General features: G+C 37.1%; 2 protein-coding genes across 4 annotated transcripts; one reads left to right on the forward strand and one right to left on the reverse strand.

Moving 5' to 3' along the window:
• Positions 1–3,005: 3,005 nt before the first annotated feature.
• Positions 3,006–23,570, reverse strand: HEPACAM2 (HEPACAM family member 2). The gene is made up of 9 exons (XM_062494924.1): positions 23,501–23,570; positions 17,644–17,994; positions 16,270–16,554; positions 9,947–10,243; positions 6,936–7,061; positions 6,827–6,851; positions 6,667–6,704; positions 5,281–5,354; positions 3,006–3,116 (listed from the first exon to the last, which is right to left on the reverse strand). The coding sequence occupies exons 1-9, from the start codon at positions 23,568–23,570 to the stop codon at positions 3,006–3,008; spliced, it is 1,377 nt and encodes a 458-aa protein (XP_062350908.1).
• Positions 23,571–25,266: 1,696 nt separating this feature from the next.
• On the forward strand, positions 25,267–104,687 carry VPS50 (VPS50 subunit of EARP/GARPII complex). Of its 3 annotated transcripts, none has more exons than XM_062507894.1 (28): positions 25,267–26,192; positions 28,505–28,573; positions 35,694–35,816; positions 36,400–36,471; positions 41,091–41,144; positions 44,191–44,261; positions 44,682–44,799; positions 44,896–44,931; positions 47,365–47,447; positions 49,060–49,102; positions 51,897–51,995; positions 54,860–55,000; positions 58,191–58,326; positions 61,302–61,399; positions 62,108–62,202; positions 62,839–62,937; positions 66,109–66,199; positions 67,730–67,906; positions 72,126–72,244; positions 73,694–73,800; positions 80,996–81,117; positions 84,326–84,406; positions 96,177–96,325; positions 97,403–97,499; positions 97,647–97,805; positions 100,107–100,228; positions 102,375–102,564; positions 103,993–104,687. In XM_062507894.1, the coding sequence occupies exons 1-28, from the start codon at positions 26,160–26,162 to the stop codon at positions 104,110–104,112; spliced, it is 2,904 nt and encodes a 967-aa protein (XP_062363878.1). In that variant the 5' UTR covers positions 25,267–26,159; the 3' UTR covers positions 104,113–104,687. The 3 variants fall into 3 exon arrangements, with proteins under 3 accessions (XP_062363878.1, XP_062363892.1, XP_062363885.1); XM_062507901.1 differs by lacking the exon at positions 25,267–26,192 and adding an exon at positions 26,391–26,458; XM_062507908.1 differs by lacking the exon at positions 41,091–41,144.
• The last annotated feature ends 31,865 nt before the right edge of the window (positions 104,688–136,552 follow it).

Here is a 136,552-nt window from a genome sequence, read left to right on the forward strand (position 1 = left end):
GAATTTTTAGTATGCATTGTATGTCTAGTTTTTAAAAGACAGCACAGATTTGAGCCATAAATAATATCATGGTTAATATGGCATCTGGCATTGCTGCTCTTTCTGTACAGGTATTTCAAGTTGCTCATATTGTACAACAATAATGTACCTGCCACAGGGTGGTGGTAACCGTGGACTGAGCCAGTGCAGTCAACTCTGCAGACAACTCTGTGCTGAAATGCCTGGCCAGGCTTTCATCCCTACTGCTCTTTAACGACTGACAGAGAAGAAATGACTGATATGAGAGAAACAGTATAGACCAGAGAGGAAGATGATGTAAAATTATCTTCATTTGGAATGAAAAAGAAATCTAAGTTACAAACAGTTTTTAGTAGAATAGTTATGAGCTGTCAGTGCTTATCTGTAAAGTCTGGCTAAATCTCTCGCTCATTAGCTTTGGCAGACATCTTTGAATTTCTTCCATACATGGAAGAACCTGTTCAGTTGGTCAAAGGATTTATATTTAGTTTAAAAAAAATGTCCAAAGGTGGGAAAAGAATCAAACCAAAATGGCTTAAAATAATCTGTTTAATGAAATACTGGAATATGCGGCAATCCTGTAACTCCCTGTGACTGTGGAGCCCAGAGATGGAACAGAACAGTTCCCTCAAAATCTGATTTTGTGTTTTCCCTTTGATCCTTTGAGGAGCAGAGGAGGTAAATCCACAAAAGACTGTTGTGAAAAGCAACTAATGGAAGCATATGAACATAAAAATGCAAAGCCATCTATCATCTCACCTCAGGTTTTGACTGAAATTAAGTTATAAGTCTGTCAGTCCAAACCCAAGAGATTTAAAGAATTTAATTATTTTCCTGTAGTATTTCTACCTTTTAAAAGCTGGGGCACATCTAAAATTTTGTAATTATTAAGACTGTCAAAGACATACGTGCATGTGTGGATGAAAGGATAAAAAGGCTCATAAAAGCATGATGAGAAGTGGAAAAACCTATTTCCGGGTGTTAGGCATTGGCTAGTCTGCAAATTTGCTGGTCCTGTCACTGGGACTTCTAAGAGCAAGAGCAAGAACACCAGCTAATTCTGGTGAACTTACATTCAAAGACAGGATTTGAAAGATTCTCAAACTGTAAATTTGAGAATTAAACATTGTGTTTGACTGATTTGGCTTTTATTTATTTTAATAAATCTGGGAAATCACAGCAGTTCCATTTAGAAGCACTGGGAATAAGATTAAAGTGACCACTTAACTAACAAATCTGTCTGCCTCCCATAATATCTGTTCTTTTGCTTTGTACCTGCCATAAGCAGAATGCAGACAAGTTTTGTATCATTTTTCCTGTGAATATTGCTGATTATTGTACAGATGACTGCATAATGAATATTCATTCATCAATAATCATTACTTAGCACTACAGGAGCTTGCAATAACTTTCCCAGCTTGATTCTCTGTTCTGTGGTGTTTTGTTTCTCCTTTATACTGGAATTGAAGCATCCTGCTGTAAGCACCAGTACTGACTTAGTCATCCTTATTTATTTATCACTCAGAGTGCTCCCTCTCAGCAGGTCAGGAATTGGAAAATTCATGAATGTGGTCCTTCTAATCTGAGTAGTTTGCGCAGCATCATGCTTAGCAGATTTTGAGCTATTAGTGAAAACTTTCCCCTGCTTCTTTTTCAAAATATGAAATACGAAAAGTGCAGCAAAATTGGTTAATGCAAATGAGTCCTTTACAACTACAGAATATGTTTTGCAAAGTTGAAGTTGAAATCTGAACTATCAAAAAGTTCTGGTTACCTTTTTGTTGCATCTATTCCTTTTTTTCAGAGGGGTCATGTATCAGAGAAAGTTGAGAAAGAAGACATGTAAGAGGAAGAGTAAGAAAACACATACTTTATGAATGGTATTTTTTACATCTGGCTTTAAAAATCTCAGGGTTCAAAGAGAAAAATTCTGAGCAGAACAAAAGCATCATTAGCAATTCAGTGTTGCTTTCTCACTGACCAGGTTGTTTTGACAAGCATGGGTACATGTTTATATACACAACTTGTATACACAATTGAAGACATAACCTAAGATACAATGAAATTTTTTGTAGTGTAAGTACCACATGCTAATGCAGTCACATAAACATTGTGATTACTCAGCCAACTAATTAGCATATTGTTAAGAGGGTGTATTTTTCTTTTCAACTATTAAGAAAACATAACACATTAAAAAAACGTGGAAAATGAGATATAATAGGCTTGTTACTAAATAAAGTCTTGAATGATGTTCTTAATTTGTAAGAACTACATTCACAATAGATTTATGGCAGCTATACCACAATTACAAAAACTTTAGTGTATTAACCCTTCTTATGCTAGGAAGTGATATACAGCATTTGAACAAAACCAGGTCTACAAGACACAAGCACAATGTGCTGTGACCTTCCTGGTATTTAACTCAGCAAAAGTGTTTCTGTGGAGTCCCCAGCCAGGCTACCACACAACAAGAATTCTTTTGCTATAGAGACACTGCTTGCTCAAGTACTAGTCTGTCAGTATTTCAGAGACTATTTTGACAACCACTGATTATTATTCAGCTGACCAGTTTAAACATTGCAGAAACCCCCACCCTAACTCTAGTTGTCACATGGCTGAGAGTTCTGGAGGCCATGCTACCAATTAAACTGCTTTGATTGAATATTTAACCTATTCAGTTAGAAGTACAGATGTTTCAGTGCCCTATTAAATTAAGTAAGAATTTTTATTTGAATTTGTGTTTGAAGATCTTAACTTTTTGTTTTTACACTTTAACAAAACTGACGTAATGAAACAACAGACTGGAGTTCTGAGGAAAAGTGGGGGATTTGATAGGAAATGGTGGAGGAATTAAGGTGGCTTATATCCTTCTTTTGATAATCCTCTCAGTGGAATCAAAAAGCAGCTACCAAAATGTAAATTGTTCTGGATGCAAAAGTATTTGTCTTCAAGCTACCACGTGAGTGAGCACAGTCTGTAACTTACTGCTAGTGGTCTTGTTGTGGCTGCTCAGGAATGTGCTGAATAACTTCATAAACCGTACTTAGCATATCCCGGCCGGCGACAAAGTCAGGGCCAGGAGCAGATTGATTCGAAACCTAAAACCAACAAAGTGTATTCCTACTGTAAGGACAAATATGAAAAGATTCAACAGAAATTAAACTCTTAATGTAACTTGTAATCATCTAAACTTTACATCAATTTGCTTGTGGATTGAACAGGTAATCTCTGCTAGTTTATATTTAATTTTGGATAAGTTCTCATCACATTAATAGTAAGGCAGGTAAGAGTTGTAAATTCATTTAGCCCCTTAAAAGATTTAGGATGCAGCTTTTGTGTTTAATACAGCACATACTTTCTATTAATGTACCACATTTCAAGAAAGGAACATTTAATAAAAAGAAAAGCAGGAGAACAGCAGTAAAAAAGCAGTAAATATGGGTTTGGCATAGAATTCCCACTGGCCTGTCAAAGAGAGAGAAAAGCATGGAATTTTGCATAAATCAAGTAATAATATTGATTGTTCAGCATGTTAAATACATTCATTTCCTCTTATGTCATGACAACAGATTTACCTAGACTCCACATCCATGAGGAATTAGCAGTCTTTCTGCCTATACCCAATCTCCAGTTCTTCATTATCTACACTTTCTTATTTTCCCTTTTCTCTGCTGACTAAAATGAATCAGTGGATCAAATGCTGACTTTATCTGCAATGCTATACGTTTGAGTAGGTGAACATAAACCAGTGGAGTTTCTCCTGTTCCTTGAAATTTTACTGGAAATTACAGTAAGTTTCATTGCTCGTACATTCATCCTGTCGTTCTTGTCACTGCTCTCTCCCTCCTGACCTACTAAAGCCCTGATCCTGCAAGAATGTGATACTGTGATATGGTCAGCATAAGGAATATATAATCATAGAAGGTTTGGGTTGGAAATCCCTAAAGATCACCCCTCCAGCCCCTCTGCCATAGGCAGAGACATCCTTCACTAGACCATGTTGTTCAAAGTCCAATCTGACACTGAACACTTCCAGGGATGGGACATCCGCAACTGAGGTAACTTCCAGTTGCCTCACTGTCCTCACAGTAAAGAATTTATTTAATCTAAATATACCCTCTTCAGTATAATATTGCAATGTGCTTAAGGCTGTAATGATCTCTAAACTTAATAAGCCTCTTACTGGCACAAACTCTAACAGAAGCAGTTCAGCTGCTCTGTTTTCTAAAAGTCTTTTATCTCTGCTGCTGTAAAATTCTGTCCTCTCCACTAACATTTGCAGTAGCACTTTATCCCTATAAATGTATATTTCAAACATCTAACTCCATCAGAGAAGATAATAAATTAATCTATGACTGTTTTTTGACACCATGTATTATGATTACTAATCATAAAAACAATTTAGGTGTGACAATGTGACCCTGTGACCATGCTTTAAGATCCCTCCCTTACCTTACTAGATTGATGCTCTCCAAAGCTACAAGATTATATTGCTGGCAATTTTCCCTAGCAAAGGGATAGTATTTCTTCTGTTTCCTCCCAGTTTTACCATTGTCCCTAAATTCTGTGGCCCTGCTTCTGATTTTTTTTTATCCTTTTGCACCATATCAGAATGATGTCCAACTACTATGCAGTAATGTCAGCAAAGGCACAATGCAAGGAAGCAGCAAATGTTGCAGGATTTTTTTTCTGCTAGCAAAATTCCTTTGCTTAACTCGTCCCCCAAAAATACATGAAGCCAACAAAATAATTTTTGTGAAATACAGCTGGGACTTACCTTACATTTACACTTTAAATAACCCCCTGAGATTTTCTGCACTGCCAGGACTATATGTTACATGGGCAGAAATATTAGAGCCAAGGGAGAAAGTGGCATCACAACAGTACACTTGCCTGTGTAACACAAGTGGTTCAGTGCTACCCAACTACTAAAAACACTACTAATATTCTTTTAATATTCTTTTAATATTCTTTTAATATTCTTTTAATATTCTTTTAATATAGGGTAGTTGAATGGAGATTGCTGTCTTTAGAGCGTGGTTATTCCTTACTTCACTATGTTGATGATGAAGCACTGAACTAGTAACAGGAAAGAAAGAGCAAGTACTGGTTAAACAATAGCCATGAATATGATGTAATACAGACATCTGTAAAAAAGCAACAGAAGCAAGCCTACAGAAGGATTCTGGTACAGATATTTAGTATACCTAGAGAAATAGAAGAGAAACTGTTTATGTCTGTTTATGATGTAAAATCACATACCCTAGAACCACTGGTAAGATCTGGAAAAGTGATGAACTCATATATCCCAAAATCATCTGAAGCACTTTCATGTCCTGGAGTTAGAACAAAGATTAAAAAAAGGTGTAATATGAAACTGGAAAATAATGACTGGCAAGGTATTTTGCCCTAATTTTTAAAACACCCGAATATTGCTTATGTGATCTGGTTTAGATCACTTCCCTGCCCACCTCCTAAACTGGTGTGGAGCAAGTCAGGACAGCTGCAGAGCTGGTGTGCATGGTACTTGGTGATTTCCCACACCTTGTACCAACTGAGGAGCCTCTTGCTAGCCTCAGCAGCAATTTTGGTAGAGGCATTCATACTCTGTTCTGGAAGGCTAAAATCTACATTCATTTCCCATAGAAAAGAGGCTGAATTAATAAATTCAGCACATCTACAGTGTAGTGAGTCAGTACCACCTGAATGTTTTGCAATTCTGAGAATAATAAAAAGGAACATGGTACCAATAGATGCCACATTATTATCTGGGACTTCAGATACAGTTTGTATTTAGGTGCAGTTAGTCTCTTTCTCTGCCCTCCCACTGTCCAGGAGATGTGAGGCTCTTTGTTGTCTCTTGGGCATTATTCCATATCAAAGGTTGCAGCACTAACAACAGTGTTGAAATTCTATCCTTTGCTACGACTTTAATGGACCCTCTGTGCTCAAGTGAATGTCCTATCTTCCTAAGCTTCATATACTTCCCTAAACTTGTGCATGTAGCAGTTTATGGTCTGCTCTGATGCATTGGTAGAAAGGAATAGGAATAAGTAATATTCCTAAAGTATAAAAGTAATAAAAGTAATATCCTTTCAAAGGATGGCTGGTGTCTAGCATCTCCTGCCTAGGATCATGTGGGAAGAATTGTGGAGGGAAAAGAGGCAGTGAAAAAAATGCTCTGGGTCCTGATAACACAGAGAAAGGCAGTACAGAATATATCAGAAGGTTATATGTATATACTGCAATGTCATTAACTCATGATTTTGGTACCAATTGATGACATGAACATTTTCAGTTGTAATCTTCCCATGATGTATCACTTCTTACTGCTATCCCAGAATAACACTCATTTGAGTCATGCTGGTGAAAACAGTGGAATACAGGTATTCCAATCCAAGAATACTGGGATTAATAGGTAGAATTCAAGACAACAGTACATAATGCTATGAGCCCTAGGCACGACCTAACCCCATGCTGCTTCTCATTTAAGTCTTATCATAATTAGGCTATCATAGAGGTGTGCAACATAAAACCACACTTCTCTTCTTTTCCTTTAATTTTTTTTTTTCTGTGTGTGGGGATGCTATTTTTCTTTTTCAGGAATGGACTTTGACCTTATGCTCACAATTACTTCATTACCATTACCTGAAAATGCCTGTGCCTTTCTGTAATCAGCCTCTGCCCTAGAAAACATAAACATGTTTCTCAGTTTGACATCACAATCCAAGGAAAGAAAATTAATATGATAAAATGCAATTCTCTGGATGGAAATTTCTTTTAGACCTAAGATTAATTATTTTTATACCTGCACTGTAGCTTCTGTTGTATCACTGAAAAGAAGAAGGAGAAAAAAGTTATTCTTTTTGCTCCAATGGTCCAAAAGAAGAACTGGACTATGTTTAACTTTTACATACCTTTATGTGGCTGATATCTTTTCCATAGGAATAAAGAGGCCATAGCTAGGATCAAAAATAGTGAAATTCCTGTTATTACTGCAAGAGAAGACAAAGATTTTCCTTTCTGGGCCAGCTTTTCCAACCCTGTGACAAAAAAGATGAGTACTGTATTTAGTTCCTTGTTCTTTACTATGTGCTACAATGACACGGAAAAATGCATGTTTTAAAATTATTCTGAAGATAATAAATCTGCATAGAAATACAAAGCAGATGCAAAATTTGGGTCCTGTGAATGGGTAATATTTATTTTTCCCCACAGATCTCCTGAACTGAAAAAGCAATGATATGAATATCATAAAAGACATCAAAGCAGATTAGTGCCTAGAGCTAAATAAAAGTCAGTAAATGTAATCCACAAATTACAGCATCACAAAAAGAAGACGGCTATTATAACTTGAGGTATAGAGACACTGAACTACCAAAAAAGAGGGTGAGAGAGCAACTTGTGCTAGACTGGATGGAAATCCTCCTAGTAGTATGAGCTATAAAAGTAGGAGAAGACAAAAGATCCTTTAGATCCATTTTTATGAAGATTTTTAGATCATTGACAATCTGGTTGTTTATCAAACCACATCAGAAACCAAGAAATTATCACAGAATCACAGAACCAGTTAGGCAGGAAAAGACCTCTGAGACCATCAACTTCAACCTATGACCAAAGATCAACATGGCACTAAGTTCCATGTCCAGTTTTCCCTTAAACACCTCCAAGGATGGTGACTCCACCATGTAGTTTGTATTAATATTTAAATATATTCAAAATATTTCTTGCCTTTGCTCAGGTCTTTTACTGGGATATGCATTAGCAGGACTTTTCCAGCAGGATTTTCTGATACAACACAAACACAGATTGCATATAATTACATACCTAACATCACATGGAAAATATTTGTAGTGAATTTGCAAAGACAAGAATGTGAAAGTTAGGAAATGCCAGACATGTTTGCTTGTGCACTCTTAATTTCATCATTTTGCTCTGAATTGTGCAGAATTCATGTAATTAAAGGACATGTCACAATCCATACAGGTAAATTAAGGTTGCATGTTTCTAGTGCCAGATTTATTAGTAAAATTAAAATGTATATTATTTAGCTGGATGTGTTTCCAGTAGTTGATGAACTCCTGCTCAAAGGGCTAGAACAGCTTACATCTACTTACTATGAATTACTATGTAATTCACTGGCATTGTGCTGGCTACATGTGCAGTGGTTTTCATGAAGATTAAATACGAGGATTTTTAGCCAGATGTGCCCTAAAGATACGGGACAATAAATCACTGCAGTTTCATCGATTTTTTAATAGTCCTTCAGTGTACTGCTTTCCTTGGGAAGAAAAAGCCCAAATGCTGGAGAATCAGATGAGTCCTTAAAATTGTTCTTTAAAGTGAGTAATTTCAAATGTAGACTCAATAAATCTCCATAGATATATCAGTGCAGAAAACTGATATATCTATGATATTATTATGATATTATTATCGTCAGAAAACAAAGACATTCTCTTTGCATGCATTTAACAAACTCAAGCTAACTAACCTTGAAAACTGAGTGATGACTGGTGTACATGAGAAACCTCATTTTATTTTAGAATCTTGGATTAAAATTAATAACAGCTTAGTGCCACTATTGATAAAATTGTAACTTATTAAAACAACTGTTTTCTTGATAATTTTTAGTATTAATTAAGCAACTGTCCCATGGGGAAGTTGTGTAAGGTCTTCTGAAACATCTGAGTTCATGTTGCTACTAAAAATGGGGTTTCTAGTATTTTGAATGCTCTAGTCCAGGCTCTGTATCTCGGATTATGGGGGTAAGGAAAAGGAATATGGACAATTTTCATAGTTTTTCTTAGTATGTTTATGCAGTTGCAATCGGAATCTAGCCTGAGCAGCATCGCTGAGAATGAACTGTGTGTGAATTCATAGCTCTTAGAATCAGTCAGTGCTGCTCTGCGAAGCGTAGCCTTGACATCTCCATTTAGTGCTGTTTGAACAAACACTCATCAAATAGAAAATGGCTGAAGAGGGTGAAAATTATATTTTTAAATACTTAGGATAAAATGTTTTAATAAGATTTAAGTAAAATATTTGTAATTAGGAAATCTGTTATTTAAAGTCCACCTAAACATGATGCTGTGGAGTCTTCCCTCCTTTTTGGCCTTTGAAAGGAAATCTTGGCTGAATATCATATCTTACATGAACTTCCTGGAGAAATGTCATGTTTATATCTATTGACATGTAGTTCTGGTTACATTTTCTTTCACTACTAACCACAGTATTTAGTTTTTGAGTGCAGTATTCTTATTATGAAAATGCAATCCATCTTCCTTCCAGCATACTGAAAGCCCAGGACTCATGATGAATCAATAAGTAGCCTGAATCATGGACATCTCTTCTTGTTTACCAGACTAACAAATTTGTTAGCTCTTTGCTCAGCACAAGTGAAATTGCCTTGTTAAATTTTCTAACAGGCAACCTAGTCTATCTTGTTGAACATTAATAGCATATGTTCCTTATCTGGAAATACTTGTATCCATCTGTATTGAGAAGAGATAGCAGACGTCCTTGGTATCTTGTTCTTTGTTCTATGCTTTTGGAGATTTTTCAGAAAAACTGCTTCATTGCTATTGAACACAATCATACAGGAGCTGAGGTTCTAGTGTATGAGAAACAAAGGTATGTGTTCTTCAGAACTCAGCAGTCAATCCAGAGATTCATAAATATGACAAGGAAATAATTTACATGACCATTGTAATAAGATCCCACAAAATTTCAGTGTCTTACCGGGTTGTGTTCCAAGTTGTGTCATACTGCAAGTAAAACCTGTATCCCATGGAATGTCCAAAAGCCCCTTTACTATAGTCTTAGCAAGACCTAAATTTTGACACATACTCTAAGAACGACTTCCCTTTTCTGGGGCTGAAAACAGCCCACTCAGATGTTGCACTGTACAACAATGAAGTTACATTCTTACCTACAGACATAACGACAACTGTGAAGTGGGTTTCATCTTGTTTTCCAGTCACATTGTTGAAAGCACAGCACATGTAATCTACTGTCTTCTGGGCCACTTTATCAGATACAACTTCCAGATGGGGTCCGTATTTGATTACTTGAGTGGTATTGTCATCCCTCTGAATCCACAAATAAGTATTTGGTGGATTTGAATCTGCTGAGCAGTCAAACAGTACAACTTCCCCCATGTCAACTGTAAACACTGCCCCGATATTCAGACCTTTGTCTGATTTGACTCTAAGTCCATAAGGTCCATCTGCATTGGGAAAAAAAAGGGAAATGAAAATCAAAGTATATAGTTAAAATTTAATCAGAAGTGTATCTTTAAAGTTGGAGTATTTAAGTTAGACTAACCTTCAGAATGGCTGGTATTCAGTCATTTCAATGAAAAGGCTTTCAGTTCAATAACTGGATTTTTGCTAGGCTTAGCTCAGGCTATGCCCACCTAATACTGGTCAAATTGCTGTTTAAGGAAAAGGCATGAATCTATGTATTTCTCAGTATGTTAAAAAGAATGAAAACTGAAATCAGTTGGATTTCTATGAAGTAGAGGCACTGTCTTCTTCAGAAGCATATTTGATTTCTACTTCAATGAGAAACTGACTGGCATAAGTAATTTCCCTACAAATTGAAAAGTGAACAAATTTGCTTTGTAATGTTACTTTCACTGCAATAATTTACAGTACAATAATTATTTAGGGAACTAACTTACAGGTATAATATTAAGTGGGACGTGCCTTAGATAAATTCAGAAAAAAATTCCATAAATGACTGCTAGAATACACTCTAACTTTCCCTGCATTTTAGTAGGCTTGTACTACTAAATAATACTTTAAATAATTAAATAATACTTTAATTGAATAATTAAGAACACTTAAATAATTACTACTGTAATATGCTTTTTTCAAGAGCAAGTTCTGTCGTGAAAGTTATTTTTCTAAATATAATTAGAAGAAGCATATGTTGCTCTATAGCCATGTTTTCATTACTCAAAAAATTAAGCAGATGAGTATTTTTAGTGTAACCTGCATAGGAAAATGAGAAGGGAAACAATATACTTAAATATTATACGAATATTTCTCATGCTGTTTTTACTAGAATATTTCAGATCATTGAGGCTTTTATATCTTTACATGTTAAAATTATTTTTACAGCTATTTAAGGATAAAAATTTATGTACAGAATACAATAATCAAAGTGTGCCTTATTAAATAGCTTTTTCCAGTTTAAAAAACAAAAAAAACCCCAAAAGACAAAAACTAAACCCTAATCATTTTAATGTTGTTATTTTCCTGATATTATATCCTAATAATTTTGATTATTTAATGAATAATCAAAAATCCAAAGACCTAACAGACCAAGAGAATATGCAGAATATCTTTTTGGTAGGATGCCTGAAGATCAGTAAAGCGGCCTCATACAGAATGGTGTAGCACAAAATGTACCCATTGCAGACAGTGGCATCCAGTAATATTTCTACCTTCCCGTGGTTGCCCGGAAGAATTAAGATAATGTAGTTGGGTTTGAATGGGAAAATCCCTGCTACATGAAGCTGCACACTTTTATATTTCAGACTTTATTTCCCACCAGGAAACTCAGGATGATGTTAGAACGTTCTCCAGTGCACACAGCACAAACCAGGCCATTTTTATGTGTACCTCTGTGTTTTTTTCTGTTTGTTCAGGTTTAGACAAGAGACTACAGACAACCATATATGACCTCAGTTTAGTCCACTTTTAAGTAAATGTCCATATTTCATAACATAAACTTGATGTTTTCTCTACTTATTTCCTAGTGGTAAGCTTTTTGCAGTCTCATTTTAAGGAATGGCCAACATCATGCATAATATTTACTTGGGAAATGAAATACAAATTCACTTCAGCATAAATTAGTGCTGCTCCCACCTACATTGCAGTGGCCACTCTGAAGAATCATGGCTTTTCTTAAAATTCTTGATGCTGGGCTGCTTCCTCACAGGCTCTGCAGTTCCTGAGTAATTTGCTTTATTTTCTCCAAGAGCCAGCTGACCCTGTATTGACCATTTCTATGAAGTACAGATCTATACCCCACTGTTTTGGCTTTGCTGGCCTCACTTGGGCTTTATGTTTCTGTGGAAGGGGATCTTTTCACAGAGGCTCACCTCTTATAGGTATTTACTTCCCTTTTTTCAGATCTGAAAGGAGAAGGGATGTACTGGCCGTTGACATTTTACATAAATGAAATAAAGCCCTTCAAAAACTATTTATAGGCAGGAATATACATTTTTTTTTTTACTTTTTAGAGCAATTAAATGGTTCTTACAATCCAATTCTTGCTTCTTAGGAGAATTAGCTTTTATTTTCATGGATAATATGACTTTGATAAGTGTTAACAGAGGTTAATGGTAAGAATAGCTGACTGGTTTCCACGCCCCCCTCACTGTAGTGGGTGGTTTGCCACAGTCTGCAAAAGAATCAGAACTGAGTTCTGCTTTTTTATCAGTATCATAACTGTGCAGCATAAAGAGATGCATACTGAGAACTATATTTTAATGAAAACTTCAAGTTGAAAGATATCATTATGCAAACACTGATGTACACTGGCTGGGGAAGTAAGTTTGAAAAAGAGAAGTTATCTCAAGAAATAGCCAAATCTTGGGAAAATCTGAAAAATGGCATTTCTTGCTAAAGTCAACACAAGGATTAGGTAATCCTTTCTGCTTTGCCTGGAGCAGTATTTTGCTTCTCCTGGGCATTGTGTACATCAAGGTCCCTAAACAATGGGTAAGTGACAACTATACACAGCTTCAAGGATGATTCTGAAAAGCGGGCAATTAACCATTCTCTCACTAGTACTAAGTATATTCTATCTTTTGGAAGACTTGAGGAAGAAAATCCCACTTAGTCTGCTGAGTTCAACTCCATCAACACAGTACAACAGTGTCTGCTGCTGCATATAGGACAGCAGCTTCTTCCAGCCTTGAAATAATTTGCTCCTGAGTCACATGATTGTAATAACCATGTTCCAGGCTGCATTATCATCATAACTAGTGGAGAAGCAGGATAATATTAATAAGACATGAATTATAAAACACTTTTCATACTTTTCATACATACACTTTTCATACATGTGCACAAAGTAAAAACCCAAATTGACAGCCTTCATGGATCCCACAGATCAATTTTTCCTTTCCAGTATTGTTCTCTACAGAAAACTGCCTCTTGTCTCAGTAAAACCAGTTAACTAAATGAAGTGTAAAATAATAAATCAATCTTTCTGAGTAACAATTTACTGCTCTGTGGGAATATTTCCAATAGCTCCTATCACTACGAGACTGTTGCAGTTTCCAAGCAGATGGCAGGTATTTACTGTGAGTGACCTTTTCTTTATCACCTCCAGTAACTCCCCTACAGCAATGGCATATGGCAGACAGAGATCCTTGGGCCTGTTCTGGATTGTTATTGGCAGCTGGGAGACAAAGTACTTCTGCAGGCAGAGGTTGAACCATATTAGGTGACTTCATATAGCTCAGGAAGTGAGACCCCAGTTCCCATCACTGACTTGGATATAGAGAATATCACAGGTATTTGCAGTTTTTCAGCATTGCATTGTTTGCTCTTAATACTTTTTTTCAAATTTTATATTTGCACAAAGCAAATCCTCAGTTCTGATGAAGGACATTCTGAAAATGCATACACAATAATATTTACACACATGGAGAAAAAGTGGATCTCAAGGTTTTTGATAGAGCTGTATATCACAACCATTTCAACAGCAAAATTTATGAAATGTGGACACTTAAATGACTTTGAGATTTTAAAATTCTGGTAAAAAATAGGTCAAAAAGAGGTTTCTATTTTAGAACTTGTAAAGACTTTTCAAATTTGCTGAAAAATGTGTGTAATTGAGTGAGGGAGAAGGGAGGAAGCAGTAGCAGAGCTGGGATTGAAGGGCACATGTGGTCAGAGCAAGTGTCCCAGACACCTGCCAGTGTGATGAGTGCTCTGGAGACAATCCTATGTGCAACAGGTCAGAAATTCAGATCTCACACGGACTGTGCAACAACCAGAGCTGTGGGACTGGAAACAAAAGTGGGAGATGTTTTTCTAGCCTGACCCGACTTTATTGCATGGGAAGAAGGCTGTCAGACTGGATACAGTGTTGCCAAGTTCTATGTAGGTGTTCTTTGAAGACAGACCTGTGAAGGCCAATTCACAGACCGATAAAGTGAGAAAAGCAGTAAAGGAACTGCATTTGTACACTCTCAGGCCTCATTCTTAGCACTTGAAGCACATAAGTGAGCTGAGATTGTGACTCTACAAAAGCAGGCATATAAAAATGTGCTACCTTGAGGAAAGAATGTGATTGATTATTTTTATTTTAATTACAGTAATGATAAGTTAAAGCTCTTTCAGTGCTGGTTATTTCCTTATTTATCGTAATTCCTCTGTCTAATGAGATGGAAGCTCAGTTAATATTTGCCCTGTTTAGGACTCTTTGCAACTGCTTCTTCATCTTCAAATCTGCACCACTGTCAATTTTATAAGATACCCATAAGCTTGTATCAGCTCATACAAAACAATGTCCTTCTTAATCTTTGCTAATTTTGGCAGTCTTTTTCTCTTCTGGTGCAGTGTAGAGACCCCCCCCCGCTCACCCCCATACTTTCAATGCATGTCATCCCCTTACCCAATTCTTACCCAATTCTTCAAGTTATAACAAAAACCACCAAACAACTAGCAGAATAGATAATCAGAGATAAAAGGAGATGAAAGGAGGAGGAGGAAAATATGAGAGCCAGAGATATAACAGATGTAGGTTCTGAATATGTTGGTAGTGCAATCATAACAAGTTGAGCATAGGCTGCCTGCCAGCTGCCAGTTGTGAGAGCCTGAGGAAAGCAGGAATGAGCACCAGCCCTTGGCTGGACAGGAATCTAATTCCAGTCCTTCCAGCGTCCCTTCCAGACTGGGTCACTGGGTAAACTGGCTATATCTGAATAGTACTGGTGGCAAAGTAGGTCCTGGCCTTCCCAATTTCAGCTCTCTTCTGAGAAGGATAATTCGACCCCTGAGGACATGAGGATTAGAGCATAGCAGGTCACATATGTGTAGCATGTGCTACTTGAAAATTGAAGAGGCACTGGGAATTCCTGACATGGACCGAAATGAGAAGGTCCTAAGATTTACCATATAATTTTTGAATGATGATTAAATCAATTTTTTGTTTCCTCCAGTTCAATTAGTTTCTCAGGTGCCTTCATTTTCAGTCAAAATACCTGGCTAACTTATGGTATCTTATAAACCTTATGGTTTATTCTTCTGTAAAAAATGGTCTTTATGCAACTCTTCTTGCTCCCTCATTCTTGTTTTCCATTTGATCTGGAATGCAATCACTTCTTCCAGCTCTAATTTTGCTAAATCTGTCTGAGGTCTCTGTGTCTCTTCTCCATTCCTGTCTTTCTTTTTTCCAGTTCAAGACCAGTGTTCTTGGATCTGCAGGGACTACATGAAATATTGTATATGTGGTGTTATCTTCTGTGTGCCATTGGCATTTGCCTTGTTTCCTTGTTGGAAATCCATTGCCCACTCCCTTAGAATTAAATACGTCTTTCTCATCCCTGAATCACACTGTCAGTTCATAGATATCTTGTGATAGCTCAATCACCTAGGCTCACTGCCTTGATTATTTTCTAATCAATCTTGATGTTATCAGCAGAAGTCCATGTTTTTTATTCTCTGAAAGGGCATGCCCATTTATTTTTTTTACTTGTAAATTTAATCCCACCTCTATTACTCTGTCAAAGTCATTCAGTCCTTCCATTTAATATCATAAATTAACTTCATTGAGATATTCCCTATCTTCTTTCTCGTGCCATTAAAAGAAGCATTAAAAAGGACTGGACTTGAAATGATCTTAAGGAAACCCACTAATACCAGTCCTTCAGCCTGGTACTTCCTGTGCTTAGCTTTTGGATACTATTTGGTGTCACCATTTATAGCAACATTTTCATGTATAAAGGCCTCATTATTTTTTTCCTATGAGTCACATCTGAAGACATCTGTGGAAGTCTTGAAGCTTCTATTTGAATTCTGCAGTTGAAACTGATTTTCACAACTACACAACACAGAATAATTTTATTATCTTATTTTAAGTTAGAGCTATTACAAACAAACTCATTTTGAATGCAAGCTCACATACAATGTTGACTCAACTGTTTTTTTGCCTGTTTTCATATTTGGAGGCACTCCTTCCAGCAAAATCATTCCTACAAAGATTATAATGAATATTTCATATACTCACAATATATGGTTGGTACAATTATCTCACTTTCCATTGCACTGACAGGGTTAGATACCAGACAGCTGTAATTCCCAATGTCTTCTTTTACTACAGGAACAATTAGAAGTGTAGCATTGTTTGATGAAAAGGTGTAATTAGGGCCAGCATGAAGACGCTTCCCATTTTTCATCCACTGGTAAATTACCCTTGTACCTCTATCCACAGTACATTTTAGGGTAATATTCCCTACATACTCCACTACTCCTGAAGATGGTTCAGTATATACAGTTGGCTTTGTGACTGGAACTGTAAAATAAAGAGATATGAAGAACTGTTAAAGTGACAAGCCATTGTGTTACAGTCTTCATGGTCAAGATGATTCCAATAGAAATCATATTTCTCTCTAGAAATTACTAATATTTCAAATTTTATCTCTTAAATGTATTTAAATCTTAAAAAAAGGAAGCCATATTCTCAGCTGGTGACTTTAGGAATTGTTATGGGACATAAATAAAACCAAACTGTTTATATTGCTTGTAATAGGATAAAGGCTGCAGACAAGAGTCGACAGCCTCTTGTCTCATACACAAATCACTGAGTCCACAGAAATGAAAAGAGTACAAAGCATGACACTGCCCACCATGTGTGACCTCTCAGCATGACTGCCCATAGCTTTGCCCACACTGGGCACCACTGAAATCTGGGTGATCTGTCATGAGGATGTCTGCAGATTGGGATGGGCTGGGGAGTTAAATGGCAGATACAACTTTGTCATCTCAAGATGTCATTCATCTCATTCCTTCCAAGCCCAACAGTTACAGGTTTCCCTCTGTATAATCCATAAATTACAGAAGCCTCTTGTCATCCTTTTAGATAATTCTTTTCCATTTCCACTTTCTTTTTTCCTTTTTTAAAGTACAAAGAGCAGAGTCTAAAGAGGGAAATTCAGTACTTTACAAATTCAGATCTGGGTTTCTTTTACAGACACAGGGCTACAGTTACCAGCAAAAGTCAATGGCTTCTCTTTGTTACAGGAGGTAAAGTTGTTCAGGGAAAAAGACTATTTGAAATTCAATGCATCCTCATTATAGCACAGCAGAAAATTATTAAATCTTATTTTCAGAAGTCTGTCTTATTTAATCTTAAATTTTTCTATACCTCTTCAGCTTCTTTTACTTACAATACAGAAACATCAATCAATATATTAATTTTGCCTGAAGATTACATATTTTAGCATTCCCTCTGGCAGCAGAAAACAACATAACTTAATTGTTAGCATTTATTCATGTACAGTTGCATTAAATGAGACACCATTGTCACTGGATACTAAGAACCAGGACTTTAAAACTTGCAATTTTATTTTCAAAATGAAAATGCTATCTTTTACTAACTTACCATCAACAGCTACTTGAATCTTTTGACTTGCAGCTATGGTCCCATTTCCACGGACATTGACTTTTACAATGTAATTGCCCTCGTCACTGAGATGCAATGGATTAATCCTCAGAGATGCATTTGGTGGTATAAGGGTAAACTTGTCCTGGTATTCCAAGTCTGGAACTACTCTTTGATTTACAGAGCCAAGCACGTATTTTGGATTACTCTGAGACCTCTCAAAAAGCCAAATTATCTGGATTTCAGAAGCTGTAGCATTGAAATTGTAGTCAACAGAAAGATGAAGTGGTTGCCCCTCAATACCATGGACAGTATGAGATGGTACTGTCAATTTTAAGGCAGAACAAATCCCTGCATAAAAATGAAAGAACAAACAAATAAACAAATCTGAATCACAAATGGAAACCCCAGAAAACTCAAATGAGAAATTCTCACAGTGGAAAAACTCTCAAGGCTAAAACTTAACATTTTTGCATGGTTATAACTCAGATTTTAAGTACAAAAGAGGCAAGAGCTCATTGACCTTGGTGAAGGTAGCTAGAGAACTCTAGTCTCAAATTATACAAATAGCCAAAGGAAGGATCTTTTAGGTTGAAAATTTGACAAAAATGAGATATTGCACATTTACCTTAATGTATAAAAATATCTTCCACTTAAAATATTTTGTATTTCTAGGTCTTACACTGTCAACAGTCTTGGATTGTAAACTCAGTTTTAGGATTTTTTCTGGGCTGGTTCAGCTACAGAGAAGCTTCTTAGGTAGTCTGCCAATTATACTGAGAAACTGACTGAAAATCTGACAAGCAGAACTTTCATGAATTCTGACTAAAACTACATATAATTATTGCTGACTGCTCTGAACCTGTAAGACTAAATACAAGAAACAATACAAAGCTTGTGAAAGTCAAGTATTCCAGTCCTAGAACATTGGCAAAATTAACCCTTGCTGTTGATATGCACAAAAGTGACATTTTCAGCCATGTAATTAATTCTGTTTTTCAAGAATTCTGCCTCTGTTATGGTGCAAAAAGGCCCATTAATCAGTTAATCATTGTCTTTCCCATACATTTTTAAAAATAATTTTTCCTTGTGCTGGCCAAAGATGTATTTATAGAACACTAAGAAAAAATTAAAGCTTTAGTCTTGTGACTAAGTGATTGATTTTTCACATTAACTTTTCCACAGCACCCATGAGAACAGCAATGATGTAATGAATTGACATTAATGAACTGATTTCACAACACCATTTTAACTGACAGGACTTTAGAGATGAAGAATTTAAGCCCAGAAAAAAATTAACAGCAAAAATGCAGACTCATTTTGGATGATAAATTTGAAATATTAAGGATACAATTTTTCAAAATACATATAAAAACATTTAGCATGTTCATGATGCTGCAATTGACTCTAATTGCAAGTTTCATTGCTCAGACTTGTGTTCAATGATACTGAGAAGCACGCTGAAAGTGCTAAAAACCCTAGGAAAAAAACAACCTTTTATAAGTAAGAAATGTAAAAACTGTGATTTAAGTAAGCCACCTGCTACTGCATAAGAACACCATGGAGACTGAGAACGCACTTCCCAGAACAACACACAATGCTTTCACCATGCACCATCTATTCTTTTCCTGCTAATGATAATTTTTGGTCAGACTTGATGATCCTTGAGGTCCCTCAAACCTGAGATTCTGTGATTCTAAACATGCTTCCAAATACCTGTAACAAAAAAGCTGATGTACATGGAATGCATTTCTACCTGGAAAGAGCTGGGTGAGTAGGGAAGGACAGAAGGAGCAATGTATGAAAAAATAACATGACAGCTCATTAATATAATGCAGAGTTAACTTTTGTGTCTTACTCTTGTTACTTTCATATCATTATTCTTTGTGATGGAAATTGCTAAAGGTTAATTTATGTTTAGTTTCCTAGGTTATGTGACAGAAAAAAAATCAATTCAGTAGCATAATATGGTATCTGTACATATCTTTTGGGTTAAAATAATCAAATTTCAGTGCACAGCTGTTTCAGTGCATGAGTTAATGGCAAAGCAAACTTGTTGGGGATGAGGGTGGGGACACAAAAAGGGGGTCATGGTTACAGATGCAGCAGTAATGCCAGTAATTAATGTCAGAGGCACTCTGGAAGGGCATGCAAAGTAGTAGAGTAGAGATGGAGTGTGAGTGGACTGGCTCATGGGTAGACAGCAGTGTTGAACAGAATCTACCCCCAAAAAAGTAGTTTTGTGGCTGGCTTCTCTTCTAATAAAGCTGAGCAATATTACACTCAGCTAAAGACAGCTCGCAGACTTTCTGAGAGCTTGGCAGGGAAGCCAAAGGAAAATGCTGCAGAATACTAACTGGGAAATAGACAAAAAGACAGTGAAATCCTTAGACAGAAGGTCTGGCAAGCCCCCATTAATAGGGGCTAAGGAGGAAGTAGACAGAGGGCTTCAGGCTGCATGAACTTTAATTTGTAAAGGACTGGCTGGGGTTCAGCTGAGATAGGAAAACAGGGTAAAAAAAAAGAGGAAGAACGTAGAAAAAATGTGGAATGGCTTAAGTGGAGGATACACAGGAGGACAGAGATATTTACATACTTAACTTTCTAGATGAAAAACCTAAAATGGATGATGCACCTCAAATTGAAGCCTGCTCCTCTACCCCTTTTTAACAGTATTTTTAGCCTGTTGTTCTTGCAATTTTCTAACACTGCACAACTCTTCAAGGTTTTCTAGACTCTGGATAACAGGACATTAAGTATTATATTGGTTGTTATAACACTTCTCAGATGTTAATATACTTCCTGACACCATTACAGTACAAATCAGATTTTAACTGCTGTTGTCCACTTGAAAAAGAGAGAAAGAGAGTAACCCCTCAGTAGAATCCTTCATGAAATATTTAATCCTGGAGATATAGCTCGTATAACCTACCAATTACCTAACCACCCATTTCAATTTTTAGATCACCTGGAATAAAGTCAAAAACTTCTCTCAAACACAGAGAGATAGATCTGTAAAAGATCTGTCCATATGCTTACTCATTCTTCATGTATGATGTCATTTCATTTTTGGATTTATTTCGTTGTCCATTGGATAATTGTGCTGTTGGACAACATGCCAGTAACAGAAGCAGTGCTATCATAAAATATGGAAAATGAATATTTCTCACAGATCTGTTTCTAAGCAGACTTGTGAGCACCAGAAAAACTAGGACCACCAGTATAGAAGGTAACAGCATAATAATAATAACAGCAGCATAATGAAAAGAGAATCAGGGCTGGAGAACTGACTTTGTTTTCAACTAAAAATTGTTGGAATAGAAACTGCAAATTAACTTTGTTCCACTTGATTGAAAACTGGCTTTGTGTAATGCCTCAGAAAGACATTTTGATCAGCAATTAAGGAAATTCTTTCAGCTAGGACCAGAGGTGGTGAGGGCAGAAACCCCATTTTCTCCTCAGTCCTTCCAGGAGTGGTTTTGGATAATTCCAGTTCTTGTTGCTCTCTCTGGCTTTCCTGGGCTGATTTTGTGGAGTGCCAACATCCCTCAGGAGCTTCCCCATGGCTGGTAGGGCAAAGGAGAAAGCAGGCTGAGACTGGGGCAAATTCTTAGATAACAGTGTTCTGTCAAAAGCAAGGGTTTTACAGGAGCAGTGGTGGAAATATTCTGGACCAAGTCTTCTGCAGTCTGTAATATTCTTTATTGAGAAGGTTATCCTCTTCACCAAAAGAGTTGTAAAGCATTGGAGTGGGACAGCCAGAGAAGTGGTAGAGTCACCCTGCCTGGGGCAACTGCAAAGATGTGTAGGTGTGGTGCTCTGGAACATGCTTTAATGGTGGAATTGGCAGTGTTAGGTTAATAGCTGGACTTGATGCTCTTTATGGTCTTCCCCAACCTAGAGGGTTCTATGATTCACTTGTATGTGACTAATTTTGATCTTTAATTTTAACTGGAGAGTGATATGACTAGTCCTTGAATTAATGTTAATAGCAAAATCAAGCCAATGTGTCAAACTAAATTCATATTTATCAGGCCCAAATTCCATGCAATTTAAGCCTATCCCTACAGTTTTACAAATGAACTTTTTTTCCAAGATGATGGAATTCCAAAACCTAATTTTATATAATGTAAGGGCTGTACCACAATGACCTCCATTTGGAGCGCAGTGATCTGTGGTTTGCTTCCATCTCACTTTGCTATCACCAGTATTAGCAAAGACAACAGAATTGTTGTTGACATAAAACAAGGGCTGCAGTTTTAGTTTAAATAAAAAACTATGACATAACTTTTCAGTTTATGGCATAAACTGAAACCTGCCTAGCAAGGTTTTAGCATTCTCTGAATTTAACATGCACATCTCCTTGTCAAAGTGAGTTTGGATTCTCAATTGCTTTTCAACAGTGTTCATTTAGCCCTTCAACTCTCCTGAACTTGGTGCAAAATGTCACTAGATCAGTGAAATACTTTTTCCCCCCTTTTTACAAGTATGTTCATTTACGGAAAAAAATAAAACCCAAACAAGCCAGATGTAATGGTCCAGGAAAGCTGCAATTTCTATACCTCCATTTATATAATGGAAAACTTGGGAATATTCTTCCCTGGACTGGGATTTTTGCCCAAGAAAATGTTCCACAAAGCTTTGTTACATGACTTAATTTTATTTGCTGAGGTCAGTGCCTTTGTGTCATGTCTCCAATGCACCCAATTCTCATCATGATATGAACTATGGGCAGCACATTTCCCTTACTAGAAAATGTGTATATCTGGGTAAGGATGTAAGACTTCCTGGTAAATAAACCTGTACTCTAAAGCATTTTGCTTGCATGACAATAAATCTTGTAGGATTTTAATGAAAAGTATCCAATGAAGTGGAAAAGTAGATAAAGCACAAAGTCACTGTTTTTTATTAACCAAATATTTTTCATTTTTAAGGAAGAGATCCAATAACCGTCATATAAACCATCAATTATTATGAAGCCAAAAGTCTTGAAAAAGCATTTAGCTCAAAATCAAGGAAATTAAGTGACTGTAATAAGCTAGAACTGTGAGGTTCACAAAGAAGAGAAAAGCTGTTCCTATAAATGAATGATTAGAGGGTGCACTACATTTGTAATATTATATACTTCCTCTGATGACATTTACAAAAACAAATATAGAAAAGGATAATTACAAAATTACAAAAGTAATTTGTAGAAATAAGCTTATTTAACATTTGATCACAAGGTATTTCTGTCAAAATACATAGAACACCTATTTTTTATCCATTGCGTGGATAACAAATGCACACTTACTAAAACTGCACTCAGACACCAAACAAATGCACTATTAATGGGGAGATATTCTTCAGTAGACTAAGAGCCTAATTTAGTTTCAATACCAATTTACATTTAGATATTATATATAAATTAATTATAAAGCAGTGAAAAATAATGTATCAGTGGTGTGTCAATAAATTTTTAAAGAAGTGTGTAACAGCTTCTGTATAATCTTTGGTTCAGAACCTGTCCAGCCTTACTTGTTAAAAAGACTGCCCAATATATATGTTACTTAATAAAATGTAATAGTATGTATTTAATCAATACACACGTTTTACATGTAGATTATGTGTACTTAATCAATGCCAAGTTTTACATAGAGATTATGTACAGCATTCACTTTTGTTCAATTCTGCTAAAACTTTAGCTTCACTCACAAAACAAGGTGCCACTACCTGATGAAAAGCTTTTAGGCTACCTTCCTAAAATCAAACACCTGACAATACAACAGAAACATCTTTAAATTTATAAAGATATATCTTATAGGATCAATTCACATTTCCACAATGATAATCAAATATAATTCATACTGTATCTTACCTACAAGCAGAAAATATATTTTGCACTGTAAGTCCCAAAAGAAGTTGGCTAAAGGGCTCCATGAAAGCATCCTGTCCCACATAAATGCCACCTTCTCAGCACTAAGCCAGGGCTTGGACCTGCAGCTGCTGGTTTATTTGCTAGGGAAATCAGCAATGAGTTAACAGGTCCTATCCTGTCCCCTGACTTGTGTGATTTGAATATGGGTATACAAAGAACAAAGGGAGTGGAGCACCTGTTAGATGAGGACCCATCTTCATTGCCTCTGACTTTATCATAACCCTTCCCCAGCAGACACAGCAAACATGACACAGAATGTAATAAATGGGGCACACAATACAAAGTACATTTAATTAATAGAAGTAAGTAAACGCACCACGTGAACAAGTTATACAATTAATAATGTCCTTTAGTTACAGTTTCATAAAAAATACTGTGATGCTACATGCTTATTTCAAACTAAAATTAGTATTTAGAATATTTTTCCAGAACTTTTCTAATGACAGCCTCTCATTTTCTGTTACAAAAAACCCAAAAAAACAACAACAACAAAAAAATTAAACAGTTGTTAAAGAGCCTTGATAAATTTTTTCTTAGCACTTGAAAGCTCATAAATTTTCTGTATTTTTTTTCCCTAAACATAACTCAGCAAAGAATTAATTCCCCTTCTCTAAACAACATGTGACGTTAAGTGCCCCCAACATATATTTGAAATGAAAATCCTATGGCTAGAGTGGACAGCTTACTACAGTTGTTAACTGCTGATTATTGTTTCTTGTCCATTAACGTACATCAGTTTAAATTAATATTAATGTAGGGTTTGGATTTTGTCCAAAGCTGTCACTCACCATACAAATCAGCAGCAAACTGGACAAACCCTCCCAGAGCTGTGCAGTAACAGTTTGCAACAGCAAATATTAGCAGTGACAGAGATGGTTTATCCATAAAAAAAACACACAATATTTTTCACTAAACAGCACTTAGGCAGACTATTATGGATTAACAAATATTAGGCTAGACTGTATCTTGCTTTGTGCAGGAGCAACTGGCAGGAAGGAATTGCCTCCCTCTCATTGTGTGCTAGGAGCAAAGGTCCAGCAAGGTGCTAAGCCCCCTTCAGAAGGGATGATCAGACAATTTTTACCTTAGTTAAAGAGAGGTGCAAGCACCCAGGTCCAATATAAGAAATACAAGGGTTATTCCAGCAGAAGGGTTAATAAAGCAGAAGTACAGTGGTCCCACCAGAAATAATATCACCACCCAACATATATCAGGAGATATTTCACATATTCTCAAAAGCTTTCTGGCTCCACTGTCCTGCCCACCCAAATGTTGTTGTTTATAACTTTCTTAATCCATCTAACTGTAGGCTTGATATATCAAATTGCAACCTTCCATAAAACTAGGTTAGAAATCATTAGCTACTTGATTTCACCATGTAATAAAATATTGGTCACAAGTTCTAACTAAAATGATGGGACTTTTAGCATTGGACTAAAACCCGTGTTGGCACGTTAAATGCCCAATATCGGCAAAGAAAATAATAATAACAAAAAGAAACAGATTAGCACAGTTATGTTTTTCAATTGTGTCCTGCCATTTCCAGCATTTGACTAGATTCTTGATGCCATTACTATACTGCAAATTTTCACACAAACGTCGTGAAAAACGGATTTTTTCTTCTGTAGAACTGTAGCTTGCACTAGTTGTTAAGTGGCATTCAGACTTAATGCAAATCAAACCTTCCTCCTTTTGAATAGAAGAAACGTCATTAAAACAACACTATTTGCGGCACTAACATTCCGCAAGCTGTAGATCTTTTTATTAATGAGAAGTAACGCCGTTATGTGCTGAACTTGTTGCAGGTTTTCCACAGGGCAATGGCACGATATTGCCAAGGGTAGGCGGAAGCAATGAGCACCCGCTGAAGAAAGGGAGGGAGCAGGGCTGCTGCCCCTCCCTTTGTCAGGGTGTCGTTTCACTGACACCTGCTCGTACCTGCCCTGCCCTGCAACAACACAGCGGCAGCTGGGCCGCTGAGGAGCAGGGATCAGGAAACAACCGCAGCTGACCTACGTGAACTCGAGAAGGGGGAAGAAGAAAAAAAAAAAAAAGCCCTTTTTTCCCTCCAGGTACAAGCACGCCACAGTGGATGCGCCCGTAGTCTCACCGTCGAATGCTGTCTCCACTGTAGGATAAATTCTTTCTTTTCTTGTGCTGATACAAAGTAGATTTAAAAACCCACCTGGTGAGTTTTGGTGTGTGTGTGTGTGTGTATTTTTTTTTTTTTTTTAAGTTGCCATTAATACAACCAAATAGAGTGACGCAAGCCTGCTTTGGCGACGCAAAACTACGTCCATCACCCGGGAACAGGCCAGACGCGCTCCCGAGACAACCAGGAAATTCCCCCCTTCTACGTGCACGCTCCAGCTCGTCCCCACAAACAGAGCCTCCTCCCGTCTACCGAGCCAGCAGCTCCCACAGCTCCACGAGCCGAGCTCCGGAGCCCGCCCTGCCGGGACTCGCAGTGGGTCCGGCCGGAACTACCGCTCCCAGGGAGCCGCGCGCGGGCGCGGTCAGGTGGCGCCCAACATGGCTGCGCCGTGCCCCAGCGCCTTGCGCGGCCGCTGAGCGCACTCGGGGCGGCGGCGGGGCCATCATGCAGAAGATCAAGTCGCTGATGACCCGCCAGGTGAGCGGCGCTTCTCGGGGGGCGGCGGGGTACGGCCGCGGCCGGCCCGGGCTCTCCTCGGGGCCGCCGTGCCCGGGCGCTGCGGAGAGCCGCCGGCGTGCGGGCATCGCCCTATGCCCTGCTCGGGGAGGGAAGGCTCGGGGCGTGGGAGTCTCGCTGCACACGCATCCGCCTTGTTTTTCTCTTTCGGAAGCGTGCGCAGGTGCCAACGCGTAGCTCGTGTCGCAACAGAGAAATCGCTGTTGAAGATGACAGGGCAGGCCTGTGTCAGTTTGCTTTTTTTGACGTAAAATTTCGAGCGCCGGGCTGTGGTTCTGTAACATGGCTTTGTCTGGCAGCAAATGCTTTTGGTCCAAACGGAGGCGAGGCCGAGGAGGTGCCAGGGACGTACTTGGGTGGGCACATAGTGAATGTGTGCCAGAGCACTCGGTTGTGTCTGTCAGCTCACCGCCGTGTGCCGCTTGTACTGGCTGTCTCCAGGATTATGCAGATCTAAGCCTACATTTAGACCAATTGTTTCTAAGGTTGAGAGTCCTTTTAAGGAAGTGTATCAGCAGAACAGTCCAGTTATTTACATATAGAAGATACCCCTGAAAAGAGGCTCTGTTGATCTATGTCAAATTGGAGAATTTAAAAAAATCACTTGTGTTACCTACATCTGATATTCTAGATAGTTAAAGAAAATCATGGAAAAGTCAGAAACATTTTTTTCCCCTAAAACTATGCCTTCAGAGATGTGATCCTTATGCAGGAGACAGGACTTAAAAATGAACACTTACGTGGAAGTGAAATTGCCAAAATAATGTTTTGTTCTGCTTCAATAGAGGGGTACATGATTCGTTTTCAGCTTGACAAGGAGGAGTGCTGGGAACCCTGCCCAGTGTGGAGATGATGCTTTCTGCAAATGATACAACTTAGGCAATTTTCAGTCATTTGGAAGGTTAGGTTCCATTTATGATTTGATAAATGAAACCTTTTGTTTCTTCTGGAGATAAGTCACTAGAGCTGCATATTTTTGAGAGGACTTGGGGAAGATTTTGTGTGAAGTATGAGAAACTGCAGCAGTTGCTTTGCTTACTCTGAATTTCTGATGCGTAGAGATGAGTCACCTTTGATGGTGGTAACAGCAGAGGGAGGATGTTTTGAAGTGATGTGCAGCAAAATCTGAGAATCAAAACCAAAATGGAGAAGTTTTGCCTCTTGGGAAGATGATACAGTTGTAAAATGTAGTGATTTACAACACTTTGTCAGTTTCAAAGAATAAATACAAACTTTGTCTCCATAACCTAACATAGTGCTTGCATAAATCCTTTTAGAAATATAGGTACCCAGGGATAGAAAGGAGCTTGGAAAAAAATACTGTTAACATCAATCACAAGAGCAGGAAGGAAGTCTGCCTGATACCTGAAGTCTCAAGAGAAACTGGAGTCAGAACCATATCTGAAACTTGAATGTGTAGATTCATTTCTGCCTAGGGAGCTGGCAGAAAATATGCTAAGCAGCCTGTTGTGTGCATGAAATGGTGAGGTATTGCTGCATGAAATGGTGAGGTGCTGTTCCAGGTTGTCAGGAGAAGTTGTGGATGCCCCCTCCCTGGAAGTGTTCAAGGCCAGGTGGGATGGGGCCCTGGGCAGCCTGATCTAGTGGAAGGTGTCCCTGCCCATGGCAGGACTTGGAGCGACATGATCCTTAGATTCCTTCTAACCCAAACCTTTCTAGAAAAATTGTGGGTATGTTTGATAGTCAACAAACATACATGCCATTTATGTGGTTATATGTGTTTTAAGGAGTAATAATTATATAAAGCAGCTAATGTGGATTATGCAACCTTTTCAGTTCAGAAACACATAGGGAAAACCAGTCCTAGTAGAGGAATATGGTAAGTAGAAAAATATGCCATGAAGCAGAAATAATCATGCTATAGAGTAGGTGGCAGGTAACCTGAATTCAGGTATTTGATTCCGTTAAATTATTAAGTTAGTGGAACAAAGTATGCTGTGTTTTTTTGACACATGCTTGTTCTAAAATTTAAGAGAACATCTGGACATTGACAGGAGGATGTGAGTGAGTTTTATAAAGAAAATGTTAGTAAACTGTACTGAAAAGGTACTTTTTCAGTATAAATAAAACTGGAAATAGTTAGATAATTTCTGTACCAATGGTCTTACTTTCTATAATGAGGTCTTAGCCTTCCAGCTGCATGTCAGAGTATTTATTAAGGGGCCTGTAAATATCTGTTCAACATCAGATAAGACTTGATTGCAAGATACATAAAGGAATCAAACTTAACTGATATTAAAATTCTTTTAAAGGGTCTAAGAAGTCCTCAGGAGAGTGTTAATGACCTCAGTCCTATTGAAAGCTTTCGGATTCCTACTAAGGTATGATACAACATCCCTTTCCTCTCACTTTGTTTTTAATATTTAATTTTATAGCTAAATGACACTTGTGTCCTTTTTTTTTTTCCTTAACACCAAGTTTGCTGTTGTTCTTTTTTCAGTTTTATTTCTTGCTGAATAATCTTTTAGAGTGTTTTAGTGAAATAGTGAAGAGCTGTGAGACAAATCAGTTAACCAACTCCAAATGAGCTTGCATGAAAATGTTTTTCTTAAAACTTTTCTGTTGTCACTGGATGCTCATCTTAGTATTATTTAGGCTTCTTGCTGGCGTGAATTTTAAAAAAAAAGAAGGAAAAAGAAAAATGCCTTTTTTAGTTTTACTTGGGAAAGTAGATGCTGTGCAGATGGCCCATATAGTACTAGTCTTAACATTTACTTTTTTCATGGTTTTGGTGCTGTAAGTATAATTTGTAATTTCATAATTTTAATCTTTAGCATATATAATTAACTTCATGCTCTACTTTAAAAGTTATATCTTTATAATAACAATAGTTTTTGGTGTTTTTTGGGTCTTGCTGTTTAAATGAAGCCAGCTCACTGTCATCTCCCAAGTCATGCTGAGTAATCTGTGTATGAGGGAGTAATTGTCACACAATAACTGACTGTTCCTTATACCCTGTTGATCTGAGGGGAGGATTCACAAGACTTCTGTGGTTGTTGTCTATTATTTTCTATGAATTTGGTCTTTGCCTTTAACCAATAAGGTACTTAAATTACTGACTTGAATTTAGATGACCTGCTTTACAGTAGTTAAGAAATCAAACCAAAAGACCCCTTGTGTTTCGTTGTCTCAGTATAAGTATTGTGCAATATGTTGCTTGTGCTGAGGCAGATCAGATAATTAGCATTGCTTTATGTTTTAAAAATCAAGTAAGAGTCTCTGAATTGGTACATTATACTTTGTTAAACAGTGGGCCAATATACTGATATCAAAGAGGAGAAGCATTCAGTTGCAGAAATGTTGACAAAACTGTCAAAATTGCAGATTCCTGCCATTCCCTGAGCAACCAGTTTCAAACTGTCTTTTTGCCAAGTTGGCTCTCCAGCTAAAAGTAGATGTAGGGTGTCTTGGCGGGGTTTCCATTCTGTAGTGGTTTGATTTAATATATCTGGTAAGTCTATACTGTGTAGCAATAACTTTTTATTTATCTCTCGAATCATGGAAGTCTCAAGCTGTTTTTGATGACAGAATGCTTATGATGCTGCACTTTCATTGTCACTCTTCCACATTTAAATTGGTATCTCCAGACTGATTTAGGGCAAATACTACTGAAAACTTCAAAAGCTGCATTAAAGCTATACAGAAGTATATAGAATGAAGGGCTGCAGGGTCAGCATGAATTAGGGCCAGTATGAATTACTGGCAAAAGCACAAGCCATTAGGTTAGCCAACCCTAGGCACAAACCCATGTTTTTTGAGATGATGGACTCTCACACTAATTTGGAGGTCAAATGGAAATATGGAGGGCAGGAAGAAGAATATGCTGACATTCCATCCCCTGAGGGCAAAACCAGCAACATTCTTTTGGGTCTTGATATCTGAAAGTTGTTGATTTGCTGACTGTTTGCTGACTGGCCAGCATGACGAAGTGATGACTGTACTCCCCAGTCTTTTATTTTTAGGCAATGAAATTGTTAATGTATTCACTCATGATAACTGTTACTCCAATAAGTTCTGCAACTATTTTGAAAAATTTCGATTTTTTATCATATGAAAGCATATCACCAGAAAACTTGCTTTACTCATTATTAATACAGACTCATGCAGCCAACTCACATAGGGGAGTATCTCAGTAGGAAGTAAGTGTATGGTAGTTTGAGTCTGTGTTAAGGTCTGCAGAGAAGCCAAATCTGAACTGCAAGTCTGGATGTAACGGGTTGCCCAGGGAAGTTCTGGATGCCCCATCCCTGGCAGTGTTCAAGGCCAGCTTGGATGGAGCTCTGAGCAACCTGGTCTAGTGAAAGGTGTCCATGACAGGAGAGGTGGAACTAGATGATCTTCAAGATCCCTTCCATCGTTCTCTGATGATGCTATGATATGTGGAGGAGAAAGTAGTGTGTAGAAAGACATAATATCTGTCTTGACTGAGATACCTTACTTCATTGGCATACTCTGATTACCCAGGGAAATTAATTCTGTTATTGTTATTGAACCATTCTGTTATTGTTTCCCAAGCTGATAACAGTTTTGTTTAGCAGATTCTGCCACAAAAGGCTGAGGTAGATATTTTGCATGCTTGAAATCAAGTGTGTTGCATTAATGGTGAGTTGACTTTGAACTAGGTTGTATTTAGTTTGATGATAATCAGCTCATATGCAGTATATGAATATTACTTGACTTCGTAGCTTATCATGGTAAATAACACTGAGATTTTTTTTTAAAATGTTTTTCCTGAAGATACAGGAATATGTGTTTCTCTTTCCCCAGCAGTACCTGAGTGCTTTTCAGGAGTGCATTAAGTAGTAGTGTGGCTGTGTTCTATGGATAAGCCTTGTTGTTCCCTCCATCAGGAGAGTTGTTTTCAAAGTATGATGTTTTGTTTTGGTAGAGTGGGAACTTTTTAATAAGTAATCTCTATACATATTGAAGAAGGAAAGATCAAAAGGAGGTTCTGAGCATTTTGTATGACAGACTGGAAATACCACAAACTTCTGTGTGGTAGTGCCTTGCTATCTGGGGAAGGGGGAGGGAGGGGCAGGGAGGAAAAGCAAAGTAAGCTTATAGATATAGTTACACATTGTATTTTATGATATTATAGACATTAATTGCTATATAAAATACATAGATATATATTAGATTGTTATATAATATATGTATAGTTAGATAATATATGTATATTGTTATATGAAATACATAGTGTTACATTAGAGTATAATATAGTATAATATATTCTAATACGTACATTAGATTAGATACTGGATAAATGTTCTTCACCCAAAGGTGGTTGAGCACTGGAACAATTCTCCAGAGAAGTGGTCACAGCACTAGCCTGACAGAGTTCAAGAAGCATTTGGACAATGCTATCAGGCACATGGTGGGGATGGTCCTGTGCAGGGCCAGGAGTTGGACTTGATGATCCCTCTGGGTCCCTTCAAACTCTGTATTCTGTGATTATAAGACAAATGTAATCTCTAAATATATATTTGTATATAGATAAAATTCTAAGATTGTGTTTTCATGTATACAGATGCATTTCTAAATGCTTTAATACTACTTCACAGTGGTGCAGTGTTGTGGTATACCTGCTGATTGAATCTGTTGAGCACAGCCCTCATCCTGGTATTTAGGATTAGTTTGTAGCACCGGTGTTATCCATGTTCTGAATGGAGTGATATAAATCAGCAGCATATTCATTGGTGTGTTTTTGGCTCATGACAGAAAGGGAGGCTGTGTCCAAATGAGTATAGGACAGACTTGGGCCTCTGGTAGTCTCTGGATAGAAGTGTATAGGCTGTTGCTGAACTTCAGCTTTTAACTAGATTAGAAACTGTTTAGAATGATTTTTTTTCTAAGTAGTATCAATTAACTTTTTTAGGTGATAGTGACTGGAATGCAGAAGGTGTTCACTTCTCCTCCTTTCCAGTAATGCTGAATTCAACAGAGCAATATTGGTTTTCCTGCTACAGGCAACATACAAGGAGTGGGAGTGTGATGCGCTGAGAAATAGCTGGGTCAACATCTAAAACTTGCTGAACTGCATTTCAGATGAGTTTCTGCAATGAGATGACTCTTCTTAAATACATATCAAGGAATTGCCACAGGCTGTAAGCTCCTATTTCCATAGAACAGAAAGACAAAATGATGCGAGATGTGTGTGGATGTGAGCCCTGTGTTTTATTTAGCAATGGCTTCTTTGATATGCAAAGCTGTCAGACTTCTTTTTCTTTCTTTCTTTTCCTTTCCAGATGCTGTCTTTCACTGATCTATTTAGGTGGCATAATGAGAGGCCTGCTACTGAAGGTTACACTAATGGTAACCTAACAGGATAAATTGGTTTTCCATGAAAGTATGATCCCAAAGTGCTGGGGGAAAAAAAAAAAGTGCAGTTAGCACAAAAAGTGACATGAGTTTTAGGTAGGAGGTAAAGCCTCTTGCTGAATAAAACTTTGTAAAAATGAGTAGCCTGTGAAAAGGTATCTTAGCAGGCTATGTTGACCCATTATTGATTGGAGAGTTCCTACTGCTGAACTTCTGTGTTAACCTGGACTGGTGGATTGAAGTGAATATTGTGGGGTCCACCTTGCCAATCTGCTGCTCTTCCTGACCTCCTATGTATCTATTTGATTCAGTTTACCAGTGACAAGGTTCTCTGCAAGGTTATTACCAGAAGATTCCCTCTGTCACAATTTTTGACAGGCTTTTCTATTCAGAATAGCAGTTGGAATTGCTGAATTACATAAAATGCAAAATGTTAAGTGTGTTTTAATGCTGACTTTTTTTTTTTTCTTTTTGAGGAAGATAATTATATAGCAATAGCTAGGCAGGTTTTGAGATGGAAAAATACCTTGAGGGATTTAATAGAGCTTCTCTCTTGTACTGAGTGTGTGAGTACCAAGTCCACAGAGCTAAACTGGCCCTTTGCCAAGAACCCTGACCCTATGGGCTTATTTCTATATAGTAAAATTGTTTTTGTGTATCTCATTGAAAAGAAGAGGAAAATGGAATATCAGCAAATAAACTTTAGCTGGGAATTGCTGCCTCCTTTAGTGATGAGTGAATAAAATGTCCTTCACTCTATTGGTTTTTTCAAGCTACTGGAGCATGATGTGCTGAAACCTGCATGTTATCATGGCAGAAAGTCTGGTGTCAGATAATGTAATTTATGTGGGAGCTAAAGTTTCTCCTGTAGAGTTGTTCTAACTAGACTGCTTTTCTAGAAAAATTAACAAGGTAAAGAAAAAGCTTGTCATTTCATAAATCCTTTCCTGGGTAGTGTTCTGGCAAGAAACACTCAGATAAGTGATCTTTCTGAGACAGGATAAAATGATTTCGTAGCTGTTTTCCTAGACTCTCCAACATGAAATACAGAATATATGTTCATAATGGCTTTCTTAATGCGTCTTTAGCAGGTGTAAATCACCACTGACCTATGGCATTGAGATATTTTTTCAGCAACATGACAAGATATCTGTAGTCCAGAATTTCAAATGATCCTAAGCATTTCTTCTTTTGTTAGTTTTTCATCTTTTTTCTTTCAGGAAACATCCATGCACAATCTAGTAGGCAAATATCGGATGTTAAATTCAGTTATTGTATTTGCAGTGGTTCAGTGAACCTTGCTGGCTGTCATGGATAATTTTTAATTTTAGTTTCATATAGCTAAAACTCAGTGTGCTGTAAGATGTGAAACTTCCTTACTGTTGGTTGTACATTATGAAGGTACCAGTAGAGATATATAATGATGTAACTATATTATTTCCTTGTTTCTTGGTCTGTCGATATAATCCATGTCCTTTCTCAGGTTGGGCGTGGGTCCGTGCATTCACCTGCACTGCTGGCAGTGACTGCATCAGGCCTTTCAGACGGAGACTGGAGGTGCTTGGGACCTCACAGGGTGGGAGAAGGTGGCTGCTAAAGGGCTTTTCTCCTGTTCCCCACTGCCTCCTCAGTGTTTTTTCTCCTGTTCCCCACTGCCCCATCACAGCTCGGAGCGTCCCAGCCTGGCCCCAACACTGCCAGCGGCAGCGCCTGGTGCCTTCCTTTGGCCTCACATGGGGACGTGAGATACACTTGAAACCCATTATTCTCTGTATCAGAGTAGCTGCTTTTTATTTCTCCACTACCCCACTTTTTTCTTCTTTTCCTTTTTTTCCCGTCTTTTTTTCTTGTGAGAAGAGTTTCAGAGGAGTGGCAGCTCCTCTGATGCTCTTCCAAACCTCCCACTTGTGACCCCTTGGCTGCCTCTTACTGCATAGAGAAACAGCACCTTGCTGTGTATTGCAAGGGTCACTTTGCCCCGGAACATCTACACATTGATCTTATCTCAGATGACATGCAAAATAAGCAAATTAGTGGTTGTTCAGTCATTTAATCTAAAGTTGGATACCACTAGCAGGTGAAATAAACTTTTGAGCTCTTTGTGATGAAAATTCCAGCACCTTGCCCCATTAGAACAACTCAGCACTGCTGGGAGGCTCAGGGTCATTATGGGACTCCTCAGTCTGCTGGGTTGCTTCACCAGAGCTCAATTTCATTATCAAGCAATTTGATCCATTTTATCTTTATTTTTGATTAAAGAATATTCTAACACTTCTCCCTTCTGAGTTTGGGATAAAGGATTTTTCATTCTTTTTGAGAGAACAACATCCAGGAGAAGGCCAGTATTAGTTGCAGTGTCCAGCACAGCAGAGGAAGAAGAGGTTCAGGCTGAGTCCTTGGTTTGCTTCAACCACTGGAAGCACCTGGGTTGTTGTGGAGACCTTCTGGAGGAGATCATGACAGCAAGGATAGGGATGCTTATCTCTGGAATATTAGCCTCCAGAAAGCTGACAGCACATCTCTGCTTAAACCACTGTGCTAAAATCTGAGAGCTGTTAATGTTGTGCAAAGAAGGCAGACCTGTTCTGGTTTTACCTGTAGAAATGAAGTGTTTAATGGCATGACTTTTATTTTAGTGAGTATGAGAGCAGAGCTGAAAAGTTATGCATTTGTAATGACACTATCTATGTGTCATTTAGAAAGAGGGCTCTTCTGTTTTAAAAAATTAAGGTGTTATTTGCTTTGTCCAGATTTTTTTCTCCTTGTGGAGAAATTGTCTGCCAGTTTATTTTTAGTTTGTTGTGAGAATTTCTAAAGTTAAGGAGACTGGACTCAACTCATAAAACTGGACTCAACATGCAGTTGGTGCTGTAAGTGTATTGTTGAAGCAGTGTTTAAGTGGGCTGCAATGTTGAAGTCTACACTATGTTTTTTGGAATGTTTTAAATGTATTGCTCTCCCTAATAGGAAGTTAAAGCCACAGTGTACTGATATTTCTGTATTTTGACATTGCTTCTTGTGCTAATGTTTGAAGTAGCTTTTGAAAGGAGTTTGCTTTGTTAAGACGTTGTTCTTCCTAGGATGTGTTATTAGATTATGGAAATTCTTTTTTATTTTGTGCAGGAGGAGCTCAGAGAACTGCATGAAGAACCAACTGATCCTCAGGCACAACAGGAAATAATTAACAGCATTGAAGAAGTTTATTTTTCCAATGACTCCTTTGATATTGTGAAGTATGAGTTAGAGGTGAGCTGTCATCTTAAAAGAAAAAATGGTACCATAATAAAAAATGAAGGCCAAAAGTATGCTTGTTTCAATGAGCTATTTTTTGTTTCATAGGTCTTTCATTATAAAATGCTGTATTCCCCTATGTTGTAATTGTGTGGAGCTTCTAGTATAGAGTATTGGTGCATATACAGTCTCTTTTTTTAATGTGGTGAAATTTGCTAACAGGCATTTTGTGATTTAAACTGTAGTGAAAAAGTCAAGATAGCTGAGGAAACAAATCTGTTCTATATTTTCTGTATTTTTTTTAGCAAACTGACTGAGACAGTTTCTGTGATTGGGTGGTTGTGTGTATACATATATGACGTAAAATAAAGTAACTTTGAAGTAATTATAATGCTATATGAGGCAGTTATGTTCATATGTTGCATATCAACACTAATTGGTTCCAATATCCATCATCTAAAGAAATGGATTAATTCTGCAGTTAGATTACAGAAGCCGTAAGAATGTTTCTTTAATGAAACTGATTACCTAGCTAATACTGTGTATGAGTTAACCATCTTTAATTTCTCAGTGATTTCAATTTATTATTTAAATGCAGAGGCTTCCTCCAGTACTTAGTCTTCAAGAACTGGAAGAGTACAGAGACAAACTAAAACAACAGCAAGCTGCTGTAAGTAAAGTTGTTTTCCTCTGTACCCTTACACAATTTGTTGTCTTGTCTATCAGTCTAGCAAGAAGTGTAACTGCAAGATTTAACTTCTTAACACATTAGATACTAAATATTTCTTTAATATCGTGTTGTGTACCTTTATAGTGGCAAATTATTACTAAATAATAATCATGTGAAATTATGGAAGTAAATCTTAGTGGTAAGTATGGTAACGAAGAGCAAATGTGCTAACTATCTTTTTAGAAACATGACTTTTTGAATGTTTATCTTGTAATGTTCAACACAGTGCTGAATAGTACACTAGTATCTCTGAGGGATTTCTGGCAACATAAGACGTAAAATGTTTTAAGAACTCTCTTCTTGAAGATGCTATTTTCTCTTACTTTTCATTTGCCAATATGCTAGTTGTTCACAAATGTTTTCAGTGAACCTTGATACAGAGTTATTATGTAATAAACCAAATGAAATGTAATGAGTAGTAACTTCGAGGAATGAGGAGAAATTGGAGCTGCAGCATTTATTTGAAAGGTGCTTGTTACATTGTAGACTTCAAAATTTTCTATTCATGTAGTAATTGTTGTTCCATTATTCTTTTGAGATGAGTAACATGGTACAAGAAACAAATCTATTAACTGTGACATTTGGAGAGTATCTGCAAGTAAAATAGAAGTAATAATCCTAATTCATGTCTTTAAATACATGAAATATATTGGAGAATTTTGCATTGTTAACAATGCATAAAGCAAGTGCCTTTTCCCTTAGACTGCTTTCTCCATAATATACCTATGAAGTTTTGAGAAAGATTGGTGAGAAATTGAGGAAATGAATATTCCATGTTTCTCACCAGTATTTATAAGGAAAGAAGGTGGAAGTGAGTGAGAGGTAGTAATTTTTTGTGTGTCTGTTTGTGTGCTGGTGTTCTTTTTTTAAATTTTAAGAGGGCATCTGGTGGTGACCTTGTTTTGCAAGGAAGCCCTCTCAAGACTGAGACAACTTCACTAAGATATACTGCATAATCCTAATATGTCTTATCGATGTCTTGGCCACTTCTTGTTTCAGGATGGGATCTGGCTGCAGCTGGGGGAGTAGTTTCAGGGCATGGCTGCTGCTGAAACAATTGAATTAGAAAGTGCATGCAGCTAATGACTAACTGGGGAGAGAACTGAGCACAAGGCTTCCAGTAAATATGGCCAGATGTGCCTTTCTTTTAGAATACAAACAGTTATTATGTAATAAATAGGTAAAACAGGTAAGAATATCAAACATTAAACAGGTAAAAAATATCGAAGCCAAAACTTTTGACAAGAAACATGTGCCCAGTTCTTCCCTCACCATTGCCACAGTCAGGATTGGTCCTTGCTTGTTTCTTTCTTAGTCTTGTCAAAATGTGTTTCTGGTATAAGAAAGAATTGTTTCCTCCTTGGGCATTTGCCCAGGTGTTAAAATTTCTTGTATGTTGTATTTCATGTCCTTATGTCTTATTTTTAGGTTGAGTGTGAGAGACTGTTGCATGTTTTCTTCTTGTGTCTCAGTTATTATCCATTTGTCTTGTGGTGGGTTATTTAGAGAACTGTCTGCCTTGAAGGACATTAGTGTCTTTCATGGAAGACAAAGCTTCAGAATGTTGTAAATTGTTAGTTCAGTCCTAAAAATACTTTAATGGTGAATAGATTATTAGATAGAGGATTCAAGAAGCCTGCTGACATATCACACAGTACTTTTGCTTTTGGAAAGAACTAAATACTGCCTTTTTCACTTCAATGTCTGTACCTACAGCTGGCAGAGGAATTTACTATAGTAGTTTGGAGATAACAGCAATTTCTAAATTTCTCTAATGCAAAGCACTTATATAAGTACGAATTACAGGTACTAGAGCTCTGATCTTCCACTTCTCACTGACTTACTATCTGTTTTTGCACAGCTGATCTTGGTCATCCTGTTGTTTTCAGGGTCACTATAGACTTATTTTCTGTAGTTTGCTCATTAATTTTCCATTCCACTGGAAGGATCCCAACTTGCTCAAACATTTTTTAATGTATGTGTCATAACAACTTTAATTTATAATCATCTTGGTCCAGACAGTTTGGATTAGAAAGGCTTTTTAGTTGTTTGTCTGCTAGACATAATTTTAATGAATAATCTAATATCCTTAGTGATGTTGTTTTTTTCTTCAGGAGATGAAATATTTTTTACTGATGTGATTAGGAAAGAGAAAATTGTTTGTCCCTTCAGCAAACTTGTTGGCAGACATTGGTAACCACAGTCACATTCAGTGCTAGCAGTTGCAATTCAGGATCCTAAGACTTAACACATCACAGTTGTATGGAAGATGCCAAAAGGGGTGTGACAGTTTGTAAATAAATAAAGTAACTGGGGATAATATTGCTCATCTGAAAAAATACCTGAGAGAGTAGCTTGGAACATCAGAAAGAAAAGTAGTATCACTAAGTTCTGGGAAAAAAAAAATCACCTGTGGCAGGTGCTTGTCAGTGTTGAGATTGTAGTTAGTCAAGGGTAACTAAGGACTTACAAAATAAAAAGAGTGTAAAAACTGAAATGTATCTTTTATTCATGTGTACTGTTTGAACATTGCTTAACAGTGAAGAGTAAAACTATTAGATTTGTACTAGAGCATTGAGTAGCAGGTATACCCATGTCCTAAAGTTTTTTACAGGTACAGGACTAGAATGAAGAATGCATTGAAAGAAGAAGGTGAAAATTTCACAGTGCATAGACCGTGGAGTGAAGAAACTTTCTTAAGAGTCCCAGGATCATGTAGGCTTGTGTAGCATTTGGCTTGATAACATGCTATCCTGACCCCACCTCCTTCTGGAGTGGTTCTTTTGCTGTCCTGCAGAGGAAAGCTTTATTAATTATGGAACAGCTAAAAGGTTAAGAACAACTGAAAAAAAAAAATGTTTTAAAATTGCTTTGTGGTTCTGGCCTGCTTTTGGTATGGAAGGAGGAAAGCATAGCTGGGTATATATATCTGCCCCTTGTCCACATTGCCCCCTGATGGCATTGGAATACTTCAGAGACCATTTATGTGCTAGTGCTGTTCCAGAGGATGGGAATTGAGCTGGTTGGGGCAATATAAGTTTGTTACAGGAATGCAAACTGAAGAGCTCAACTTAGTGCTATGTTTGCCTAAGCAGTCAAGTTTACAAAAACCTCTTTTTTATGTCTTTGCCAGTAATGCATTGTGGGCTGGCTGTCATAGCCAGTTTTATTTTATTTCCAATTCCGGGAGTATTGTTCCCCCAAAAGAATCTAGAACAATACCAATAGTTTCTTTGTCATGTTTGAAAACAGTTCTTAAATATTTTTAGTCCCTGATGAAAAACAATACACTATTCTCAAAATGGCATTTATAAGAATGTTACTGCTGGATTTCTTTTTAAGCTTCTGTGTTTGTGGACAAGAGATTGATTAAGGTAGCAGTGCTTAGTTTTAAAATTCAATACAGGCAGCAGCTCTCAGGAGCATTCTACTTTGAATTATACCCAGATCCGTGGGGAAAATTTAAAAAAAAAAGAATATATTCAATGTTCTAAAGGAAGGGTAGAATGTGCAGAAGGTGCATATTCATTATGACATAGTTTTAATTTAATGCAGTATCAGTCTCAGAAGTAGGTGTCCTTATGTTAAATGTGTTGTGGTTTAACTCTAGATGGCAATGAAGTGTCACGCAGCCTCTCAGTCACTTCTCCACCAGTGGGGTAGGGGGGAGAATGGGAGGAGTAAAAGTGAAAAAGCTCATGGGTTGAAATGAAAATAGATAATTTTTAGCTATTTATTCTGCATTAAGTAAAGCAAAAGAGGATGAAGCATAACAAGGAATTAATTCACTGCTTTTCATGGGCAGGCAGCTGTTTAGACTTCTCCAGGAGAGAAGGGCTCTATCATGTATAGCAGTTATTTGTGAAGACAGATGCCATCACTGTGAGCATCCTTCCCTTCCTTCTTCTCCTCACAGCTGTGTATGCTGATCATGACACCATATGTTTAGGATATCCCATAGGTCAGTTGGGATCAGGTGTCTCAGCTATGTACCCTCTCAAAGGTTTGTGCACCCCCAGCCCATGTGCTGGTGAGGTGCCTTGAGGAGTAGAAAAGACCTTGATTCTTTGCAGGCACTGCTCAGCTGAAACACCTCTGTGTTATCAAAACTGGTTTCAGCCCAAATCCAAAACAGCCCATAGCAGGTACTTTGAAGAAAATTGAATACCCCAGCCCAAGCCAGCACACCATGTTATATGATTGACTTAAATTTGTACTTTAGCAATAGCATGAGCAAAATGTAAACACTTGCAGTGTCCCAAATTATTTCTATTTGCTTTTCTAGCATGTTTCTTAACAAGCAGAGAGTTAAATAAGTAGTCTAAAAATGCCCACTAATCACTAGATAGGATTGTGAACGTTTCTCTTATCTTGGTTCTAAGGAAAGCTGATCATAATTTTTACAATTTTTTTAATATTTTGTTTTGGAATATTTATTAATACATTTGAAAAATACAAAACTTAATGGTAAATAAACACAAACTTGTAGAGCTTTAGTATGGGCATGGCCCACTTAATTGAGATTGCTATGTATCACATGGAGTGTTCTTCTTTTTAAGGTATCTAAGAAAGTTGCAGATTTAATCCTTGAAAAACAGCCTGCATATGTTGAGGTAAGACAACTAACACTTTTCAAGAATAAACTGCTCAATTTTGTGCTGTTATAATGCTGCTGTATTGTGTCATTATAGTTAATTGTGTCATTATAATTAATTGTGTCATTATAGTAATTTGTAGTAGGGGTGCTAGCCTGGTTGGAACCATCTATTTTTGTATGCTAAACCTCTGTCTCTATAGTGAAAACCAACCGTGTATTGAGTTGAAAGTCCTTAAGATGATAAAGGTTTTGGCATATGGTCATTTTATGAGGCTTTCTGAAGAATTCAGAATTCATGAATTCACACAGTCCATTCCTGTAATGGACTCGGAACAGGAGCTGCTTTACTGCCCCTATTTAGGAGTAGTGACACATCTTATTTCATAAGAGAAAGCAGTAGTGATCTTTCTTAAGATCACTTAACTGCCTCTAATCTGACAGTTGTGAGAATCACAGAGTCACAGAATATGTTGTGTTGGAAGGGACCCACTAGGATCATCAAGTCCAACTCATGTCCGTGCACAGAACTGTCCCCAAAGGTCACACCATGTGCCTAGGAGTATTGTCCAAACAATTCTGCCAAGTGAAAATGGTGATTGTTATTAAGTTATTCTGAGAATGATCCTGTGTTGAATAATTCTGTTTGTGTACAGCACTTTACATCACCATTGTTGTTCTGGTGATTATGGCAAATCTTATTTTGGGCAAGAAGCTGGAGGGAGTGTGGAAGAACAATGATGGCTTCCTGGCTGTAAATCTGGGATAGATGTCATGGAGCTGCCATTATTTTCCTCTTATCCATAGGACACAACGTCCCTTTTTGTTTGCTTGTTCTTATGGCCAGTGCATCCAGACTTAGTGAGTTTGCCATCTGTGTTCTGGCATTGTTGCCTGGTGAAATGAGTGCTGCTGTTTAAAGAACAGTGGAGGAGGGAGAAGTGACCACTGCTTGCGTCATCTCCTGCAATAGCAGGTGGAAGAAAAAGGCTGTAACAGTGAAGTTGTTTCAGTTTTAGTTAAAGGGATGAGGTGGGAGGCTGTTGCAGAAGGAGGCTGTGGTTGAGTCCTTGCAAGATAGTGTAGATGGGGGAGAAAGGGTAATTGTATGGTTTAAAAATCTTCTGGTATTATTTCACTGCTGTGTGGGTTTGAAACAGATAGTTTTGAGTGAGTGCTGCTTTTTCTGAATCCAGGAGCTTCACTTTGAAAACCTCTCACTGCATAGTGGAACTGCAGCAAATGTTCTTGCATTTTGCTGAGTAATGTTCTTTTTGCAGACATCTTAGGGACGTGCACCTGTTTTATACCTAGAATTGCTTTCAGATGTTCCAAAGGGACAGTTACAAATCCATTGTGCCAGTAAAAATCTTTAAAAAACTTCTCTTAAATGCATTTGTGCCTGATTAAGTCAATAATCCTTCAGTGTTACTTATGGGCACAGGCCTTGTCAGTGGATTTATTGGAGATTTCTAGTGGGCGTTATAGATCTCACTTTCCTGCTGATTCATGAAATGAGCCTCCTGCTATGCTGTGTGAACTTGTAATGGCAGCTCCAGTTCAGTGCTGAACTACAGTAACAGATCATTACAAGAGCCAAAAAAGCAATTGAACACATCTCCTGGACACATTTTCACTGTGCAAAGTGTAGTTTAGGGATATCATGGTTTGAAGCCCGTGCCTAGTATGAAATACTGGTCTAACAGGCACTCCTGTGGCCACAAGAGGCATGGCACAGACACATGTAAGGGATTTACAGTTTTCTGTTCTTGGAAGAAAGACATGCTTTAGGAACAGCCAGTGGGTGAAAAACTGTTTTTGAGGAGAGGAAAATTTTGTATTCAGCCCCTAAATGCTGGTCAGAAGACTCCCTCTTAGTGAATATTTAGACTGCACTCTCCTCATTCCTCTCCATCCAGTTGTGTTCAGAGGAGAGATTTGAAAGTCTTTGCAAGAGGTAAGACTGGAGTGGAGTTGCTCCTTATTGTATGTGTTTTCTCATGAACAAGGGAACAATGGCTTTTTGAATTGCTCTGGTATTTGCAAAGTGTGTTTTTAGAGAGAAGTAGGTATTGAGGAAAGTAATCTTTGAATTTGGTTTCTTAAGATATTTTGCATATCAGCAACTAGGCTATAATTTATACAAGAGCAACACTGGACTGGTAACATAAAGGAGCAGGTTTTGGGGGAAAATGCAGCTTAGTGATTTGGAGACTGACCAAGAGCTGATCTAAAACAGAACTGAACTTTCAACTCAGTTTTGCTTGTTGTATTATTAGAATTAGATTAGTTTTCAAATTGAAAATCTCTCTTTTCATGAAAAGTACTTGATAACATTTTGAAATGATGAGCTGAATAAAAAAAATAAAATTAAAAAGAAAAAATCTTTTTTTCTGGAGCCTGGGTAAAGAATTAGTTTTTCTGCAGAGCTGTTCTAACAAAAGAAATCCTAATAGTTATATTAAAACATTTATTTTTTTCAAGGAGTTGAGATTATGCTAGGCACTTCACTAAGTCAAAATCAAGCTAAATTCAGGTCACCTCTGCTGAAGAGTTTTCAGCTGAAAGTCAACAGGATACAATTAACATTCATTATGATGTGACATCTATTAAATTGATAGAACACAAGTGCTTCTAAACAAGAAAATGCTGTGTGAAACATAATTTTTTTTAAATTTTGTTTTTTGTTTTGTTCTTCAGCTCTCTGGCATATTAATAAAAATTAAGCCCTGTGCTTCTATCCCTGAAGTTTTGATCATTCTGTTGTAATGCACATGATATAATAGTATAGAAATTCTTAGGCAAGATGTAGAGGGTCCCACTGCAATGAAAACAGATTTCAACAATTTTATCTTTAAAATATAATTGTATTTAAAATAGTTTATATTAATGTTACATTGCAGTGCTTAGTGTATATAAAATGATAAAACAAATAATATATAAAGTAACTCTACAAAGTTGTTATAACATCTCAAGAGAAATCTACCAATTAGTAGTCTTCACTGGTGTTTAACTTGTGTATATGATTAATCTGTATATTTGTTTAACCTGTTGTCTCCCTGTAGGAACTTGAACGTGTTACATCATTGCAGACTGGCCTTCAGTTAGCAGCAGTTATTTGCACGAATGGAAGAAGGTATCTTGCTTTAAGAACTGCAGAGATTGAAAGTGGGGAAGTATTTAACAGGAAAGCTATAAACCCAGGAAGTTTGCTTGCTGATGATATTTCCCGTTTATATGCTGAATGCTATTAGCAGTAGTAGTTAGAGATTCTGAAACAGTTGCAAACTCTTGCAGCCCTCACTTCTGCAATTGGGAGTTCTCTTTGAAAGAGAAAGCTTTGGAGATATACCACTGATGCACAGACAAGTGCAGAAGGGAGGATGTACCTGCTTAGTAGTCTGTTGGTAAAATTTTGTTTTCTGAGTTTCCCTAACAATGCTGACAATCTTATTTTCTGCCATGTATTTTGTTGGATCAGTTAATTGTTAGAATTGATTAGAAGTAAGTTTTATTTTATGAATTGTTGAAGATTATTTGAATTTTTGCCTTGCAGACACCTGAATATAGCAAAGGAAGGCTTCACACAAACTAGTTTGGGGCTACTTGCAAATCAGAGGAAACGACAGTTGCTTATTGGACTGCTAAAGTCTCTGAGAACAATAAAAACACTGGTATGTACAGTTGTTTTTGTTCAGTGACAAATATTTTTCTTTGTTTATATATAGTAATGACTGGATTTTTTTTAATTTTTATTTTTATTTTTTTAGCAAAGAACTGATGTGCGTTTGAGTGAGATGTTGGAGGTAAGTCCCTACCAGACTGGTACAATTTGAAACTGTTCTGAGTCTGCATTTGTCAGTCATCTTAATTTTGTCTCTTCCTTTCCTCTTGCAAACAGGCTGTGTGCATGGGATGAAATTATATTTTTATTCTTCTTTTAAATTGAGAAAAACTTAATATTAGTTTAGATAGCCCCTCTGCTGGGGGGAGTATTTTCTATCAAAAACTTATTTCTTACTTTTGATTTCTGCACCAAAGCTTGTGTTAGGTCAGTAAAAAATTTTGAGGAGTCTTCACTTATCCCTGCTCTCAATTTACAGCTCTTTTCTTTAGCTTGATGTTTGGGAAAAAAAAAAAAAAAAGTGAGATTTAGCTGACTGTTGATATGCTGGGCCTGGATAAAGAATTTCTATGGATACACTGCTATACAAATTTAAAGATGGGCTCCCTGCTTAGTGTTTTAGTTGTAAAGTAGTAGCCTCTGTCCTTATTCATTGGGTAGGCTTTTTAATTCAGTTATAGAAAACATTGCAGCATGCAGACCATGACATTGAAAATTCTGGTACTGTTATGTGTACTGCCTAAAAATGCAGTAGATACTGCACAGAGCAATAGATCTTAAGGTGATGAATTGTATGAAAGAAAGTCTCAGGATTTATTGACATCTATAATACGTGTAGCATAGCAATTTCAACTTGCAAGTTTGCCAAATATTTACAGCTAATACTGGATGGAATGTCATGATGACAGTCCCCAGTTATTAGATTTGGAAATTGAATCTTAATAGTTTTAACTTTCAAGATTCTGTGAATTTAATTCTGTCTTGAGTAAGTTAGCTTGTCAGAAAACTTTCTTGCTCTTTGTCAGGCAAAACTGCACTCATTTTCAGATGGCATAAATGCTTTCTGCTCAGTAAGCCCTGTACAATGATTAGCTTTTAATTTCTGTGCTGTATTTTGCTACACAGGAAATAAACTCTTCACTGTCTACTGTCAGGAGTTGTTCTGAGGTGGTGTGGATGTTGCATTCACACACAGACTCTAATGTCTGATTATCATAATTGGTCAGTGATTGTTAAGGGCTGCAACTGTTGTTTTTGGCAGAGTGCAGTTTTAGAGCTGTGCTCAGTGTCTGCTCCCAGTGAGTTATCTGAGCTACTGGCCCATTTATTTTCTGTACCTCAAGAAGTTAGTAGGTTGGAAAATGCACGAGAGCTATTAGTTGCCACTCACAGAAGAGCATTTTGAAAGGGTCCCCAATTAAAGAAAGACCTGGAATGAAGCTACAGTAGCTTTCAGGGCTGAGCTTCATCTGGAATATATTGTAACATATCTTATGCTTGTCTGTATGCATAACATATCTATCAGGATTTCTGATTTGAACTCTGTTAGCCTTAATGGAGCAAGTACCAGGTTTCCAGTGGAGAGAGATGTAAAGAACTATAAATGCAGCAGTCGTTTTAGTCCAGTGTACTGCTCTGTTTTCATCTATGGGTAATGTATTTGGGGTTTTTTGTGTTTTTTAGCTAAATTCGATCTGCATTAGAACATTGCTGTTAAAACCAGTTTCATTTAAAAAGCTCCTGCATGATAATAGCTGAATATAAATTACCCTTGCATTTTTACTCCTCAGTCAATGACTGAAATTCCAGTAACAGCTTTGCATTTGAGCTCTCTAAAGTACGTAATATAACAGATATAATTATGACAAAATCCAGAAGCTCTTAGCTATTAAAGAGGGTTTCTCTTCCTCCAAGATTCTTTCTGGTTTCCTGTCTAACAGAATACAAAAATAATAGGTGTATCTGAGGCAATGCCTGTGTCTTGTTGGTAGGATGCTTGGGTTTTGCATTTTTTTGTGTATGTTTTTATTTCCTGACATCCTCATATACTTCTGATTGAGCTATCTGCCTGTTGGATATTCTTATATATTAGGACAATGTGTCCATAGTGTGTTCTTTGTTGCCTGAAGCCTTCTGTGAGTCAGTTGTATTTAAGTTAATTTCTTACGAGCTGGATGTGTCTCAAATTTAAATAGTGTTTATTTGGGTATAATGTTGGGAGGGTTCTTCCTTGTCTCCTTTTATGTTTTATAAACTATGGGAACAGCCTGCCAGTGCCTGAACTAACCTCTTTCCATGCTCATGAATAGATTAGGGAGAAGATACTAGTTGTTCTGTAATAAAAACTTTGTGGGTTTTTTTTGTATGGATAAGGAAACAATACAGCAAGTTGTTTGCATAAGATAATGTAAAACCTAGTGTTCTCACATGTTGCTATTTCGAAATTACTTGCACATGAAGTGCTGCAGTAGACCCTCATTCTTTTCCTTTAACTTTACTATATAAACAGGAGAGGTAAAATATTTTATTCTTAGTATTTATACATAAGCATGCAAGCAAAAATGGCTATTGCACTATTGCTTCAGATGAACTTTCAATTGTGCTTTATCCTAAGGAAGAGGATTATCCAGGAGCTATTCAGCTGTGCTTGGAATGCCAGAAAGCTGCCAGCACTTTCAAACACTATAGTTGTATAAGGTAGGTTGACATTGTACAGATGTCAGCTTCTGTATGATTTTATTTGTAAGTGGTATAAAATAGTGATCGTTGATTCTCATTTTCTAAACAAAGTTCAACTGAAAAGTAATTTTCAGCTTAGAAAAAGTTAGAAAAGAAGAAAAGTAAAACTGATGCAGTTATAAAAGTGTAAGTATCCTCTGTAGTTTCCCACCTCCCTCTACCACAACTAACCAGTCTTCAGTCATAATAGCACAAAATCAATGTTTAGACCATGTAATTGTTTTGTGACTGTTGTAATATGTTGGCAGGTAAAGTTTCAACTTAAAGTGAATTATAATTGTGCTATAACCTCCTGCCTAGGGATACCTGAACTGAGTTTTTAATGAGAAGTTTTTATTCTGAAATTAATTTCCCTATAACAAGATAGCTTCTGCAGGATAACTTAGCCTGATTCTTGTCAATGGAATTAGCAAGTGCAGAGTTTCATGCTGACATGAAGAAATTTCTTTCAGAATCGAAACTAATCCAAATACCTCCAGTTTCTAACTTAGAAAGACTTAATGTTTCCATTACTTAAACAACAACAACTAAAAAAAAGAAATAGCAGGAAATGCTCATAAACCCCAGCAGGAGATATAGTAACATCAGACGATTATGGAGGTCCTCCTGTTTGAAGGTTCATTGCATGTGGGGAAACAATAAAAAAATAGTGGCTACTATTCTCTGTTCTCTTTAGTGTTTAATGGCAGTTCTTTTTGATGCCTTTTTTTCTATTTAAACTTTTCTTTGGAGGATGTTATACCAAATTTATCTGATGGAAACAAAAAAGGAAAGGTGATGGGTGTATCATTTAAATGTAGAGAACTAAGCAGAGATGCTAGAATCTGTCTTTTGATAATTAATGTGGGCGCCTAAGGAGAAGATTCACAGCACAGAAGGACGTTGGGTAAAACCAAGTATGATGATTATTTAATGTAAACTGTGCTTTCTGTGCTAGAAGAGAATATCCTGCCTATTTCTTTGTTGCTTTGACCCTTTCAAACAAAAATTTAGTAGTGGGATTTTTTAGTTTTCTTTTTTTATTGCTGCTGTTCTGAAATTTTTAAAGCTGATTGTTGCAGTGGTGCCTTTCTTTGTCCTAAATAGTTTTTCTTATGGAAGCTATTTTTGTTAATTTTCTATACTATAAAATTATTTTTAAAGCTTAGATTTTTTTTTTTTCCTGTAGCATTTGGGTAAGGGGTTACTGTTAAAATCACTGTAGTATGCAAAGACTTGGCAGCCCTGACCCCTCTGGGTATGTTCTGCTGTAGACCACAGTGCCAAACCAAAACATTTAAAGCAAGTTTTTTGAGAGTTGGTAATGTATTTGAAGTCTTGGTTAAATCCTAGCAGGATGGAGTCTTGTCTAGACCTTCTTAATACTGTTGCATTATAAACCTGGAATAATGTTCCTTTCCACATGGCAGTGCTGTGATGGTGCTAGTCTGATACAGCAACAGCAGCTTAATGGTTTATGATGACTTAATATGCTGTGGCTCAGTAGCAGGGTTTTTGGAAATAAGAAATGGTCTGAAATGTTTATATAATCAGTAATTTTATTCTAAACATCTTTTTCATTTGTCAATAGTGAGTTAAATTCAAAACTGCAAGACACCTTGGAACAAATAGAGGTAAGAATTAATATACTGATGTTTAGTATATATTATTATTTAACCTTTAAGTATGTGTTAGTATTTAATCTCTAAGTACTAGAACTTTCTAATAAAATGTCGTTAGCAATTATAGTTTGTGTACATTTCTTTCAAATACTCTCTTTGGATGCTGTAGCCATTGCTGTTCATGTAGACTTTAGAGCTGTAATCAACCAAAATACTCTCTAATATGTCATCACATTATGACCCAGCTCACTAGTTGTGCTCACTCTAAGTGGTAGAGCAGTAAAATTTAAAAAGTTACATAGCATTTGAAGTATTGAACATCTTAAGAGTTGTGAAAAGTAAATTAATAGCAAGCCACTAGGTTTGGATTATACAAGAGGTCATAGTTTCACAGGAAATTTTAGAGGTCAGCAAACTGGAAACTGCAGGATAGGACCAATGCTAAGCTGTAGGAAATATGACTTGAATAGCTGTGAAGGATGAGTCTAAGGTTGGTTTAAGTTGGTAGATAGTATCACAAAAGCAAAGGAATATAAAATGTTAGGTGTCTTCCTGGAAACTGGTAGGAAAAAAAGGAATTCTTTGAACTCCACTAGGTAATTTTGAGCTGGAATTTGGCAAGCTTTTCATAAGAAGTCTAGCAATATAGGTATGTATAATGTGTATGTGATACATGTAATGCATACACATGTAATGTTTAGCAGAAACCTGAATTAGCTATTTGAGCAGCTGTCTGCACCTGTTGTCACGCGCTCTTCAGAAAGTCAGACTAGTACATTTTATCATACCTTGTTATTTAATTCCCTGTAAAATTAAAACTTTGCCAATTTCCTTCAGTTATGTCTTTGTACTTCAGCTTTTATGCAAAGCTGGTTTTGTTCCTTTAGGCTTTCTCTGATAATGCTTTATTCAGAGCATATCTGGTTCAAAAGAGCTGATGGAATGTCTGTTTTCTTCCCACTCTAACAGGCCTAACACAGAGTGAGCACTCATTTTTTCCTTGTGAGCAAACACTGATGTTGCTTAAAAAGAGACATGCATCTTTACTTCCTTCCAGTAACAGCTTTGAAGAGCAAATTATGGTCATATCAAAATATGATAAAATATGCCATACTGGTTGGTGAAAGCAATTCATAGCTAGCTAAATAATCATGTTCAATATTTTTATTTGTTACCTGTGAAATTATAAAAATATCATACTTCTTCCTGTGAAAGTATCTCACTTTCTACTGGAGTTATGTCCGTGCATGTGGAAGAAACATAAGTCATCCTGGGGTCCATGGAGTATTGCTGCAAAATATATTTTAATACAGAATGATATTATATTTAATATATATAATTAAATTATGTTTAAATTTATATTTAATACAGATTAATATTCTACTAGTTAGGACTTCAATAATGAGTCTTTTCAATAGTTGAGTGTCTCTACTTAAGTCCATTCCTTTTTCCTTTTGTTTTGTCTCTTTTAAATTTAAGTTTTAATATAGATCTTACTTTTATACTGTGTTACAAATAAAATGCAAGATGGTATAGTGGAAGGAACTGTTGAAAAATGTAAAAGAAAAGATTAATGTTCTCTGTTTAAGAGCTCTGTTCATGGGCAGTTTGATATCTCAGTTTTTCTCTTTGTACAGCTGCTCTGCAAGAAACAAGGATGTTTTTCTTAAAATCAGTATATGTCTGTAATTCAAATTGCTGAGTAATGTTTTGGCGAAGTTCTGAATCTTTAGGTTGCGTTTTTACCATTTGGCTTAGGGAAGAAAGTACAACAAACAACCCCCACCAAATCTCTAGGATTAACACCAAAATATTTTGGGACTAATGATGTAATTCATTAAAATTTTCCAATGGATTAAGTAAAAGTACATAACAGACCAAACACCCATCTACTGTGGTTTCTATTTTTAAGAGCAAGACTGTATTGCAAGGTCATTAAATAATAAGAATTGAAATGGCTTTAGTATCTAGCAAGGAAAGAAAATATTTATTAATTGTGTATGTTATTATATGTTATTGATTCATTCTGTTTTTATTTTTTGCACTGTTGGTTGAAAATAACTAAAGTTAGGCTGTGTATCTGAATATATTAGGACATCTACATGAGAATTATTTTATTAAGCTACATAGTCAAATTCTCTAAAGCTTTATTAGTCATTAAATATGTGATCCTATTGAAGTTTTTTTTTTCACTTAGTTTGCATAATAGATGAAATTCATTTGCTGCAGAGCTGTTCAGTGTGCTCAGACACAGCTCTGCAGTGGCAGAGCCCATATTTGTGTGTCTGCTTTCTTTCTTGTCTCCCTCAGGTGCTGATTGTTGTGCTGATGTAGTATTCTATAAATGGCTGTTTGCCAATGAACTTTTAATTCAGATAGTGTTAGTGCTAGTTCCCTTTAAGAGATGCAGCCAGAGGGTTAAGAAGTCTATAACTGAATTGATTGAGCTGAAGCCCCCAGATCTGGGTTTTACTTAGGGGTGGAAGCAGACCAACTTAGAAATCCCAGCTCTCCCATATTGATGTTCCTGACCTTCCCAAACTAAACATCACTTTGAATTTGACTTTAATGTTCTTGCTTGTTTTTGGGAGTGGTGGAACTCTTTAGCTGACACTGAAGTACTTACAGTGCAAGAGGTAACACTTAAACACTGCAGAACACTCCACACACAGTCTTGGTTACTTTACAACCATAATTATCACACTGCTTATATAAACATCTTCCTTGCTTGCTGTTGTTTGAGTAATGTATTACTTGGCCTGTTTTTATTTAGCGTTTAACACATTTTTTTCTTTCATTTTTATAGGAACAGTTGGACGTAGCACTTTCCAAAATATGCAAGAATTTTGATATCAATCATTATACAAAGGTTCAGCAGGCTTACAGGCTGCTTGGAAAAACACAGGTTAGTACTTCTCTTCTGAGGAAGTCACAATGAATAGTGATATCACAGCATGAAGCTTTGAGTACTGTGATGGAGATTTGTTTTCCTAATTGTAGTTTAATCCCAGGTGGCAGCTAAGCCCCACCTAGCTGCTCCCTTCCTCTTCCTTGGTGCAATAGCTAAGTCAGAGAGCAGACAGCTATTCAGTCATCCCCAGAGCAGCAGGACTCCATCACATGTAGCAGTGACCTGTGAAGACAAAGTTCACCCTGTTCTGTCTTCTTGGCCCAGCTTTTATTACTAAGCATATTATGAAATATCCCTTTGGTCAGTTGGGCTCAGCTGTCCTGGCTGTGTCTCCTCCCAACTCCACTGTGCACCTCCAGCCCATTCTGGAGGGTTGGGGTGAGAAGTACAAAAAGCCTTGACTCTATGGAAGCCCTGCTCAGCAAAGGCTCACAGCCCCATGCCCCATACTAGCTACTGTAAAGAAAATTATGCTAGCCAAAACCAGCACACTAATGCTGATGAATCTTGCCAAATATATACCTCCAAGGGTTCTTGTAATGCTCAAGTAATTTAACAGTACTTGCTAAAGATAAGCTGTGTGTTACTGCAACATCTTGTTTTTTGGACAAGTTATAACTGTAACAGTTGTACATTTCAGCTCTGTTTATACTTCTGTTTGCACTATTCATTCTCTTTGGTTATGTGAATGCTATTTTTTATAGCTAGGTCTGTTTTTCTGGGTTGTGCACAACTTGTGCCTTGATTATTTCCATTTTATATTGTACTGTTAACATGGTGGGAATGGAACATGTGAGGAGATAATACATCCCATGGTACATCAAACACATACTGTGAACGTTGAAAGTTACATCTGTGTGTGCTTAGAGCATTTTCTGCATATATATATATATATATATATATATATATGAGTAGACCTAAGTTCTCCCATAGGATGGAGATCTCTTCTGCTTGGTGCACTCCCTTGAGGCTTCATATTGGTTTGTTTCTCTGAGAAGGCAATGAACAAGTTTCCTTCAGAAGGTATGAAGTATGGGAGCTGATATCAAGGTCCTGTGAAGTAAAGGGGATAAGGGGACACAAAAGCCTTGGAGGTGTGTTTTGTCAGTGATCAGTGCTTATAATACAGGCTGAATGTGGTGATGCCAGTGTAACAGGGATTGATTTACTTAGGGAAGAGATTCCCCCAGGAAGCTTTAGTTGCTAAAGATCAAGTTAAAGCACCTGTCTCTTGATGAGGACAGGACCCCAAGAGCCCCAATCATTTTTTATTATGCTTGGCTTTTTTAATGCTCTTCCGAGATTTCAGGAACATATCTGATGTAAGATTCCCTTTCTTGGGCTTCTTTTAAATTTTTGTTTGTTTTGCTTCTTTCTAATTAGAACCTTTCCATTATAGCTGGGTTCTTTATTTTCCTGGCTTGACTATAATAACAGTGTAGCTTTGCAATGGGATAGAAATGGAGTTATCTTCTCATACTTTGTTAATAAGCATAACTATTGGAATGTGTAATGACTGCAACTTAAAATCAGGGGAGAAGATTAATTAGACTTTTACTTTTTTTAGTGCACTGCATTCAATTTCTTACTGAACAAAAATATATACAGTGCATTCACTGCGTGTCAAATGCATGACATGTTGAGAAAGTCAGATACTTGTTGGAGAGGAATGAAGTTTCTGACAAAATGGAAGTGTTATTTGTTACTGCATGGTTTTGCTTGCTTTGTTCCATTATAGAGTAACTTGGTCTTGACATTCTTTTTATTATGAGTAAAGTACATATTTTGAACTTGTCCTGAAAATAATTTAGTTGCATTGTTACTCATATCTCTCCCATACTGACCTCTTCTCAGTAAACGTAATGTCAAGATTCTTCAGTATCTTCTGTACTTTTCATTATTTCATTTGTCATTCTATTTTCTTTGGCTACTTGAAATTAGGAGTAGCTATAGAAGATGGGCTGTTTTCAATAAGATTTAAACAGAATTGCTTCTTCATTTCTTATGGAGTGATTGAGCTCAGCTCTTGTCAGTTGCTAAAAATGTCAAATAAGAAATAGTGAAACTTTCAAATCTGTGTGCAAAACCAGTGAGGAAGATTCAGTTTCTGAGATGGAATACTGTTACATGCAATTTATTAACAACTGGGATGCTTGGGAAACATCCTGACCTGAAACTCAGACACGAGTATGGCAAAAGCAGTATGTTACGTAGTCATTAGTCCTTAGTATGTTACTTTTTCCTGGAAAAGGTAGTCTTTTTTTTTTTTTTTAACAAATGATTTTGTTTTTCTACCTAAAAGGAGGAGTTTTATAGGAAATTTATTTGTATGATGTGCATGCCTTTCTGTAACACTTAATTGTACTTTCGGATCTTCACTCTGGCAAGTGGATGAATATTTTGTAATCATGCTTTTAATTTTAATGATTGCAAAGGAAATATTTTTGATTTAGTTGACAGTGTTTCCACTGGGAGAAAGCTCATGAATCTCAAGTAATTTCTTTTTGACACATTGTCAGTTATTGGGAGGGTAAATAAAGGAGTGAGTAAATTCTATAATTGGCTATATTATATTAATATTTACTAGTGACAGTGTACAAAAAAAGGTAAATTACAGAGGGAAGATGGCAGAGGAAACTGATTTTACTGGCAATACCTGAACTCTTTCATATTGTAATATTGTATATTGTAATATTGGCAAGATCTGTGTTAGGTATTTTTAGGACAGAGATTGGAGGACATGCCTACAAGTGTTCGGTACTGAAAAAGACGTACATCAGAAGATGATGGCTAAAAGATGATGGCATTTGAGAAATGGAATTTTACTATTTAATTTTATGTTACTCCATTTCTTTCAGACAGCAATGGACCAGTTACATATGCACTTCACCCAAGCCATTCACAACACTGTGTTTCAAGTAGTCCTTGGATATGTGGAGCTGTGTGCAGGAAACACAGACACCAAGTTTCAGAAGTTACAGTACAAAGACCTCTGTACAGTATGTAATTCTTGCATATTTGTATGGTTTTTAATCTGAATTTTTTCACTCTTATAGGTGTACCTTTTGTCAATAGGGACTCAGTTGTTAACCCTGTAGCTACTCTAGTTTCTTAATACAATTTATAATTATTTGAGATATTTGTTACTCATAACTTAATGTTGATTTTTGATTGCACTAAATTTCAGCATCTTGGTGTTATTGTGCACTCCATCTAACAACATTTCAAAATGTGTGTGTCTTCAGTATGATATACTAGTTATTGGAATAACTATTATCTTTGAACTTTATTCCAGTGCATTTAGGTAGTATTCACAGTTTCTCTGATGCTGCATTATGGTAAGAGTTCTTGTAAAGATTCTAATTTAATTGGAGTCTTCCCATTATTCCTGACTTTGTGTCATTCACTTTTCATTCTCGCATTTAATTTTGCACTTTTGATACCAGGATAAGGGACAGCTATAATACTGAGGTGCTAAAGCCTGATGATAGATCTGGGCTGGTGAATATACATATATTTTCCTCTATTACAAATTTTAAGTGCAGTTTCTTGCATATTTTGTAATGTTGTTAGAATGAATTACTGTAGTTTGAGTAGCGTTTTTAGTTCACTCTTTTAGTTTTTTCACTTGGGATTTTATTGTTACACCCTGAGAAATTTTCTAAAACTTCAGTGATGGGGAGGAAGAATCTGAGATATTTTAGGTGGTCCTAATGTTGAATTACAATTTGAAATTATGTTTCTTGAATGTTCTTTAGGATGGATGTTTTCAGTCACAGACTAAACCTTCATCATATTTCATCAACTTAAGGACCCACCCCATCAGTTGCAATTTATTAAATTAAAATACAGTCACAAGGAGATTAAAGTTCATATTCTGATCTGTTTTCTGTTCTTTCCCTTCTCTTATCTGCTGGCATCATGTAGCTAGTAAACAACATATCTGCATTGTAAACGATTTAATTTTAAAGAGATGCCTCTTTGACTTAAAAAGCTTACATAATCTAAGCACCTCATATAAATAAAAATGTGATAAGCAAAATAAATTTATTGGGAATAATTGACTTAAGTATTGGTGAACATAATGAGGAAGTTTCTGGATAGTTGGTATTTCCACTTCACTGAGATGAATTCTAGCTGCAGAAAGCCAGCAAACCCTGATCTTTGTTCTCCAGACTGCAGTCCTCTCACTTGCTGCTATAAGCCTTCAGAGCATGGTTTTATTTCTGTTTGTTTCTGATGAACTTTTCTTTCATTTTTTTTTCTTTATGCTTCTGTATGTCCAGTTTATTTCTCATTCCTGCTAATACTAATGATACTAAGCCCATTTATTTACACTTGCAAACAAACTACTGAGCTGCTTCTGACCAATTCTAAAACACATCTTGTGTGTTGATGTTTATCCTTCTACTTATGCGTGTGGAGGATCTTTCAGGTACTTGGAAATACCACATTTTGTAATACATAGACAGAGGGTGGTTTTAATTGCATGATTACAAAATTATTACCTCATTATTTCTATTAGTTTTTACTTACACAAAGCCTTAATGAGATGATGCTTAAGTTAATGTGACCCTGCAATAGCTGGCATTCTGTATAAAGGAAGGTACTCAGATTTTGGGACTTTATTGTACTATGAATATTGCTGTAATTGCACTGAAATTTACTTCTTAAATTTTTCGTGACTATCTTGGTAACCATTAGATGCAGGGACATATAGGGACATATAACCATATAGGGGCAGGCTGCAGATGGGTCTGGGCCCATCTGGACCCAAATGTGCAGATTTGGTCTCTTACAAACCATATTCAGTGTTGTTTGTTACCTGTTGTAATGCTTTTGTGAAATCAGGTGCTGAATAAGATGAACTATCATAGCAAATCAGTTTCCAACTTCCTGTAGAAAAAAAGCAGCAGGTTTTCCTCTCATGCATTCAGTTGTTGGCAAAGGAATTGTTCAAGACTAAATATGAGCCCTCTTTCTCTTTGCTTAGTTCAAGTGAGAACCCTCTTCAGGCTGCCTGTGCTGTTAAGCCAGGATGCCTTTAACATGTAAAGGCTTTTGGGGTACTTACTCTTGTTAAGCAAGGAAAATCATATACAATTGAAGTGTTCCTTTTGAGGTAGGTATTCTGCTGTGTGTTTCCAAAAATCTGTGAAAATGAACTCATATAGCTTATTTACATTGTATATGGGTAGTGGGGGACTACAGTGGCTTTTTTCTTTGTTTTGTTTGCATCTTTTTGGAACTCAGATACTGGGTATTATAATAATGTGATTCTTTTATAAAAGAATAATATTTTAGAATATTAAAGAATAATGTTTTAAATTCTTTTAAAATAGAATAATGTTTTCAGAAATTCTTAAGCATTTATGAAAGTTAGTGCCTGTGCACTCGGAGTCACTGTTTCATTGTTGAGTGTTTCTTTTTTTAGCAATATCCCATGCTTTTATGTATTTTCTCTTTGAATATTGCTGGAGCAGGGCAAAACTTGGCTGCTTCAGTCTCAAGTTTTTATTTTCTGTATTCTAGTATAAGCTCAAAGGAATTCAGTTGTTTCCTTAGTTTAAATTGAATTGTCTTGGTATTTAGTAAGTAATCCTTTCTTCCTGTCCACCTGAAAATCAGTGTCTTCAAGTGTAGTGACTTGCACAGGCAAAGTTTAGATTTTAGATACTAAACCCCCTGAAATACAGTAAAATTTCCTGCTGAGTTAGTAGAGAAAATTGCTGAACCAGCAAGTTTGTTTGATTTTTTTTTTTTTTTTTAAACTACTTCTTTAAAGATCAAGATCAATTCAATGGGATGTTTGCCAGGAGGGCTTCTCTGTAGCACTGAAATACAAAAGGTTGTGTTGTTGAACTGACACACAGAGTGGCTGTATCCCTCTGACAGTGAGATGGCCTTACTTCTGTATCTGTGCACTGTAAAATAAATGTAAGAGGTAGTTAACATACAGGCCAATTGAGTAAATGAAAAAAAAAGATGCTTACAAAACCACTTTATACTTTTGGACAGCGTTTGATTACTTGACCAAAATCAGGAATCTGTCACTTTTTAAAATATATTTGAAAGTGAATCTTAATGTATGTCAGCTCAGCTGTATGAATTTGGAGGGTTTGTTATGGTTTGTGTTGCTTCAGGGAACTCAGTTTTGAAGTTTCACAATGCTATTTTGTTGTTCTGCAGCATATTACACCAGACAGCTACATTCCATGCCTTGCTGACCTCTGCAAAGCCCTCTGGGAAGTCATGCTCAGTTACTACAGAACAATGCAGTGGCATGAGGACCATGACCAAGATGAGGCAGCAGTTGTGTCTTCTGGTAAGAAACTGCTGGAAACAAAACTTCTGATATTTGGAAATAACTTATCTTGTACTCAAGTTATTAATTTGTGTGTTGGTATCTTTGTGGTCTTGACTCAGTGATTTCAGCATTTTTGCTGATAGTGTGCAGTAAGGACTAAAGCATTCACTGGATTTTTTTACTCTTCAATATTAGACTAATTTTTTCATAAATATTTGTATGTGCCAGTCTTATAGATGTAAATGATTTTATTTTAAACAGTGCTTAGCAGAAATGTCCTTCCCCTATTGTATGGAATCTTAAAAAAACATTATTAAAAAAAAAAAATTAGTAAAAAAAAATTTTGGATTGCTGGAGCTGTTTTTTGAGTTGAAGCTATTGCTTGAGATGAAAGTTTTAATAGCTATATCAAATGTTAAATTTCAGAGTTGAAATATTTGCTTTTTTGATGTGCTATGTGAAGAAAGATTCTAAAGTTTTGATTGAATTGCCCATTCGCAATAATATTTGCATTTACAGTTTGAATAAGATAGTTACACTTTTTACTTGTGTCCATTTTGCTGTAGTTTTTGCAGGTGTAAAATCAAGCAGGTACCATAAAGAACGTCATGGAAAAATGATCACAGTAGACTCCTAATTCAGCCACATATGCACTTATAAAACTAGTTCCTCTTAGTGTTGTTACTTGTACCTGCACTCTAAAGCCTTCTGCAGGAGCTATTAAGCCTAATAAAGTGATATATACAGTCAGATATATAATTTTAAATGCACTGCTTTTAAATGCATGCCAGAGTGTTTTGGTATGTTTGCTGCTAACTTTCTGTCACTCAGCTTTTAATTTTCTGGAGATATGGCTTAGCTATAATGTACAACTGAAAAGTAGTGCTCTAATGAATCACTTTTTCAAATACCTCAGCAGTGATAAAGCACAGAGAAGGGAATTTTACAAGTACAGTTTACTTTCAGGGGGGCTATAAATACTTACTGGTTGTCCTTTTTTTCTAAAACTCATTGCTTATTCTAGAATAATTATTAAAACTGTACATGGAATTCTCATTTCATACTTACTGATTTAATGGCTGTGGTATGTGGTAAAGTCAGAGAGTAAAATTCCTGTAGAATGGGCACATATGTCAGAGGGAACCAGAGATGCAGTTCAGGAGATTATGCTGAAGTTGTTCCTCAAATAAGCCACTTAGACTGGAGCAGTAGATGTACCACAGTGTCTGGCTTTTATAATTTTGGGAAGTCATGGTTGTCCCAGTATTGTCATGGTTAATCTCAGCACTCTTATAAAAGTACCTTAAATGTGTCAAGGGACTCTTGATCTTAGGCTACAACTACAACTGTAGAAGTGAGAAGCTGGACTTGAAAGACATTATTTATAAAGCTCTTTGTATTCTAGTAGTGAAACTTATCCAAAAGAAATCCTTGGAAAGAGACAATTAAGTATTTATATGTAGAAGCTGTTTAATCAAACTTGAAGATAAAATTAGTGAACTAAAATTATCAACATAATGTGAAATGAATTCTGTGTCATATTTAATGAGCTGCTACTTAGTTTATGATTTTGTTGTTTATACAGTAAATGGCAAATTGCTGTTACATAGGGTTTTATCCGTGAAAATAAACTACTTACTGGAAAGTTTTCCATTACATTGTTTGCTATGGTCAGTGCATTATTTGTAATTTTAATGAAGAATCAAACAGGAAATTTTGTTTCAAAAGGACCTATGCAGATAATTTTTTGCCTTCCCTACTCAAAGCAAAGTGAACTTTGAAGTCATACTGGTTTTTGTGAGAGCTTGCCATGTTTAGCTGGATTTTCACATACCATGAAATTTACAGTGATGTTGATTTAATTCCCATGTGTTAATGATTTTAGTGATGGTGTTAGTGATTTAACAGAAGACCTGAAAGTGAGTGGTAAAATGATCACTATAGCATTTAATTTATAATTAAATTTATGTAAGCATTCTTATAATAGGCAATAGCTCTTGTTCTGAGAAACATTCTCTGGAAAGGTTCAAATCAGAAACGAGAGGGTTGATGAGGAGAAGGATGATGTATATGACACTCTACTTAAAAAGAATCTGGCCTAGGACTGGGAGAATGAAGCACTGCTGAGTGCTCTTTATAATTGGTGGTTGTTACAGAATTGCAACTCTGCTCACTTGACAGTGAGCACTGGATGATCTGAAGAAGATACAATCAAAACATGGTCAAACTGCTGTGCCCTGTTGTTATTTTGGCTTGTATCAGACAATGTTAATTCAACTAAGTCTTAACAATCCCTGCTAGTGGATGTTTTTTTCTTTCATTCTCTTAAATATGTGTTAATAATACTATAGATATGCTGCAGGGTCTGTTCTGCACACATCAGAAAAGGTTGATAAAAATCTTATATCCAGTGTCCCATTCCTTACTGGCCTCTTTAGTAAGGTGCTCACAATATTTACATGATATTCATCTAGACTGCAAGGTCTGGATTCAGGACAAGGCATGGCAAGGAAAGAGCACTTACTTTGTTGATAAAAATTTCTTGATGCTGGCAAATGGAGGACAAATGTACATTGTTTATGTTTCTGGACTCTTCTTCAGTAGACAACACAATTAGACATGAAAAATTGCTCTTTTCTCTAAGGAAGGTGAAACTAAGCCAGGAGTTTTTCTGGAAAAAGCTGTAAAGCCTAGTAATGAAGAACTGCAAAGAGTCTGTTAGGATTAGATCTTACTGTGATCCTTGCAGTACATTACTGCCTAAGGAACACTACTGGGACAGGTATTTGGTATGCAGGTGGTGAAACTCTCCTGGTTTGCATTTGCATATAATGCTTATATGTACATTATTCATTTCTGTTCAAAAGTTTAGAGCAAATTAGCTCTTCTGGAGTTTGCATGATCAATAATATGGGAGTAGCTAAGGAAACGTAATTCTGTGTAGGATAACTTTCAAAACTTTTGGAAATATTTACAATGCCTTTAACCTGAAGTTTCAGATGGCAACAATGTGATTGGAACTGAAGAGAACAGTTTTGACCGCAATTATGTAAAAAAGAAATTGGAGCACGGGCTTTCACGAATATGGCAGGTATGGGTTTTGAATTTTGTTCCCCCTAAGTATTTACTTCCCCCCTCTTCCACCTCTCTGATATTAATTATGGTTATATGTGTACTAATGTTTTTAAAGAAATGTCTCAGGCTTGGTGTTTTTTTTTTTTAAAGTGATTTTTTTTTTAAATTTGAATGTATCAAGACCACGGAAATATAATTTCTATGAGTCAATGGTTGCAATGCTTCCAAACTCAGTCCAGATACCAAAACATAGTAACACGACTTTTAGTCTGTTCCCATTCCTTTCAACTTGGGTGCTGCCACACAGTCTGTTTTCTTCTCATGTGCTTTTTTTCTGTATACTGCTTTATATTTCTGGTACAACCACAGCTGTGGAGAACGTGGAGCCTTGAGAACCTGACTGGTTTTATGGTATTCTTGGTGTGATTGCTGGATCAGTTTGGTGTCAACCAGAATATATGATGAAGAGGCTGAATTCTGTTTTTGCATTGACCGTAAAGCATCTGGGGTTGACTCTATCTGTGTTATAGAGTGCTGAAGAAACTGGTTATAAAATTACTTTAGAGAAATTACCCATGTTACAGAAAATGGAATTCTATTCTAATTCTCAAAAAAAAGAATTTATAAGTGCATGCAACCAACAAGTGTTAATGAGCCAAGCATATAAGCCTTCACTTTTGTCTTCAGTGTATTAAGTACACAAAAACTTGTTTGTATTTTGTAGGATGTTCAATTGAAAGTGAAAACATACCTTCTGGGAACAGATCTGTCTAACTTCAAATACGATGACTTCATATTTGTACTTGATGTTATCAGCAGGTATGCTGGTGTGGTCGTAAGACCTTTTAGTATGTGTCCACAAGTGAGCTCTGATGAGATAGCACTGTTGATTAAGGCTGATATTTGCATTTTGATGCTAGTGTCATTCAAACGTGCTGATGGCTTGAAGAGCAATTCTTGTATATGTGAGAGTTTATGAGGATGTATTTCAGAGAGGTAGCATGAACTGCTTTGCTGCTTAAGTGTGGTATGTTTTTTGTATTTTCTCCTTTTAAGATACGGGATGTGCAGGTCTAGCAATTTTTTTCTAAGAGCTTTTAAAGGGAGTCTGAGTCAAGCAGAAGAGTACTGTGGTACTGCCAACCTGTACAGTATTACACCATTCTGTTTTTTGGTAGTAAAATGACAGATTGAAACTGTGAACTGACAGCTTGCCATGTGTAGCAGGCTCTCAAAAATGCATTTATTTTGCTTATGGCTGTTTGTCTCTATGTGTATGGTGCACAGTGGTAGGATTTGAAGGAAAATGAGACATGGACTTCTGTGGAATGCAACTTTAACATTGCAGTGTAACATTGTTGCTCTGCATTTATGAAGATAGATCTACATTCACAATTCGAATAGCAGTATTAAGAAATCAGTAGATATGTCTAAACTTTTTTTTTATTACTCTAGGCTGATGCAAGTTGGAGAAGAATTCTGTGGCAGTAAGTCTGAAGTTTTGCAAGAATCTATCAGAAAACAAAGTGTTAACTATTTCAAAACATACCACAGGTGAGACTATTATATGTGCAGTGGATGATTCTAATGGGTTAATGCTTTCCAAAGTAATTCCACTGCATAATGTTCCTGCATTGAGGTTGACAGTACAGTATGTTTCCTGATGAGAATAAGGCTCTGAACCCTGAAGGGGAGAGGATAGAGAAGCCTTTGCTTTCACTGAGTTTGTGGAAAACTGTAGTTCTGCAGCAGGCAAGCCAGATAAAGATGAGCAACTTTTTAATGGAGAATTTCAGTAGTTTTTTACATTGCCTCATGTCTCCTGGCATCCTGAGGAGGAATGCCTCTGAAGTCTGTGTTTTGTAGCAAAATTGTGTCTTCTTTTTCTATGCTATTGCTTAAGAAGACTCATCATGTATGACTATGAATTTTTTTTCAATGTGCAATTTTGTCTTGCATCAAGTAAGATATTTAGAACTGAGTCCATCCTTTTGAGTCATGTTTTCATGGCTTGTTTGTTGGCAGGATCTAATTACATTTCAGTCAGCTGTATTGTCATATCTGAGGCCAGTCATGTGTTGTCAGGGACAGGTATTCTATGGAGTCAGATATAATGTATGGCTGTAACAACATCAAGACTTATCTTTCTATTTGTTTGTTTTTGTTGCCTTGATTTTACAAATGGTTTGGGTGATTGACATTTTTTAATTCTAGCTGTCTAGCATTACATTCTTTCTGGGTGTAAAAGCTAGGAAGATAAGAGAAGAAATACAGCCTTCCATGCTCCAGGAAACACTTGCTTATCTAGTCTTGATCTGTTGTCCTCTTTTTGGGAGCTGTGATACAAGTAATATATCCAGAGCCATTTGAAAAATCTGTGGCTTTCTGCCTAAAATCAATGCAGTATGAAAATGACAGCAGGAGAACATGAAGCAGTGTCTGAATTCAGAGGATGAGAATGTGGTTTGGGAATTCTTCCAGCTTTGGTAGTTTGTGGCTAGGAATTCTAAGCCTGCATCATATCCACATTATGTCTTGTCAGGAGATGCCCCCTATTTTTATTTCTCAAAATTTTTCTGAATCCTGAACCGAATTTCATGAACCTATTTTGCTCTACCTAACCATCTTTTGCTATACTGACTCATTACATAATGCCTTGTTGGGTTAAGTAAACATAATTTTGACTGTTATGGTTTTGCTTGTCTTAAACAGCTTAAGGAATCATAAACTAATTTTCTGAATTATCTTTGAGTAAAATAAAGGTTAAGAAACATTGATGGAATATATATAGAAATAGTAATTTTTTTGAAATAACTTGTGTTTTTTGAGATAATGTAATTCTTGCAAAAATAGAATGAAATATTTATTTACATGAATTAAATGATATAAAACCTTTTAATACTTTCTACATGTTTTATGCTGCATGGGTATTGTGAAGATTAATTGGCTGATGTTTTCATCCTCAGAAGGAAAAACATAAAAACCCCCTGTCTCAGAGCTATATCCCCTAGGGTGTTTTATATAAAAGCTTTAAGTGTCATGCCTTTTCAGATCAAGCTAATGTGGCTTTCACTTCTCTTGGGTATTTAATTGGAGGGAGCGGGGGGAAAGCAGGAGTGCTTTTAAGGATTCATTAGTACATGAAAGCTACACAGAGCTGAAATGCTAACAGTTCAGGAGTAATCAGTTCTTTGTGTAATTTGACATATGTGGCCTCCTGGACAGTGTGGTGTTACAGAGAACTGCCAACATAGAGAAAATATTGAAAGGAATTGGCTAAGAGATTCAAAAAACATAGAGGAGAGCACAGCACTAGAGCATACAGGAAGACTTTTTTTTTGGGTGCAAGTTGATTGTTCTGATAAATCAGAATGGGCTTTTGGCAAAGAGCATCAGTAAAATGATTTTTGAAATGCAATTTACTTCTTGCACTGACACACTTGTAAAAAGGGGTGTCTGACTGCTTAAGTTTCTCAGAGAATGAATGTATCAGGTCTTCATGTATTCCCCTTGCTAGACATATATGCTGGTGAGAATTAAGAGCATTTCTTCAAGTACTCTGTCAGAGCTTGTTTTCAGATTTAAAATGCTACAAAACCTGTTGTGTGGCTTTTAAATATTTGCTTTTCTATGACTCTTTCACCTTAGTCTCCCTCACAAAGACTTTCAATATCTAATGCTGGTTTTCACAGTATCTCTATCTGTTGTTTCTGTTGGCTTTACTGTACTATGGGTACTCAATGCCCTGAAAATAGCACTTCAAGTATATTTGTATTTAGCTGGTAAGTTTAAATAGATGCTGCAAACTGTAGTCACCATTCAACACATGGCTTTATCTCATAATGGCAAGCAAATTTTAATTCTAGTGGTGGTTATAGTTCATTATTGAAGTTGTGGTATTCCTAGAATATTTTATTGTCTAATCAGAAACCCGGTGCACATTTTACCGTTACTTGTTAAACAAAACAATATGCCCTATATTAAGAGGAAAAGATAGAGCAATGTGATCCCAAAAAGCATTCATTGGTGTCTTTTCCTATATGTTCCATTTATGTCACAAATTTCTTTTTTTTCTTGAGGATATTTCTGCTTATGACACAGTGGAGGCCTTTCTAGTGATTTAAAACAACAGAAGAAATGCAGAGATGTAATGGCTTGATTACTTCTTATTACTGTGTAGATTACCAAAGTAAATTTAAGCTATGAAGAAAATTAGAGATTAACAGCCATTTAAGTTTTTTCTTTGAAAAGTTGAGATGTCTGTAGAATATTAGTTCTTTCCACTTCTCTTTGCTCTCTGTTGACTTTAGTGTGTTTGAAAGAAGCATCTGTCTGATGTGGGCACTCAGAAGCTGTTGTGCTGCTAGTGGAGTGTATAGACTATATTGCTTTCTATATTCCTCTTTACAAAGGAAGAACATCCAGTATTGCAGTGTGATTGTTGGTGCCCCTCTGTAATTTGTAACAGTTTGGACTAAAAAAATTAGTTTACATATTTTTGAGATAGTCTCAAAGAATATCTTTCTTCAGAGGTGTCATAAAAAATACACTGCTTTGGTAGCCACAGCTTTTGAGTGGTTTGTTGGTTAGAAGAAATGCTTAAATACTTGTTTTAAAGTATAACTTTTTGTACAGTTTTAGGAGTTTTTCACTGCAGAAGTGAAGTAATTGCCAACTTTGTAATTTACTCTTTCTGCCAATTAATAGTATTCATTTGTGTTTCAGAACCCGTCTTGAAGAACTAAGAATGTTTTTGGAGAATGAGACCTGGGAACTTTGTCCTGTTAAATCAAGCTTTAGTATTTTGCAGCTTCATGTAAGTTCTATGAATAAAATACACAAATATATTAACACTGTAGTAATTAAGAGTTACAGTGTTCTAAGAAGGAGTAAGACCCATGAACTACTGTACAAATGTTTTTTTTAATGGCTTCTTAAAGCTTCTTAATTTTACTTCATGGTATTAGAAACTTAGGAGTCAAATGGTTTTGCAACAGTAGTGTTTCTGTTTTAGGCAGGCAGAGGTTTTTATAGAAGACACTAGAGTTGTAAGCATTATGATAGCCTTTATTTTTCCTGTTTCAATGTATTGTTAATGTGTCTGTTTCTAATTTCTAAATTATTTACTTGACAGCAAGATGCTAAAACATGAGTGCCTAAAAGTAGTTGCATGAGCACTTGCTAGCTTGTACCAATTTGGCATCTGTTTCTGGAAACATAGGTCATATGGCCTCACATGGACAGGAAAAAATATTCTTCTGTGTTGAAGTCCAACTGAAAGCAAGTAATTGCTGTTCTCACCTTCTAATCATCTGAAGTGATTCTTTTTGATTTTTAGCATGTGGTGGATGAAATTAACTTGTTTTGCCAAATAAAACATGGTGCCTGTGATTAAAGCTATAACTAAAGCTCAGAGATGTTTTAGCAACATTAAGCAAGATCATTGTGCTACTTCTGTGGAATTAACTGTAGAAGTAAACAGTAGGCTACTGGCTCACTAAAAGTATGGAGGGAAAGGAAGGGATGACCCTCATTAGCATCCAGTTGCAAAAGAAACAATATTTTTAATAAAGAAATGGGGTTAAAAATCCATACATAGTGCTCAGGGGACTGTAGCAGCAGAAAATGGCAAAAAGTTACTGATTTGTTAAGCAAACAGAAATCTAACATTGTAGTCTTTTTTGCTGCATGTATTTTGATCTTTAAACCTTTAGTTCAATGAAAATGTACATTTTGCCATTATGAATATCAATAGCTAGAGTTTAATAGATAAAAGTGGTAGGTTGTCTGAGATAAGTTGTGGTTTTTAGGAAAAAAAAGTAAAAAATTATACCTTTTGGGTCCTACTTGGTTCATACACTTGCAAGAGTTTGTACACTCAGCCAGCAATCAGAAATTGTACAGTGGGTTGGAGAAGTAAAATATTTTGACAACTTTTTAAAAATAAAGTATCAACACTAAAATTTCAGCTTAAGTAAATTACTCGGTCACTTGTGTAGAAAAAATGGTATTTTTGGATAGAATTTAAGTGTTTTTTTATCTCCTTGCTTCTGTGAAATAAAAAACACAATTAGTTTTTCACCTAGTTTTAGGCAGTAAATACTTTCAGAATGCAGATGTATTGCATGTTGTAGGAGAAAACTTCTAAAAGTACAGGGACAAGCCAGCATAAGTTTGCACTTTGAAGGTTAATCTGAGCCAGCATGAACAGCATGTTTAAATAAGCAGCAAGTTTGGCTCAGAGTTAATTGTCCACAAGTTTGTTGTTATCCTTTGTCTTTATGGAACTGGAGTCATAATAACGTTGGAAATGCCTGATTAAAACGTGATTTATTTCTCTTGATAGGAATTTAAGTTCATGGAGCAGTCGCGTTCCCCGTCCGTGTCACCGAGTAAGCAGCCTGCCTCAGCAGTTTCATCATCAGTGACACTGTTTGAGCAGTACTGCAATGGAGGAAACCCCTTTGAAATTCAGGCTGACAGCAAAGAAGATGAGACAGAAGATGTGCTAGCTTCCAATGGGGTATGGAGTGTTTCAGGAAAAAAAGAAAAAAAAATGCAAATAGGGCTTTCAGTAAATGATGATTTATTTTGTGTGGCAATGACATATCTTAGTACAATATCTGTTGCCTGCAGTACTGTGCTGCTTTGATTTTTAAAAGTGCCAGAAAGCCAGCCATCCTGTTAAAAAGTTCAGTTTGTTTTGCCCTGAATCAGTACTTTTTTTCCACTGAATCAAGTGTTCCTGAAGGTTAGCAAGCCATCTTCCACCTAAATTAGTATTTTTCCAGGGGTTTAAGCTAGCTTTCTTTATGGAGGTAATTTTCTCATTTTAGGACTTTGCTTTCCGGCTTCGTAGGACAAAATCATTGTGGGTTGCTCCTTTTGTTGCATTTGTTCACGGATTTTCTGATGTTTATTACATAATTTTTAGTTGTAATTTAAATACTCATGACGTTCTCTCTACTGTGGGCTCTATAAAACTGAACAATAACTGTGTGGGTTTTTTTCAGAAGTCTGTCAAAATCTAGCAGTGTTCAAATGTGTTTCAATTTAAAACTTTGTACTATTCTCTTAAATGCTACATTAGCATGTTTTAGTTTCTTTTATGTTATTGTTTATCCCTTTGATGAATGATGTTTTCTTGGCCTTTACCTGTGCTACTGAGACTGGATAACATCACAAGAACAACAAATAATAATTGCTGATTAGTGATTTTGAACTCCTCTGATGCCTTGCAGGTTGCTGCTAGCAAATGAGAGCCTACATTGTTCCCGTGTGTTTTGTTTAGTGACTTGTAAGCGGCATACTTAATTGTAGAAGGGTAGAATTGTCTTCATTTCTTGGCTGTGGATATGCTGAAGTTTTTTTTATTTCTTTCTGCACCTTTGTATGAGCTATGAGAACTGCAAACAAGTTAGGACAGGCCTTCTTTGGTCTTTCCATTTCTAACATTTTACGCTTCAGAATCTGTTTTCTCCTAGCTCGAAGAAAAATTTAAAAGACGTGGTCTTAGTCTGTACTAAGCTTTTGCTTTTGCAAGCATGAAATCATTTGATGAAAAACTAGGTAGCAAATGCTGATGAACATGTTGGAGACAATGTTTTATTGGCTTTTGCCAGCATGAAGTGTCACGCTGCTGCCTTCTGGCAGTAGGACAGAATTAGTGAGTGAACTGTTAGTGTTCAAAGGGACCTCTGGCACAAACACTGCAGGCTCATGAGAAGTAGTAGTTCTGCAGGTCTTACTGGCAGTCTTTGAAACCTGCATGAATTACAGAGTATAAATGTAAAACAGAGAGAGATTTGTCTCTCTGAATGGAGGCACAGGACAGGTTAATTAACTTGTCAGCAGGTGTACAGGACATCTCCCAGGGCTGCTAGTGGAACGAAGGTATGTTATGACTGAGGTGACTGTACTCTACAGGTGGCCATCCTACTTCTTTCCATTTTGACATTTTTAGTCTCTCTGCATTACTGTCCCAGAGGCAGGGTAACTGAGGTTCTTGTTAATAGATCCTTTGGGATGGATTAGAGTGAAACAACACTGAGTGATTGGTGTTTATACATACATATAAATGGCAGATTTATTTTAGGACAATTTGGTTTTAGTGGAAATGAGGTACGTAGCCATTTTATCTAGCATGTTATTATCTATAGTAATATAACATTATAAAAATATCAAGACATAATATACAAAGAGAAAAAAGAAGGAAGGGGTACGAGTAGGTAGTAGATAGAAAGATAACACCACTCATGGATCCAACTGGGACTTGGTTTTTGCAATTTCATTGTCCATTGGTCAAGGTGATGGGCACAGTCTTGATCTGTTGGGGCTGAGGGAAATCCACCAAACATCAAAGTTCACTGGGCTAATAGACATTCATGTTCAGGAGGGAGCAGCCAGGTACCTCCCTTGGAGGGGTGTTTTTTGCTGCTTGCTGCAGCACTGTGGATCATGTGTAGTCCTCTGGTGGAAGGCTGCAAAAATGAGTCTGTAGCATTTTGGGGGTCTTTGATGGTTTGTGGCCGCTTGACTGGTGTTTGACCTGGCTTAGTTGAGCCAATTATGCATTATCAGAAGGGGTGAATACCTTAAGGCTTATGTGATACCTCCTCATGGGAAGAACATTGGCATGATAAAAAGCATTATCTTATCTTGCAGGATCTGTTTATTTTAAAAAGGTCAATACCTTTTTCCTTATCTGGGTCAAAATATGGCTGCTGCTTCTGTAAATTGCCAATTGCTTGAGCCGTTAACTTTTAATGTTCCAGTCTCTCACGACTGTCTGTCCTACAGTGCTGACATAGAAAGAGCTCCTGTTTAAAAGGTAGAAGGTACACCTGTTTTGTTATTGTTTACATAGCAATATAAATAACCTGCATAGACAATGCATGATAAAATTTTTACTGAGGTTTTGTGTTTCAGTTTTCTTGACTGACCAGTTAAGGTGGAAGCACATTTTAGCACTGAAGGCTGGAATTACTTCAGATGGAGGTTGCAAAATTTTGTTTCCAGAGAATGCAGGCATGTTGTTAAATATAGAATGAAATAGCACGATAAGGACATAAACAGTTAATTTACTTGCCCGTTTATCTGTAGGGTGGGACGAACTGTCAGGATTTCTTTTGAGGATTTTAAAATTGCAAAGTGGGGCCTCTGGACCAAATCACCTCAGCTCAGTATCTTGAGCCTCACTGAGATACTTTATGTCCTTTTTCTGTAGCTTCTTAAAAATGTCTCTGTTGTGATACAGTTAACTTCTAGTATTGTAACATTCTTCTACTTTGATGGATCTTATTGCTGCCTGTGGGTTGGTTTGGATGGATTGCCTAAACACTTGTAACTAATTATTGCCACAAGATACCTGAATTCATGTTGCCACTTTAAAATTTTACTGTGCAGACTGTGCATATTCAAAATTGATTTATAAGGTCTCTTCAGATTGAGGTCACTATTTAATAGTTGTGAGTTAATGCATGCTTTAAAATACAAATGCATTTATCTCATAAATAGCAGTTCCAGATCATTGTTAGGAGGAGACTTTAATAAAGTATTTTTCCATGTTAAAAAAAATTCTTAAAATTCCTCTTACTCTATGATGTTAAGGCAATTAATGTCAACTGACAGATTCTTAGATCAATATGAATTGTGGTTAACAGTTTGTAGTCAATTTATCGTTTTACTGTCACTGGATTTTAATTGAATTACTATATATTAGTGCATAATAAGTGGTGGTAATTCTCTGTGCTAATGATCCAGCCAATTAGTTAAACTGTGGTTCTTTCTGTCCTTAGTGAAGGCTGACCTCAGCTCGTTTTTGAAATAAACTGAGCTGCTTTCTTTAAAATTCTGCTTTGTCTAAAATGTTCATGAGGAAGGTATTTCGCCTGGGAATACTAATGTTCTGAACATTTCTTTTGAGTATCTGTTACTACATTCTCTTTATTCTACCTGAGCTGTTTTTGTTTTGAATTTTTTTGTACTGTGGAGTTCTTGCTTTTATAACATAGTGCTTTCACAGTGCTAGCCTTTAAAACTCACAGCAACCTGGGGCCAGGGCATGCATGACTGAAAAAACACATCCTAGTGTGTTTTGGCTGCCATTTCTTAAGGATCCTGGAACCAGAGTGTGTTACTTGTGTCACTATTGACTGTGTGTATAAAGTAGCTTCAAAGCATTGCATGCATTAAGGAAAAGTTTCTCTCTTCAAGCCTCTCTTCAAGTACAGGTGCATTCTGCCCAACTGCAGGTTATTTTTTGATATTAGGTTCTTTTCTTAATTAAATATGTACAGTATAAACAAGTATTTTTGTGAAGCAATAGTTTAGTTCTTCTTGTGATAATAATTAAGCATTATGCAGTGCCAGGGGTTTTGCCTCTTTTCTTTTTTGATTGCCACTGTATGGATGAATTTTGAGGATTTATTACTGTTTTTTTTGGAGTGTAAAGCACATAATAAAAGCTCAAATATGCAGGTACTTTATACATCAACTAGGAAGCAACACAAATTATCAGTAACTGAAATAGAATGATGCAAATATTTACTCAATCAACATAATGTAATTTGCCTGCTGCATTTTTAAAGAACATTGTTGGCAGCCTTTCAACCAGCAGAGTTATTTGTATCCCAGTCCAGGTAAAAGCCAAAACATGACTAAATGCAACATTAAATGAGTGACAATATTATAAGAAAAATAATGGTACTCAATTTGTTATTTCCTTTTCTTTTTTTTAACAGTATGAATCAGATGAACAAGAAAAAAGTGCATATCAAGAGTATGATAGTGACAGTGATGTTCCTGAAGAGTTGAAAAGAGATTATGTGGATGAGCAGACAGGAGATGCCCCAATAAAAAGGTAAGGTAAAGATAAAAAGGTGTTTGTGTCCTTGGTCTAATTCAAATGCTTTTCATCTCAGTATTCTGATTATTTTGGTTTCTATAATCTACAACAGTAGAATAATAATCAAATAAACTTTATGCTGCCTGCACAGTTAGAAGACTCAGCACTTAGATCTCCAGAATGGGGAGGAGCATTAAACTGCTCATCATTATTGCAGACAAAACATGAAGAAAGGAACATTTTGAAAGCAGATAAAAGCTCTCTGAAGTAGGCAGTAGAAAACTGATTAATAAGGACAAAATGTTAACTGAAGGTCCTTCTATAGCAGCTGTTGTGTATACCTATAATTTCTGTTGTGTCAAAAGCAGTTGTTAACAGACAAATGCTTTTAAGTTTTGGGCTGGTGCTTCTGCATTACAGTACACTACTACAGGTTAAGAAAAAAATTAGATTCTTCCATAGCTTGAAGACAGTACTTTTGAATTTTAAGTTCTCTTTTTCTGTAATACATACAAAGATATATGTAAATGAATATGCATATTTCATTTTGTTGTATATAAAAAGTATTTTATCTTTATATATTCATATTAAAAAGCCAACTTTATATCCTTTAAAAGGATCTGAAAACATGTATCTGTCTAGGACACTATAACTTAGATGTACATTCAGACTTTGTGAAGCAGGCTAACATAACATTTTTTATGTAGGGTTTGCAGGACAGCTAGAATGCCATTACTTGGGTAAAAGCAGAGTAGCAGAGTAATTACAAGATACTCTTTAGGATAAAATATTGTTAGCATGATTCTTTCTGTAAGGTACATCTTATAAATGTAAACTCCCTCCTTTCAAAGAAGTGGTGGAGATATAGTTAAAAATTCCTTAATTGGAATGAACAGGAGTTGCTGTCCATATGTTTGTGGTGTGAAATGGAAATTTTTGGAAGAATATAATCTTGAAGTATAGCAGCTGGCAGAGGGTTTCTCTTATAGAAAATTAATATGTGTCTAGTTGGATAAATATTGTTGAGTCCAAGTTCCTGAATTTAGTTTCATCTTCCTCAGGATTGCTTCTGTTTCTGCGTAGTAACCTTCAGCTGTGGCTGACTAATCTGCCTCTATTTTGTTGTGACTTGTGTTGTTTTTATTCTCTTCATGAATTATGAATTTGAGTCAGAGTGATTAAAATGACTGTTGGGGCAAAACAGAGGCCTGCAGAACTCCAACATTAGAATAAAAGTCAAAAATTCCTTTCTCTAGCACAATTCTATGTAAATTGGGTCAGGTTTCTTTCTTAAATGTTAGAATCCTAACCCAGCTGTACTTTGGAATAAATAAAATTCTGTACCAGAAGACATACTGTCATGTGAAAGAAGGTGGGAGGAATAATATATTTTGCACTAAATTTCATTTGTATGTCTTTGAATATTTTCACATTTGTTGTATTTTGTTTTGTTTTTTTTTCAAGTGTTTCTCGAGAAACTCTGAGGACCAGAAAGAGATCAGATTATAACCTCAGTAAAGTGAATGCACCTATTCTAACCAACACTACACTGAATGTAATAAGGCTTGTTGGTATGTAGAATAATTGTAATTTTTTGTAAGTGTTTTTGATTTTTGTGCAATCTTTTTCACATATAGCAAATATGTTAAATTATATTTAAGGCCTTGAAAAATATACCTATTTGGGCTCTATTTCTACTCTTTGAAAATGTTAATAAAATAGAAATAAAATGCTAAACAAATTATTTAATCAAAAAGACAAAATTGCTTATATCTTTTGAGTTATTTTTACCTGGAAAATTAATCTGCGTGCATTATAATGGTGGTTTATTTGTCTGAAATATTGAATGTGTTAGAAGAGTGGACTAAGCCAGCAAAAAGTTTAATGCTCTGAGTTGCTGATGTGTTCTATGAAATGATTTATTATAAAGTAGAATAGTTGCAAAAGTAAGAACTTTAAGACTAGGGGTTTTTTCATTTTTCATTTCATTATTCAAATCCTTGCAATCAGATTAACTGGGTTTGCTACATAAAAGTAGTAATCTTCTAGTAATGAACTGGAAGAAAAGAGTTCTCTCATACATCCTAGTAATCCCTAGGGAGTTAAGGGAATCTCCGTCCCTGGAGGTCATCAATGTCTTTACACCTGCTCTCAGCAGGAGATTGCACTAGGCCACTTCTTGAGGTCTTTTCTTGCCAAACTTTTCTATGAAAACTCTGGTCTCCAATTCTATATGTGAAGGGATTGATTTTTTTGTGATCATACCTTCTGTGTGATGATCTAGATAATTGTATGATAGCAATTTTCTGCTACTGACTTCTGTTTTATTAACAGAGAAAGGAAAGTAAGTGCTTAAATTTATCTTGAGTAGAGAGGAGATAAATTCTGTATGTGTTGCATTAATGAGGTTTGCCTTCAAAGTTGGAAAATCATTGTTGCACTTCAGAGTAAGCCCTTTTATAAAGGATTAAAACCTGGTTAGCACCTTTTGCTGTCTTTGAGGGCAGCATGAAAGATAGGGATTAATTTTATGAATTTTTTTGCTGGTTTGCTAAAACAATTTTTTTCCTCAAGCATTTACCATATAGACCTGAAATGAGAGTTCATTCTCTTGTGACTTTTCTATGATTGACTTAAGTTGGAGAGATTTGTTTGGTGCTTTATGCTATAAGGTTTGGTCTGAGAAAATTGGAGATTGAATCTGGAAACCACTCATGATACTTTCATGCAAATTCCTGCCTCTGTCCTTACCATAAAACACTATACCAGTAGGTGAAGCAGTAGTTCGTTTTTCAATTTTACATAAGGAGTCCTATTTGTGGATTATGTTTATAACCTCAAAATTAAACATTATTTTTAAAGCTCATATGTATGCTTTTTTCTCCTTCTGGAATTATAAATTTTCAAATTTTCTACTGTTTGGGGTGTTTTATATTGTTTTGGTAGTGAGTAATAGTAGTGCTATTTGAATTACAAAGGCTCCTCCTGTAGCAGGAAGATGTCATGTAGTACTACCTGTAAATATGCTTGTTTTGAGCTCCAGCTTAGAAATACTTCTGTTCCCACCACTCATTCTAATAGGAATTCTAATTCAGGAGCCTTGTCAGCCTATAGAATAAAAAAAAAGAAATTATCCTCCTCTTTTCTGCTGACTTGATCTTATGACAAAAGAAATTCTGAGGTTTAACAGATCATTTTGTTTTATAATGCATACTGCTCTGCTGTTTTTGCACAAAGCAATCCTATTTCCTCTCAGTCTTTGATTTGCTAAACAATATGCCAAGATTTCTAGTGTCCTCTGTATTTATCCACCAAAAACATAAATTTTCTGCTCTTGCTGTAATCTTAGCAAAGTCATGTGCAATACTTTGGATGAGATCTTCCTGCATTGTCTAATTCTTATATCATTGCTTCATGGTCCTAAGTTCCTTCCATTTTGCACTTTGGATTTCTTACAGCTTCCGTGTACTGGTAGTGTGTAATGACCTTGTAGAGCCAGCAGATCCTTCACTTTCCCAGTTTTTTCCCCAAGAGAAAAGCTGCTATCTTATAGTAGAAAGATGCATGTTTTTAAATTAATTGTCCCCTAAATGTGTGGATTTACAATTTGTGCTACTGAATTTCGTCCAGTTCTTATTACAATAGTCATAAAATACTCCTGTACATTATTTCAGTCCTTTTCTGTTTTGATGGTGTGTCTTTATTTTTTTATATTATCGCTCTTATTTTTGTGCCAGAGTAATTAATGAAAATGTTAAAGAGATGGCTGGTTGCTGGGGACTCCACTGGTAGCTTTTTTAGTTACTTCCCTTTTCAACACACTCTAGCTTCATTTATTTACTGTGCAATGTTGTTAATTTAATGCTTTCTCCAAATCCCAGGTAGATGAAAGGTACTGTGTCCTTTGTGTAGAAAAAAAACGTACCTTAGTCTGGTACAGTTCACTTCTATTAGATCCGTGACTTATCTTAATTTTGCCTCCATGTTTCTGTTTCTGTCATTTCCATACTAGCTTCAAAACAATCTGAAATTCTACATCCTAAAAATTAAAACTGTGGATCAGTAGTTATTTGGATTACTATTTTCCCTCCTTTTAATATGTTCGTCTTTGCTGTTTTTCAGTCATAGTGATGAAGATGTAGATTTAAGTTGCTCAGTCAAGTAACAGAAGTAATTGCCTTACTTTTTGGGAACATAGTGTGTCCACTACTTTTAGGAAAGTAGTAGTGCCCATTATGTCATACTGAAGGAGTATGACAGTGTTTGTTAACCATTTTGACCTATTTCTATGTGCTGTATGCTTTGTATGGGTGCTAAATGAATAAAAAAAATGTAGCTCAATATTTATAAACTGCATAAATTAGTTGCTAATGTACAATTGAAGTGGCTGCTGCTACAATTCTGTTTGAATTTCAAGTGAACAGTTCAATTTATCAGATTTCTCTCACATTAACTAAGGTAATTAGTACTCTTTCTAGTATAAAGTAGCCATTAGACTAGTTTATAAGGTTAATTTTTACATCAAGCCATTGCATGTTGACTTAAAATGTAAAGGAAGAATAAACCTGTGTTAAATTTGTATGGAATATTTTGACTAAGCACTGTATATCAACAAGAATAATTAACAACTCTATCATTGTATATATTAATATCATTAATTAATATCTTTCTGACCTAAGAAATAATTTTGTGGGTATTTCTTATATTGATGGGTTTTAATGCTTTTTTAGCCTTATTTTTGCTTGTGTTAAGAATGGGTTTTGAGGACAAATTCTTAGATTTTGTTTGCTTTAAACCCCATTATCTTTCAAGAAAATAATAATAGTAATGACAAACCTCACAGCAGAAGTCATTAGCTGAAGTGAGTGATTGGTCACATAGAACCTCATATGATTTAAAAATCCTTAAATCACACAGTCTTTCAAAATTATTTAGCAACAACGGGCTATGCCCTTTTTCCTTCAAAGTGGTGTTTTAGCTCTTAATGTATGTCTTCCTTCCACCATTCCTTTTTCCTGGTTAGTTGGGTCAGGGATTCCCAAGGGATGACCTTGTCAATGAAGACTGGTGCACAGAAGGCATTTGGTGTATCAGCCTTTTCTGTGATCTCTCACCAGGGTACCTTCTCCATTTAGTAACAGGCCTTTTATTATTGATGTATTTGAAGATGCCCTTCTTGATGTCCTTGACATGCTTGACCAGATTTAATTCCAGGTGGACCTTGGCATTTCTTATTTTACATCTTCTCACTCCAAGAAGGTTTCTATATTCATTCCAGGTGGCCTGTCCCTGCTTCTACCTCCTGTGTATGTCCTGCTTTAGTGAGTTTTGACAGATGTTCCTTGTTCATCCATGCTGCTCTCTTGCCCCCTTTGCCCAATTTCTTGCTCATCAGGATGCACCATTCTTGAGCCTGGAGGAAGTGGTGCTTGAATATTGACTGTCTCTCTTAGACCCTTTTTCCTTGCAGAGCCCACCCCCATGGGATTAATTCAAAAAGAAGGAAGCTAAAGTTAGCTCTTGACTGAAATTTGGCTTGCTGCCCTGCTTCCTTCATGCAGGAAGCTGACCTCCACAATCTCATGGTCACTGTAGCCAAGACGGTCCCCAGCCTTCACACCTCTAACAAGGCCTTCCTTGTTCATTAGTATAAGCTTGAGCAACACACCATTCCTCTTTGGTATCTTCCACCATCTCTGTCAGGAGGTTGTTGTCAATGCTTTGCTGTTTTGTTCTTCTAGCAGATGTCAGGATGACTGAAGTCCCCTGTGAAAACCAGGGCCTGTGACCTGCTGCTTCTACTTGTCTGTTAAAAGACTTCATCCACTTCCTTCTCCTCATCAGGTGGTCTGCAGCAAACACCCCTGACAGTGTCACCCTTACTAGTCTGCCCTGTTATCCTAACACTTAAGCTCTCGACTGACCCATCATCCACCCCAAGAGAGAGCCTGATACATTCCAGGTGTTGTCTCACATCCAGGGCAACTCCACCACTGTGCTCTCCAGGTCTGTCTTTCCTAAACATGTAGCCCTTCATGACAATATTCCAGTCACACAAGCTATCCCAACATACCTCCATAACTGCAATGAGATCAAAACCCTGTGACTGCATACAGATCTCTAATTCCTCTGTTTGTCCCCTACACTGTGTGCACTGGTGTACAGGCACTTCACAGAGGTATTTGAGCATGTCAGTATCCCAGTGGGAGTGCAGGGGGATGTCCCATAGTCCTGTTTTATAGTCGTGTCTTTGGCTGCTTGTACCTGCTGGAGGTATCCCCACTTAAACCTTATTTTGCTGCATGCATGGTCACTGTAACTCTCCCCTTATGTCATCTTTTCTGGTTTAAAGCTCACTTTATCAGTTTGGCCTGGTAAAGATTTATTGGCAAAGATTTGTGTGTACTAATATGTGAAGTGCATCAGTTTCGTATGGATTAATCTGATACAGAATACTCTCTACTTGCTATCCTTAAGGACAGAAGGAGTTCTGCAAGCAGTACTTCAAAAGAAACCTGGTAAATTTTCAGCAGTTTAAGCTGTCTACAGCCTCTAGAAATTCAAGCTACTCTCAGTTGCTGAAACTTTACTGTTTTCAAGTGTTTCTATTTTGATATGGCTTTGGACTGTGTTTGTGCTGTTTGGAAGTGTTCTTATATGTCCCATTTTAACCCAAAACAGTAACTTCAGCGTGTACATTAACATTAAAAATTGGTGTCCTGCTAGAGAGAGCAATGAGGAGGCAATGTTCTTGGAACACTTGTTGTGTCAAGATGCTGAGTGATGTAGTAATAGAGAAATGTTCTTGGCACTGGAAGATTTTTATAGGGACAGTACTTGGGCGGTGTGCAGTGCACAGCCCTTTGGAAAAGTGTAGGACACTGCCCAAGAGATTACCTTCAATATTCATGCCAGCTGCCAGATACTTGGAAGTCTTAACTGTCCAGAATGTGACTCATCACTCATATTGTGTTTGGGCTGCAGGTATGTTTAAAAATACGTTTATCGTAGAGTAAGTGGAAAAAGTCAGCCTGTCCAATACAGAATATTCAGATAGTATGGATGAAGGTGACACTTGCTTTCATAAGGGTACCAGTACCAGCCTTTCACAAACATCCAGAAATTTCCACGTTAGACTGTGCCTTTGTTTTTCCCTTTTAGAAGACAAATATATTTTTTTAAGTTCACTTTTCAGTTTGTTTAACGCTCTGGGTCAAAACATTAATAATTAAGTAGTATAGAGTTAACAAATGGGCTAAACTGACAAATATATGTCAAATCTCTGAAAATAACAAAACATGCTTGCGTGTCTTAGCAAACAGGGGCATAGTCACACAGTATTCAGTAAGGAGTGTAATTAGAAATCTGGAAGGTTGCAATGTCAGGCTGTTGCTTGGTTCTTGCTCTAGAGCTCTGCCATTTTATCAAGTATGTAGCTCTATCATGCATTTTTCAACTTAGTTATCTTTGCTGACATACAATTCAAATAACTAAAAGCTGGCTTTGTTTCTTTTTGTTACCCAGTTTCTCTGATTAAACCAATATTTTCTTTATCTATTAGTAAATTGCTTTTCTGGGTACAGTATTAACTTGAAAATGAGTGTTGTTGACTACAGGAAAAATAAATTGTTTTACCAACTTGCTGTAATTTTTCTAGCCTGTCACATCTAAACCTGTCTGGAATATGACAATTTGTGAAATGACCTGCTGTATCCTATGTGCTGGGGTAGACTGCATTTGTGTATTGGTTTAAAAATTGCTGTCTGTCTCTTACTGTAATAACCAAAAGTTTGTGATTTGTTATATTTTTAGAACAATAAAAGGTCTAGCAGGATGTAATTTTTGAGGTAGCCAGCAGGAAATGTGGGGTCTGTGTGATATCAGGGTTTTCATTAAGTGTGCTTCTTTTGAATGAAGATCCATGTCCTATGCTGGAAAACACAAATAACTTAAAACTATAGGCCCTGTCTGCTAGGTGTGTAGGGAAAGATCCCTTTTGGACTCCAAATCCTATTGATTCCTGAGGCTGGGGTTTCTTTGTTGTTTAAAAAAAAATATTTTCCCAAGTCCAATATATTGCAACAGAGAATAGGTAGGAAGAGAAGGAATTATTCTTCTCCTTGGATGTGCCAGGGTACTGACGTCCTTTACTCATAGTCTGTTCCCCGGAAACGTTTCAAACTTAAAACTACTTGAGATTCTTACCACAGGGTAGAAAGGAAGGAGAGCGGAAAATGCTGTGTCACTGCATTAATGTAAAGCTCATAATTCCTAGTTGTTGGGTAAAATCCAGTCATGGACATATTTTTATACTGTGTTTTTCTACTGCTTGAAAAATATACATATGTGCATATATAAACACACTAATGCATAAAATCTTCAGTGGCTCTGTATAGCATTTTCCAGAGACTGTTTTAGCAGTTTATTATTTTTTAGCTAAATGAAGCTGAAACTCATAGAGGTTCTAGACATGTTTTGAATGTTAGGTATGTTTTGAATTTGGTAGTAGAAGGACAAGAACAGTTGAAGACATTTTGATATGGATTGACTTCTACATTTCGAAAAGTCTTGAAACAATTGTGGTGTCTTAAGTCATGATTTTAGGTTTGTTTTTAAACCTTTCCAAACTGTAAACTATTATTAAGTTGTTGCTAATAAACGTTGACGTTTACATAATATACTTTGTAAAGCTGGCTTTGACTTTGTCTAAACTGTCCTTGTAGCAGTTGTGCTGAGGAAACTGATCTTCTGTATTTAATTTTTAAGGGAAATACATGCAGATGATGAATATTCTGAAACCTATTGCATTTGATGTGATCCACTTCATGTCCCAGCTCTTTGATTACTATCTGTATGCAGTCTATACGTTTTTTGGCCGAAATGACATGGTAGGTAGAAGCATTTTTAATTTTTCAAGTATCACTGTACACAGAGAATGAAAATACAGAGGAGATATTTTTGCTTAAAATACTACTTAATATGAAATTCCTAGAAAAATTAGCAGCAACAGAATGGATTTGTATGTAAGAGTAAGAAAAGGCTGATTAGATCAGCAATAAGGGAAAGAAGTACTGGGAGCATTATTGTCAGTGTGACATCAGTCGTATTATGTTTTGAATAGACAGATTCTCTATTCTTTTTTCCTGCATTACTGAAAAGGAGGAAGAACAATGTGAGATACCTAGAAGTAGTGGTAGAAAGTGGGTAGCAAAGGAGCCTGCAGAAGGAGAGTGATTTGAGCCTAGACAGTATAAGGTGATTGAATTTTTCTATATGTATTTCTCTGGTTTACATAAGAATAGCAAATGTAGGAAAAGGGGGCCATGAACGTTAACTCATAACTCAAGTTTAAGAAGTTTGAAAGACACTTTTTCGTATCTACTGTTCTTCTGTCAAACTACTTGCATTAATGAAAACGACGTATTTTTTAAGTGATCTTGTAGCTGAAAAGAATGCTTGTTGGCAATGTCTTTACATAATAGATCAGCTTTCCATAGAATTGTCTTAATAGCTGCATGTAAAAACAACTTTCTCCTATCTTGGCCCCTAACAAGGAACAATATTGAGAGATTCCAAATCCATCATCATGTGTTGGCAAATTGTAATGAGTTTTCAAACTCAACATATGGTTCTAAAAGCTTTTGAACTGTTCTATTTGGCAGGACAAATGTATTTGCAATTTGTGTTTACAAGATGGGTGGAGGGTTTCTTCTTTTTCATGGGTTTTTTGTTTTGTTCTTTTGTTTGCTTGTGGTTTGGTTTGGGGCTTTTTGGTTTCTTTTGTTACGATAATTGATTTCTGTTGGCTTAGTTGCTCTGGTATTCAGTGTGTTGGATTTATTGTTTTTTTTTGCCCCTCCTGTTTTGTTTCTAAAGCCCATACCAGCTTCCTCAGTCTGTGCTTCTAACAGAGAACAGCACAGTGCTAGGCAGGTAAAAGTGATAGCAGATGGGTGGTAAAATTGTGATGTTTTTGTAGCGTGCCTGTATTTGTTTTGACAGATTGTGTTTCCCATGGAAAACTACGATTACAAGGGTTTATGATTGTAATCAACCCTCTTGTAATGATGCTTAGGTGTCCTCACTCCCCATAGTGTTTCTAAACCTTTAGAAATTATAGATGGGTGATGGTATGTGATTTGCACCACTCCGAGAGTTCCTGTTTTGTTTAGAAAATAATGTCAAATGGGATTCTTAGAGTATGCTGGTGTAACTTCCTTAAATGTTTAAAATTATTTGTGAGTGTTGTGATTATTTTGTATATGTTAGTTAGTACACACATAAGGATAGTGATTGGTTATACAGAGTTCATTGCCAGCTCAGTGAAAACCAGGGATTTAAAATATACATGTTGAGTTCTGTGTCCGTTCATGATGCTGCCATTGCTCTTTCCAGACCTTGTTTGAACCATTATCCCATGTAAATAGTACTTAGCTTTTTCCACTGCCAAAAATTAAACACTGTTGTAGCCAGAATTGTTCTTCTTTTATTTGTGAGATGCCAATTAAGCCTGGTTTATTTCAAATTATGGAGCACAGAAAAATTAAAAGGACTGGCTGTATTTAACATCTACTCACTAAAATTTAAGGCATTAATGAACATGCCACAAAATAGTTTTCCTTAACAGAAACAAGTTAAGGTGAGGTTTGTTTTTTTTTTAATGGGACGTTGCACTAATTTGTAAACATTTTTTTAGTGACTATAAGAAGCTATTATAAGAGGTAATTACTATAAGTGGTTAGTGGTAAGAGGTAAAATTGGTGATGAATGGAATTGTTCTGCAAATTGTTTAATGCCCTGGTTACTAGCCTTACTTAGGTCATCAATTTATGGAATTTAAAAATCTATAGTTCTGCAAATAGAAATAGCGAGAACTTGTATGAAAGGAGTCAGATGTACTGATGAGTGAAATGTTCGTGGTGAAGCCATGAGGTTCTGTTCTTGTGGACACATCTCCTAGATCTGGTTTTAGATTTCATCAGAGTATACTTCCAGTGGGAATTCAACTCAGATGTAAATTTTTATTTAATATTCAGAAGGATTGGGGCAGATAGACATTTTAAACAAGAAACTTTAGGTGCAGTAAATGGGGACCTGAATTATACCTGTTAGTATTCAAAAAGAGGGGGAGGAGGTCACATAAATGCAAATACTTCATTCCCTGATTCAGCCCACTGAAAGGAAGTCTAATAATGCAGTGTAGAAAAGTGCCCTAAATATTGTTCAAAAAATTGCCTTTCGGTGTGAATCACATACCAGAACTATATTCAAATCCTTCCGGGTTGTTGACTTAAATGTGTGTTTCTTACGTGTTCTTTGTTGTGTTAGTTTGTTGGGAGTTTTTATTGACAGTAGAAGATAAGAAGTTACAATAGTTACGCATGTCAAATCAGATCCTCAGCTGGTATAATCCATTGCACTTAGCAGGAAACTAAGTGTGACTATATATCTGTATGTGTGTGTGTATATACATATAAATACATATATATAGCACAGGTGTATGTACATATGTATATAACTATGTATCCAAGCTGAGCATCCGCCTCACACTCTCGTGAGCCATGAACATGAAGATGGCACATTTGAGGTAGATCTTTGGAGGCATTATGTAATAATGACTGTTTATAAAGATCAGTGGTTATAATTTTTACATATACAAGATATATATTTTATAATTGCAAGAGATTTTATAGCTAGAATGAGGAGTGAAATCCATTTGACTTGGATGTGGTGTGAATGTAAGGCCAGGAGGTGGTGTTGTGGGGCACCATTCTGGGCTCATCACCAAATGAGCAAATCTAGAGTCCTGCAGTCAAATACAGAATTATAGCAATAAAAGGTACTGGGTGTTTTATTGGTATGAATGGTACATTGTCATCTTCATGAAAGATTCTTAGGTCATTCTTCACACCAGTGCATTGTTGAGTGCTGTGATGTCTGTCAATTTTTCTTTTCATTTTGTATGGTTGTGATTCTGTGCTAAAGTTTTAAGTAAGTTGTAGATAGTCTTTGCAAGCTCAAGTTTTCCTGTATCACTTCAGAGTTTACGCCAATGAGATTTCCTTTCCCAACTTAAGTAGAATCTATTTCTTCCAGTTTGAATCAACAGGACTGGGCCTCAGTAGCAGCAGATTGCGCACCACACTGAACAGAATCCAGGAGAGTCTGATTGATCTGGTGAGTACCTGGAGTTTGGTAATGCTCAGTGGGTAGAGTTCTGTGTGTACAGCATTCAGGAATTATGTTTCATCATGGCTTTTTGATTTTTTTTTTCTCTTTTCACATTCAGTGTCTAATAAAAAAGGCTTTGTTTCATGATGTAGAGGTCATTATTGTATGAAATCACTTGTTTCTAATGTACAGCAAAACAAATAGATTTTGTGAGATGTAACAGTGAAATTCTGTATTTAAATCTTCTATTATGGTTCATGTAATAAAGAGAGACATTCAGTATTATCCTTACTAAAAGACATTTTATAAAAAGAAATAGATGACTCATTTTTCTTTGCTAACAGAATAAAGAAGCAGTAAGCTATCCTGAAGATTATTCACTTTTCAGGGTAATAGAGGTTGTATACTAAGACCTTCCTAAATTTTGGGGAATTTTCACTGAAGTATTTTTTTGATTATATCCCACAGGTCATTTTGTGATTTAGTTTCAAAGTGTGAGAAGTAAATATGGTGCTTGTGTCATACTGGCAGTAGATTACTGTCCTGCATAGAAGGATGGTACAGGAGACTTTAGGTAGTTTTTGTGGATTCAACTGAACAGCAGAGTTTATAAAGATGTCTTGCTAAAAACTACACCAGAAATGGAAATTTGAAGTTCTCATATTCCACCTAAATGCAAAACCCTTGAAGCATTGTGAAGAAGTTTCCTCAGGGTATCATAAATGGCTTGTGTAGTAGTTAATACCATGGATGCTACAGGAAGGTTTTCTTTTCTGAGGCTTCTGTTTTAGAAAGAAGGAAACAATGTTACACTCTGACTTGCACAGGGATTTGACTCTCAACAGAAATGTACTTCATGCTTTTATAATTCCTTGAAGCATTATATCGAATCCTAAACTCTTCTCTCAGAGAAGCATCTTCAAGGTCTTGGGGGCCATTTCTTATATAGTCAGTAGAGGGAGCATAAGATAACTAATGAACTTAAGCCTCTGTAAAAGAGAAAAAGGCTTCTTGATATTCTTCTTAAAGCCAGTGTATTCAGGAAGAAAAATTCATTCTAGGAGGTAGTTGCAAATGAATCAGTTAGTGATTATGGAAAAATGGCAAGTTGTGGATTAATTTTTAAAATTTTGCTATAGTGATGGTTCCTGACAGTGCTTTACAGATTTCAATATTTTAGCAGTTAAAATAATTTTTTAAAAAATTTATGGGAGTGAAAGGGAACAGTTTTCTTCCTCAGTCATTAATAGTACTGTAACAGATAATGTTATTGCCAGTTGAAATTAATAGCTATGTTCAATGTAAGATTTAAAAGAAGAAAGAAATCTTAGCTAACTGCTATTAACTTAAAGACATTTCATGAGGTTTATTAATATCTTACGAACTTACACCAATCTTATAATATAAATGGAAATTTTTCATCTTTTGATTTATGAGGAAATAAAAGTGTTCTGGGTATTTTTGTTTGTTGTTTGCCTATTTTTAGGAGTTTGTGAAAGTCAAGGTTCATTTTCATTGTGTCATAAAAAGGGTATTTCTTGAGACTGTATGGATGGTTCTGAGCTGTTCAAGGGATTCTTCTATCTCATTTTAAATTTTTGTAAATTGCTTTTTGAAAGTATTCATGTCTGAGTTGTGGCATTCAGTCCCATGGCCTCTTGGGATTTTAAGGTTGTTGCCTTCTCTTCTATCCATGGTAACTCTATTAAGGGCTTCATATCTGTCACATTTCAATTCCTGATACATCATCGGTATTTTATTTCCATAAAGATAGTCCAAATCTGACAATTCTGAGTCTGTGACCAAAGCTCAGCCAGACATGCATGTAGATCAGAATAATTTCACAAATATGTTAGTGTCTATGAAGGTTGAGCTACACGATCTGTATCAACTCTTCAGTAATTTAGACTGGATCATTTCTAGCTTTCCTCTTGGACTTTCTCAATTCTTTTTTTTTGTTTGAAGTGTCAGTGGATGAGGGCCTCTTTACTCAAATTTATTGTTGGGAGTTAGAGGAGTAATTAGAGGATTGAGTGGCCACCCCCTCCAGCTTTGTGTAGAATTCTGGTATTTTCAGTTTGGGATTGAATTAATGCTTTCTAGTTTATACCAGATAACTTTTTCTAATTTTTTTTTCAATTTTATTTTTTATTATTTATTTATTATTTTTTATTATTTTTATTTCCCTCTCCCTCTCTCTCTCCTCTCTTCTTTTCTACTACTATTGTTGTTATTCAGCTGAATTTTAAGTTTCCTTTGTGAAAGAAAAAGTGATGTGGAATGGGAGTTCCACTTCTGGCAAGTTAAAGCACTAAGTGTTCTTTCTTGCATTTTTGTAGCATGTTCAGTATGGAGGTCAATTGGAGGCATTCCCTTAGGGACGTACTCTATTTTCCCATTATTACAGTGCAAGAAGCTTCTGTCCTTTGATATATACTGTGCTTACAGTATGCTGACCATTCTTGGAAAAGAAGTCCTATGCTGGTTTTTATTTGGACCACCAAGAGACTAAGTCAGATTTCTCACTTGTGGCCAGTCTGCAAAAGGCTGCAGCAGTTTGAAGCACTTCCTCTGCTCTTCCCTCCATCCTTTCTCATGCATCACATGCCTCCTGCTTTTGCTGGAGGTCTGTGTCCCCTCTGATTCAGTATTCAACTATAGCTGAACCACTCCACTGTTTTTTGCAGTCTAATACTTCATAGCAAAACCAACTGTACTTTGTGAACTGCAGCAAGTCCTCCTGCAGTTTAGATATATGTCTTAGACAGTGAACAGGAAATAGCTGAGATGGGAGCATGAGTTTAGTCCTGTTAACCTCTGCAAGGCAATAATGTGACACCTCAGCTGTGATACATATTATTCAATGTCAATATGTCTCTCCTACAATGATAAATCACATTATAGTAAACAAAAACCTCCAAACAATGAACAATGACCAAATTGCTTCAGTTGGTAGGAAATGTGCTCCTGCTCGTTGTAATTGGGATACAAAAACATTTTTAATTTGAATGTTACTTAAAATTTGGATGTTTTGTATGATGTAATCAAAATGACAGTGATGAAGGATTTTATTATGACAATGATAAAAGGACTTAACTCTTTACAATTGAGCAAGTAGGCTCTTAAAACACTAGTGCTTTAGTTATGCTTCCAGTCTCAAACTGTTACAAATTTAATAATTACCAAATCCAATTATGGCTTTTTTAAAAACTCTGTACTGCTAATACAGATACTGGTTTAAGTATGATCTGAAATTTCTTTTGGTAAATAAATAGACTTAGTTAAAAAGAAATAGAAGGGGCCTACCATTAGCAAACCTTTATTTGCTTTCTTATAGTAAGTTATGTGGAAGTGTGCTGACAGCTTACAGTGATTGAGTAAGCTGTTTTCTGTATGTAACCTCCTTGTCTTTGCCTCAGGGAGATACCTTTACTCTAAATCAAAAGTATAAACAAATAAAAGCACTGTATTTGTTTTAAAGTAGTTTAGGGTCCAGTTTAATTTCTGAGAGTTAAGAGAACAGTATGACTTTCAAAGATTTATTTGGCTACACTGTACTGAACTTCATAGTCAGGTCTTTGCACATCTAGTATAAAATAGCTTTCATACAGATTTCTGTGTTGCAGCAGCTTCAGGGTTAATAATTTAATAATTACTTCTGGATCCTCCAAAAGTAGCACTCTACAAATATTCTACTCATTCATATAAGCAGATTGTATTAAAAAGAAAACACAGAAGGAAAAGGCTGAAAAGGGGACGAAGAGGTGCTGTTCTTTCAGCCTCATTCAGATGTGGTTCAGATTAGGCTAAATACATCAAAACAAGCCCCTTTTTTGAGTTGCTTGTATGTCCTCGCTGACAGTTTCCAAGTAATCTGTAGAGGTACCTACATACATTGTCCTTGTGTTTGTAATTTCTAACAGGAATGTGTTTTTACACAGTAATGATGTCCATATGAGTTCACTGAGAGCTTTAAGCTGCTAAGTGTAAGGCATCAAATCAGTTTATTGTGTGCTTTGGTAGGAATAATTAGTGCTTTGGAAGGAAAATACTTCTGATTCCTTGCTTTTTTCTGATTTTAAGCAGCTTGCTCATCTTCACAAAATGTAATGTAATCGGGATACTGCCATTGCCTAGATTTTGTTTGTGAATATCCTGTGCATATAAATAGCTGCTTTGAGTGATATTGCTGCAAAAAGAGATTTGGGGGGCAAATAACCATGGAATACTCACAAGTAATTCACTGCAAACAGGTTTGCTCAAGCAAAAATGAAATTTAGAAAGAAGTTTCTTAAAGTCACTGTGTCTTACAGTTGTAGATGGAAGGAATTACTAATTTAAATTAGTATGAGTCAATGTATTTTAGAATCTGTCTTTACTTTGGCTTTTGGACTCCTTCCCCAGAAAGTATGTGACTTTTGGCTAAGTCAGGTTAGAGATTGATGGTGCAGAGATAGAAAATGTGGATTATTCAGATGTACAAATAAGATAAAGATTGGTAGAAATAATTTTATTCTTCATGTCTGACTTCCCATGCCATTTTGACTTTGACTCTTTTATCCTATGGAATGGTACAACTCAGTTACATTAGTCCCAGTGCTGGAAACAAATGGTTTGGTTTTATTTAAAATGTCACATCACAGGCCTGCATTTACATGGTGTGGATGGGTGCACTGTTATGTATGGTTTGGCAAAATATTAATGGCAAGTTCTGGAGAGTTTGGGCTGTGGAATTGTTTACCTGACATGGCTGTACCTAGCACTGGATGCAGCTTCTAGGGCATAGCTGAGGTCCTCAGTGAAATGGTAGCTGTGATACTTGGCAAGGTTTTATTTGGCTGAAGATACCTTGTGTAACATTTCTAATCCATGCTTGGTCTCCTGCTGCTTTAAAGGGAAAAAAACCAACCAAACAAACAATAAAAACCTGAAGAAAAAAAGAAAACAGTTTGTGGGTTTTCTCTTTCCTCTCTTTAAAAGAGATTTCTAAGTGTACATAGTGTCAATTTTTAAAGTGTTGTATGAATTCCTTGTCAAGGGAAGAGAACTCTGTGTATGCAAAGTTCTGACATGACAAGTACTTTGAAATTATTCTAGGACTTCCGCAGGTGTTTTCCTTCCTGACATTGTTCATTTAGAGTTCTTCATACAGCTTTTCTTTATCTACTTGACTGTATTACCAAGCAGACAGGAATAATTTTCTAAAGTTTTTTTGAGCTTATTTTTTTAGCTGGATATGTTTTCTGGGTTTTGGCAGTTGTTTGGTCTCTCTTTAAGCAGTCTCTGGGGCATCTTATTTTTGTCACTTCAGACTCTTCTGGCTGGGCACTGAAAATGGGCTGTTTCCAGAGGAGTGCAGGTGTCCACACAGTCACAGCTGAACACCTGGGAACCAGCAGCAGCTCTTCCTGAGAAAATTTCTTTGTACAAGAAAATGCTGCAGTAAAAATGTGTATGAGCAGACCAGACCAACTTACATGTGGTTTTTTGCAAGGTAGTGGTTCAGGTTCTAATGCTGCCTGTGCATGTGGTTTTCTGTGGCATTTCATTTGACATTTATTTTTTTAGGGAATGGTTAATGACTCATTTTCTCAGTTGTCTGTCAGCACACAGTGGTTCCTCATAGAGGCGTTGTTGCATTGGTTGAGACAAGATGGTAAATAAACCTTCCAACTTCTTGTAATATTTTAATGCAAAAAGTCTGCCATTTAACTTTGGACATTAAAAAATAAAAGAAATGCAGAGATCCCAGAAGTTTCAGTGCAAACTTTATTGAACTCTTTTACTGAAGTCACTGGGACTGACCCAACGGAGGTTTGGGACATGCTTGTTCTGTGGCAAAGAGCATGGAGGATCCACACTCTGGAAATCAGAACTTCATGCCTGTTGTGAGGCAATGCTGATAAATTCAACCCTGGGGACAATGTGAAATGTGTGCACTGTAAGTATTGGGAAGTTTGGGGATCCCTTTCCTGGCTCTTCAACCATGCTATAAAGACGCCACTTGCATGAAAAAGATTGCAAATAATAGAAAATCAATAGCATGGTTTCTCAAGATGGTTTGTATTTTGGTTTTTAAAGATCTGCTTTCTTAAAGCCTGTAGAGTGGTGATCATTGTAGTAGTTTACATTCTGTATCTTTGATTTACTTTCTTGAGGATTGAGGCAAGATTACCTGCTTGGTAAGTTTTGTGCCTCTCAGCAAGAAAATACTAATCTTGGAACTTATCATTTAGTAGGAGTATTGTAAAGTACCATTTTAAAACCTTAACACGTTTGCAACATATTTGAGAAGTACTTTTACCTTGAAAGCCATGTTGTTTTGCAATTAGCCCTACCTATAATTTCAGCATTCAGTTTCAAGAACACTTAAGGATGCGTAAGATCAAAGGGGAGACAAAAAGCCTAATTAGTTGCTTTCAGTAGATTTCTTGTGATAAGAAATTCTTGTATACTAAGCATCTCCTTGGTGTTAGTTGAACTATTTTCAGACAGCTTTTGAATACAAGATGAAGTTATTCTTGCTTTGATCAGTTTTTCTTCTAATTGATGCTCATGATATTACAGAAACGAAGAATAACAGTTTTATAAACAGAGATGATAGAGCTATCCTGTTTTATGTAAACACGTGGGGTTAGTCTGCTTTTCCTTGTCATTCAGCACATGTCAAGTTCTTGGTAAAAATGTTGGTATGTCACAGCTGCTGTAGACTGGTCTACTTCCAGAACCTTTTCAGATAGCACAGTTTTGCCTATTCTTTTTGAACACGACTTACTCCTTTACCATCGGAATTTCTTCAGTATCATTTAGAGTTATTGTGAAATCAAACCTAAAATTTTTGCTATTGTGTATGCGTATTAAATCAAAACTGTTCAAAACTGAAATCGTGTGCAAAAAGTATTAGGCCAGAAGAGGAGCAGTTTTAAAAGATGGTTGATGGTGAGTGTGATCTGCAGAACTTCATGTGCTGGGGACAGGTTGTGGAGTTTACTGGTTTTTGTTTAAAGTTAGTGGAGGTCGATGATTGTAATTAACTGTCAACTATTTCACCATGGCTTGCAGATAAGCAGTTGCTTCAGGCATAAGTTCTTTTGGATAACTGAAATAAAAATGTTTCTGTTCTCAGAACGAAATCAGCCCTGTAAAAATGTCCCCCTTGCAAATTCAATGTCAATTTTTTAACTTAGATAATTAGCTCATATAGTTTATACTTCTGATTTAGGTAATTAGTTTATAGTCTTCTCTTCCCTTTGAGAGGTTTGCCACTGGGTTCAGTCAAATTTGAAATGCAAGTGTCCTGTTGTTGCAGATGACATTTTTAGAGGAAGAGATTGAAGGAGGGGCTTGTTCCTTACACAGATAGGTTTTATTTTTCTACCTGTTATTAAAAATTTTCTTCTTGGGAGTAAACAATTAAATTATAAAGTGAAATACCCAACAATTAAACAATATCACACTCCCATTCATCTGATACCTGTTATTTGCTAATACACACCCTTTTATTTGAAAAAACATGTTCCAAATGAGTTTTAATTCAACTGTAGGTATCTTGCAAAGATACTTCCCAAAGCATACACTGTATCTCGTACTACTGTTATTAGCAACCCTTAAATAGGCAAAGCTGTCATAAGCCTGCTTTAACATTTCATCCTGATATTTTCAGGTCTTTATAGCAAAGCAGCTTTTAAAAGTAGTTGCTAGTTGGGTATGCCTATCATGTATAGCATTAGAAAACACAGTTCTTTTTGTGTGATAGTATGAGGAAATTAAACTAAGACTAGAGAAAATTTAATAGGTAAGGCCTGCTGTAAGGTGTCTGCAAGCAATACTGGTTAACCTGTGCCTGCTACAGCTCAGTTGGGTATTGTTCAGATAAGTCTGGTGCTTTTAATATTTTTTCTAAATTTTTTAACACTTTGGATTTTTTCTTTGTTGGCAAGGAAGGAGAAGAGCATCTTGTACTTTGCATCAGTTCCATGTATACCTTGAAATTATTTTATCAAATCTATTTTGTGCCGTTTTCTTACAAGGTTGTTGTGTGGGCTGTGGTATATCTTTGACATATCCCAGTTCTGCTGGATCAGCAAGACCTGCTACTCTGATGCAGGGAGGAACTAAGCAAGTTTTTTCTGCTTTAGTTTTGCTCTCTGCATGCTTAATGCTGGGTGCTACAATATGTTCATAGTGTAACTTGACATTTCTTGAAATTAAAGTTCAGCTGACTGCTAATTAATTTTCTGGCTTCTACTCCTCTCCTCTTCCTCTTGAGGCTGGCAATTTTACAGGACTCTGCTTGTTTGCTATGGTACACATTGGAAATCTCTGGCAACAGACATTTTCTTGCAGATTTTCTTCATTACTGGAAGGGTTAACTTTAACAAGTCCAGTGCACTGAAAAACATCTGATTTCTTTTAATAGTCTACAGCCTTTTTTCCCGTTCCAGCCTGTGTGTTTTGCCCCTTAATTTGCTGCTTTCAGTCGTTTGATCATTTCTGTTAATGAAGGCAGGAGGAAAAAACCCATGCATCACTGAAGCCCTTTCAGAGTGATCCTGAGCTTCTTTGGGGTATTGGCACACTGGCTGTTTACTTTTAGCTATCAACATGCTTTTGCAGTGCCTGCTCTTTAGAACAAATTAGAAGAATGAAATGCTCATGCTGCTTGGCCACAATACTTGAACCAGAGTTTGACTCCCTGGCTGAAGTAGCCTATCTTTTATTTAGCCAGTTCTTATGTACCTTTTGTGTTCTTCAGATGCAATACAATTTTGGCATTTAAAAGATGTCACTTACCTTCATGGGAAACAGAAAGGAAGAAAAAAAATGTTTAAAACGTGTCTGAAGTGGCAGGCAACTTTGAAGTGAGATAAATACAAAATGAAGTCTTCATAAAATTTGGTTTTTACATAATTTGTAATTAGTCTTTGAAAGAAAGAAAACTTTTTAAATGTTTACTACTGATACTCTTCCCCGTGCTTTGTCATTCATTGTCTCTCCTCAGGATGCAGCATTGCTTGTGGGTTTGGCTACTTTTGTCCTGTGTAACCATTTCAAAGCTGATTTTTTTTTTTTAATTACTTGTTCTGTTTTATTTTCTTCTTTGAACTGGGTTTTTGAGAACGGAATGACATGAAAAAAGTGTAAGAGCGGGCAGATAAAGAGGGAATTTTAATAATGAATCAATACTGTCTTTGCCTTAGTTAATGCTTTTAGAGAATTGACTGCTGTGGCTGGATGGTTGGATGTCATTGCCTATCTGCAGTAAACATGCTCAGGAAGTAACTGAGAGCTCTCTGAAAGTGGTACATGAGCTTAGCAAACATCCAGGCCTTTTGGCTTGCTTATCCATTCTGATAAACTCAGCAGAATCCTATGCTCAGTGCAACTGTATCTGATCATATTTGCCATAAGCTTCTTTAAGGAGTTTTATCTTCTGCTCATGCTCATTGGTGTATTTCTGTGAGATCTTTTAGTGCTACAAATGATGTGTTAATGGAATATTTCAGTCAGCAGAACTTGCTTTTAATGTCAGAATTTCTGTGGGGAACCATCAAGGTTCCCTGTTTTATTGACTGTTTACGTTTGTAACCTTATCATAATATTTTTTTTAAGTCTGAAGGTACTTCCTCACCCTTGTTAGTGAGAACCCTGCTTTCCCACACTGTGCATTGTTCCATCTGCTGTAGCCCATTTTTGTTTGTGTTTGACATCTCTGGAGATACAGAACTGAAAGAACCTTTCTGATTTAGCAAATCCACCTTCTGTTGCCTTGGGCTGTCACACCACAGGAGGAAACTGCCAAATAAAATCTGAGAGAGTTAAAGTGGAACTTGAATTTTTGTTCCTCCACACCTCAAACCCCTTTTAACAACTTGGACGCTATTGTCTTCTCAGTTTTCTTACATTCTTCATGTCACTTTTGGTTTGGCATTCATCCAAGCAGTAAGCATATTCTGGTGCTGCTTTGTCTATAGCAGCAAAGTTTTGATCTTTCTACTCATGCTGTATCACTTAAATTCTCACCAGGTCCTTACACATTTTGACATAATCAATTTTCACCTGCCCTACCTTTAATTGCTGCAACACTACCACAATGGGGCTGTCAGGTATTTTGCTATAATAATAACTGCCCTGTTGGTTTTCCAGTTTTCACCTGATCATATGTGTAATGCCTTTTCTCTTGGTGTTTGATGGTCTGCAATGAAATATTCTTTCCTCCTTGTCTCAATCCTGACCTACAAAATGAGTGACACCACTACTAATTTCCACCAGTGTTTCAGGTGCTCACTGCTCTCCTCCTTAAGCAAAAATGTCTGAACAAAACCTGTTTGAATAGCGAGTACTCTGTTCAGGTCTCACAGTTGTTCTCTGCTGTGAAGCCCAGAAAAAATTCATGGCTACTGTTGTAGATAGCTTGAGCCTATTTTTCTCCCTCCTTCCTTAGTTACTTCACTGCAATTTCTTCTGTTTTTATTTCTATCTCTAGTTGAAACAAAAAACCCCCCAACAATTCACAAGCTTGAAAGCTGCTTTTTTCCATTATGTTGTTTTTTGCTTTATCTTTTTTCCTTTTTGCAGTTGCAGTTTCAGAATTGCACTAATTTGGTTTTTTTTTTCGAGTCCAGACATAAGTGTTATGTTTAAGCATTATTGTTGTCATATTGGTTGGTTGTTCCTATGCTGTTTACAGCAGCCATATTGGGCCACTTACTCTACTTTTGTAAGAGTTACTTTTCCCACTACTTTGCCACTGTATTACTGTTACTTATTTTCATTCTATACATGCAGGCTGATATGCTGTGGCATCCATAGGCTGTAGACTGGCCAGGGTTTCTATCCCCAGGGTCTTGAAAGGTTCTTACTAAAATCAGTGCCATATCCTGCCTGTCTTCTTACTTGTTCTGGGTGCTGTAGCATTTCTTATCTTCTTGTGGCTTGTGTATAAGCATGGTATGAACAATTAATCCAAGCCGGCCTTTATGTTTTCACGTTGTCATGCTATGAAACCCTCTGAAGCCTGTGAAATAGCCAGGCTTCAGAGGGTGTCCCTTTGTACATCTGCTCTGGAAATTGCTTTCTTCATGATTCCTCCTCTTAGCTGTACCCTGTACTTAGATTCCTTAAATGTGGGGGTAGAATTTTTCCTCTTTTTCCTATAATTTTGGAACAAGGCACTGGTATAACAGGTTTCTTGCTACAGATTCTATTCCTTTTGCTCTGAATATTTCCTTGCTTTCAAGCATCAAGATGTCTGCAGGATAGATATTTTCATGGAATGGTTTAGTTGAAGTGTTAGGGCATGGGTTGGACTTGATGATATTAAAGGTCTTTTCCAACCTAGTCATTCTGTAATTGAGAACATCAGTTGTTTGTTACCTAAGTTAGCCATAGCTCATATAAGCAGTAAAACCCATGCAGAAGTAACATTCCTTTGATGTGTCTGTTTGGTTGCTGTCAGATTGAAGATACTGTCTCCAAGGATGAGAAGTCAGTCTCCCAAAAGGCTTTTGGGCTGAAACCTGTTTGGGTGTTAAAGTGTAGTGAGAAAATTGTTTGCTGCCTTTTTCTTTTAATTTATTTTTTTCCTTGGCTACTGATTTACATAATAAGATTTTTTCACCCATTTCACTATGCTGTTCAAATAGAAATAGGCTTGATTTAAATTACATCTTAGAATTTGAAACCTTCCTTCATCTTATCTGGCATCTGAGACTTTTCAGCTGGAGCCATTCTTGCTGGTTTTGTGGGGTTTAATTTGCTTAATTCTTTGTTTCAGGAGGTGTCTGCTGATCCTTCAGGAACTCTCACAGCTGCTGAAGAGAGAAAAGAGAAAGTGCCAAGCCCACATCTCAGTCATCTTGTAGTTTTGACATCTGGAAGTTCACTGTATGGTTTGGCAGAGAGAGTGGTGGCCACAGAATCCTTGTAGGTTGTTTACTGTACATGCTGTATTTGTGATCACTGAAAGCTGTTGATTGTTTAAGAAACTAGTTACAATCCAAAGCCTTCTTGATAGGTCAAAAATTCCTACCTCTCAATGTGATTTTAAATATGAACAATAAAGGTAATTTCTTTATTAAAGGTACTGGAGTTTAATTCTTTGGTCTAGCAATGTGCAAACACAAGAAATGAAATTTTACTGCAGAAGATCCAGTAATTTGTGACAATATATGGCCAAATCTAACATAAAAAAACTTTAATTTCAAAGAGGTTAATGGGAATATTTAATCTCTATGGTTCCTTTTCACCTTATATTAAATATTTGACCCAGTAGTTCATATCAGTTTGGCTTGAATTACCATGTTCTCTGCAATGGGTAGAAGTGTACTTATGTCACACCACAGGAGAAGAAGAGATTATATCCAATTAATGGAAATGTTACAAAGTGATTTTTATTTGATAAGAATAATAGTAAGAGTCAGATAGGAATTATTTTTCCTCACTTGATATGACACTTAAAGATTAGGTGTTAATTTAAAAAATATTTTTTCATTTATGCTTAGTTGGAAATATATTTTCTTATTATGTTGTTAATAACAAATTATACCCCTGAGAAGGAATATGAGATCAAATTATATTTTATAGATTTTCTAGTATAAAATTAATTGGGAATGTTATTTTGAAATTCTAAGATGGATTTATTAATATTTATGTTGACTGTCCTGCAATGGAAATTGTGTGACTCTTGGTCACTGACTTTACTAGACCTTGGCTCAAACTTTTGCAGTGTATCCTCAGTAAAAGGGAAATACGATTTTTTGATACTCAAGCTTTGGTCTCTTTATTCAAGTATTTTCTTGTTTGCAAATACATTTTAGAATTGTCAGAATTGAGAATGCTAGTTCATATACTGCATGCAACTTATACAGTTCTTCCCAGGACTAAATTTTCCAAGGTTGCTTATTGTTACTGCCAGATATATCAACTGTAGAGTAAAATTGTAAAGAGACGTGCCAAACGTTGCGCTTAGTTCACAATAATTTTTTTGTTTTGCTTTCATAGGGTATTTCTGGCTGAGCAATTCGAATTTCTTCAGCCTCATCTTGATGCAGTGATGCCAGCTGCCAAGAAGCCTTTTCTTCAGCAGTTTTATTCTCAGGTCAGAATTGTGTAATTCATAGCTGATTTTCATACAGAAGATTTGAAACTCGTACACTGTGGTTCAAATACTTCTACATCATAGTTGTAGATTGCTCCTACTGGCCAAAAATTTACTGAAGTGAATGTTACTTATTTTCTATTTCAGACAGTGTCAACTGCCAGTGAACTACGTAAACCAGTTTATTGGATTGTTGCTGCTAAAGCCATTGACTATGAACAAATGCTTCTTCTCATGGCTAATGTGAAATGGGATGTGAAGGAAATCATGTCACAGCACAATGTATATGTGGATGCTCTTTTAAAGGTGAGTAGTTTATGGGAAATGGTGTGCTAGAGCTGATATAAACACTAAATTGCTGTAATACTTCTCTAAAACTGCTGAAAGTGGCATGGCTAGGACAATACATATTCTGACAAATGGGAAATTACTATGAGATCTGTGCAGAAGTATCATTAGTCTTGCTTCTAAAGCATTGCTTTCAGAGATGATTTTTTTAGACTACATGGTGTGTGAAAGTGACCGAAAAAGCCTAATGAGTCTCATGTCTAAGTCTTAAATGGTAGAGAAATGTGTAGTAAACGGAGTAACACTGAGGGAAATTCAGTGGCCAGAAATAGCATTAAAAAACAACCCCCAAAGCACACTATTTGCTGTTCTGATAATTTTGCTGATTGTCTTGGAGATGTACCGTTGCTATATTTAGAAGTTAACATTTGAAAAGGAGGCTAAAGGGAAGTTCTTTACCCAACTTGTCAGTTGCATTCAGTAGATGTCATTTAACAATTGCCACGTCTTATGGCATACAGAACGAGTTCTTGGGACAAGGCCTTTCTCATTCTTTTATATATGCCTAAATAGTATTTCTAAAGGTCTTCGGAGGGAAGTTCTTGCAGTGATAGAATAATGCTAATTAATTATACTATATTAATTACTAATTCTTTTCAGAGAAACTGAAGATTTTATTTTAAAGATGTGTGAAGTGTGAATCACAGAAAAAGCTATACAATTGTGTGGAATAACAGTTTGGATAACATCTTCATACTTTATAGCTCTTCTCTGCTAAAAAAAATCAAAGCAAAGAAGAAAAAATTTGGGAGAGGGTATATCATTGCACTGAATTTGATGGAATCTTTGTGATTATCCTTGTTTATGCTGCTGTGACTTTCTGATATCAGTTTGTGCTTAAAATAGTTGATCCCTGGGGCAAAACTTTTTAATGCTGTGAATATGCAACTGCTGATGAATTTGCTTCAGGACAATCAAGCTAATACCATTTAAAACCAGTTTTAGTCTCTCTTCTACAGCTGGTACCAGTTGGTACAAAAGCTTTTCAATAACTGCTAAGCAGTGAGTGATTTTCTGTGTACACTGGAACCCGAGGAACAGTGGATGTGAGCACAGTGTTTAATAATCAACTACTTTCAGCCGTGTGCGCGCATACACAAAGTTCTATATTCGGTCATAGTATGTTGAAAGCAGAGTGGGGAAAGAGGATTGTTGAATAAATAGATTATGGAGCATTAGGCATCTTCATCTTGAGAAGAACGAGTTGTATGCCAGTTAAAGCATGACATTGTGGTACCCTGCATCTTGCCAAATTAATCTTTCAGAAAATTTGTGTTAAATGCCAGTTGGTTACTGAGGTTCTCTTCTGATTTTCCTCACTTACTGAATTTTTGAGAGGGGGTGTAAGAAAAAAGGAAAAGGAAAAAACTCTAGATTAACAGCCTTGGAAGTAAAATCTCTGTTGGGCAAGTATGGTCTTAAAAGACTGCACTGCAAACAACTTTTTGCTGGTTATACAGAGGAGGTCATTACCAGTCTGCTTGATATTGAAGTAATTTGATACTTTTTTATATGATAAAGTCTTTAATAAATGGCAGAGGACTTCTGTTTCACTTTAAGTCACAAAATCATTGTAGCAGTAATTGCATTCAGTTATGACTAGTTTCTCAGTCTAAGTGTCAGCTGAAATCCATCCAGGCCATTGATTATTCATATAGAAATAGGTGCCTTCCTTTAACCAACCTGAATTGTTATCTAGTGCTGCAGTGTGGTCCTAAACTGTTAGATTTGGCCTCTTTCATTGGGTTCTCTCAGCTCCTTCTGAAGCACTGAGGAATTATCTAACGTGAAAGGTTGAAGAATGAAAAGTGGTTGCAATATTTTTGAAAGCTGGTGGGGTGGCCATTTAGAGGGATAAAGAGGTCATCACTACATTTTTCTTCAGCAGCTGTATTTTGACTTAAAGAAGTTAAATATGAGTTTAGGGAGTAAGGCAATGAAAATGGCATTTGAAGGATAAGCTACTTGGTTCATTTTCAGAGGTGTCAGTTTCACAGGGAACTACAGCTCTGGGGAACAGAGCATTAGTTCCTTTAAAAAAAATCATTGAGGTAATGTTGTGAGTGATATACTAGAAAGCAATATGTTTTCTGTTTTGCACATTGAGTTATCTACAGTTTGTGCCTATTAATCTTCTCTTTTTTGCTCTTTTCATAATTCTCTTTCATGTGCATTTCTAATTAGATGTTGCTGGTTTTGGATGTATAGCATATGATCCATTTTATCCTAAAGGAATAAACATCTTTCATGTTTTATTAGGAATTTGAAGAATTTAACAGGAGGTTGAATGAAGTGTCTAAGAGAGTCCGTATTCCATTGCCAGTCTCCAACATCCTTTGGGAGCACTGCATACGCTTGGCCAATAGAACTCTTGTGGAAGGGTAAGTATTTATGACAGTCTTGCTGTTGGGTAAGTATGTCTATGACAATAATGTTTATTTTATAGCATTGTAAGTTCTAATTTTGTAGTGTCCTTGTGAGTTCATGTGCTTTTTGGGACCCTAAAAATAATCAGTGCTTAACACTGATTAGCAGTTGTTTCACAGTCTGGTGCAGCATTAAACCTAAAGAGGGTGGTCTTGTTCCTAGATACTGCTGAAGAATGATACTGAGTGTTTTACTGAAACGTTTGAAAATAAAGTACTCCTTCAAAGAAACTTCTATATTAAAATCACCATTTCCCAGCAGAGCAAATAAGAGAGTTAAAATATAACAGTCAGTACTTCCATGGTGATACCATTTATCTTTGCCAGGAAGAAAGATGGAGTTATCAACACTATCAGTTTTCTTAAAGTAGCCCTGAAACATGATTTTTCCAAATTCATCAAAAGCAGAGAGATGTCTTAGTTGGCTTGCTTGAGCACCTTAGTCAGGAACCTACACCTTGCTCACCCCTCGCTCTTGTAATCAGTGTCCCAGTCTTTTTGGATTTAATTTTGTGGCCTGAGTGTTGTAGACTTTTCATCCCCTGCATTTTTTTTTTATGGTTTTGACTTCCTGCTACATATGATTTGGCTCTTACCAGATCTTCTGCATCACAGAATGTGTGCTGTCTTCCACACCTTCTGCATATGTTTCTGTACTTCTTTCCTGTTACCTTTACCCTATTCACTCCCTTCTACGTATTTTACTTCTTTCCATCCCTCTCTCCTGCTGTCTGCTCTAAATTAGGACCTCAACAATACACTCTTCTTCTCCAGGTGTTAGCTGCCTGTTGAAGATCATCATCTTCCACTAATTCCATAAAGCCATCATTTTTTTATCTCATGCCCATTTTTCTTCCATGCCTTCATCCTTTTGCAGTCTCTAGAGAGATTGGTTTCATGTTCAGGGCAGCTAAATCCATCCATGACCTGTCTCTGTCTTCTCAATTCCTTCATATGGCATATGGCCTATACAGCTAGCTTTGCTTATTGAAAAATCATCTGCTAGTCTTCTATAAAGCTCCAGAGGACTTTTGCCTTGGTCCTCTCTCTTTTTGCCTCTGTTACTTTTGCATTTTGCAAATTCCTTCTGTGTACCAACTCTAAGTGTGAAATTTCTTCATATTCTTAACTGGACCTTGTTATGTACCCAGCTTCCTGCTGCATGTTTCTGCTGCCTCTTTTGCATCAAACCTAATAATCTAGGGAGTGTATAATAATTACGATCAACTTCATGAACCAGTGAAAAACTGAGCTTGCTTTAGATTTGGTAGAGGGAAAGAGTGAGACAGGGTTGTCACTTGTGGGAGCAGCTAGTGGATGAACTGGATGAAGTCTCTCAAGTCACTGTGCCCCAGACCCTGTACACAGTTGAAACTGGTGTTCTTAAGGGCACTGCATTGTCATTTCCTTTGATCATGACAAATGCAGTTCTTTATCCATTTGAAGAACTGCAAAGATAGTTATCCTTGTTTGTTGCTTATCACCCCACTGTCATCCTTGCTAGTATTACCCTGCCCTTAAGTTCATCTGCTGTCTCTTCTAACCTGTCACTAGTTTGCTGTCAATCTATTCTCATTAAATCATCAGCTTCTCACAGAGGTGAGCCAGAGCTGCCACCTTTTATCCTCTGGTTGTTGTGGCTGTTTTTGAAAAAGTAGCTTTGTGTCTTTGATACTCACTCTTGGTTCAGCAGTCTCTTGGTGACCATTCCTAAAGCTGCTGTGGTACCTTTCAGACTCCAGACTTTGTGATCACTTGAAACTGCTGTCCAGTGTGCTAAATAAGCATTGGTTTGATTTCCTCTGACTTAGGTATAGTAAGTTGTTCAATGTAGGTTTTTTTTGTGGCTTTTGGGAGAGAAGGATGTGATTTTTCTAAGTGTCACTGGGTGCAGTGGGGTTCTGTTCAATGACTGGGCTAAAATGTGTTATACTAATGCAAATAAAGCTCTGCAGCAGACATCCTAGGACAAGTTCTTGTCTGCTTTTGAATTAAAACCATAATTTTTGCTCCTTCTCAAGGTTCAAAAGACTAAGTTAGCTTTGAGAAGCAAAATTTTTATTTCCTTCTAAGTTTTTCTTTCCATTGCTTCTCTTTTTAGTTATGCCAATGTAAAGAAGTGCAGCAATGAAGGACGTGCCTTGATGCAACTGGATTTTCAACAGTTCTTAATGAAACTAGAGAAGTTAACAGACATTAGGCCTATTCCAGATAAAGAATTTGTGGAGACCTACATTAAAGCATACTACCTGACAGAAAATGACATGGAATCCTGGATAAAAGAACATAGGGTAAGAGTTAAATTTGCATTCTTTTCCTCTCCATTGAGAAGATTCACCCTGAAGATAAAAACATGCTAACGACTATAAATAATCAATCCTTCTATGTGTTAAAAATAACTATATAGGCATATATATGTATATTTTCATTTATTATAATAAAACTTATATGGGAAGCAGTATAAATATACATGCATGTGTACATGTATGTGTTCATTTTTATCGTATGAAGTTAGTATGTGTTTGAACTGGTTCAACATCTGATCACTAGGGAGGATGACTAAACCAATCACATCTGTCTACTGTATCAGAAAGTGTAGAGAACTAGAGCAAAGGAAAATTGAAAACCTTTGTGAGCTGTTCAGAATATGCCAAAGTGCACAACTTGATCATCAAGAATCACGGTTTGGGATTGCACAATTAGGTTTTGTATTGCCTTTAGGAGTAGATTGCTTAAACTAAGTTGTAAGGCACAATGGAGAAAAGTTATTGCTTTTTTTTTCTTCATTTGATAATGCTTACCCAGCATTTCTTGCTGAGATAAGTCTATATTTGTGTTTTGAAAACATTCAGATGCTTTCACTCTAGCATGATCTAACAATTATAACAGATCTGTGTAATAGTCACATTTTATTAGAGATAGCCATTTTTGAAGTAAAAACTCTTTTAAATTGAAACATTTGGAATCTGTATTTTGGGATTACTTTAAATCCCACTAGAAATGGAGCAAAGAAATGTGTCTTGGACTGAATTTTTCTTGTATTGTCTGGAGCCCTAAGAGAGATTGTGAGCTACAGGGTTTGATGACTTACAGGGAAAAACTCCTTTTTAAAACATACTGGTGGAAGCTATGTTCTGGATAGTATTAAGACATAAAGGTAATACTGGAAAATATGCTGTTTTCACAGGTATTAAGAATTCTTTTCTTCACATTTTTGACATTTTTTCCTCTTTTATCATGTACTGAAATGAAAATTGTTTGGACACTATGCAGACAGAAGCATTTTGAAGCTTATTGGAAATGGGAAGTCAAAATAAAAAAGATCAACATTTATCACAGTTTGTTAAAAAATAAGTTTTTGTGTTGAAATCTTAACCATTTGCATATGTATTTCCCACCAAGCCTCCCAAAGAATGGAAAATACATTAAAAATTGATTTATATACATGTTCACAGTTACTTTCTGTGAACTCTGTCCAGTACTTTTAAAGTCACAAACATTTTCCAGTATGAGCTACCATGTAGCAAAATACAGTTTTGTCCTCTACCTCAACATTGAAAACTATCCAGACATGACTGAACTACAGCTTTAAATCTCCCCTGTGTACTGATACTTCTATAAATTGTAAAATCCACAAAGAGTATGTCTGGGTATTTTAAAATTTTTATCTTTGACTGATGTTTTATTCTGCCCTAACATAATCTGCTTTTGTTTGCCAGGAATATTCCAGTAAGCAGTTGACCAATCTGGTGAATATTTGTCTGGGCACCTACATCAACAAAAAGGCAAGACAGAAGCTGCTAGCTACCATTGATGACATAGACAGGCCTAAGAGATAACTGGGGAAAGCTGCTTTCTTTCTGACTTGTACCTTTTTCTGTTCATGCGAAGCACGCAGACATTTCTCTCATGGACTAATGACAACGTTAGAAATGTTGTGCATGACCTTTCTTAGCAACGTTGGAGGCACTCTGAAGCGACAATGTTCTAAAATATGACTTTTCTAATCTGTAGAATTCTTTTCTGTTGTGTTTCTTTTTTTGGTTACTTGCCCTTAGTAAGGGGCCGCTGTGTATCATTGATGAGCTGTATGTTTTGCAAAAGTGTATACTTTAAGTAAAATCAAAATCAGAGAGAAACACATTGGCTTAAAATATCATTGATGCTCTTTTTAAATAAAAGGGCTACTTGAAAATATGTTTTTTCCCTCCCTGTTTTCACCTTCAGAAATTGTGCTGTATGATAGACCAGTGTAAAATGAAAGGATATCTATAATCATTTGATTGATGTATCCTGCATGTGGATTAAGAGTGCAGATGAACTAAATGCTCTCATGTTAAAGCCCATAATCTTCAAATGTATTTAAAAATGTCTGTTTATTTCAGAATTAATTTACTCTTATCAAAATTATTGACTTCAGATTAATAGAAGGTAATAAACATTGTATACTAATATGATTTGTGTGACTTTGTTTTTCCAGTTCAACAATGCAAAATGTCAGCTGTAATACCAGGGAATTGGAAAAATGTTTTTCTGACTGAAGTTTTGGATTGATAGTAAGATAATCTTCCTGTTTCCTGCTCTGCTGTAGACATCCAGAGTTATCTTGAGCAAAGTAAAATGGCTTGACTGTGTATGTGCCCTAGAAATTTGTCAGAGCATCATTGACTTCACTGAAATTTTCAGGTTTACCTTTGGTTTTCAGTATGTAAAGTTTCAGGAATTTTATTTTTTATTACACTTATTACACTTTATTACATTTTTTATTAATCAACTTTTTGGAGTGCTCTCGGACCATTTAAAAAGAAACTTTGAGCTAATAGGTAAAATAAATTACATAGGCTGCAGTCCACTGGTGTGCACAACACTTTAAATTCTCAGTTTATGATTCATACTTTAATTCAGACATGAGGGAGCCAGGAGTTAGTGAATGTCAGCACTAATGTAGTAACAGAAAGTTGCCCCATGGAGTCATCATAATTGTTCTTTTCTGTGGCCTAATTTCATCTTCAGAAGTGTACTGAGCATCACTGTGTGAGTTTAGAGAAAGCCTGTGTAAAGTTCTAGAAGAATGATAGAATTTACATTTTAAATATTGATTGTGTGGTGTTCAGCTTCCTTGTTTATCTGTATTTTAAAGGAAATAAGATTTAAAACAAAATTTAGCTCTGTTCTTTATTGACCAGGCTGTCTTGCCTAGTTCTATTTAAAACTTGCTTGGTGGTTTGTCAGCATCTATGCTGAAGCTGAATCACTTCTATCCTCATTAAAAAGGTGGTACAAATGAAAGTGTGGACTTTGCGTCAGCCTGTCTGCCCTGGAGTGAAATCCTGAGTGAGAGCTCTTGGAAGAGACAAATATATTGGGGACTATTAGTGTAAAATAGCTTTCCATTTTCTTCTCTTGGACAAAATTAGAAATTCAAATATCTTTACCAGAGCTTTGGTGAGCTGCACACATCTAATTTCTCCTGAACTGCTTAGGTTGCTGTCATTTTAGTGCTTACCCAAAGGTAAAGGTATAATCATTGGAATTCAGAGTCAAGGTGAATGATTGCATGAACCACAATCAGGAGTGATTTTTAAGTAGTAAATCTATAGTTTGGCTTGTTGCTTTTAAGTAAGCCCCCAAATAAAAGAATGTGTAAGAAGCAGTGTTAAACTTGTGCAACAGCTGTATGATCTTCATCCATATACATCCATGTATATCATTATATTTTCCACAAGAACCTTTCCTTGCTGCCCAGGATTGATGCCAAGCAGGAAGCCACATAGCTAAATGGCCCACATACACTCTTAGATACATGTTTATTTTTTTTCATACGTGTTGCCCTGTGTGAAATCAGGTGTTGGACTCAGTCATCTTTGTGGGTCCTAACTCAGAATATTCTATATTACTTAGTTCTGACTGACTAATGAAGATAAGTTTTCACTGAGTGAATTGTTATCTCACTAGTGTTATGTTTGGTAGTTTCCATCCTCTGATATGAGAATTTTTTATAAACCATTGATTTTTTTAGCATCTTTGTGCATTTTTGCCCTCCTCTGCAATAAGCCTCTTACATTGCTTTTTCTGCAATAGAAAATATAGCTTGAATATCCTTTATGTTCTAGAAGAGTGTTTTGCAAAACTTTAATAAAAGAAAATTTTCTTCCTTAGCCTAATGAAGACTTTAAATCCTGGTGCTCAGAAGATAAGTACTTGATATTTGTCAAACTCACCTGGAACATAGACAAGCAGTTTTCAAGTCTCTGGTTAGGCAAAGCCTAAACCTACACTGATCAGCTCACAACTGGCTTTTCTACTGTCAGCTTCTCTCAGTTATATCTCGTGGTGACACTGTTCTTCCAAAAAGCAGCTACTGGGACCAAAGCAGCAGAGAGACAGATGATTGTTTGTGTGGCCCTGATGTACGATTGAGGTCCTTGCTTTGGTGTAGGTTTAATTATTCAAAGCAGAATGACATCGATGGGAAAGTCCATCTTGGATTAGCAGTGCTTCAGCTGATGGGTAGCACACAGAGCAGCCCACAGAGGTGTTAATTCAAATGCCTCATCTTGGTAGGCACATGGATGTTCCATGATTTCAGGCAAGTAGCTATGTTTTCAGGTAATTGACTGTTCTGGGTTTCATTTTTCCCACATGGCTAAGAGTCTTCCCATGTGTACAATAAAAACTTGGATCGCTGCTGATCTTCAGTGGGAAAAATTAGACCCTGTCCAGATCTGCTTAGAGCAACTCCTGGATGTAGGATGTAGATTACAGCTTGTGTTCACTGATAGAACAGCCTCCCTTCTTTGCCCTTACCCCCTTAGGGGGCTAAAGAGAATGATTGATCAATGGCTGCCTCAAAACTTCTGTGAAAAGTTTGCATTCCTTCTTAATTTTTTGCAGATGTGAATGATAAAGGTATGTCTTGTGATAGATACCAAATGCAGAGCTGAGGATGTGAGTTGTGCTCTTTTTGTCACAGAATGCACAAAACTACAAGGATCCCCTCTTCTTACTATGAAAATGATCTATTTGGAGTCTTTTCCTTTTTAAGACCTGCTATGGAGATGGACAAAAAAATGCAGATTTATTGTATTTTTGACGGTATCTATTTTATTTTTAAGCACCGCTTGAAACAGCGTAGCATAAAGGGTAAACATTGTACCAACAGTGGGATTATGGTGCAAATATGGAAATAATGCAGTCTGCTAGCAGCAAGGTACCTGTGCTTGCTGGCTGTTTAAGGATATTTGTGAGTGTTGTTTTTGCACTGTCAGAGCTGGTTTTCATCACAGCAGAGACTTGTTTTTTAAGGATCTTCATCCACGAGATCATGATGTGTTATGTGGAACAGCATCTTTAGGTAATACTCAGGGCTTCAAACAAACACATGTTTTGGGGGTTTTTTAAGTAGGCATAAATCAGTAGCATGTCATATGATAAAATACGTGTCTGAGAAACAAATGATGACTTGAGTAACCTTGGCTTGTGTGTTGTGGATCCAGTGCTTAATTTTGTGGAGTATTCTGTCCAGTCCCAGAGACTTTACATGTATAAGCTAAATTAAAAATGGTTGTATATGAACTAAACTCGAGTCTGCTTGGCTCTTCTGCTAAACAAAATCTCTGCAGTAGCTGTGCTGGTTTGGTCTGGATCTCTGGATACATATGTGAAAAGAAAACCTACTTTCAGAGCAGAGATGTACAGATCTGTGTTACATTTGTTGATCATCTTGCACAGATTTCAATATTGTCAGATATAAAGTTGTCAAATACTTGTCTAAATTTGTTATCTTTGAAAAACAAAGTATACAAGCAAGCTGAAGATCTAGGGGAAGAGATGCAGGGAGGAGCCTCTTGTCACTAAGCACAAAATGAAAGCTCAAATCTGCAAAATGACTGCAGGTATTTCTGAAAATCTCTTTTACAAATAAATCCAGGGTTCATACCTGTATGTGTTTCCTGCCCTATACCACTTGAAATTTTTATTCATACATCGAAGTCATCCCATTGACTGTATTTCAGTAAGCAGTAAAAATGAAATGTCACTTGAGCCTTAAAACAAAAAGGATCCTTGTACAGGAAAATTATCCTGAGGCTGCTGTCTGAGAGCTACAGGGATGGCATGTGGAATATGCACTATAAATTTGGAGTTCATCCTTATAGGGTAAATATATACACACACAGAACTTTGTGTGCAATGTAAGGGACTACAGAAAAAAAGAACGGTAAAATTAAGCAACAAGCCACATGCTACTAGTTTCTCTGCTGTCATTGACACTGAAGCTTGGATAGGTAGTGTGGAAGTGTTTCCTTGTGGGAGTAAAGAGTCCATGGAGGACAAGGTCACAACGTGAGGCTGAATTCTGAGCTTTGAGTACACCTGAGTCACAGTTTTGCTCCCCCTGCCACTGCCTGTGTGTGGTCTGCAGGAAGCACCGCACCTCATCCTGCTGAAGAGGAGCTCCAGCCCAGCCCAAAACATGGAAAGCAGCAGCGTGGACACTTGGTGGAGCACGTTGCTCTTACCCTTAAAGGAAAGGTGATGGATAGTCATGCTTGTTGACCTGTCTGCTCGGGTAGGATTCTGTTTAAGATGCACAACGCTCCTGGGTCAGGGCATAGGTGGATCGAGCTGAAATGCAGTGGAAGGGCAGCCTGGTGAAAATGTAGCTTGCTCTGGGAGAGCTTGCTGTCCTCTTGAAACCTCAGACCTCAGTACATTCACAAATTCAGATGCCTGATGCAGTTATTAGCACAGTGCTAAGCATCTGTAAGTTTTCAGGACCATTTATTTCCAGAAGTGTCGGAAAATGTAATTTATGTAAATGAGTTTGACCTGGGGCTAATTCCTGGCCCTGAGCTGCTAGTTCAGCTGTCTCCTCCAGCACAGTTAGAATATTTAAGCAGCCAAATGTTCAAACCAGCTGAGTGGTCATGGGTGGTTCATAATGTGCTACATTTCACTGGAAAAAATATTTGCAATGAATAGTAGTGGTGTGTCATGGCTGTAATGCCATTAGCCCTTTCTTCCCCCCTTGCGGATGCAGCCCAGTGCTGTGCTGGTGTCTCTGCTGTTGGAAAAGGCATTTCCTTCTCAGACCTTTATGCTGAGTTCTGTTTATTTTTAGTGAGATGTTTACTTCTGCCTTCAGTTGCTCAAAATGTCTGTGGTGAGATGCAGGGCTCTGGGTGATGCACAAGGCTTTTGCCTTGTGTGCTAGGAGAGCTCTTGGTGTTTGTGTCTACCCTGGCTGGGAGGAAGGATGCCCCCATGGGTGGCACACCAGGGAACACTTAGAACTACCGCATACCACAGCAGCCAGGTCACAGACTCATCCTGAGCTTTGATCCAGGTTCTGCTCTGTCTCAGTGCCTGATGTAGAGAAATTGTATTTTCCTGTTCTTTAGTCCCCTAGGTATAAAAGAAATGACATTATCTATCACGTTTTGTGGGGTGCTGTTAGGCCGTGGTTCCATAGGCACAAGCTGCACTTTTAGCAGCCATTGGTGACTTAACCCCAGGGAAGTTGAAGCATGAACTGTTTCTTTTCACAAGGTAGCAATTGGCAAACAAACAATGTGTATCACATTTTTATTTTCCTTGAAGCTCAAGTTATATTTCTTAAGGTACTGAGTTAAGACTTAAATACCAGAATTAATATACAAAAAAAGCTAGACCAGGAGGTACAAGGAGAGTGTAGATGAGATTTTAGATCTTGTTTGCTCACAAGAAAATTAGGACATAAAATTCTTGGCCATTTATTTTTTTTACAAATAGTATTTTTTGGTGAAGCCTATATCTGAGACTCTTACAAATGAAATAATCAGGTGAAGAGATTGAGAAAATTTTTTTCAATACGTATCCATGCTTTTTAAGATCTATGTCTTCAATAATGGGAAATGGTGAGATAATATCTCTAGAGACTTTTTTTTTTGAGGCAGTAAATTGATTAGCTTCAGTTACTTGAGTGAGTGCAGACTCTAAGCTGGTAGGCTCTGTTTAAGATTCTGTATGATTAGTTCCCATGAACTTGGGTGCTCTTATCTAATGCCTTTAGGTTGCAACTCATTTCTGTATTAAATTTCAGTTTTCTGCATGTGAAAGGAGGGAATTGTATGCATAATTAAAAAACATTCATTAACCTCTAATGAATGGTCAGTAAAGCTGGGAACTGGGCTGAGTGGCATGCATGTGGGACGTTTTGAACTGTGCTCTTTGTAGGAATGAGAAAAAAAATCTTGAAGTGGATAAATAATTTTCTGGGGGCCAGTATGTGCCTGTATCACAACCTGAAAAATAGAAGTATAATATTATCTGGTATTATCTTACACTTCATGATGAACCTTTCTGTTCTTGCTATGCTATGAGGTCAGTGAAGGATTTTCAGATTGGGCTCTCCTACTCTGTACTCTCACATGTTTTCCTGAAAATGGGGTAGTGTTCATATTTGCTGTTTTATAAACATTGATTTCTTAGGAAAATAAAATTACAAAAAATGCAGAACACTGAGCTTCTTTAAATATTTTATTAATATGTTTACCTTGATTTACTAATACAGTGTGGAGGAGAATAGAGATTAAAGATTAGTTTATTTTTACACATAACTGACAGGTTAATTTTTGGCGCATTTTTTTTCCTTTTGCATTCTACTGCACACTGCAAGACCAAAAAGAGCATAGTAATGGTGAGTGGCAGTGTGGGGGGGAGCTCTTTCCATGGGCATTACTTCCAATTTATACGAGTCTTGTCAACAGCACTCAGGAGCTCTGGTCATGGACCCCATCATTGCCCTGTGGGGGTTTCAGTTAAAAATATGGAATTAATGATTTCTGTTGTCTCAGTAGGGCTTGAACCTAAGAATAACATAGGTTGCTGCTAAATTTGGCTAATCTCTGTTTGCTTGTGTACATCCACAGCACAGAATCCCACTCATCCTTGTTCCCAAAGGGGTGCCAAGTCACACAGTGGAGATGCCTCCCTCCCCTCTCCCCAGAGAGTAACCCTGAGAGTACCTTCTGTTGAGATAGCCAGGTTAGCTCTGGTGTCAGCAAGGCTGGACACATCAGCCCTTGGAGTGGAAAGCAGAATCCAGCCCTGCAAATGTTGAGGTGCTGAGCCTTGTCTTCACGGAACCTCTGTGACCTGCATTGTGCCACCCATCCTGGCTGTGTGGATCATCTGAGAAGAGGGCTGGAAGTGCTGGGGACAGCCAGCCAAAGAAAGGTTGGGAGAAACTGGGCAAAAACCCCAGTCTGGATGACAAGAATCCAGGGGCTGGTGACCAGAGGAGACCTGACTTCCAAGAGAAAGTGGTGTAGTTTGTTTTACTGCCTTCCACATTTCCACATGCTGTTAAAGCAAGGAAGCAGCCTGGGGGACCGTACAGAGGGCTGCCTCTCTCTCATGGGGTCACAAGCTCTCTGGCACAGAGTCCAGGGAGGACATTCCTCCTAATGAAATCACCAACCAGTTCTCTGCTGCCTGCCCTTTGTGTTAGTGGAGTTTGAATTAAGCCATCGCTCTGAAACACCAACCTTTGTTTGGTAGTGACAGATGAGGAGATGCAAGTACAATCAAAGGAGGAAATTAATCCAATCTGATTGATCTAATCTTGGTTTTAATAGAATGCTCCAAGGAGGCAGTGGGGACTTGCCTTTCAGCATATGCTGGATCTTGGGCTCTGAGCCCTGGAGCAAGGTTGACTGAGGATATCCACAGGATCTAGGATGTAGACTGAGAAGCGTAGCCAGGCTGCAGGCTGAACAGTCACCACCTTGCAGAGACCATATTTCCAATATGTTCCTGGGCTGAGGAGAGCAGCAAATGGTTAAAATCCCACTACAAAATGGATGACTTTTTATATAGGTTTTGTGATTAGATTCATGACAAAAGCAATGAGAGACCAGAGAAATGCAAAATGCTCTTCACGTTTGACAGAATCTCCCATTATCTACCCCAATATATGGAGAGGAGGAGGAGGACAATTGAGCAAGGTGGGCTCTCAGTCACCTGCCATGGAGAGAGAACAATAACCCTTCTAGTTCCTCCCCTCTGGTCTGTTAAGTCAGCCTAATATCTAGTTTTTCATGTTCATCTCTAATCATTATTTTGTATTCAAACCGATTGAATGGAAATGAAGAATATATTGAAAAGTTTCTTCTAGAAAGTACGGAAAACTTTGTGCTTATATAAGCAGTCATTCTTCATTGTGCGTTAAATACCTGCCTGGCTATCAGTGAAAAGTTATTTGCAGAATTGGTTTATGTGTATTGTCTGTTGTTTAGAATGCATATTTAGTGAAAATTAGGCTGGTCCAAATAATTGGGTGAAATGAAGAGGAATATTTGTGAGCACAATATTTGTGCTATGAAAAGGCTGAATGTGCTTTGGAAAAAGAGTTAAAATGTCATTCCTCCCATTGCAGTCTCCAAGAGTAAGATAATTTGAAAAGGAAAGGGACTACTCTGAAAAATTACTTTTATTTTGGCTTCTCAAAATAACTCATGGACAAAAGACAGACCTGATTTTTTATGCATTGTGTCAGATCATTCTCTCCTCTGAGTCAGCTGCCCTCCCCCACCTTCATTTTACCTAAATGTCAGTTTGGTTGTATGTGTATGCATTCCACCATCTTCCTAACTGTGGCCTCAAGGTTTACCTGTAGCATCATGGCCTGGATTTTCCCTGTAAAATTTAAAGGTCCCAAACAGTTCTGTATGTACAGGAGGAGAGTTGAGATCAAGGAGATGATGCTGCCCCTTGCAACCAGCAGCCAACAGTGTCCCCTCATGGTTCAATATTGTGCTCTTAACTGGAAGAGCTGAGGAAGAAACCTGAGCAAGGTACAGAGTATCTGAAAATCGTATGCTTTTAGAACATTGGGGCATTTAGTCCAGTATAGAAATGAACAATGGCAGCCAGAAGCTAAATTCTGTCAGAATTGGAAGATAAATTCCCATTTCCAAGGGATAGGATGACCCACAAATGTGGAGGAGACCAGAGGAAATGGTGAGGGTTCCTGTTCCCTGCAGTCTTGCAAACAAGGTCATTAGGTTTTCTTCACAGCTTTTCTGTGAAGTTAACCCTCTGCTGTGATACAATATAGCCTCAGTGTCACTGTGCTGTTTTAGGCTAGAAAGGAATATGTCTGAAGTTTTCACAGTTCTCAAAGGAATAAATCACAAAATACAGAGGGTGATGTCATGGCTAAAATAAAGGGGAGAGGACTGCAGCAATGGAAGTCCAGAATTGCTTCTCCATAACACCAATGGGTCACAGAAGGAGCAGGAAGGTGGCAGAGCCTGGCTTCAGTCACCAAAAAGGCAGTGAGGAAAAAATTGCCAATGCAAGGAAGGATTGGACAAAATGCTGAGATCAAACCTTCCATAAAAATACGCTTTGAAATGGTAAATCGAACACTGAATTCCAATTAGATTTAAAAAAACCCCTCTGAAATCAGCTTTTGAGATTAAACCTATTAGTAAAGTGAGAAGGGAATAGTTTCTTTCATAGAAAGTCAAATGTATTTTTTATTTCATATAGACACGTATGTGTTCAGGGCCAATGCTATATGAGAACTCTGTCAGAAAGACACTTTTCTCCATCATAATCTGTTTGCAAATTGAGTCAGTGAAGTACCAAATTAACCTTAGGTCATTAATTTTAAGTACACTATCAATTTTCTTTCTTTTTTTCCCTTGCTCTTTCTTTTTTTAACTTATGTAAAGGTCTGTGGGGAATCTTGGCTTCTTAGCTTTAAATGGATTTTCTTTATTGCATCAGTATCAAGTCTCAGATTACCATTATCCTTGGCCTTAGAGCTGCTGAAGATATTTCTATACCTTTAGTTTTAGTCTCCATCCTCTACTTCCCCCAGTGTGAAGGGCAGGAATTATTTCCAGCCCTTTTCTTGGTTGAGAATGTGAGTCTATTTTGGATTTTTTGGGAGACACAGAAGGAGCAAGAGTTCAGAATCTATAAAAACTAATTCCTGTTTTTGTTTCTTTAGTTTTATGATTTTATTTTTTTATTATTTTAAAGTTACTTCGATAACGTTAGGTTTTGTATTTCACTTTTACTTTCAGATTTGTTAAATTTTAATTGAAGGCTCAAAATAATAGGATGTGTGTTGTCTTTTATAATTTGCCAGGACATCCTCTGCTGTGAGCTTCTTAGGCAGATTTGGAAGATTTGGCTATGGCTAAGTTTGCCCCAAGAGGGGCTGCATGAGGTTGACCTGACTGCTCTGACTTTGTTAAGCCATACTTAGCAGTACTTTTAGTTGTGCTGATAGAAGAATTGCTGATTATTTTAGGAAGCTACACAATACTTTGATTAAGGAGCTCATTTATTAACTTTAGGAGACACATCCAGTGGCTTTCTAGCTGCTCAGCTCAGTTGCATGTATGTCTAACACCATGAGGAGCTTCTCTATGCAGGTCCTGAGCCCAGTCAAACATAGACTCTGTGACTGAAGAGCTGCCCTGGTATAGATTCTTCTGCTTGTGAAAGAAGAATGGTGCCCACCTGATTTTACTCATTTTCTTATCAGTATTTATAAAGCCCAGATGTTTATTCTTAAAAATTGACAACACCAAAAACTAGAAAAATGCTAAAACATCAAAGCTCTTCCAAAATAGATAAAATCCATATATTCATTCCAAAATTTTACCTGCATTCAATTTAGTAAAATAAATCTCATTCATGAAACAATGTCATAGGAATTAAAGCATATTATGTTTAGAAAGGTGGGGTTAAAATGACTAAACTGACTACAGTAGGTGGGAGCTGGGGGTCCCAAGCTTCTGGAAGGTGCTGGAGTTAGCATGCAGAAGATTTTTAAAACATACATGGCTGCATGGGGGCACTGGCAACCCTGTGCAAATCAAAATTACTCCCTGTGATCTAAACTACACGCTAACCTTCACTGACTCTTCCATGGCTGTGAGAGCTGGCTCAGACCTTGCATACACATTTCCTGAAACTATCAGCAAAACTTCTAGATGATCAAGAATGGGTAGTTGTTTTTAAATGAATTTATGTTAGCAGAAACGACATAAGAAATGGATCTACCATTTGATTTAGGAACTTGCAAGGTTATTTATCAGAAATTTATCTTAGAACTGCTAGTGTCTTTCTACCTGGCATAGGAAGGAGCTCTACTTGCAGTATGGAATTACAGCTTTTATAATTTCATACTTACATTAAGAGCTGTGGCATGTTGTCTCAGTCAAAAATTTTTAGAACAGTTCTGAATAAAAATAGTCCATCAATACTTTGAAATAAGCAGAAAAAAAAACCCGTTAAAAAAGCCCAAATAACTCCATTTATGCATATTTCTTTGCTTCCTGTTTACAATTAAAACCTAAGTTTTATCGTGGAGTTTTTGCATTTTTATTAATATTAATTCATATTACATTTTCCAGTTGCTTGGTAACTGGTGGCAAGCTTATGCTTGTCGTATTCATGAAGAATGTAGGAGGATACATAATACATGCATGAGCCAATTGGTCTTCCATCTACTCAAAACTTGCTATCCAGGGCAATTCTTCAAACTGCTCTACAGTTTATTTCTCTGTTGTCTTGATCCTACCCCCTTTTCTGGATTCTACTTGCATGCTCCTGCTCCTCTTACCTTTCTCCTTTTCTCTCCACTTCTTTGTTTATCAGGAATAAAACTCCTGCATGGCTGATTGCACTGTGTGCAGAGTGACTAATTCTTTACTCTGATTTTGATTGCAGTGTGACAAAAGCTTCACTTGCCCAGTGGCTGCAAACAAGCACCTTTGGCTTTTTCAGACACATATGTTATACAGTGCGAATGAGTCATTCTCTGCAATACAGTGGCATTTGAGAGTCTGAGGCAACACAAAATTAATCCAATAACAATCTAATAACATATTGCTATTCATAAGACATGCTGTATAATTTTTTGGATGGGAGATCAGCTGGGGAAGCAACTCAGTGGCCAGGATGGAAATATTTAGGATGATTTTTCTCTTACGCTCAAATTCCTTTCATAAGGAGAATAAGGAGAATGTTCTCCTTATTCTTTAAAATTAGAACATACATATGTGAAAAAATAGGAATTTGCTGTTGCTTTAATGAAAAGTTTTTAGAGTCTAATAATAATAACATTATTAGTCTAGTTAAAATATTATATATTCATGTTCCATATATCTATTCCAAATTAATACTCGAAATTCTTGATCATAAAGTTAAAACATGATATAATAAAATTTCCTTCTTAGTATATTTCTTATGTGCACCCTTACAATGCTTCTCCAGTTGACAGGCTGTGAGTTTCAGTGTGTGCACCTGTAGGTGGGTTAGGAAGAGCTATCAGTACCCTGCAGCATTAACCAGGGAAGAGAAAGGTGTCTTGTCTCCCTCCTGTTTTCCAGGACAGAGTGGTAAGTTTTCATGCACCATTGTCTTGGGTTCCACTCGGGTTTGTTTTGTTTGCTTTTTGTAGCAGTTTTTTTCTGTGCTGGTCACTACTTCCCACTTACTTAGTTTTTCTATTCTTTTTCTTAATGCTAGAACTGTTTTACCAGAGCAATACAAGGTTGTACTACTGTAGGGACTGCTGACTTTATCAGCATGATTTGTTTTATAATCTGTGACCTCCAGTATGATCCTGCACCTACCATCTTTCACACCAATTTCATTCCAGGCAGTTCAGAGGCACTTTGGTCCACACAACATAGGTATTCATTAAAATATAAACCATAAGTTAACCAAAATAAGCTTAGGCAACAATTATCAGACATTGGACTGTTGTCACAGTTAAACAGCTAATTCAGGCCAGCCCAAGACAGGGCCACAGGTTTTGCAAGTGCAGGCCAATATGGAGCCTGTAAGTCCTAATGGCAAAAACCTAATTTGCTGCCCTATGTTATCTGGACTCTTGCTGAGTCTTAGCATAATACCTCAGCCTTGTTAGAAGCTAAATTGGAAGGCTTAGGGAGATCCAACTGTGGTTTTCAGGCAGGCCATAATAAATAGGCTGACTAGTTTTTATTGATGTTTGAGGGGCTTTTTAACTGTGCATGATATATTGTACATGATAATGTATGGGCTCTGAATGTTCCAGTGACTAGGGCTGAGTAAAGAAAGGAATCTTGAAATTTCCTGGTCCTCACATTTTGGTTGATTCCTCAGCATTGCAGGAAATCACCAAATCAGTTAGATTGGAAAAGACCTCTGAGATCATTGCATCCAACTGATGGTTGAATACCACCATGCCAGTTAGGCCATGGCACTCAGTGCTGCTTCCATGTTTTCCTTGAACACCTCTAGAGACTGTGACTCCACCACCTCCCTAGGCAGCCCATTCCAAAGACTGGGCACCCTTTCCGTGAAGAAATTCTTTCTGATGTCCAAGTTAGACCTCCCCTGGCACAGCTTAAGACTGTGTCCTCTTTCCTCTCACTGGTTGTCTGGGAGAAGAGGCCAACCCTCCCCTGGCTACACCCTCCTTTAATGCAGAGAGTGATAAGGTCTTCCCTGAGCCTCCTCTTCTCCAGGCTAAACACCCCCAGCTCCTGCAGATGTTCCTTACAAGAACTGTGCTCCTGACCCCTCCCCATCTTCACTGCCCTTCTCCAGACCTGCTCCGGCACATTGGTATCCTACTTGAAGTGAGGGGTCCAGAACTGGACACAGGACTTGAGTTACGTCACCAGTCCTGAGTACAGGAGAATGACTTCCCTGGTGCTGCTGGCCACACTATTGCTCATCCAGGCCAGGATGCCACTGGTTTTCTTGGCCAACTGGGCACACACTGGCTTGTGTTCAGCTGCTGGTGGCCAGTACCCCTTGGTTCTTTTCCACTTGGCCACTTTCCAGCCACTCTTCCCCCAGCCTGTAGCACTTCCTAGGGTTGTCGTGGCCCAAGGGCAGGACCCAGCCCTTGGTCCTTGTTCAATCTCACAAAATTGGCCTTGGCCTATTGATCCAACTTGCCCAGGTCCCTCTGCAGAGCCTTCCTAGCCTCCAGCAGATCAACACTTCCTCCCAACTTTGTCTTATCCATGAATTTACTAAGAGTATACTTGATCCCCTCATCCACATTGATAAAAATATTGAATAATGTGGGTCCAAACTGATCCCTGGGGAACACCCCTTGTGACCATATGCCAACAGGATGTAGCACCATTCACCACCACTCTCTAGACCTGGACATCCAGCCAAAGATGGAATTGAAGGAATTCAGAAAATGAGAAAACCGTTGCAAGAATTTGGTGCTAGTGTCACTGGAAGCTGGGATATTGTTATATATCAAATTCATCAGGGGTCCATTTAGCTTCTGGCAGCAAGGGCCATTCAGGTCTGGAGAAGGCTGGCATGAAACAATTTTGTAGGAGTGATTTTCAGTATAATTTGACTTCTGCAAAGGACTGGTATTTGCCTGTTTCATGAATGGATATTTTATCTCTTCCAGGCACTAGTTGACAGTTTCTGTCCCCTTGAGTCTGTCCCAAGTCAGTCTGAAATTTGAGGGTAAATTTGTACGTGCTTAGTGGATTGCATCAATCTATGGGTTATTGTTGCATTTCTTCCAAAGATGGTTATGTGTGCAAGCTGAATGGTAGCTATTGAAACAGGTCCAGTCCCTTGAGCACATAATACCATTAATTCTTGGTGTTGCCTTTTAGATACTCACTGCTGGTGTTGATCCAAAATGGAGTCAATGGACATCAAACCTTAACTCCTCAAAGTCTTTGCCTTTGCCTGTAGAAGTTGGGTTCTGTGCACTGTTTCACTTAGGGGAGAAATTCAGAGAGTTCATACAAAGGAAGATCAGTACAAGTACCTGGGCAAGCTCTTGTGAACACTGCTGTCTACAGCTGATTCCTATTTCCCTCTCTGCAACCCAATTGCTGCTGTTGAGACAGATAGATTGATTCATTTCCTTCAGTAAAGGGATGCTTGCTCTTCTGGGTCCATTTCCCTGGCAAGTTGTTTGGGTGTTTTGTGTGTTTACTGAGAGTAAACAAGTCGGGAGCAGACAGACCGTAAGATGTTTTACACTTCTGCTAGCAATGCAACTTTTTTTGGGTTTCAGAATGGAACTTCCTGTGGAGCCCCAGAGAGAGAAACTAACCCTGGGAGCTCAGGCATGGCAAAGGCATCAAGCAAAAAAACCAAACCGCAAAGCAGCAGATTTGTGGGAAAAAGCCTTCCCAGAAACCTTCCTTATGTTAAAGTCAACATATTGCTTATTTCTCAAATAAAAAATGGTTCCTTGTAAGAAAAAAATTCAAAAGTATAAATTGGTTCCAAATTGTTTTTTATGATTTGTGCAAAAGTGCTTCAAGTACATACATTTGTAAAAAATTTGAATGTTTCATATAATACTATTTTCCTCACAGGAGTAAATTTTGTCTCTGTTTCCAATTTATGGAAAGAAGGAGTAGCTCTGACAGCACCAGCAGAAAAGTGGCTTTTGCTATTCATTTGCACTTAGCCATGAAGTACTGCAGTGTATGTTTCAAAATCTCCTGACTTTGTGCTGAAAGAGATGGGACAATTCAAGCAATTAAATGTTTCTTTAGATACTTTGTTGAATTGGAGTATAGTTTGAATGAGAAAATGCTACGTAATGATTGATCCTCAGAACACTTCATTGCAAAATAAGTAGGCAATACAAGGCATGGCTATATTAAGCATGGGTAACCAGTGACCTGGGGTGAATCAGGAGGCAAAATTGAGGGAGGGCAGTGGCAGCAGGCCAGGTCTTGGGCACTGCTAGGAAGAGCATCTTCCCTAGTTCTCTACTATGAGTTGTATCTGTATAATGTTGGATGCATGCAGGATGCTTTAGAGACCCACAGGGCTAAGCCAGGCAGGAGCAAAGTGTCCTGGAGGAGGGCTGGACTCAGGTGGTGAGCCCTAGAACCAGTCTTTGCTGTCCTCTTTTACTTATGGCTGTGCTCCTCTCCTGGTTGTTATACACCTAATCCAAATTTTTCCATACATGAAAGACAAATGCAGATCAATACATTTTGTTTACAAAAACCTAAAGTGATTTATCAGAGAGGAGCCCTGAAGAACAGAGAGCAGGTTTCTGTTCAACATGCTTCAACACAAGGACTTGCAGGTGCTGCTGCTGGCACCTGCTGTCGGGCAGGATTTCTGATGCACTTGTAGCAGGTAACATACAGGGAAAGGCCTGGCTGAAGTAATCATGGGTAAAAATTTGATGTAGATAGATCCTGCAAAACACAACGAGAGCAAGTAGCACCAGAGTCCTCTAGTAGTAGCTCCCATTGGAATGTTTACCATGGGGGATGGACTTACTTGCTGCATTTTGATAACAATTTTCTAAGGCCATTTCTCAGATATAGAAATGTGACAATTTTGCTAAGAGTTGGAAAGAGAATTTCTGCAAAACATGGCCATTTTTTCAACTCATCCTGCATATCCAGTGTGTCCTTCCCCTAATGTTGTTTGTTGTCATTCACAGATGCTGTTAAAATGTTTTCATTTCATGTCTGGAAGTTGTGGGTGTCTTGAAACTATCCTCATCTCTTTTATCAGTCAACAGGAGAAATGAGACCCTGGGGTCTTGAAGTGTAATTATGGGTGAGATTAGCCCAGAGAATTAAAAAACCTGCACATGCCTTCTGTAAACAGGTACTGTTTTATGTGGCAACTTGGATCATAATTTCAAAAACAAACCTCCTGTCATCTAACTGGAGTTTGGTTTGCTGCATGGTGCATTTCATCTCTTTATTTTCAAGGAGATTTTAAAATGCTGATTTATTGGTGTCTCTAAGACTAAGATGAGTGTTTTTCATTCAGTTTTGCTCAATAACAGCTGTTAAGGACCAAAATAAAGAGACTTTAACTACATTTAATGTATAACTGACAGTAAATTATATCTGAAATAAATGACTCTGAACAATCTAAAAGTAAAATGCATCATGTTCTGAAGTACTAACACAGACTCACTAAAGTGAAGTTGTCCAAAAGAGTCAGACCCAGTTAGCTCACAACCCATCTTTAGAAATTAATGAAAGTTAATATATAAGGACCAAGTCCAAATCTTTTGAATAAGTCAACAGCATTTTTTCCTTGGGGCAAGAATGATTGATTTTTCTTCTGGCCCTCCTTAAATCTGCACAAGAATCCCTTCTTAGTCAGTGACTCAGAAACTGGTGGCAGAGATCATGTTCAAAAATTAAACACAATCTCTTACCAATTAATTTGGAATAAAATATCCAGAAGTAGATAGACAATGATGATGTAAGATAATGACCACAACCTTTATCTTTTATCAGTTCTTCTGCTCTGTTAAATTCACAGCCCTGAAGTGTTGGAAAGGTTTGCTGTTTTGGCCCCTGGGTTACTGTACACATAAATACTTGAAGAAATCTAAGCTTTTAAAGTCATTTACTGCCAACGATTCAGTGGGTAGTCATGACAAATCTTCAGGACCAGATGGGTTTTCAGGTTCTGCACTTTGAACTTAGGTGCTTAAAGCAAAACTTAAAGAACTGTAGCAAATTTTATAATTGATGCTTCCCTTTCTTACTAGCAGTGATAATAATATATTCCTTAGTTATTTCATATTTTATTATGCCTGAAGAAATGCTAATGTATTATCATTCAAAGGATTACAGGATGTGTTTATGTAGAACACTGCACTGCACAGTTTTGCACGTTCTGAGAATCATATTGTAAATATAAATGCTTCTGTCATTGTATCAAACCCATTAAATTTTAAACCTACTGCAATAAAAATAATCCACAATTTTTATGAGTTATAACATTCATAGTTGTTACAAATGTTAATGAAAAATTGGAATGAAGAAACTGCAGGAGTGATAAAATTAATAACTTTTACTGGATTTAATTTCTGCATTGACTATAAACTCAGCCTTTTATGTATCCACTGGTTCTGTCTGCTCTGCTCTGAAAAACTTTTCCAAGTGTTGGCAATATTGAAGATCTGCTGCTCCAAATACTGCTACTGCCATTGTGGGGCCATTCTCTGTGGACATAAATTGGTTTGGCTCAGACCTGAAGCTGTTAGCAGCTGATTAACAAAACTGGAAATCTAAGGGCTTATACTCTTGGAATTGAGAATTCCCTGGGGATAAAAGCTGCCCAGAGATTTGGGTTGAGTTTTCAGATTTGCGTGTTTTTGAAGACTGTCTTGTGCTATGATTCTGAAACATGAACTAATGAAGGCTGGAAGAAACATCTTGACAATTTAGCTGAATTTTGAATCCAATGATTGGTAAAAGTTCTTTGAGAACACCATCAGGCTCCGATTTGTCTTGTTATGAAGCTGAGAATGAAGGAGACAACTAAGGAGGCTTCTAGGTGAATCAGCCAGAAATGTGTCTGCTTTTTTCTGGAACACTTCCAGGGAAACTTCAGAGTCGCTTTACATGTACAGAAGTTTATAGAAGGAAAAACGTCCCCAAATCAAGAAAAAAATGTCACAGTGCATGTAGTGAAATGGAAATACAGGGAATGTTCTCGTGGTGTGGAATAAAAGGTATTCACCCAGACTCATACAGTAAAATTCAAATATACCCTGTTTCTGAGAGGTGTGTGCCACATCCTCTCATGGAGGAAGTTTCTCTATGTAAACGCGAAGTAACGTTCCCAGATTTATTTTTAATTTGAAAAGGACTTTAACTACCAAATCTCTGATATTTTACAATGACCATCATTTTTGGGATGCACAGGAGGTTCACTGGTGGATTAGAGGTACCAACTCCAAGAAAGTATGGAGAACTTCTCTTTGCTACCTTGCCAGTCAAATGAAAATTTCACACCAGACTTGTAACTTCAGTGGAAGGTGAATAATATTTGTGATTTCAATATTTTATGACATTGTCTCTATTTACAGGACTGTGTGTTGAAAAGTAATGTGGTAAGGGAGAGTCTGGGTTGACAGCAAATCTCTCCCAGCTCAAAAATTGTGTATTTTCTAGTTCAAATACATTAGTATGTTTTATTTTTATAAACTGGTGAGAGCGGAAGCGACTAGATACTACGTTAAAAAAGTTAACTAAGTTTATTGTTCCATGAGCTAAAGCATATCTAGACTCTTGCATAGTAACCTCATTAACAGCTTGAGAACTACCAATTGCCCACAACTCTCACAAAATCGCCCTTGAGGTACTAGATTTGAAAGTCTGATAGGTAAATATTTAGCTACTCTTAGTGAAAATAACAAAAAAGAGTTTCCAGGACTTCTGAATGCCTCTGAAACCTCCAGGTTACTTTATGATTAGATATTGGGAAAAAAATACTTCTAGAAAACTTCTCCATAAATTGCTGTGGTATGAGAGCCATCAAGGACTGCTGGCTTTCAGGGAATGGCTTACTTCATGGCTCTCCAGCTTACCCACCACAGTGCTGAGTTCATCCTGGTTTCACATGGTGTTTCCATAGGTCATTGCTCTGTTTCTCTGGCAGTAAAGCAGCTCAGCACTGAGTACCAGCCTCGTGTGAGAACTGGTGCATGCAGAAACATCCAAGAGAGTACTTATCACTACATGCAGCCTGCCATTGTGCTGCCAATGCAGTTTGTAGGCATGCTAAAATGTATCAAAACACATCAGCAGTGGCTTTTTTTTAAATTAAATCCCTTTATCCTTGCAGCAGTATGCTCACTCCAGAGTTCAGTCAGTGTAGCTGAGTCAGGACAGGGTATGTGCAAAATGAGACCCCCACAGCTCTGTCCTAAACCTTGTCTCTGGTACCAGCATTTACATATGCAAAGGTCTGCAAGGAGGGTCTGCAGCAAGTGGGCAACTTCTCTCTTTCTCTATCCTTTGCCATCCCCAGTCCTCTAAAATATCAAATCTGAATTGTCTGTCTTCACTTTGAGCCCAAGAAGCTCACACAATACCAGCTCTCCTACTCACATTGACTGAATTTCAAGTGACATTGTGCTTTCTCCTGTTCCCTGCCTCATATCTGGAGAAAAATGACTTAACCAATAACATCCTCCTGCTGACCATGTTGCTCTTCTGCAAATTGTCCCTTAAAATTCTTTCCTTTGCTTTGACATTTTCAAAACATAAGAAGCTTATGAAGTTCTTTATATGCCAAGAATAGTGCTTTTCATGGTGTCCAGCACTGTTTCCCTGCTTTCCTGAACCCCTTGTCTGTCTGTATTTGCTTTTCTATAGTGTTGAGAAGAATGAATTCTTGTGACACCTACAAAACACAACAACACAGAAACAGTAATAATTGTAAAATCTAGTAATTCACAACAATGTTATAAAATAGTGGAAGAATAGTTAAGATAAAAACATCTATTTAGGAAGTTAAGGGGAAGAAAATGGAAGAGCTTAACTGTTTGGCTTGATTAAATAGCAAGTGGATAGTACAGAGCAGAGGACAAACAACTTGGGAAAGCTTATGAAAAGATGACTTGTGATGTACTTTGCTGGGACAACTGCACCACCCAGATTTTTCTGGAGGAAGGCAGGTTCTTAAAAATGTTGGGAGCCTTGTTTAGTTCCCTCTTTGTATACGATCCTTTTGCTACAGCTTAGTCACCATTTCTGACTGTAAATCTCACACTTGAGCACCTTGTGGAAGCCCTGTTCAAGACAGACACTGCTATAAGTCCTCCTCTGTGCCAGGAGTGTAATCGTGCCCTGTGGTCCCTTCACACCATGGAGACGCAATATAGAGATAAAATGGAGGTGGTTCCTGATGAGCAGTGCAGTTGAAGGCTGAGTTCAATCTAAAAAAAAGAAAATGGAAATTGCAGCTAGAAAAGAAAAAAAAAAAACATATGGCTGAAAAGGCATGAATGAAATGCATCATCAGAGAGATTTGTGGTACCCCAGCAGAACTGAGATGTCTGGGTATGTCAGGGGGGCACATGGAATCTACAGAAAATCCATGCCTTTCTGGATGGGACAGCCCCTGACCCCAGCATACCAACTTGGTATCTAACTTAGTATCTTGTATGACTCATGCAATGAACAATAGACTTGCTTTCTTTTTGCTAGACCTCAGTTTTGAGTTTTAAGCAAACAGGAGGTTTTACAGAAAAAACCCAAATCTTTCCCTGAAATTGCCTTAATAGTAAGGTTTTCAATCCACCAATATCTGTATGTTATTCATCTTGATTGATCTTTGATGAACTCTGTTTTCATGTGCCAATCATTAAAAGAGCATTTAAGGATTTTTTTATCTGAACAAAATATGCGTGATGCTGAACATAGCTTCCTATGTTTGTATGCCCAGTTAAAAATGCCTTCTGCGACTTTTTCAATCCTTCTGTATCTCCCTAGGATTTTTTTTTGACTTTTTAAGAATACTATTTTACTATTGTATAATCATTTAAACCACTTCACTGAAGCTGCTGAGTGTGATAAATTGCTTCCAGGACAAATCATAGGACTGTTAAATGCCTGGTTAAGCAATAGCTGTAATAATGGGAAGTTGAGTTTCATGCAGGTTTAGGTAAGGGCTTAGGCAGCTGTTGGAATGGATTCCTCTAGGACCCTTATATAGAATATAAAGGCAATTTATATTTCAGGTTTTTTACTCTGTGTATCAGTGTGTACAGAAGTGGCAGAAGAAGCAGAGAACAGGTAAGAAGTCATCTGAGCAGATGCATTGATGGCAACCTGGAAGCAGATAAAAGTCGCAGAGAGAGTAAGTGACTAACTTTTTGTGATAAGTAGTTGCTGAAGAAGACACAGAATTAGGCAGAAAGGATCTACCTTGCCATGTTCATTAAAAAAGGGGTAGGTGAACAGTCAGTCATCTTGCTTTATAAGAATGAATAAAAATTCTTAAACCACATGAGACGAGGCTGGTCCTTTCTAAAGGGAGTGGAGGATTGAGTTCTGATCTCCTGGTAATGTAAGAGGGAATAAAAGGGACAAAATCAAAGTCCTCTAGCTTTAGCCATGTGAAGCTAGGGGCCATGAGTAACCTCTAGTAACCTCTTGAAATCTCTCTTCACTCACTGTGAATAAAAGCTAGGTTAATTTTATTTAGATTGGGTACAAATAAAGTGAACAGGGAGCTGATGATAGACCTTACATATGCCGCTTGCATGTCTGAAAGGATGATTTATATTAGTAAGATCCTCTGAGTGGAGGAGTTTTGTTCCCTCCCACAAGGACTAAAAAAATGATGATACATTTATCTGTGTAAAGAAACATCACTTTGAATATCTGTGTTCTTTTCAAGTTGCAGTGTTGTGTTTGCAAGGGAAATATATATATATATGATGAAGGCTATCAGACTAGGCATTGCCTGCCCTGCATTGCCACGCTTAGTTTGTTCCTGAGGGGATGAAAAACTGAGTTCTGACAGTATGTCCTAAGGCTGTCTTCAACATGTGTGAAAATGTGCTTGCAAAAATGAATTTTAAAGAGCTGGTGGCCATCAGACTGCATACACTGCAACATGACAATGCCAGGCAACAACTTGCCACTGTCTGTATGCTGCGTGTGATGCTCTGACAGCTGTGGTAAATTCATCTGCAGAAAAGGGAGCGATGTGCTGGGAGCCATGAGGGACTGACCAAGGTGGGCCAGAGACACAGCCTGACTGCCACTTTTTCTGCCATGAAGGACATCCCTGGGCTGCATATTGGTGAAAGCAGGGTCTGGCTTTGGGGAATTTCCAAGTAAGCATTTTTGTTTGAATATGCATTAAATACTGATAAATGTCCAGTCGTATGGCCGTGTGCAAGGGCATAATTCTGTGTGACGCTAGCAACCACTACTGCACACAGGGGTCACAACTGGTACAATTTATTTCTGAGAGGAAAGTACACTACTTTCCCAGGTTTTACAGCTACATGCTCAGCAGCCTGTGCCTTGTGATGTGCTGCTTAATTGCACAAAGGTGAACAGAAAAATGTCAGACCTGTTGGCAAGGAGGATGCAGCACCTTCATGGCCAGGTGGAGTCACACCTTGGTCCCAAACTGTTGTTGCCTTTGCAAATGGGGCTGCTGCTGGGTCAGGCATGGCTACTGTGAATAAGGGCACATTTTCTATTTGAGGCAGTCATGTAGCAAAGATGTTCTCTATCAGCCTACCCTCTGAGAGGCAGGGAAGAGTTTAGGCAGTTTCCTCTTTCCCTCTGGACACTCGTGCACAGAAATGGACTCGCTGCATTACATAAGTCCAAATTAAAGTGTCTCTCTAGTTTACCACTCTACGAGTCCAAGAGTGGCTCTCCTGTTGACTGGCAGATCTCAGGAGGAAGGAGCTATAAGCAAATAATATAAATTTTAGGATATTCCCAGTTTAAGTGAATGAACCAATGAGAGGAAGGCAAATTTAATGGAAAATTAGAAAATGCATAATTTGTCCCTGAGACAGAAGGAATGGTAAAAGACGTCTCTTTACAAGATAGAAGCACCTGACATTTCTTTTCTCCTACATTTAAAAATAATTCTTCTTTCCAAGCCTTTCAACATATGGTGAAAAATGAAATTAGTAAATATTGCTTTTCACATCAAATTTCTACCTTTCAACCTACTTTTATAGGAGAAGTATTTGCTAGGGTAAGCAATTCTGGAAGACAGTTGCATGATTTATATTTCCTTATTTTTATATAGCATTTATCCTCTGCAGATATCAGATAGGTAAGTGAAATTTTCTCTCATTTCAGCAAACATCTTGTGACAATAGGATGATGGAGAAAAAAATTCACAGGAGTAATATCACTGTAAAAAACTCCATAGTTTTAGTGGAGTCCCTGTAGGTTTCCCAGATGAGTCTTTGGACAATTTCAGAGGTGTTTACTCTGCCTATTCATTAAATCTTTTTTTTCTGGTAATTTTGGGAACATTTTTTGTGAGCCATATGGGCTGTACCCCATGCTCAAAGGCCACAAAAGGCCACTGCTGAAGTCAAGGAGGACTTAGTCCCTCTTTGAACTAAATAAAGACTTCAGGACATGAATAACAGCAATTTCTTTCACTTGACTCTAACAGGAAAAGTTGGCACGTTTTACAGAACATCAGCAGTATTTTGAAATATAATTAGGGTCTTACCTCATTGAAGCACTTGGAAAAGTGTTTAGCTAAGTTTTAATCAGAAAAATAGAAGAGTGTTTAAAGGCTACTACATTTGAAATCTGAACCAAATTATTAAATAAACACATTTTTTGAGCAGCAGGGTCAGTTTTCAAACCTGGCTTCAGATATATTGAATGAAGAACCAAACAGGGTGAGTGTTCAAAGGGACAATTCAGATTACTGAAGACTTTTTCATAAACTACCTATTTTTTAGGCAAATAAGTATTATTTAGCTTAAGGATTGTAGGTCTATAATTTTTCCTTCAATCTTGTTGCAGCAAGGGAACAGCCTTCCCAGGGTTTAACAGCCCTGGAAGCTGTCCCCTTGTGCTGTTTGTTGCTAGAGCCATCAATCTTTATCAGAGTTGGAAAACATACCATGTCTTTGTGCCACTGTCTGAAATAATATTCTGGACTCATTCAGTAAAAAAAGCCATTAGGGAAATTTTCTTGGGGACAAAATCAACAGCTTTTTCTCTTCGGCCCATTAATTTTGTTACATTTTGCCTGTTATGATGTTCTTTGAAGGCAATGGAAAAATGGAAAGCTGATTTTTGCCTAAGGATGTATTAGACCCAAAAGAATGTATTTCTGTACTTGCAGAGTGTTTCAGTGCTAAGTGTCTGTCCACTTGGCTGATTGTAGGGTCAGGAAACTGAAACATTTTTCCTACACCTTGTCATTGAATTTATCTATAAATGATCCAAAGACAGTAAACTTCCCCTATTCTTGGTAACTTTTATGAAGCATATCAAATTTGCAAAGTTTCAGGGAAAGCCTTAACTTGTCCTTAAAATGCCCTTCTGTTTTCATTTATTCTGCTGGTTATGGAATAGTTATTAAGGCTGTTTGTCCTGGTGTGATGTGCTTCCTACATAGGCACCAGAAGATATATTATCCCCTCATGTAAGCAATAAAATAAAAGCAATAAAATGGGCAATTGGATATAAAGCTGAGATAAAATAGGTTTTTTTTGTTTTTGTTTTTGTTTTTGTTTTTTTTTTTTGCTTTTCACTGGTATTCCCACTTGGTGCTTTATGCCACTCCACTTTGGTGCCCATGTTCCTGCACCCCTTTGTTTTAGGGAAACCTGTGGTCCTGACTACAGCTGAGGGTGTCCATGGCCATATTACCTTCAGGCAGATCACAGGTGAGAAGGAAACCAAAGGGGATGCTACCACAGACGCAGCTGTAGCAGGGACTGCTCGTGTGTCTAGTGCTTAGTTACAGTCACTGTTTTGGGAATGAACTGGCACATCAAGAGCTTCACTGACCTATTTAGATAACTCTCATTATCTTTGCCTTTCCCCTAACACTAATGAACTCTAGTATTTGGTGCTGAATCCAGTGGATTTTTGAAGACAAATGTGTTACAAGGAGCAAAGTTAATTCTGCATGGTAAGAATTACCATCGCTCTTCAACTCTTCTAGTGTTTGGCCAAATAAAACCTCCAAAAGTGTATGTTTCTCTCTGCCTAGATAACTGTTTTCACTCTGTCTTTCTTGATGGATAACATACCCATTTCTCTTAAAGGTGGGGAAAGACTGTAAGATTTTCTTAATAATTGAGCTCTTGAAGTTATGTTAAATGGCTTCATAAGATTTTTTCAGACACAAGTGATCTACTTCTCTTTGATAAAAATAAAATTAAACAATTGTGAAAGCAGATTTAAACCTTTTCTGCTGAAAAAAGTGTAATGTAGCAGTTCTTGCCAAGTCTGCAACAGAAACCTGCACTGACAGTTTGATCATCTCATCCATCTGGTTTTCTGCTCACACTGTTGCACCAAACTCCCTCTGTGTCTCTGGCTCCTGAAACCTTGTCAGGTTTATGAGGCGATATTTGCTTGAGGTGCATCCAAGAGCTTTCTGAAAATTTTAAGAAAAGTCACAGGGATTCTAAGGGGATGTTACACTGAAAGGATATATCTTACCTGTTTTCAGACAACAGATGGAATGTGTTTCTCAATTAAATAAAGCTGCAAAGACCTGCCATAGCAGGGTGAGATTTCAAATAGTAAGAATTGTGAATCCAGAGAGCCCATCACTTTTATTACTTACTCCTTGAAATCTTTTAGATGAAAGCATCTTTGCTGGGGTGGCACAATGGGCTCCTGGAGTTCACTAATTCCCAGGCAGAGATGTCCTTGTTCTGGACAGATTTACAGCCCTCTGGGTAACAGCTCAAATGTTTTCTTCCTCTTCCGTCTGCCCCATTTCCAAAGCAGAAGATATCACTGCTGCTTCTATGTGCCTGTGTGACACTGTGTGTCTGTCCTGTAGGAGTAAGGGCTCTGCATCTCAGCAAAGATAATTCCTGTCTCTTTCCTGCCCCTTCCTCTCTTTCCCACCAGATTTTAGAGGCCCTTACTTCTGCCATGGACTAGCTGGCACAATGTGTGTGTGTCAGCAGAGGTGAGAGCAAGTGCTGTCAGCCAAAGATGAACTGTCTTGTTTGTAAATCACAGCCAGCTGATTGGAACTCCCTGTGACCATAAAACAGTTTTGGAGGGTTGTGCAACACTGCACACAAGCTGCTTTGCCATGTCCCCTGACAGGATGTGTTTCCAGCTCCATACCTAGCCTGGAGTCAGTCCAGCCATACTCCAACTAGCTGTGCTCCCTAGTCTTACATACATTGGAACGAGTCAGGAATCTGCTTGCTCTACGTTGTTGTAATTAATCTTTGAGCTCCTGTGAGATGAGACTTTCATCCCAGGTGCAATGCTGCTATCGAAGTCTCTTTTTTTCCCCTCTTATTGAACTCAATGCATTGCAGTGCAGTCTGTAGATATTGGATCCTAATCTAGCAATCTCCTCTCAAGCATGTGGAATATTCACACTCTATCCTTTCTCAGGTTGTTGGAAAACAGGAGTCCAAGTGAGGAAGTTAATCTCCAAAAGCCTAGGTGGGTACAGCAAAGGCAAAGTGGCTTGGACACAACACTCCTTTTCATGTGTTTGAAGTGGATTTCTTTTCTATGAGCAATTTATCCCAGATTATTTTACAACACTTCTGCTTCCTGTTCTACTGACTCGACACTTTGAGGCCATGCCCATGAAATAAAATATTCTAATTTTTATGTGTGTTTTCATTTCCCCATAAAAACCACAATACAGATTTACAGACTTTTTCCTCCCCAATCTCATTTGTGATACTTTTCCCTGATGGTACCCAGAAGCCTTACATAAGGCAGTAAAACCCTCCAAGGTTCAACAATCAAGTAAAGTGCTGCTGTGATTTCCACCTGCTCAGAAACAGCACAGAAATTGCTCATGGATACACTTGTCCCATCCTGCTGCAAAGCAGGACTTGAGCAGGGAGCTGCTGAGAATGTTGCCAGCTTGCTGAGAGAGCTGTTTGGGCAGAGAGGCTTGGGGCACTGTGGCCAGGCTGGATGGGGCACTGAGCAATCTGGTCTAGTGAAAAGGAGCTGGGACCTAGATGATCTTTGAAGTCCCTTCCCACCCCAACCATTCTATGATTCTGTGATTCTGGAGGAAAATCTGATTCTCACTTTAATTGCAGCTGCTGTTCCTCTCCCTTGGTAGCATGGCTGGTAAATTACTCCGCAGTTCTCTTCTTGACTTTACCCAAGCTCTCTCTCTGAGCATCCTTCTTCAAAGTGAAATTCTTGCTGGAATTTGATGAAGGTTTTTCCCCACCAGATTTGCAAATATTTGCTCCAAATTAGAGCACATTGTACTGTATTGCAAATTATGTTATTATAGTAGACAATAATGCTATATTAATATATAGTATATTGACAAACATTGTATATTTACTGTATATACACATGCACATATGTATATGTAGATGTGTATGATGTATATGTTGTATATGTATATGTATATGTATATGTTGTATATGTATATGTGTATATGTATATGTATATGTATATGTATATGTATATGTATATGTATATGTGTATGTATATGTATATGTATATGTAATCTTCCTTGTAACACCCTTCAAAGCAGATGTACCCAACGCAGACTTTGTTGAGAATTTGACCTATGAAAACCATAGCCCTTTTAAAGTAAAATCCAAGTCTGGGAAATCTAATTGCAGTAATCCAAAGCCACTGAAAACTTCTGGAAAAAAAAAGTTCATTTCTTTCTAAGACCTGCACAAATATTTTTCTTTTATTTTCACAAGGCAATCATACAAGAATTTTGATTTGTTGTTTAGTTTCATGGTAGGCACATTTTTGTGGTGAATACCATGTGTTTTGTTACTAAGGATAAAATACTGTTTATTGGCTTCCTTAGAAAGATTTCTGAATAAGAGTTGTTGCCACTATTTATTTTCCAAATTATAGAGATTTGGAGCTTATAACCAAAATAATTATTGTATTAGCCTTTTGGCATAGGATTAAGAGTTTTCTGGTTTGGTTAAATGATTAAAAATAGGTTCATAGAATATTATTTTCTTATAGCATATACTAAAGAATATATAGTTTTACTTCTAAACTTACATATTCTGTTTTTAGTATTTGTACCTGTGGCAAAATGACTGAAAAAAAATATAGCTATACATATCTTCAGTCTTCTTGAACCTAATTTGACAGAAAATTCATAGAATACACTTTTATCCCATGTAAAACTTAGAGTGTTGACAATAATATTCAGGCCTAAAGGGTGCAGTCCCTAAATCAGAGGCAGTTTTTGCACCTTTGCCTGAGCCCTGAAATTGATAGTAGTTTGATTTAATGGTGACCAGGAAAAGGATATATTAATGTATCAGCTGTGGGGGCAGCCACATCTGGCAGAAGGAGGGGTAGGCAACATGGTAATAATAATTTCTAGAGCTCTTCCAACCATCTCCTTGGTTTCAGTGCTTGGTAGCTGAACTAATTTTGGTCCTAATAGTCTGTTCTGGATCTTCAGTGAATTTATAACATGGCTGTTACAGGGAGACATGTTCCAGTTAACTCAGAGTCCTGAAAATGGAGACAGCAGCAAACTGCAGACAGCCAGCTGATCAAGTGGAAAATTAAGAAGGTCATCCAGACTGGGTCTCAGCCTTTCAATCCAGATAGATCCTCACTGTTTCCACAGATATGTAAAATTCCTGTGCATCACTCTTATAGAAAGCTATAGTTTTTTATCTCTGAGGCTTATTTTGCTGAGATTGGCAGCTGTAATTGTTTGGAACCATAGATTGGAAGGCCTAACTGAGATTTGTAAGTAGAACAATTGCTGAAGTTTTCATGTCAGTGAAATTCTGGAGACTGAGGCTTTTTGCCATAAAGTGTAGAACTTCTATGTTAGAAATCAAGCTTTCAGACTTCATGCTACTGGAAAAGGGAGAATGAGTGGTTTGCTGAGGTTTTCAACTGGACAAGAAATTAAAAGAGAAGCTTACAAAAAGCAATGCATTTTATTTTCAGGGAGAAAAACCTGTTTCCAAGTCCTTAGTGCTAAATTTATAAGCCTGTCTTCCAGATGACCATGTAACAGGTGTTCCCTTCCTTTTTGCTACATGGGTTTTCAGTGCTGAGAGCCTGTGAAACTCTCTTTCTCTTTGAAGCCTGTATGATTAGGGTATGAAATGTCTCCAAAAGCTGAGCTTGAATAATAGAGTATTAAACACCAAACAAAATGCCTTAACAGAAGCAGAGGTTTCAATTTACTGTGCATTTTTCTCCATGCTCATCTTTTGCAGCCCCTTCTCTTTCACAGGTGGAATCAGCTCTTCTCTTGCTGCCATTCCCCTCGGGTCTATTGCTGGCAAAGATGTTCACCAGTTCATTGTTCAGTTCACAGAAAATTAAACCCAAGAAGTGGATCTATTTTGCTTTTTCTCTGGAAACAAAACTGATGCCAGGGTCTTCCTTTTCCCTCTCCTTTCCCACATTGCATTTTACCATCTCCTCACTGCACTGTCCTCAACTAAATCTATCTGAGATAGATAAAGGAAACAAACTTTGGAGTGTGAAATTTATCTGTTTATTTATTTATAGTTAGAGAAAATATTAAAATCTATTATTCAAACTGGATGTCTAGAAGTGGGTATCTAACACATAGAGAGAGGAAAGGAAGTACATAATTGCCTTTAAACTATGTATTAACAAATGATATTATTTCTACATAAGAAATCTTGCCTAAGAGGATGGTGGACAAGTTTAGCACAAACCTGAATTAAATATCCAATAGACTTGGAGCCCTAAGACATAAATAAGATGCTGTTTAATTCATTAAAGACTATACTTCCCTGGCTGAGGCATAGTGGAAGAAAGATGACAGAGAAATTAATTAGGAAATGAGAGATCTTAGAAAATAACAAAAACGCTTCCTAAAGAAGATGTGGAATATGTTAATGAAGTGTTAACCTCTGCTGGCACTTTTGTAAAACAGATCATGTCAGGTGGAAAAACACCAAGCTGTATGCTGGGTGGAACTCTGGGGGTAAGGCTCTCCTCCTTCCACTGCAGGAGCTACAAGCTCCTTGATCCCAAGGTGCAGAACAAGTAAGAACAGCCCCAAAAAAACCCATCATAAAAAACAAAACAAATTTCTCATAAAATAGTTATTGTCAAAAAAAAGATGCATTGCAATGAAATGCCGTTTTAGTCAGCACAAACCTGTTTCTTCATTCTGAGGATAGTTGGCTGCATAGCAGTCTAATTGTCTCCTGATTTCTTTGCCTGCTCCAAACACAGCAGGTTCCTGGCATCCATTATCACTGGGGTGAGAGGAACACATGTTCAAGTAAACACAAATATATTTGTAACAAAACACCTTTTTTTTTTTTTGGTCTTGCTTTACTCCTGCTCTTTGCAGGCTGAATTCCTCAAAGTAGGAAGCACCCCATGCCAGGGCATCAGCCCTTCTCTCACCTGCCCTGTGTAATTTCAGCATGTGCTGTGAAAACTGCATCTGTGGACAGATTCCTGAGCTCTTCCTAGAGCAGACTCTCCTCTTGCCTTTGCCTTGCTGTACCCAGATAAAGGCACTTCTAGCCATTGCCTAGGATCTTTTGGCAATGAAAACCCTTAAATAAGTAATAATCACAATGAAGACTATGATTGTCTCAATCACACTTTAGACAGAACCTGAAAGATGGCTATGAGCAGTGAAGGACTCTGTGAGCTTCATATTTGGCAGGAATACAGCAAATTTAATAATTGTCTGTTCCTACTGTCCATCCCAAACCAAAGACCAAACCAAAGCAGTGAAGTTGACAGTAAACCCGAATAACTCTGCTAAAAAATTTTGGATGCACAGAAGTGTTTTCTGGATATTTAGGGACATTTCTAACTCAAGCAAAAGAAAAACAGAACACGAGCTTTGTCAACGTTGTGTTCATGCAGCCAAATTGTCTCTAAAGAGCAGTAATGCTAGTGGGATTTGAAAGATTTATAGCCTGGTTTTTTTTATATATGAAACAGGCTCCACTTGGAGCTGATGTGTTTTCAAAGGTAGATGAATTCAAACATCCCCACTCCTGTATGTTCAGTTGCTGTTCGATTGTCAGAAAAATTATAATCTTCCAAATCCCTCTGTATCTGGCTCAGTGGGGTTTTCTCAGCTTTAGGGAGGTTACTTAAGACTTGTGCTTGGGCTCTGATGCTCTTTTTATGAAACCCTTACAAGCCTAAGACAGGAAGTAACCTAATAACACATCTTATACTGCCCTACAGCACACATTTTATAGCAAGAAAACTAGAAAAGTTGTTTGCAGTAGAGTTTCCTTCTTGTTTTGTGCTGCTGTAATTAAAGGGGCAAATACCATCTGTAGAGAAACTTGTTGCTTGCAGGGATTTAATGTATATTAATATATAACCCCAGCCATATTTTTTTTTAAATTTTTATTTTGGTTTTTGGTTTTCTGGGGTTTTTTTTCAGCCTAGTGTCACTATAATATTTGTTGTTCGGGGCTGGGAGGGAAGTTTTTGCCTTTCACATTTTGCTCTACAGCTGCATAAGCCCAGAACCATCACTAGCAAAGAAATAACAATCAACAAACAACTCAACCCTTCCCTTAGGGCAGTGAGAACCTGAAACCAGAACCAAACCAACCAAGACACATTTTCTCCACTATCAACACCTTCTTTTAATGTCAGAAGGAAAATTAATCTAATAGGGCATGCTCTCAGCAAGAAATCTGAGGAGTGACGTGACCCTACTCATGTACAAGGCCTTTGGAAATCCCGACACTTTCAATCCACATTTTGACAGAGTCAGTTGTAGCAGAGAATTAGAACAAGGATGAAAGTTTTCTGAAAGATAGAGATGAAAAAATTG

The sequence above is a fragment of the Cinclus cinclus genome, chromosome 1 (genome assembly GCF_963662255.1).
Source record: "Cinclus cinclus chromosome 1, bCinCin1.1, whole genome shotgun sequence".
NCBI lineage: Eukaryota > Metazoa > Chordata > Aves > Passeriformes > Cinclidae > Cinclus > Cinclus cinclus.

Excerpts from the sequence above, each read along its gene's own strand:
- HEPACAM2 (XM_062494924.1), bottom strand. The coding sequence starts at position 23,570 with ATGCTTTCATGGAGCCCTTTAGCCAACTTCTTTTGGGACTTACAGTGC. Across the intron at positions 17,995-23,500 it reads AATATATTTTCTGCTTGTAG|GGATTTGTTCTGCCTTAAAA; the intron begins GTAAGATACAGT and ends ATTTTTATGCAG. Across the intron at positions 6,705-6,826 it reads CAACAGAAGCTACAGTGCAG|GGCAGAGGCTGATTACAGAA; the intron begins GTATAAAAATAA and ends TATGTTTTCTAG.
- VPS50 (XM_062507894.1), top strand. The coding sequence starts at position 26,160 with ATGCAGAAGATCAAGTCGCTGATGACCCGCCAG. Across the intron at positions 41,145-44,190 it reads AACAGCCTGCATATGTTGAG|GAACTTGAACGTGTTACATC; the intron begins GTAAGACAACTA and ends GTCTCCCTGTAG. Across the intron at positions 44,262-44,681 it reads ATTTGCACGAATGGAAGAAG|ACACCTGAATATAGCAAAGG; the intron begins GTATCTTGCTTT and ends TTTGCCTTGCAG.